The sequence below is a fragment of the Lepus europaeus genome, chromosome 22 (genome assembly GCF_033115175.1).
Source record: "Lepus europaeus isolate LE1 chromosome 22, mLepTim1.pri, whole genome shotgun sequence".
Classification (NCBI taxonomy): Eukaryota; Metazoa; Chordata; class Mammalia; order Lagomorpha; family Leporidae; genus Lepus; species Lepus europaeus.
In genome coordinates, this window is record NC_084848.1 from 9,361,550 (window position 1) to 9,504,510 (window position 142,961).

Consider the following 142,961-nt stretch of genomic DNA (forward strand, 5'->3'; position numbering starts at 1 on the left):
GGGATTTCTGAACTCTTACAGATTGATTTATTAATTGACCCATTATAGATGCTAGCCAGAAAAAGGAGCAGGCCTTGGAGTAAGTTTATGCAATGACCAGCAGCAGTTCTAGGTAGCAATTGGAAATGTGTCCACCAGATCAGAGCTAAGAGCACTTCTTAATAATAGATATTTGGGGAAGGAAGGCATAAGTTGTTTACATTCAACTTACATTGGCTATAGACGGGTGGGATTATACAAAGCCGGGAAAACTTTAGGAAAGGAGAACAGTCTATAAGGAGAAGTACTTGTGCTTCCTGGTTGGTTGGTGTTGTAAGTAGAATGGACTTGGTCCTAAGGTATTGTGATGAAATTTGAGATAAAGTTTTAACATACATTTAGGATTTTTTTAGTTGTTTTTAGCCATAACTAGTCACTGATTAACCTCCTACATCTGTCCTCCCCTCCATCCTCTGGCCATTATAATTATATTTGGGACATCTCAGAATTTTTCTCTTATCACTCAGGACCACTGCACTGGAACCTGGTGTCCTCGTAGCAATGGATGGTGTGACTTGGGAGCCATGTCTTTCTACCCACGAAAAAGCCCTTTCATAATGAGTTAATAATGAAGCCAAGCTGCCCAAAGAAGCAGAGATAAGAGCCAGAGGGAACATCCCCCATGTGGTCAAATCCCTGGTTCTCATTCTTCTGAAGCTAGGATGCTTTCCTTTGTATGAATTCTGGGGCATGTTTTGTATTCTTCAATCATAAATCCTGCTTTTGGCTTAAACCAATAGGAGCTGGATTTCTTTCATTTGCAACAAAACACTCTTAATTAAGACTTAATTAGTTAAGTCTTATTTTCTCAGGGTGGTACCCCATTTACTAATGTTTAAAGGGCAACAAAAATACTGAAGTAAACTGAGAAAGAGCTCAGTAACAGATGAGCCTGGATGAATTAATCTTAATCTTGAGAAATTTGGACAGAGTGCAACTGATGGGGGGATCAAGTATTTTAAGTCTTTCTCTGTGACAAAAGTCTTAAATTACTCTTGACAGTGTCAGTAAAAGTAACTCCAAATACAGCCACAACACAATTAAGCTCCCTGCCACCCACCTCCACCCCAGGAGATGGCTCTTTTAGCTGTTCAAATTACAGATTCAAACAACCTTCCTTCACTGGATTTCTCCAAGTCACAAAAGACTAGCATTGTTAACTTAAACCTCCACAATTTTCAGCACAAAGCTTAGTGGGCCCAGATTCAATGTATTCTCAATGACCTACAATGCAAGGCCTTCCTTCTGCACAACTACAGATAGAGCCTGGATATCAGATTCTTTGAGCTCTATGTATATAAGGAAAAACACTCTTCCCACCTACCTCTTTTCAATGTGATTTTTATAAATGTTCATTCTCGAAGTAAATTTGTGTTAAGGTTCTAGAACCTTATATAATGAGTTAAGACTGCACTACCTCAGGCCTAAATATCTTCAATTCTCTCCTCTCTGGAAAAACACATTTAATTGCTGTTCAAGGACCAAAGGTCTTTGAGGAATAAAGTGCCTCTCTCTGTCTCTATTTGTGTCTTTACAATTGCATGACCTCAATGACAGAGAAACTCAGATAAGCAAGCAATAAGAGCAAAAGAATCACAAAGGTGGGAAAAACACTCAAATTATGCAACTGGCAACATCAGTAACACACTTCTGAATTGCAAACACAATGGTAATATAAGAAGATCCCACAAAAACTACAGTCCATAATTACAAAGAATCTGGAGCAAGAAGTGCTCTTAGGCAGTTCAAAATACAATCTTGGCTTTCCAAGTTTACTCTTTTTTTAAAATGTGCAATATTTTTATATCAATGCTTTCTTCACAAAATTACCTATGAAAAGTCTTCATCACCTGTTTTTAAATTTCATCATCTGTTTTTATTTTTTTTTAAGATTTTATTTGTTTGTTTGAGAGGTAGAGTTACAGACAGTGAGAGGGAGAGACAGAAAGAAAGGTCTTCCCTCCGTTGGTTCACTCCCCAGATAGCCGCAACGGCCAGAGCTGCACTGATCCGAAACCAGCACGCACATGGGATGCCAGCTCCGCAGGCGGAAGATTAACCTACTGCGCTAAGGCGCCAGCCCCCATCATCTGTTTTTAAATTTGACATTCTCTTCCTCCTCTGAACTACACCCAGAAATTCTTCAACAGATTTTTTTTTTTTTTTTTTGAGAGACAGACAGACACAAAGAATGACAGCCCCCATCCACTGATTCATCCCAAAAATGGACAGGGCGGGGCTGTGCTGAAGCCAGGAGCCAGAAATTCAATCCAGTTCTCCCATGGGGGTGGCAAGGACTCAGACATGAGTCATCTCCTACTGCCTCCAAGAAGCTGGAATGGAAAGCAGAACCAAAACTCAAACCTAGGCACACAGATAGGGACTGCGGGATCAAGTATTTTAAGTCTTTCTCTGTGAAAGTCCCAAGCAGTATCTTAAAGTGCTACATCAAACTGTTTCCCTTATACCAAGTGAAGAGATTGGCAATCAAAGCCTAAACATCAAAGGTCAGATTCCAGCACTATCATTTACTGGCTGCATAAACTAAGGTAAATAAATTAAGTATAATATTTCCCTTAGGATGTAGATATGGACATTTAATGAGATAATACATGTTTCAGTTAACATTACTTTGGAAGAATGTCACAGAAAACTTAATAAAAAATAAAACTGATTGGCTCACACAAATGAAAATGTCACAGGCAGGACTGAGTTCAGGTGAAGCCCGAGAAAGCATCTGTAGTGACACCTCTCTGGGGAACTCCTTTTTCTTTTGGTTTCCTTGCCCTGATTTCTGCCGAGTCAGGTTTACCTTAAGGCAGGCTTCCTTTACAGCAAGATGTATAACCAATATTCACCTCTGTTTTTCTATATAATGGTTTATCTTTGCCTGTATTGTTTTCTATGGAATTTAGATGCCAGTATTTGGTATTTCACTAAGAAGAAAAAAAATTAGGGCCAGCATCGTGGTGTAGTGGGTTAAGCTGCTGCCTGCAATGCCAGCATCCCATATGGGTGCCAATTTATGTCCTGGCTGCCCCAATTCCGATCCGGCTCCCTACTGATATGCCTGGGAAAGCAGCAGAAGATGGCCCAAGTGCTGGGACCCCAGCACCCACAAGGGAAAACAAGAAGAAGCTCCTAGCTCCTGGCTTTAGCCTGGTCCAGCCCTGGCCATTGCGGCCATTTGGGGAATGAACCAATGGATGAAAGATCTGTCTCTGTAACTCTGCCTTTCAAATAAATAAATCTTTAAACATACACACACATCAGTTCAAATCATGATTCAATGCTTTGAAGTAATCTTTTTTGACATAAGAATTTCAGCATTGGTTTTCAAAAATTTACATCTTAGTATGAATAAAATACAATGTATGGAATTGTCTACTTTTATGTCTTGCTTCTTTGACTGAATAACATGTTTGAAAGATTTATCCAAGTTGATTATGGCTCGGGTTCATCTGATGCATGAATATACCACATTTTTGGGGCAAGCATTTTGCCTAGATATTAAGGCATTAGCACCCCAAACTGGATCTGCGCTGGGTTCCTGGCTTCTGCTCCTGACTCCAGCTTCCCACTAATGCAGACCTTGGGAAGTGGTGGTGATGGCTTAGGTAACTGGGTTCTTGCCACTCATGTAGGAACATCTGCACTGTGTTCCCCAGTTCCTGGCTTTGGCCCCAGCCCAGCCCTGGCTAATTACAGGCATTTGTAAAGTAAACTAGCAGATGGAAGTACTCCCCCGCTGCTCCCCTAGATATATATATATACACACACACACACACATAATATGCAATCCCTATCTCTCTGCCTCTCAATTAAATAAATTAAAATAATTTAAAATACATATCACATATTTTTATCCATGCTATTGTTGATGGATATTTTGGGTGTTATCAGTTTTTGATTCATAAAAACAATGCTGCTATGTACATTCTTGTTCCTATTTTCTACTTTATATCAGTATAAGGGTCTCTGTATACCTAAGAGTAGAATGGCTAGGCTACAGGACAAGCCAACTTTCCTGTTTTATAATGTCAACCTGCTTTTTTTCCTAAGTGGTTTTACCCATTTTCACTCGCATCAGTAACACAGAGAATGCCTATTAATACACACCTTCATGAAGACTTAGAATTCTCTCTCTTGTTTTCCTAACCAATCTGATGAGTCAGCAGTGTTAACTCACTGTCCCTCTAATCTGTACAACCCAGGTACTAACATGGCTGTGTACCTTTCCATTTGCCTCATTTATTCAAGTATTATGCCATTTTCTACCAGCTTTTTCTTACTGAATTACTGATACTTTTATTTTTAAAAAATTTATTTATTTGAAAGGCAGAGAGTGAGCGAGAGTGACCACACGCGAGAGAGATGTCTTCCATATACTGGTTTACTCCCCAGATGGCTGCAACAGGCAGTTCTGGACCAAGACAAAGCCAGGTGCCAAGAACTCCATGCTGGTTTCCCACATGGGCAGGCCATCTTATGCTGCTTTCCCAGGTATATTAGCACAAAACTGGATCAGAGGAGGAGCAACCAGGACTCAAGCAGGCACTTGGACACAGGATTCCAGCACTGCAAGCAGCTGGTTAACCTACCTGTTGCACCACAAACATCAGTCCCTAGATATTTTTAAGATTTATGTATTTATTTATTTGAAAGGCAGAGAGACAGAGAGAGAGAGAGAGACCTATCATCTGCTGGTTCACTCCCCAAATGCGTCCAACAGTCAGGGCTAGGTCAGCCCAAAGGTAAGAGCCAAGAACTCCTTCCAAGTCCCTTACAAGAATGGCAGGGACCCAAGTAGTTGGCCCATCATCTGCTGCTTTCCATACATTAGCAGGAGGCTGGATCTGAAGGAGAGGCAGAACTTAATCACAGGCATGCCTCCAATGAGGGGTGCAGGTGCCCCAAGCAACAGCTTAACCTGCTGAACCACAATGCTCACTTCCATATACAGGTATTCTTTAAGGCTGTTCGATATAATCTCTTTTTTTGGTTGCATGTATTATAAATATTTTTTCCATTGTGTGGCTTTCTTTTCATTCTATTGTGTATCTTGGCGAATTCAAGGTCACATTTTAAATGTAGCTGAAGCCATAAATCTTATCTTTATGGTTAATGTTTTTGTACCCTGCATAAAAAGTCTTTTCTTCCTCAAAGCAATGAAGGCATCCTCCAACATTATCTTTTAAAATCTTTGTAGTAATTTTATTATCTATTCATTTCATAAATAATAAGCAGGTATTAATTATTTAACTTATTAAGCACCTACAAGGTAACAATTGACTTTTGAAACATGTATTTTCGGCCGGCGCCATGGCTCAACAGGCTAATCCTCCGCCTAGCGGCACCAGCACACAAGGTTCTAGTCCCGGTGGGGGCGTCGGATTCTGTCCCGGTTGCCCCTCTTCCAGGCCAGTTCTCTGCTATGGCCCTGGAGTGCAGTGGAGGATGGCCCAGGTCCTTGGGCCCTGCACCCCATGAGAGACCAGGAGAAGCACCTGGCTCCTGTCTTTGGATCAGTGCGGTACGCCGGCCGCAGCACGCCAACTGCGGTGGCCATTGGAGGGTGAACCAACGGCAAAAGGAAGACATTTCTCTCTGTCTCTCTCTCACTGTCCACTCTGCCTGTCAAAAAAAAAAAAAAAAAAAAAAAGAGAGAGAGAGAGAGAGAGAAACATGTATTTTTGGCTGGCGCCATGGCTCAACAGGCTAATCCTCTGACTAGCGGCGCCGGCACACCCGGTTCTAGTCCCGTTGGGGGCGCCGGATTCTGTCCCGGTTGCCCCTCTTCCAGGCCAGCTCTCTGCTGTGGCCAGGGAGTGCAGTGGAGGATGGCCCAAGTGCTTGGGCCCTGCACCCCATGGGAGACGACCAGGAAAAGCACCTGGCTCCTGCCATCGGATCAGCGCAGTGCGCTGGCCGCGGCGGCCATTGGAGGGTGAACCAACGGCAAAAGGAAGACCTTTCTCTCTCTCTCACTGTCCACTCTGCCTGTAAAAAAAAAAAAAAAAAAATGCATTTTCAGAACTTTCCAGTTGTTAAGACTCCAGGAAATTCAGAAAAATGCAGGAAAACAGTATCATTGTATGCCAAGAACTAGGAGGAAATACAACTTGTCTTTTCTTCATGATTTCAAGAGAAACCCAGTTTCCATGCTATATTTACAGGAAACTGGGCATAGGAAGGAGCTTTATTTGATGTAATGTATGGTAGAATAGGAGGTACAAAGAAAGGAAAAGACTAGGTGGCAGGAAGTGGAGTTCGGTGACCTGATCAGCTTGGGTGACCAGGTTGAAGGAGAGCCATTTACCAACAGAAGGTGCAGGAAGAATGGAATCCAAGTTCAGGGGTTGTGATTGCAAGCAACAGAAGCCCATGGTTTTTACCCACTTTGAACTATCTTAAGGTAAAAAGTGGAATGGGGCACAGGCATTGTGGTACAGCAGTTTAAGCCCCTACTTGCACCGTGGGTATCCCATTTCAGAGGGCCAGTTTGAGACCTGGCTGCTTTGCTTCCCAACCAGCTTCCTGCTAACACTTCCTGGGCAAGTAGAAAAATATGGTCCAAGTACTTGGGCCCTTGCCTTCCAGGTAGGAGATCAGGATGGATTTTGGCCTGGCCCAGATCTGGCTGTTGTAGCCATCTGGGGAGTAAATTAGTGGTTGGAAGATCTCTCTCTGTCTCTCCCTTCTCTCTCTCTCTCTGTGTGTGTCACTCTACCTAAATGAATGGAGTGAATGATTGGATAGATAAGATAGACAGATAAATATTTTTTTTAAATAGGAGTTAGGGCAAATTATTAGCTTCTAAAAACAAAAAGTCATGGATGGCAGGCATCTGGGACAGCTAGGCCCAGATTTTCCAATAACGTCATTGCTTCCCTTTCAATTTCTGTTTCCTTTTGTTTATGGTCTTTCTTTTTTCCCACTACATACAGCTTTTTTCCTCATGGCTAGGAAAGACAATTTACATCATCCTTCAAGGTCAGTATCCCACAGAAATAGAGCAAAAGGACTATTTCCTTTGAGAGACTGGGAGAAATCCCTGAAGTTTTGATTGGCCTTACTTGTATGACAGGCCCACCCAGATCTGTCCAACTAGAACCCACTCCCTGCTTCTCCTGAGTACCACCTTAGCACTAGCCTTTTATACAAATTGCTTTTCACTCCATATTCCTATTTGAATCCTAATTTACTCCAAGGCAAAGATCCATTTATTTTTTACCTCTAGCATCTAACCCTATGCTTGGCACACAGTATTGGATGCTTTAAACAACATTTATTAAAATGAAAAGAAACAATCTATGCTCTGATGAACATGTCTGACAATACAGAGGAAAACAAACTCAGTTTCTCCTACACTCTCACTCAGCAATAAACAAGAGAATTCTGTGACAAAGTGCATGGTGGTTTCTCCCCGCCAAAGAAGCAATGGAGGCTGTAACAGCAGGCACCAGCTGGGTGTCCTCCAATTCAATTCAATTCAGCTCTGAGACTATCTAGCCAGAGACAACATCAAGTCCCATAGGTTGAGGGCTCAGTTCCATGACATTGCTGCCTGCTTCTAATGCCAATCCTAAATCCTAGGATGTTTTACCTGTGCTACTGACCAACTGACTATACACTGGCCTTCCTATAAACCCCTCCTTGGGTACAGATAATTTCCTGAAGAACTCAGGGGAACATGCTTCCTGGTGTATTATAAAGGATATTGCAAAGGACATAGATGAACAGATGGGTAGAGGGAGAATGGTATGGGGGAAGGGTATGGAGCTTCCTTGCTCTGTTTGGGTGCACACCCTCCAAGAACCTCTACACATTTGGCTATTTGGAAGTTCTCTGAATCCTGTCCTTTTGGATGTTTTTTAAAGGCTTCATTACATAGGCATGATTGATTAAATCACTGGCCATTAGCAATCAGCTTAACATTCAGCCCCTTTCCCCTCCCAAAATGTCAGGGGTAGGGGAGGCTACAAGTCCCAATCCATTAATCTCTCTTTTTTTATATAATTTATTTGAAAGAGTTACAGAGAGGTAAAGACACAGAGAGAGGTCTTCCATTCACTGGTTCACTCCCCAGATGGCTGCAAGGGCTGGAGCTAAGCCAATCCAAAGTCAGGAGCCAGGAGCTTTTTCTGGGTCTCCCACATGGATGCACGTACCCAAGGAGTTGGGGCCATCTTCTACTGCTTTCCCAGGCCATAGGACAGAGGTGGCTCAGAAGAGGAGCAGCTGGGACTGGAACCGGCACCCATATGGGATGCCAGTGCTTCAGGCCAGGTCTTTAACCCACTGTACCACAGTGCCGGCCCCCTCATCCATTAGTCTTGCCTTGGTCTTTCCAGTGACCAGTCCCAGTCCTGAAGCAACACACACTGCTACTCAACTCATTAGAATACAGAAAACAAACACTGTGAAGATTCCAAGGATTTTAGGAATCATATGCCAGGAAATGAGGATGAAGACCAAATATACATTTCACAATATCACAGCATACAAATTGAATTGATTCAACATCTCAAAAGGATAGCTAAGTGATATAATAACACAATGTAGCTAAATTGAAGGGTAGAAACTCCTGAAACACTGAAGTAAAATGTATTAAATCATTCTAGACCCAAATAATGTACTAGAGTTCTCCAAATGTGCAGATAGACAAAAGGACAAGGTTGAACCAGCAGACCTTCTTTGAGTTTTCAAAAAGCCTTTCTTTTTCTTTTTTTTTTTTTGGTTAAGATTTATTTATTTGTTTGAAAGGCAGAATTACAGAGAGAGAGAGAGAGAGAGAGAGAGAGATTTTCCATTCACTGGTTTACTCCCCAAATGGCTGCAATGGCCAGGGCTGGGCCAGGCTGAAGCAAGAGCCAGGAGCTTTATCTGGGTCTCCCACATGGGTACAGGGGCCCAAGCACTTTGGCCATCTTTAGCCAGTTTCCCAGGCACATTAGCAGGGAGCTGGATAGGAAGTAGAGAAGCTGGATTCCGTATGAGATGTTGGCGTCCCAGGCTACGGCTTAACCTACAGTGCCACAACACCAGTCCCTTCAAAAAGCCTCTGTTGGTGTTGATATTTGGTCTAGCTATTAAAATACTGAGTAGATGCCCATGTTCCATATAGGAGCACCTGGGTTTGATGCGTGGGTCTGGCTCCTGATTCCAGTTTCCTATAATTGTACAACATGGCTCAAGGAATGAGTCCCTGCCACCCACACGGGAGACCTCGATTCAGCTTTGGCCTGGCCCAGTTGCCAGCCACTGTGGACCTCTGGAAGATGAACCAGCAGATGGGAGCTAGCTGTCAGGTTAAGAAAACAAAACAAGGCCTTTGGAAGACTGCTACATCAAAGGCTCTTAGAACAGTGGTATTACCCTCAAATTACTTAGAAGGCAATTGTTGTTGAGATGATTTAAACTCTGTGTTTTTTACATGTGGCTAGGAGGCAGAACCAGTCAAGTAATGAATGTTAGCAATGAGTGAGAAAGTGTAAACACTGATCTTATTTGACCTTTTTAACAAATTATCAGGAAGAGGTGTAGACACTGGAATATTTAGTTTGTATATACTCCCAGTAGGGCTATTAGCTAATATAATATTTAGCTGGTGAAGACAAAAGGCAAAATAATGGAAAATAATGGTAGGTGGCCTTAATTTAGATAAGGTTCAATCACGTAGTTAGGGGAAGTATTGCAATATGGGGGAATAGGAGGTGGGCATCTAGACAATTACTGACTCCAACAGGATGGGCCTATTTCCTTCAAATGTTCTCACTTTTCCAGGCATTTCTTGCCCAGGCCCACGATTGTGTGCCCAGTTGAGAAGACTGTTACTAGCTAGAGAGGAATTCTTTTTTGGAAGAGGGGTTATTACAATCTCCAAACCTCCAAGGATTGAGGCAGGAAAGACACAAAGGCAGAAAGGGGGAAGAAATGAAGTAATACAAACTGGAAAGGGCTTTGTTTTCAAGGAAATAAGTGATGAACAGACACAATGACAACATAACAAATCAAGAAAATCGAGAGGAAAGCAACAGGTTACGGTCCTTCCATTGAAGAATACTTAAAAAAAATAAACTCCTCCAACCAAACACAACATGTGTAAAATAACAGAGGAGCAAAAGATGGTTAAAAAATACATTACCAAATTCCTCTTACCCTTTGATGCTCAGAGGTGAGTTAAGGACAACAGGAGCAGGTCTCGGGAGCAGCACAGAAGATGCCAGTTGGGAGGGCTGTCACAGAGCCTTGGCTGGAGTCCCAGATCTGCTTCTGAGGCCAGCTGCCTGCTAATGGGCGCCCCGGGAGGGCACGAGGATGGCTTACGCACTTTGGGTCCCCACCACCCACAGGGGAGACTCAGAAGGAGTTCCAAGTTCTGGGCTCCTGGTTTCAACCTGGCTCAGCCCTGGGTGTTGCAGGCGTCTGGGGGAGTGAACCAGCAGATAAATGATCTCTGTCTGCCTTTCAACTAAGTTTAAAAATAATTCTTTTTAAGACAATAGAAAACTTGTTTCTCAAGTGATCAGTAGAGATTGAGAATGCGAAACGCTTTTTAAAAGAATCCCAGGAAAGAAACACGTCGTGTAGGGCTCAGGCCTGTGGGCGGGCAGGGCGGGGCAGGGTGCTGGGTGCTCGGTGGCCTGGCCGGCTGCGGGCTGCTAGTCTCGGCTTGGCCACTTTGTGCCAAACAGCGGTAATGACAGCCGTGCCGGTTACCTCCAGGAGTGGCTTTCGCGTTCAAAGGAAACCCTGTACTTAGGGCGCTCTGACACCGGGAAGGTGCCCTGTAACACAAGTGTTTTGTTCCCTCACCAACTCCCCGGCCCGGGCACCCGGCAGAGGGCGATTCGGCGGCCGCACGTGGCGCCGGGGCTGTCACAACCCCGCGCTCTGTGTACGAGTCTCTCTTGAGGAAAACTTTCCTGCGAGGTTACGGTTTTTAAAAACCGACGACACAGCCTGAGAAGCCACGCAGTAAGAAGCCGCCAGCGGCTGGCCCCGGCGGCCAGAGCGGACCTCCCCGCGGGGCCGCGGTTCTCTGAGAGGACGCGGCGCCGGTCAGCGAGGGACGCCGGCGCCGCGGGGATGACGGTTCTCTTCGGACACGCTCAGTAACGTGGCACCACGCCTGGAATCTGCAAGACGCCGCCACCAGCGCCAAGCTCCAGGCAACCGGCCGACGACTAGGGAGGACACGCGCGCGCGCCCGGCTCCCTCAGGCTGCCGGGTCCCGGGAACGCGCCTCCCCGTCCCGCCCCGGCGCGCGCGCGCGCCGGCGTCGGGCCACGTGACCGCGGGCACGGCGACGGCGGGGGCGGGCGGGGGCCCGGGCTGGCTCCGCAGCGCCGCGCAGGCGTCCCAGGGCCGCGCGGAGCCGAGCCCCTCCTGCTCCCTCTCGGAGTCAAAATGGCGGCGAGGGGGACCTGGAGCGGTCCCGGAGCCTGAGCCCCTGACAGGAGAGGAGAGGGCGGCGGCGGCAGCAGGAGGAGGATGGCCGGGGGTGCTGGCGCCGGTGCGGACGGCGGTGCTGGGGGCGGCGGCGGCGGGGGCGACGGCAGCGGTCCCAGCGGCGGCAGCAGCAGCAACGGCGGGAGGAGCCTCCGGGGTGAGTGTCCCCCGGCGGCTCCTGGGCTGGGGACCCGAGGTCCGCCCGGCGCGGCGCGGCGCGGGGCGTCCGAGCGGACGGGGAGGATGCGCGCGCGTGGGGCGCCGGGCGGGGCAGGGCAGTGGTCGGTGCGCGGCTGAGGCGCGGCGGCGCCGGACTGGCCGGCCCCTGAGCGCTGCGAGGGGCGGGCTGGGCAGGTCCCCGGGCCGAGGCGCGAGGTGTGGCGCTCGCGCGGAGAGGTCGGCGCGAGGCGGCCGCGGGGCCGGTCGCGGGCTCTGAGGGGCGGGACCCGCGGCTCCCGGGACGCGGGCGCCTGTTTCCCCGGGTGCGGGGCCGCGGCCGCCGGGTGGGCGTGGGAGCGGGCGGGCGGGCGGGCGGCCTGGGCCGGCGGCTCCCGGGCGCGGGTGGGCGAGAAGTTAAATGGGCCGGGCCGGTTGCGGTCGGGACGGAGCTGGAGCCGGGCGTTGACAGGTTGGCGGCGGCGGCCGTGCTGTGGGGGCGCTGGGATCTGCCCTGTGCTAGGCTTGTCCCCGGGATGAGAACTTCTCGCCGTGGTTTTGGAGAAACTCCGAGGAGTCCTGCACCCCTTCGCGTTCCAGCACAGATAATGAGTCCTGTGGAGCAGGCCTGATTCACAGAGGCCGCCTTGGTTCTCTTGACCAGAGCAATTTCCTGTCTAAAACCTCCTCCCGTAACGAGGAAGTAGACGTTTCTACGGGATTCCTTAGCTCTTTGAACCAACAGAATCGTTTGTCGCTGAATAGCATCCATTTCTTTTAGATTGCTGAAATAAATTGCCTTCTTCCTGAAACGTGGAAGAGGGATTTGAAATTGCCGTGCAAGAATCGTACAGTGTTAGCAGCTGTGACTAGACTTGTCCTGGACTTTCGGAGTCAGAGCATCCTTTGGCGATCAGATGTGACTGTCTTACAGCTGGTCTCCCAGGCTCTGCGAGGTGAGCGACTTGCTGCGGGTGCTGCAGCTGGCGGGCACTCGCCAAACCAGGACCTAGACCTGTGTAGAGTTCTTTGCATTGCACTCCCGAGTTGCTTTCTTCACCACACTGCCCAGGGCTGTCCCTTGGTCTTTGTGCAGTAAAGTTGAACGCAGATGTGAAAGAGCCTCTCCCTGATGCTGACAGCTACCTTGTGTCCCGTGAAGACTTTTTTCCCTAACCTGAATTTAATAAAAAACTGAGAGACATTTTGTTTAGAGTTTTCAGTAGGGCCCATGACTTATGTTTTGGCCCAGTTACTGCTTGGCTCACCCTTGTATGTGTTCATTAAATTCTGTAGGTCACTATTCCGCCCCACAAAACCCAACTAGGATGTTGTTCTTTGTCCCAATACCAGCATTTCAATGAGTTCTTGGTATCAAACTGTAATTGTAGGGTTTGAAACACCTGTGTTGTTTTTCTGACTGTGCTGCCTAGTCTCTATTCATCTTCTTGTTGAGTCACAGCAGTTTTATTTGTCATGTGTCACAAGTTAACCTTCGGAAATTCAATAAAACCCTAGGATTTTGATTTCATAGTCACTGAAGCTCACATCCAGAATTACACAAGTGGTTATTGAAGATCTGCTTTGTCTTGTATTATACTAGAGCTATGGGAGAAATGAAAGAAGTATAATGTATGGATTTCGCCCTCAGGTTCTTACGGGAAAGATAAGATGTATCTGCAAGAATCTAGAAGACAGTCTGGTGAATCCAGCACAAAGAATGCTGTAGGTGATCAGGGAAGAGGGAGAGGGCTGAGGCCTCAGGAGGCCAAAGAACTTCCTGGAACACTTGGAACTTGAGTTGGCCTCCAGTTTACAGATAATTTGAAGCAGTTACTTTGTGAGAGAAAAGCGAGAGTGTGAAGTGGAGGCTAGCTTTGGGGGGAAGGAATCAAGGGTGAAGTGACAGCTGATTTCCTTGGGAAATGTTAGAAGTTGCAAAGAAGGGTTGGATTCTATCCTCTTGTGCAAGGTATAGGGAGCCTTGGAAAGTTTGGAGGCCAGTGAGGAATGTGATAAACCAGAGGAGTGCTGAGCCCATCAGTGATCTGCAGGTTGAGAGTGGAGTGCGCCTGCGTAGACAGTAGCTGTTGCGGTTACCTGAGTTTGAAGAGATGAGATCCTAGACTGATAAATTCTGGAACAAGGATTGCATATCAGGTGTATTTTACCATCGTAACTGTTTTTACGTGTAGTTTAGTGGCATTTAATACATTCTCGTTGTACAAGTATGACTACCATTCATTCATCTGTAGAATTATCTTTGTCTTCTCAAGCTGAGATTCTGTATCCATTAAACACCAACTCCCTACTCTTCCTTTACCTGAGCTCCTGTCAGCTACCATTCTCCTTTCTCTGCAAGTTGACAAATCTAGGTGTTGCCTATAAGTGGAATCATACAGTATTGCATTTTTGTGACTGGCTTACTTAATTTGGGTCCAAATATGTGTTGTAGCACATATCAGAATTTTCGCCTTTTAAAGGCTGGATAATATTCCATTATATGTATATACCACATTTTGTTTATCCATTTATCCAGTGATAGGCATATGAATTGCATTCACTTTTTTAAAAAGACTTATTTATTTCAAAGACAGACGAGTGAGCATGTTCACCTTTTGACTGTTGACTATTGTGACTGTTTTGACTATTGTGAATAATGTTGTGAACATGGTTGTAAAAATATCTATTCAAATCCTTTCATTTCTTTTGGGTACAGGCCCAGAAAATTACATATTTTCATCACCAATACGCAAGGGTTGACTTATTCTACAGCCTCATGTGGTTGTGCTTTTGATAATTGCCATTTTAATGAATGTGTGTGATATCTTATTGTGGTTTTGATTTACATTTTCCTAAAGATTAGTGATGTTGAGCATCTTTTCCTATGCTTATCAGCTGTTTGTATAGTCACACCCCAAACATTTTAGTCAAAATGCATATACCAAGGTGGCTATACCATGTAGCCTAGATGTGTGGTGAAATATGCGATCTAAATTTGTGTGAATATGTTCTTTGATGTTCAAACAACAAAACTGCGTGATGACGCATTTCGATACGTTTCTCAAAAATCGTTAAGGGATATATGTCTGTGTGTCATCTTTGGAAGAATATCTGTTCAAGCTCTTTGCCCATTTTTTAATCAGGTTATTTTTTGTTGTAAGAGTTGTATATTTTGCATATCTTCCTGTATGCTACATGTCAATCCCTTAGCAGACATGATCTGCATGTTGTGATTGCCTTTTTGTTATGTTGGTACTGTCCTTTGACACACACAAATTTTTAATTTTGATTAAATCCAACTTAACTGGTGTTTTTAGTGGCTTCTGCTTTCTCCTATCATATCCAAGAATTCACTGCCAAATTCAGTGTCATGAAGCTTTTCCTGTGTTCTCATATAAATGAATTTTGTAATTGTGGTTCCTAAATTTAGGTCTTTATTTGTGGATATCTTGCTTTCTTAATACCATTTGTTGAGTAGACCATTCTTGCCCCCATGATCTTGGCATCTTTATTGAAAGTCATCTGGGGTGTGTATTTGGCACAGCTTGGAACACCTGCATGGAGTGCCTGGGTTTGAATGCTGCCTCTGCTTCCCATCCTTGCTAATGTACACCCTGGCAGGCAGCCTGTGATGGCTCAAGTACTTGAGTCCCTGCCACTTACCTGGGAGACCTGAATTGAGTTCCTTGCTCCTGGTTTGCCTTGGCCCAGCCCTAGCTGTTGCAGACATTTGGAGAATGAACCAGCAGATGGAACATCTTTGTCTCTTTTTCTGCCTTTCAAATACAAATAATGATTTAAAACAAGAATCATCTGACCATAAGTGCAAGGATTTATTTCTGGACTTTCTACACTATTCCATTAGTCTGTAAGTCTGTCTTTATGCCAGTAACATGTGGTTTTAATTGCTATAACTTGACTATAAAATTTGAAATAAAAAATTGTGAGACCTTCACTTTGTTCTTTTCTTTTTCCAGGTTTTTTTTTTTTTTTTGGGGGGGGTGCATACAGAATTCTTTGAGATCCCATATGAATTTTAGGATAGTTTCTTTTTTCTATTTCTGCAAAAATATGCTACTGTGATTTTGTTAGAATTTTATTGAATCTGTAGGTTGCTTTGGGTAGTATTGACATTTTTTACAATATTAAGGCTTCCAGTCAATGAACACAGGATGTCTTTCTGTTTATTTTGCCTAATTTCTTTCAGCAATGCTTCATTCATAGTGCTTTCAGCATGCAAGTCTTCGTTAAGTTTATTCCTGAGTGTTTTATATCTGTTGCTACTGTGAGTAGGACAATTCTCTTACTTTCCCTTTTGGAACGTTCGTTGAGGGCATAAGAACACAACTCATTTCTGCTTGTTGATTTTGTATTCTCCAACTTTGCAGAATTTATTTATTGTTGTAAGAAGCTTTTGGTGGAATAGTTAGTTTTCTACATATAAGGTTTTGTCATCTGCAGACAGTTAAGGTACTTACTCCTTCCTAATTTGAATGACATTTTTTTTCTTGCCTAGTTGTTCATCTAGGGCTTCTGTACCATGTTGATTTGAAGCCACAAAAGCAGACATCTTTAACTTGTTTCTGTTCTTGGAGGAAAAATGTTTAATCTTTGATCATTGGGTTTGGTGTTTGTATGGATTTTCTAAATATATGACCTTTTTGATGTTGAGACAGTTTTATTTTAACCCTGGTTTGTTGAGTATTTTAGTAAGTCCATATTAAAAGTCATCTATTGCCCAGACTGCAGATCACTAGGCTAATCCTCCGCCTTGCGGCGCCGGCACACCGGGTTCTAGTCCCGGTTGGGGCGCCAGATTCTATCCCGGTTGCCCCTCTTCCAGGCCAGCTCTCTGCTATGGCCCGGGAGTGCAGTGGAGGATGGCCCAAGTCCTTGGGCCCTGTACCCGCATCAGAGACCAGGAGAAGCACCTGGCTCCCAGCTTCGGATCAGCGCAGTGCGCCGGCCGTGGCGGCCATTGGTGGGGGTGAACCAACGGTAAAGAAAGACCTTTCTCTCTGTCTCTCTCTCTCTCTCTCACTGTCCACTCTGCCTGTCAAAAAAAAAAAAAAAAAAAAAAAAGTCATCTATGGGTGCTGAAAGTGTTTTTAGCTTGGTGAATGAGAAAATTCTGGTGTCATTGGGAGAATGCTGTATTACTGTGAACTTGATATTTTAGGTATTATCTTTGTACATTTGCAGACCTGTTTTGAGTGAAGAAAGAATAGTGCTATAGTTAGCCAGTGGGGAAGACTGATATTAATCAAATAATACAAATATATGCCTGACTAATTATTATACAGTTTTGCCCACAGCTATATTCCTAGCATATTGCCTGACAGATAGGTACTCACCAAAAGTAATTTTTAATTTCTATTTATTTGAAAGGCAGAGGGAGATGAAAAGATATTCCATCTACTAGTTCATTTCCAAAAAGCCCTCAACAGCGGGCTCTCAGCCAAACCAAAGCCAAGAACCCAGAACTCAATCCAGGTCTCGCACATGGTTGGTAGGGACCGAAGTACTTGAGCCATCACCTGCCTACCTTTCCATGTGTACATTAGCAGAAAGCTGGAATCGAATCAGAAGAAGAGCTAGGACTCGAACCCAGGGATTCCAGTATGGGATGCAAGTCTCTTAAGTGACATCTTGAGCCCTGTGGCAAATGCGCACCCCTGACATTACAAATTGAACCAAGAAGAAGTCTAAGGTTTAACTCAGTAAACTGAAACGTATATTGTTTATCATTTTTTATGAAAAAATGTTTTTATTTTAAACCATCTTCACTGCTAACCCAGTCTTGGTACAGTGCTAGCAAGGTAAAATAAAATTTATTCTAAAAATATACAAGTGACCTTTTCTATCATAGGGATCTTTTTAAAAGAACTTAGAATAGTTGATACTAGTGGAAGTTAGATTTCAGAGTCCAAATTTTCAAGAGAAGGTATAAGTTAGAAAAAAATTTTTCAAATGCCTGCTGACTCCAGGTTTATAATGAAACTCAACCATTCAGTACCTAATTTATTTCTAAAGTGAGTTTTAAAAATTTAGTGCAAGCTAAGGTGGTTTTTAGTGTTTTTTTTTTAATTTTTAAAATTTTGACCATCTAAATTTTATGTTACAAATGAGTCTTTCAAATACTCCTACTATCTCACACAGTGCAATGTTAGCAATATAATGCAGTTTTATGAGTTGGCATATCTGTGTCATATGACACTGTGTGAACATTAAGGTTGGAATGAATAGGAATTACTTTTTTTTAAAGATTTTATTTATTTATTTGAGAGGTAGAGTTATAGACAGTGAGAGAGAGAGACAGAGAGAAAGGTCTTCCCTCCACTGGTTCACTCCCCAAATGGCCGCCAGGGCCGCAGCTGCACCTGTCCGAAGCGAGGAGCCAAGAGTTTCTTCCAGGTCTCCCACATGGGTGCAGGGGCCCAAGGACTTGGGCCATATTCTACTGCTTTCCCGTGCCACTCAGCTGGATTAGAAGAGGAGCAGCCAGGACTAGAACCGGCACCCATTTGGGATGCCGGCACTGCAGGCAGAGGATCAACCTACTGCACCATAGCACTGGCCCGAATAGGAATCACTTTAATCCAGTGCACAGAAAATCCTTTAAATCACAGGATTCAAAATAGATAGCTTTTTTGAATATTAGTGGGGTTTTTAGATATTCAGATTCTGACCGCTGTTACAGTTCTAGGTTAGTAAGGAAGTCTCTTCATCGTCTGAAGTTTGATTTCTTGATCTATTAAAAAATAAGTATGGAAATGTCTTACTTAGCAGTCTTGCTATCTTGTGTGTTTTGTTGTTGGTTTTTGTTCCATCTTTTCCCTCTTTCAGGCCTGCCTTACCAGTCTGGACTATTTGTTGAACAGTCTTCCAGCGAAGTCTCTGCTGCTTGCTGGCTCTTCACTCTCCGTCACCATCTCTGTATCACTCCCACAGTTGTGTGCCTTAAAGAGCACATTACTTTCCTATTTAAAAAGCTTAACTTCACGTTTTCTGTAGTACAAAGTCCAAACTTACGGACCCTGTCTGACGTTAGATGTATTATCGTTCTAGCCATTCCAAGCTGTTTCTCCTTACATGTGCTTCTGTGCTTTTCATTTGTTTATCCAGTGCTTGGAGTTCTCCTTATCCTTTGTCATTAATTCTGTTAGCCACACCTCTTGTGGCTACTTTTCTTTCCTAACAGAATCTGCTTTTGTTCATGTTTTCAGAAGACTTGGAGAGGTGATTCAACACCAACTTCTGGGGTGGATTTTGAATCCAAGCCAATCAACTCATGGGGTTTCCTGTGTCTTTGTCTCCTATTATGATAACAGAATACCTGAGACTGGGTAATTTGTTTTAGATAGAGTTTTATTATTGGCTCATGGTTCTGGAGCGGGGAGTTTCAAGATAAGGCAGCCATATCTGGTGAGGACCTCATACTGTATCATTACATGGTGGCTGGCATAACAAGGCAGGAGTGTGTGCAGAAGAGGAGGGGACAAAGGGGCTGAGCTTATGACCAAAACTAATCCATTGTCATGAGAAAGACGTTAATCCATCTTAAAGGTCCTTCCTCCCAGCACTGCTACATTGGCATACAGATTCAACATTGGTTTTGGCAGAGGCAAACCACATCCAGAACAGCACCCTGAAAACAGTTATTTCTCTCAGATAAGGAGGAGACATTCTATTTCTGGTGGAGGATTCTTCCTCTCTTGTATATGAACACAGAAACACAAGACCCCATTACCACTGCCAGCCGCCTTGAGAAAGCATCTTGGAAGATGGCAAAGAGGTAGAAAGAATCTAGGTCCTGGATAACATCAAACAGCCAGGTTTTATACAGAGTCTTGAGCCTTCCCTACCATAGAACTTCTTATGATGGATAATGTTCTTACCGGTTCTGCCAGTTCTTTGAATTTATTTGCCATTAAAAACCTGCCTGTTAGTGTAGTCCTCTCTATTCAAGACCTAGTTATGTTACCTTTATCAGTAGCCATACATTCCTGGATGCTTTGGACCTCTCTTCCTGCCCTTACTGCAGTGGATTAAGTCTGTTGCATGTATGTCTGACTCCTCTACGTGACTGTGTGGAACCCGGATGTACAGGATATAGCACAGTGTCTGGTCTGTGGTAGGTATTCAGTGAGTGAGTTGTTGGGGTGAAATATCATCGAAGAGTGCTTAGTGAGCCATTTTTAAATAAATAGGTTTTTTACTGTCTTTAAAGTGAGAACAGAAAAATCAGTTATACCAAACAGTTTTTTGCTTGCCCTTCTTATCTGGAAATTTTCAGTAGCTGAGAAAATGGGACAAATATACAAATATTACATGTTAGCAAATTTTTTTCAGTAAATATAATTTTTTAAAGACGTGCCAGTGTTTTCTGGCAGTGGTCCTTTAAGAAGGCGCAATAAGCAACCATGCCGTTGTTGTGCTATTTCCTTCCCTTTGTAGGGAAAGACTTAAATGCCTTACCTAACTTCAAGTGCAAAATGTATCTTTTATTGTTTTAAAATCATATGTAGGTCAGTTTTATCTGGGATTCATTTGTGAATTATTCTTAAGAGAAAAAAATCTATAATATACTTCTTAAGAGCTACTTATTCTTGTCTTCAGACTTTCCTAAAATATTTTTTTGCTGGAGACTAGACATAAGAATTTTCTTGTAAGCAAAACTCTTTGTGGCAAAACTAGATGAGTTTGTAGCAAAAGTTAGTAATAGCTTGTGACAGAGCAGTCTCATAATAGCCTTAATTATGGAATCGTAGTTCTGTCACATGCTTCAACAGTAATGTCAGAGAGGCAGGAAGGAGACGGAAAATGTACAGACTCAGTTTCCTTCACCATATGTTGCTTTAGTCAAAAAATGAAACTTCAGCACTGTAATTTGCAGTCATTTTTAAAACAAGGAAAAGAGGAATAGAGTGTATATTTAGAAATTTGGATGATTATGAAAAGATGCATTTGTCATATTTGCAGGTGAAGAGCCTTCTTGTTCTGATGTGTGGTTGTGTGCTTTTCCTTTACTAAGCCATAGTTAATGTCATCAAATCTTAATTTCCTAATCTATAAAATGAATAAATCCTGCTCCTCAAGGTTCTTGTGTTGAGTAATTAAGGTGATTTATGTGAAAATGCCAAATATGGTGTTTGGAAAGTAGAAGCTCAGACATTCTGTTTTCCTCCATCAGCTTTTCAAAATTAGTATCTTTAATGCTGTTTGTATTTCAACTTTTGCATATGTAAGGTCTCTTCCATATTTTGTATGTGTCCTTTATGTCTGTAGGCTCATTAATTCCTGAATAAGAAAACGTTGGTTGCTTAATTTAAGCAATAGTGTATGTTTTTTTAAAAAAAGCAACAGAGGGCTCTCTCTGTAAAATAAGGTCCTAATGCCTTGTTTTGGATCTTATGTTTCATACCTTGGTGCTGCCATAAACCCTTCCCCTGCATTTTTTTTTTTTTAAGATTTATTTATTTACTTGAAAGTCAGAGTTACACGGAGAAGGAGAGGCAAAGAGAGAGAGAGAGGTCTTCCATCTGCTGGTTCACTCCCCAGTTGGCCGCAACGGCCAGAGCTGTGCTGATCCGAAGCCAGAGCCAGGAGCTAAGAGCTTCTTCCCGGTCTCCCACATGAATGCAGGGGTCCAAGGACTTGGGTCATCTTCCACTGCTTTCCCAGGCCAGAGCAGAGCGCTGGTTAGGAAGTGGAGCAGCCAGGACTAGAACTGGTGCCCAGTTGGGATGTCGGCACTGCTGGTGGCGACTTTACCTGATAAGCCCCTGCATTTGAAATGGAATTTCTGTTACTTCGTCAGTGAAGCAGCTTCTGTTCTCTTCTCGGGACTTACTGTGTTCAGAGGATTGTTTTAGTGTCTCTCCCTCACCTGTTGTCTTAACCAAGAAAAGGGAAAAGTTCACGTTTTATTATCAGTCCTAGCTACCATCTCAGATGTCACTTTCTCAACAACCCTGAAAGGTGGACACTTTTATCACCAGACACAGAAATAAAAAATTTGCCCAAGATCATACAGTTTAGAAATGGCAGAGCTGGGTCCAAACACAAGTAGCTTGGCCCCAGAGTCGTCATCACCGCTGATCGGAGCTGCTTCCACATGGTACTTGCCTATTTGCCAGTTCTTCCCACTAGATGTTAAGCACCTTTAGAGGGGAAATTATGCCTGTCTTGTTCATTGCCAAATCCCTGTGCGTACATAGTAAGGGCTCAGAAAATATTTAAATGAATAAAAATGCTCTTATTTGAGAACAGACCGTATTTTGATGAAATGCCTCTCGATACCTTTCCTGTAACTCAGTAAATAGTATTTTTTGTGTTTCCTTATGACCTAGTCAGTTGTGGCCCTGAAATGTAATGCACTACCCACCAAAGATACTGCCAGCTCCATTTTTTATAGCCACTGTTAATTCCTCCTTGCCCTATTTAACAATATCACATTGTAACTTTAAAACTGGTACTCTGTAGGTCTCCTTTTCATATTATCCCCCTGTGAGCTGTTAAAATATAGATCTTTTATAATTAGTTTTCAAAGAAACAGGAAATTTTTGAACATAAAATTACAGGGCTAGGTGTTCAGCGCGGTAGTTAAGAGCCTTAGCACACCTACATCCTATATTGGAATGCTGGTTCAAGTCCTGGCTCCTCTGCTTCTTATCTGGTTTGTTGCTAATTCAATTCCTGGGAGGAATCAGAAGGTGGCTGAAGTACTTGAAGTCCTGTCACCCCCATGGGAGACTCGGATTGAGCTCCTGGCTTCAGCTTGACCCAGACCTAACTGTTGTGGGCATTTGGGGTAGTAAATCAGCATCTTTCAAATAAAATGAAAATAAATACGTAAAATTTTAACAATTAAAATGACACTGGTAGATGAACTGATAATTTTTCATGCTGGTATATTTTTCAACTTAATATTTTGTGATAGAATATTTCTAAAAATATTTATTTATTTATTTGATAGAGTTACAGAGAAGCAGAAGCAGAGAGAGTGTGGTCTTCCATCTGCTGGTTCACTCACCAGATGTCCACAATGAATGGAGCTGCGCCGATCTGAAGCCAGGAGCCAGAGACTTCTTCCAGGTTTCTCAAGCAGGTGCAGGGGCCCAAGGACTTGGGCCATCTTCTACTGCTTTCCTAGGCCATAGCAGAGAGCTGGATTGGAAGTGGAGCAGCCAGGACTTGAACCGGCACCCATATGAGATGATGGCACTGCAGGCAGCAGCTTTACCCGCTATGCCACAGCGCCTGCCTGTGATGGCATATTTAAATTTCATTATAGTCAGTGACTTAATCTCTACTGAATAAAGATTTCAACAAATAAAATGTTAAAAATCCACAGTTGAGCAGGAAATGATCATTTCTGTTTTAATGGATATGACTTCTGTGTATATATAGAATTGCTTTCAAAGTGTCCCATATTTATGGGGCTGGCTTTGTAGTGCAGCAGGTAAAGCTGCCACTGCAACTCTGGCATCCCATATGGGTGACGGTTTGTGTCCCAGCTACTCCACTTCCGTTTCAGCTCCCTGCTAATGGCCTGGGAAAGCAGCAGAAGATGGCCTAAGTGTTTGGGCCCCTGCCACCCACATGGAAAACCTGGATGAAGCTCCTGGCTTCAGCCTAGCACAGCCCTGGGGAATGAACCAGCAGATGGAAGATCTCTTTCTTTCTCTCTCCACTGCCCCTACTCTGATTTTCAAGTAAATAATTTTTTTTGAAATCTCATATTTTTAACCTTGATGATATCCCAGAAGATAAGTGGTTTATCAGTGTCAAATCACAGGAAAATGATTGAAGCCTACCCTTTATGTTCATCTGTTTATCGAAGTTGGAATGCCATTACACTAAAGCAGACTTGGCAAATGAATAAAGCCTTGAAGCTACTTCTAGCATCATGCTGTAATTCTCAATTAAGTCCTAGATAGAGAACCCACAAACTCCTCCCCAAATGCTCTCACTTTACCAAAAGCTTCGTTTCTCTAGTTAACTCTTCTGCTGTATCCCTCACACTCTTCTACAGATTTCTCAGCCTTGGGTTTTTAGTATCTGGGGCCTCATCATTCTTTGCTGTAGGAGACATCCTGTGCCTTATAAGATGTTGAGCAGTATTCCTAACCTCTACCTGTTAGGTGCCAATAGTACCCTCCCCTCCCCCTCTCTCTAGTTGTGGCAACCAAAAATGTTTCCAGACATTGCCAAGTGTATCCATGACAGACACCCCAGCTGAAAATATAACTTGACTACATCATTCCTATCCACTTACTAGTTTGCTTTCATACCTTCCTCCCTCTCATTTTTTAAGACTTCTAAATCCCTTTCTACTACTGCCCCACTTCTGCAGCCACACTTGGGAAAGGAGTTACAAAAATACATGTGCTGTTGATGAGTTTTCACCTCCAGTCCAGCTTGCTCCCCTGGAATTCTGAGACCACCTCTCATTTTTCTCTCCCTCACTGGCTGCTCTGTTTGGTCTCCTTTGTCAACTCTGCCTAATTGAACAGTGGCAGCATCTTTACTTCTCTCTTGCTCTCGCTTGCCTCATCAACTCTTAAGCCTTTGTTTCTTGCCTTATTTCCTAGCACTTACATGTTTTCCCTCATATACCTATTCATCTTTTTTTTTTCCTAATTTAATTGGATTGTAAGAATGCAGGGTCTGCCCTCTTTAATTTTTAAGTGCACAGCCCAGTGTTAATTATGGGTGCTGTGTCTCCTGTAGGTTTGCAGAGCCCGTTCCCCTTGTTAATTTGAAACTATGCTTGGTGATTGATGATTCCTCACATTCCCACCCCAGACACCATTCCACGCTTTGATTCTATGACTTTGATTAGTGTAGACAGTCACTAGTCACTCTGGGTAGTGGCCAGGCCTACATAGCTCATGTAAGTGGAACTAGGCAGTATTTGTCTTTCTGTGGCTGGCTTATTTCACTTTACATGTTTTCCATGTTGTCATGTATTTCATTCTGTATGACTGAATAATATTCCCTTGTATGTTACATACCATATTTTCTTTCTTTATCTTATTTGAGAGAGAGAGAACTCTCATCCATTGGTTCATTCCCCAGATGCCCACAATGACCTGGGCTGGGCCAGGTTGAAGCCAGGAGCCAGGATCACAATACAGGTTTCACATGTAGATGCCACCTTTTCTTTGTCCTTTCATCTGTCAGCAGACATTGAGGTTATTCCCATATCTTGACCATTGTGTTACTTACTATTTTTTTTAAGATGTATTTGAAACACAGAGTTAGAGAGAGGGAGAGACAGGGAGAGGGATCTTCCATACCCTGATTCACTCCCCAAATGGCCGTAATGGCCAGCACTGGTCCAGGCCAAACCAGGAGCCAGGGCGTTGATCCAGTCTCCCGCGTGGGTGCAGGGGCCCAAACACTTGCCATCCTTCGCTGCTCTCTCAATTCCAAACAACCAACCAAGAAAAACTCACACAATCAAAATTTCAGGTCTAGACTTACAGAATACTCCAAACTTTCAAGAAGAAAAACAAATCTACATTAGCAGGGAGCTGGATCTGAAGCGCAGCAGCTAGAACTTGTACCTCACTGTAGACAGCAGCTTCACTGTCTACACCTCAACACTAGCCCCTACTTACTCATTCTTAAGCTGTTCTCTTTATTGAAATACCCTTACCTGTGTTTGTTCATATTTAAATTCTGACATTCTTCAAGAATTAGAGCAGATGTCATGTTCTCATGAAAGCCCGGCACCTTCCTGTGCGCTCCATGCCACGATCATGTTCTTTCTCTCTGTCCCCAGAAATATGTGCCTGCACTAGCATGTAAGCTCTTTTTATATCCCTAGCACTGCCTGGCTAAGTGTCCTGCACATACTCATAGTGTGCACGTAGTTGCCAAGGAAAAGATGAGATGGGAGCAGTGGGATGGAAAGGATTAAGTAAACTTAGTGATAAACTGAGAAGTTGCTAGAAGGAGGCAATCAAGAAGGGAAATGAAGAAAATGTAAACAAGAATTCTTTACATCCTGTATTTCCTGGCTTCCTGGTTTTATTCTCCTTTTCTAAGCACCTTGTTTTAAAGGGTCCGTTATGAGTCAGGGACTCTTTAGGGCCTTAGGGAAACGTGATTACTGAAATAGGACACAGTTCCAGTGCTTTAGGAGTTTATTCTGTTTGAGGACATAGAAATCTTCATTCATTGTCTCACAGAGTTTGAGGGCCTGAGAGTGAAGTGTCCAAACTCTGGCAGCAGAGCAGAAAGGAATGATTGCTGGTTTGGAGTAAGCGTCATTCCAGTGGCGCTTCTCACAGGCACCGCGTCCTGGTCAGCACCTGGCCTGTTGATAGTGTTTCCCACGCTTTTCACCAGTTCTCTTCCTTTTCCAGCCCTGGAATCACCAGCATTTCCTGTGGCTCATAGCACTTAGCTTTCCGTTCATTCATCTGTATCCTTTTTCTCAGGAAATGAATTTACTTTCAAGGCTTTGACTGAAACTTTAAATTTGGACTCACACAAAACATTTTCCTTATTCTGTAAAAATGTTCATACAAAGAAGTACATTAAACAAATTAACTTACTTTTTTCTTAGGACAAACTACTGTAAAGCTGACACCATCTTGTCCATTAGATAGACTGCTGTGAGCATCCCCAGAAGTCCTTGGCATTCCTCTTCCCAGTCAGCGCCTGCTGCTTTTTCTTAAAGGTTGTCAGTGGTCTGATTTGTTGAATAATTTCTTCACAGGTTTTTTAAAATAGTCTTCATATCTGGATACCAACTATATATTTATTCCCAAGACAATATGGTAGAGGCACACATTTCACATATCCTGTTTTGTACCTGCTTTGGGGTTCCTAAGACCACCCCTAGTTTTTGTGGTTCAAGAGGCCACAAAATATTAAGCGTCTCACAGCTAAGAGTTAACTACAGCAAAGGACACCAAGCAAAGTCATAATGGGAGAAGGCTCATGGGGCAAAGTCTGGAGGAATCCAGGCACAAGTTTCCCAGAGTCCTCTCCCAGTGGAGTCCCACATAATTCTTCCTGCATCAAGTTGGGGCAGGATGTGTGAAGTTTCATCTACCAGGGGAGCTCCTTAGAGACTCAGTGTCCAGAATTTGTTTGTTTTTGTTTTTTTAAGATTTATTTTTATTTGAAAGGCAGAGTGACAGAGAAATGTTGAAACAGCCACTATTGGGCCAGGCTGCAGCTAAGTGCCTAGAACTCCATCCTGGAACTCCATGCAGTTCTCCCATGTGGGTTGCAGGGGCCCAAATACTTGGTCCATGTTTTGCTGCTTTTCCAGGTGCATTAGCAGGGAGCTGGATTGGAAGTGGAGCAGCTATGACTTGAATCAGCACTCTTGATACCGTATGCCTGGTGTCTCAAGTTTGTTGAACTTGCCAAGGACCTCTGGGATGCTCATAGAATTCTGTTTAATGGACAAGATGGTGTCAACTTTAGAATAATAATAACCTGCTGTGCCACAATAGCAGTCCCAATGCCCGCAGTCTTTATTGCGATCTGTTTACATAAGTTCCCTCTGCCTATAAATCAGAAATTCCAGGCTCCCAGAAGGAAAGCAGGAACTCAGCATAAGCCATGTTGTTGGCAGTTTGGGTAACCTTTATCAGATAATTAGAGAATGGTGCAAACACTCCAGAATTCTAGTTCGCTGAGACCTGATATAGGGCCAACCTGTGAGCAGACATTTCTGAGGGTGTCAGGCTCAGACCTGCTGAGTCTTTTCTACACAATACCTTTTGATTGTTTTTAACTCTATTCATATTGTGTTATTTTCTTTAAAATGTTTCAGCATTAGCCCGGTGTAAACCTTCCTCACTTCGTACCTCAACTTCGTACCTCAATTTCATACCTCAACCTTCCATCCGCTGGTTCACTCCCCAGATGGCCGCAATGGCCAGAGCTCCACTGATCCAAAGCCAGGAGCTTCTTCTGGGTCTCCCGCATGGGTGCAGGAGTCCAAGCACTTGGGCCATCTTCTACTGCTTTCCCAGGCCATAGCAGAGCTGGATCAGAAGTGGAGCAGCTGGGAATTGAACTGGCGCCCATATGGGATGCCAGCACTGCGGGTGGCGACTTTACCCACTACACCACAGCGCCGGTCCTCCATGTTATTTTATTGATTTGTTTAAATGTCATTTCTTTTACTTGGCCCATAAACAAATGAGAACCAAGACTAGGTTATCTATCATTGTAGCATTTGGCATAGTGCTAGACATATAGTTGGTACTCCAGTAAGGGAGTGATGAATAATTCTATAAAACTGGACTATAGTAAGTGATATTTCTCAAACTAGGATTTGTACCCTCCCTTTTTCAAGGTTGATTTCAGTACTTTTAATAGGACTAGCATTCTGAACCTTACCTTCCTGCAAGAGAATACCATATGTTCCTTAGGAACCAACAAAGATGCCACTCCTCAAATCAGACATGCAGGAAGGAACTGTGAAAGCTTAAATATATGTGTTTCTTAAAACAAACCAGTGTGGCAGGTCCTCCTGGGGAAGTGTAGCAAACCAAACAGTGTGAGGAGCTCTGAGTGCGGGAGTCGGGGTTGGGGTTGCCTTTTCCATAGGCCTGCTGGGAAGGTTTCTGGCAGGTGGGAGCATGTGAGGGGAGAGAGGGAATGAGCTGTTTGGATACACATGAGTGAGAGTTTTCCAAGCAGGAAGGACAGAAATTGAAAACTCTGAGGTGAGGAAATGCTGGCCGTGTTTAAAGATGAGCAAGGAGGGTGATGTTGGTAAACAAAGAGGAAAGTGGTAAAAGGTGAGTGTAGGAGATATTACATAATGTCTGCTAGGAAAAACATGAGGGTATATTCCAGTTAGTATGTTTGCAGTTCTGGAAATTCCTCTTACTATTGTATGCATTTTTCCCAAGAAAGCTGAAAGTTGGCTGTCAGACTTTTTTTTTTTTTTAAGATTGTTTTATTTGAAAGGCAGAGTTAAAGAGAGAGAGAAAAATCGATCGATCTATTTTCTTTCTCCTGGTTCACTCCCCAGATGGGTACAATGGCCAAGGCTGGGCCAGGCCAAAGCTAGGAACCAGGAACTCCATCCTGGTCTCCCAGGTGAGTGGCAGGAGCCCAAACCCTTGGGCCATCTGCTGCTGCTTATCCAGGCCATTATCAGGGAGCTGCATCAGAAGTAGAGCAGCCAGGACAAGAACTTGTGTCTATAGGGGATGCCAGTATCACAGGTGGCGGCCTCACCTGCTAAGCCAGACTCTATAGGACATTTTCCAGTGGGAAATTTAATAGTTCTTTAATTTTATTTTGAAATTGCTTAACTCTATTAAAAACATTTGTTTGTATTTACATTAGGAGCCAAATAAAGTGTTTTTGGCTAGTACTTGAGTTAAAACTTAAAGTATGGTATATGTAAAAATGTAAATTGTACTGAGAAATTATTCTAGCATAATTTTTTCAGTTGTGTCTAAAATTTACCAGGATGTGATAATTTAGCATATTAGCTTTTTTGTTATAACTAGCACTACTTTCATTGTTGAGTCTTCCCGTGTTTGAAGGTTAAAACCTTTAACACTCCTCCCTTTTATTTGCTAAACTTTTGTCAACTTCAACTTACATAAACGCTTGGAAAGTTAAGTAAGCTTTTTAAAAGCCACATTATAATAAAAGTCCGAATCCCACCAGTCTAGTGACTAGGATTACATTCTCTGTCATTACTTGACAGTGGACATTTCTTAGTGTTTGGTCATCTGACCTATAACATCCTTCATTTATTTTCTAAATTCAGATTGGAGAACAAAAGAGAAAAGAAACAAGAAAAGATTAGGGAAAGCAATTTAGAAAGGGTTAATCTGGAACTCCCGATGCCAGACCCACTGATGGCTGAAGAAAAGTATCTGTTGCACAAATAATGGAGAAAATGATGTCAGTTAAGCACAGACACACCTCACATTGTACACCTCACTGAGCACTGAGAGACCTCACATTGAACACCTCACTGACCACTGAGAGACCTCACATTGTACACTCACTGACCGCTGAGAGACCTCACATTGTACACCTCACTGACCACTGAGAGACCTCACATTGAACACCTCACTGACCACTGAGAGACCTCACATTGTACACCTCACTGAGCACTGAGACCTCACATTGTACACCTCACTGACCGCTGAGAGACCTCACATTGTACACCTCACTGACCGCTGAGAGACCTCACATTGTACACCTCACTGACCGCTGAGAGACCTCACATTGAACACCTCACTGACCACTGAGAGACCTCACATTGAACACCTCACTGACCACTGAGAGACCTCACATTGTACACCTCACTGAGCACTGAGACCTCACATTGTACACCTCACTGACCGCTGAGAGACCTCACATTGAACACCTCACTGACCGCTGAGACCTCACATTGTACACCTCACTGACCGCTGAGAGGCCTCACATTGTACACCTCACTGACCGCTGAGACCTCACATTGTACACCTCACTGACCGCTGAGAGGCCTCACATTGTACACCTCACTGACCGCTGAGAGACCTCACATTGTACACCTCACTGACCGCTGAGAGACCTCACATTGTACACCTCACTGACCGCTGAGAGGCCTCACATTGTACACCTCACTGACCGCTGAGAGACCTCACATTGTACACCTCACTGACCGCTGAGAGACCTCACATTGTACACCTCACTGACCGCTGAGACCTCACATTGTACACCTCACTGACCGCTGAGAGGCCTCACATTGTACACCTCACTGACCGCTGAGAGACCTCACATTGTACACCTCACTGAGCACGGAGAGACCTCACATTGTACACCTCACTGAGCACTGAAAGCACCCTCCAGTCAACCTGGGAAATTTATCCATCTTGTTTCCCAGCAATACCAAGTAATTAAGTTTTCTTCATTTTTAGGATTTAACAAAATTTTGAAAATTAGTATACTGAATTACGTGCTAATAGGCTGTGAACACTTAGGTCAGTTCTCCACTCTGAAGAATGTAAACCCGTGCAGTCTAATTTGAAGATTACAACACAAATTGAAAGAGCATTATCAAATATTGTCACAACTACCTGTCTGTATAAATTTGTTTTCTATTGTAAAAATGCTTACAGTAAGAAACAGTAAACCAGAAGTTACAAGGAAAAGACTTAGAGAACTTATTGTGTAGAAAATTTAAACATTTATGCAAAAGCTATAAATTAAAAAGACTAATATATTCTTAATTGATATTTGAATGTTAATATGGAAAGTGTGATTGATTAGTAAAAAGAACAGCCAAGTAGAAAAAAGAGGAGGTGGATGTTTGGTGCAGCAGTAAAGATGCCACTTGGGCTGCCCAAGTCCCATATCAGAGTACCTGGGTTTGAGTCCTGACACTTCTCCCAATTTTAGCTTCCTGATAATGCTCACTCTGTTGGTTCAAGAAAGAGGTGAGCTTGACTAGTAAGAAAGATTCAAATAAAACAGGATCATTTTTCCTACATCAGATGACAAAGATTAGTAATGCCCAGCATTTGGATATTCCCACACTGAGCTGAATGGGAATGTAAATTGCAACTTAAAAATAAATTGTTCTTTATTTTCATTTTATTTGAAAGAGAGAGATCTTCCATCTGCTGGTTTACCCTCTAAATGTCAGCAACAGCCGGGCGGGGCTGGGCCAGGCTGAAGCCAGGAGCTCTGTACTCACTCTGGGTCTCCCCTGTGGTTGACAGGGACCCAGCTACTGCCCCATAGAGCCCACATTAACAGGAAGCTGGAATCAGAAGCAGAGCTAGGACGCCAGCTTAGGAACTCTGATACAAAATCCAAGCATTCCAAGAGTGCCTTAAGTACTGTCCCTGATGCCTGGCCTAAATTGCTACTTTTCTGACAGGGAATCTGCAATTTAGAAACACGCATTCCCTCAGAGGTGTGGATCAGCTGGCTAAGCTGTTGTGGATGCCCACATCTTATGTATGAATGCCTGGTTCCCTTCCCTCTGATCTGTACTTTTTCAGCTCTTGTCAGTGCACACCCCGAGAAGTACAGGTGCTGGCTCAAGTACTTGGTTTCCTGCCACCTGAGATACCCTGCTAGAGTTCTGGCTCCTGGCTCCAGCCCGGCCCAGCCCAGCTGTTAGAGGCATTTGTAGAGTAAACCAGTGGATGCGAGGCAGATCTGTTTCCTTCATTCCTTCCTTTATCTCCTTCCTTCCCTGCTTCCTGTCTATGTCTATGTCTGTGTCTCTCTGTCCTCTGCTTTTCAAGTAGATTAAAATAAACAGTTCTTAAAAATAGAAATACACTCTTTAATCTAGTAATCTTCCTGAAATTTATTCTAATGACTTAACTTACAGTGAGCAAAGATATATGTAGAAGAATTGCATCATTGTGTATAATATCTGAAAATATCCTAAAATGAATTTATTTAAGTAAACTATGGTATATCCAGTGCAATTTTTTTATTTTTATTTATTTATTTTTTTTACAGAGTGGACAGTGAGAGAGAGAGACAGAGAGAAAGGTCTTTTGCCGTTGGTTCACCCTCCAATGGCTGCTGTGGCCGGCTGGCGCACTGCACTGATCCAAAGCTGGGAGCCAGGTGCTTCTCCTGGTCTCCCATGCGGGTGCAGGGCCCAAGCACTTGGGCCATCCTCCACTGCACTCTCTGGCCACAGCAGAGAGCTGGCCTGGAAGAGGGGCAACCGGGACAGAATCTGGCGCCCTGAACAGGACTAGAATCTGGTGTGCCGGCGCCGCAAGGCGGAGGATTAGCCTATTGAGCCGCGGCGCCGGCCTACTAGTGCAGTTTTACGTTGAAGTCTAGTAAGGGTGAAGTACAGTTTCGTATGCAGCCATGTTTCTGAAGTCTTGATATGGTATGTAATGGAAATAGCTTTGGGGGCTGTTGTTGAGGCACAGCAGGTTAAGCCACCACCTGAGATGCCAGTATCCTGTAAGTGTGCTAATTGGAGTCCTGGCTGCTTCACTTCCAGTCCAGCTCCCTGCTGATGTACCTGGGAAAGCAGTGGAGGATGGCCCAAGTACTTGGGCCTCTGCCATCCACACGGGAGACCCAAATGGAGTTCCAGGCTTCTACCTCTGGCCTGACCCAGGTCCAGCTATTGCGGCCATTTTTGGAGTGATCTAGTGAATGGAGGATCTTGCTATTTCTGTCTCTACCTCTCAAGTCAATAAAATAATTTTTTTAAAAAAAATAGCTTTTTATAGAACTGTGCATATAGTATCTTTTTTTAAAACTGAGGTTAATTTATGTCAAAAATCCTAGAAAATTAGAAACCAGACTTAGAAGTTACCATTGTGGGGGAAAAGGCAGATTTTTAGGGAATTACTATTCTCCATATTCTCCTGTGTATTTAAAAAAAAAAAAAAACCTGTTAACAGATACGTATTATTCTCATAAGCAAACAGGGAAAAATTAAGGTTTTGTGGTGAGTGGAGAAGAGAACATTTAGCAACTGTGCTCTCTTGCTGATCTGTTCTGTAACCTTTAAAATTCCTTTAAGGCCCAACTGCAGAAATCCCAACTTTTCAAACTCTTAGTGATGGAAGGCAAAAACATTTCTGGGGAAGAGAAAGAAAGACAAAATTTTAATAAGATAAAATTACATTTTAATCTTATAAAAACGCAAAACTAGAGGGGAGTGAGAGAAGGGAAGAAAAAGTAAGTGCATTTTTTGACAGCAGTGTGTGTAGACTGTGACCAAATGGTACATGTAGTGTTCTGTTCACATAGATAGCCCTGTGACCAAATGGTACATGTAGTGTTCTGTTCACATAGATAGCCCTGTGACCAAATGGTACATGTAGTGTTCTGTTCACATAGATAGCCCTGAAAATATTCATAAAAACACAGTGGCTTTTCATTAGAAATATAATTAAACAAAAGTTGGATAAATAGCTATTTAAAATTCAACAAAACTATTGGTCTATAATCTTTAAAAAAATTATTTATTGAAAGGTGGAGAGATAGAGAAACGTTTTCCAGCCACCAATTCACTCCAAATGCCTGCAACAACCAGGCTTAGACCGGTGTGAAATCAGGAGCCAGAAATTCAATTCATGTCTCCCATGGGTGGCAGGGAGCAAGGTACTTGTCATCACTGCCTCCCAGGAGGAGCATTAGCAGGAAACCAGGATCAGAGCAGAGTTGAGACTCATTCCCAAGCTCTCCAGTATGGGATGTGGGTCTCCCAACTGGTGTCTTAACCACTGGGCCAAATATCCACCCCTATATTCCTTCCTTCCTTCCTTCCTTCCTTCCTTCCTTCCTTCCTTCCTTCCTTCCTTCCTTCCTTCCTTCCCTCTCTCCCTCCCTCCCTCCCTCCCTCCCTCCCTCCCTCCTTCCCCTCCCTCCCTCCATCCTTCCTTTCCCTTCCCTCCCCTCCCCTCCTCTCCCCTCCCCTCCCCTTCCCTTCCCTTCCCTTCCTTTATGGGGCTGGTGCTGTGGCACAGTGTGTAGTCCTGACTGCTCCACTTCCGATCTAGCTCTCTGCTATGGCCTGGGAAAGCAGTAGAAGATGGCCCAAGTCCTAGGGCCCCTGCACCTGCATGGGAGACCCAGAAGAAGCTCCTGGCTCCTGGCTTCGGATCGGCACAGCTCCGACTGTTGCGGCCAATTGGGGAGTGAACCAGAAGATGGAAGATCTCTCTGCCTCTCCTCTGTCTCTGTGTAACTCTGACTTTCAAAAAAAAAAAAAGTTATTTATTTGGAAGCCAGAGTTACACAGAGAGAGAAGGAGAGGCAGAGACAGAGAGAGGGAGGTCTTCCATCCGCTGGATCACTCCCCAATTGGCCACAATGGCTGGAGCTGCACTGAACCAAAGCCAGGAGCCAGGAACTTCTGGCTCTCCCACATGGGTACAGGGACCCAAGGACCCGGGCCATCCTCTACTGCTTTCCCAGGCCATAGCAGAGAACTGGATAGGAAGTGGAGCAGCCGGGTCTCAGCTGCTGCACTTCTAATCCAGCTCCCTGATAACACTTTTGGGGAAGCATTGGAAGATGGCCCAAGTACTTGGCCTCTGTACCCATGTGGGAGACCCAGAAGAAGCTCCTGACTCCTGACTTCAGACCAGCCCAGCTCTGGTCTTTGCAGCTATTTGGGGAGTGATCCAGCGGATGGAAGATATCTCCTCCCCACACCCATTCCTCCCTTTCTCCCCCCACCCCACCCCTAACTCTGCCTTTCAAATAAAAAAAAAAAGAAATTTTAAAAAGAAAAAATAGAAATACATCATAATTAGAAAAACTAAGAACATTAAGAATATATAGTTCCATATTAGAAATCAATCAGAGGGGCTGGCGCTGTGGCGCAGTGGGGTAAATCCCCAGCCTGCAGTGTCAGCATCCTATATGGGCACTGGTTCTAGTCCTGGCTGCTCTTCTTCTGATCCAGCTCTCTGCTATGGCCTGAAAAAGCAGTAGAAGATGGCCCAAGTCCTTGAGCCCCTGCACCCATGCGGGAGACCCGGAAGAAGCTCCTGGCGCAGCTCTAGCGTTGCAGCCATTTGGGAAGTGAACCAACAGATGGAAGACCTCTCTCCCTGTTTCTACCTCTCTCTGTAACTCTGCCTTTCAAATAAATAAAAATCTTTACAAAAGAAAAAGAAATCAATCAGAAATTCAGATGCCTCTTGAGCCGTTTCTGAATTAATCAGGTACCCCCAGCTCCCAGATTAAACTGTAAATCTCTTCCAAAATTCTAAGAGACTCACCTCCTCTTTTTTCTCTGTATTTTTCTCATGTTCTAACTTGAAAAATTCTTTTTTATTTTTTAAGGATTTTTTTAAATTTACTTGAAAGGCAGAGTTAGAGAGAGGGAGAGACAGAGGTATCTTCCATCCACTGGTTTACTCCCCAAATGATTGCAATGACTGGGGCTAGGCCAAGCTGAAACCAGGAGCCTGAAACTCCATGTGGGTCTCCCACGTGGGTGCATGGGTGCAGGGGCCCCAGCACTTGGGACGTCTGCTGCTGCTTTCCCATGGACATGAGCAGGATGCTGGATTGGAAGTGCAGCAGCCAGGACTCAAACTGGAGCTCATGTGGGATGTCAGCATCATCACAGCACTGGCCCTGGAGCTTGAAAAATTCTGTGGTTATACTTAAAAGAATATTGTGTGGGTTAGTGGGATGTGGTGTACTTTTATCTTCTTTTAAAATGCCTTTTTAATAGGAGGGAACCAACAGCCAGGACTGGGCTATGCCAAAAGCAGGAGCCGGGAACTTTATCCAGATCTTCCACTTGGGTGTCAAGAGCCCAGGTACTTGAACCATCAACTGCTACCTCCCAGGGTGCACATTAGCAGGAACCTGGGTAGAAATGGATTGGGACTCAAACCCAGGCCCTCTGATATGGGATGCGGGAGTCCCAAATAGTGGATTAACTAACCACTGTGTCAAATACCTAACCCTGGGTTCAGTTAATTACCAAGAGCAGCTCACAGAAATATACTTACTGGTTTATTATAAAGGATATTGATGGATACAGATGAAGAGATGCACAGGGTGGGATATCTCACTGTATCACTCTTTACTCCGCAGTTAAGATGCCCTAGTTGAGTGTCTGTGTGTGAATCCTGGTATCGGTTCTAATTACAGCTTCTTGCTAATGCGCACTCTGGGATGCAAGACATCATGACTTAAGCAATGGGTCTCTGCCACCCACGCGTAAGACATACATAGATGTAACATACAGTGAGTACCCCTGCCCTGTCCACATGGAAAATTTGGAATTAGAATAAAATAACTATGCAAAAGCATTTTGTAGCTTAAATATCCCTGATTTTATAGAGTTGTTTTCTATTTTTCCTTCTTCTTCTCCTTCCTATTCCTATTCCTATTCTTATTCTTCTTTTAACATTTATTTCTTTATTTGGAAGCCAGAGTTACAGAGAGAGGAGGAGAAACCGGGGTTGGGGGTTGAGGGGAGTTTGGAGGTTAGAGGATCTTCCATCTGCTGGTTCACTCTCCAGATGGCCGCAGTGGCCAGGCTGGAGCCAGGAGCTTCATCTAGGTCTCCCATGTGGGTGCAGGGACCCAAGTACTTGGACCATCTTCCACTGCTTTCCCAGGCACATTAACAGGTAGCTGGATGGGAAGTGGAACAGCCAGGACCCGGCTTAACCTGCTGCTCCACAACACCATAATGCTGGCCCCTTGAGGTTTTTGTTTGTTTAACCAGAGAATAAACAGAAGAATATTCTTTTTTAAAAAAAAGATTTATTTTATTTATTTGAAAGAGTTATACAGAGAGAGAGGGAGAGGGGGAGAGAGAGAGAGAGAGAGGTCTTCCATCCACTGGGTCACTCCTGAATTGGCCGCAATGGCAAAAACTCTGTTCATCCAAAGCCAGAATCCAGGAGCTTTTTCCAGGTCTCCCACGTGGGCGCAGGGGCCAAGGACTTGGGCCATCTTCTACTGCTTTTTCGGGCCATGGCAGAGAGCTGAATCAGAAGTGGATCAGCTGGAACTCATACTGGTGCCCATATGGGATGCTGGCACTGCAGGCAGCAGCCTTACCCGCTATGCCACAGCGCCAGCCCCAAGAATATTCTTTAAAAAAAAAAAAAAAAAAAAAAAAAAGAAGGAGGCCAGCACTGTGATGAAGTGGGTAAAGCTGCTGCCTGCAGTGCTGGCCTCCCATATGGGCACCAGTTCGAATCTCCACTTCCAATCCAGCTCTCTACTATGGTCTGGGAAAGCAGTAGAAGGTGGCTCAAGTCCTTGGGCTCCTGTACCTGTGTGGGAGACCCAGAAGAAGCTCCTGGCTCCTGGCTTCAGATTGGCACAGCTCCTGGGGGATGAATCATTGGATGGAAGGCTTCTCTTTCTCTCTCTCTCTCTGCCTCTGCCTCTCTAACTCTGCCTTACAAATAAATAAATAAATCTTTAAAAAAAAAAATGACAGAAAGATTCTACTATAGTCATTAAAAGGGAGCTTGAAGTTGGGAGGAATGTAAAACATGGGCAGGAGGATATGTCTGTCATTGGTTTTCTTTTTTTATTTTTATTTATTTTTCTTTTTTTTTTTTTTGACAGGCAGAGTGGACAGTGAAAGAAAGAGAGAGACAGAAAGGTCTTCCTTTGCCGTTGGTTCACCCTCCAATGGCCGCCGCGGCCGGTGCACTGCAGCCCGCGCACTGCACTGATCCGAAGGCAGGAGCCAGGTGCTTATCCTGGTCTCCCATGGGGTGCAGGGCCCAAGCGCTTGGGCCATCCTCCACTGCACTCCCTGGCCACAGCAAAGAGCTGGCCTGGAAGAGGGGCAACCAGGACAGAATCCGGCGCCCCGACCGGGACTAGAACCCGGTGTGCCGGCACCGCAAGGCGGAGGATTAGCCTAGTGAGCAGCGGCGCCGGCCATCTAGGAAATTTTTTTAACTGATTTTATTCAGCAGTTTTCAGCCTAATGACTCCTACGTACTAGGTACTTGTTCTTTGTGGTGAGGATTTTGTGTTTAAATAAATGCAGTTCTGGCCCTCTTGGAGTTTATGTTGTAGTGTGTGAGACAGTTATCAAGTAAAAGAGTATGGAGAAAGAGGATGGAGAATGCTGGGATAGGATGTGTTTTTACCCCAGATAGTAAATAGGGAAGCCTCTCTGTGTGAGCACAAACTTGAATAAAAGGACATGTGAGCCAAGTGGAGGCTGTGTAGGAAAATGTTCCAGGCAAAGAGAGGTGTCCTGAGGTAGGAACAGGAAATGTTTTTAAGGTGGCAACTCGGGAATCAAGCGAGATACTGTGTATTCCAACTGGTACCCACAGGAGGAGATGAGTTGGCTTGAGATGGCTTATTAGAAAGAAAGTGTGGGGAAACTACAGATAGAAAAATGTTAGGGGGGGCCGGCACTGTGGCTCACTTAGCTAATCCTCCGCCTGCAGTGCTGGCATCCCATATGGGCACTGGGTTCTAGTTCCGGCTGCTCCTCTTCCAGTCCAGCTCTCTGCTGTGGCCCGGGAAGGCAGTGGAGGATGGCCCAAGTGCTTGCACCTGCACCCACGTGGGAGAGCAGGAGGAAGCACCTGGCTCCTGGCTTCAGATTGGTGCAGTGCAGGCCGTAGCGGGCATTTGGTGGGGTGAACCAACGGAAGGAAGACCTTTCTCTTTGTCTCTCTCTCACTAACTCTGTCAAATAAAAAAATAAAGTAAAAAAAAAAAAAAAAGAAAAGAAAAAAATGTTAGGGGTAATTAGTATATTCAGTTGTTTTGGTTCATCACATTGCTAACCACCAGTCATAGAAGTGGATACTTCAGCCTTCTTTTCCTTCATCTTCACAACACTCCTCACCATTTGATGATCATTCCTTTATGTATTCTAAAGTAAGAACTTCATATATCTTAATTTCTTATTTTAGACGTCCTAAACACATGTAAGGTAGTGCTTTGAGATGCAGACTTTCATTGCATAAACATGGCCTAGAATGTCTGATCCAGCCTGACATACTTGGTCTGTCATATCCTCTCCCAGTGTTCCTGCTGCAGTTGGGTATCTCAAGAACCAATGCTGTGGCATAAATCTGCTGCATCCCATATGGTCACCAACTGAAGTCCCAGCTTCTCCACTTACTATCCAGCTTCCTGCTAATGGCCTGGGAGAGCAACAGGAGATGGCCTAAGTGCTCGGGCCCCTGTACCTACATGGGAGACCCAAATGAAGCTTCTGACTTCTGCCTGACCATTGCAGCCATTTGGGGAATGAACCAACAGATGGAAACACTCTCTCTCTAACTCTGACTTTCGAATAAATAAAATAAACATTTAAAACACACACAGAATTGGGTAGCACAGGATGAGGAATGTAGTTGAGGAAAAACTATTATAATTGCAAGAAATACCTGTAATAATTCTTATGAGGGTATGAGTTTTGTAGTTGTCTATTGCTTTTTCCTAAGAGCTCTTTCATAGCTGAAGTTTCTCAAAACTTACTCATACTCAGACCCACTAGTCTTTCTTTCACTAGGAGTACTGGATACAAGATCTTTCCTAACTGTATTTCAGAAATAGCTAAAGAACACGTCATCACTGGACACGTGAGCAAAGGCTCTGAGGAGGGCAGGTCTTGTGAGTGGCCATTATTGAGCCATTAGAGGTACTCTAGTTCCTTTTCACTGAAAAGTAAAAGTGATGTTCACCACCGCTGCCACCACCCACTTGTATTTGTGCTCTCTCAGTCTTGGTATCGTGAGGGGAAGTAGAATGTTATTATAGAATCATCTTCAGCTCCTAAACCATTAGTCATCTTATTTCTAAGAACTTGACTAATTCATGGTACCGTTCATAGGGCTGTTTCCCTCAGTGGTCCCAGCAGTCTGTCCTAATGAAGACTGTCTGGATGAGTGCAACCTGCACTGTCTGTATTCATGCTTCTGTTTTATTGTCAATTCTCCCCTTCTGCACGTGCGACCATCCTCTCAGGCTTACTTCAGGTTCATCAGGTAGATTTTCTCTGCTGTTAGAACCAGCAGTAACTAGCAGCAAGAAATACACTATTATATCTTTTTAAAATATTTATGTATTTATTTGAAAGGCAGAGCTACAGAGAGGCAGAGGCAGAGAGAGTTCTTCCATCCACTGGTTCACTCCCCAAATGGCCACAGCGGCTGGAGCTGAGCCGATCTAAAGCCAGGAACCAGGAGCTTCCTTCTGGGTCTCCCACATGGGTGCAGGGGCCCAAGGACTTGGGCCATTCTCCACTGCTTTCCCAGGCCACAGCAGAGAGCTGGATTAGTAGAGCAGCTGGGTCTCAAACCAGCGCCTATATGGGATGCTGGCACTGCAGGCAGCGGATTTACCCACTATGCCACAGTGCCGGCCCCAACCCTTGTATTTTTAACATGTGATATGTTCGTGTCAGAAAATCTGCATATTTTGGTCTTAAGTGGAATTTATAAGAAATTACATTTTTCTCATTAAATTCAGCTGGTTTTATTGTATTTCCCTCTGCACATCCTCTGTAAACTCAAATCTGTATTCAGACTTCTCATTACCTTTAAATCACCCAGAGCCACCTCCCTGTATTATATACCGGTGTGAGAGGCCATTTCTCGTCTTCACAATGGAGCCAGATCAGTCAGTTACTCACTACTTTCCAGGAGTTGGGCCTCAACTTTAATATGTTTGTTTGAAAGAGAGAGAGAATCTGAGTTCGAGGGTGATCAATCTTCCGTCAGCTGATTCACTCTCTTAATGGCCGCAAAGGCCAGGGCTAGGCCAAGACAAAGCCAGGGGCCCAGAATTCCATCTGGATCTCCCTTGGGGGTGGCACAGACCCATGTTCTTGGGCCATCCTCCACTGTCTTCCTACATGCATTAGCAGGGAGCTGGCTCAGAAGTGGAGCAGTCAGGACTCCACGCTGTGCATCAAAATGGGAGGCCAAAGTTGCAGACAGGGCCTTAGGCTGCTGTGCCACATCACTGCCCTCCTGATTATCTTTTTAAATTAATTAGATAGAGCTTTCATCCCCAGGTTCACTCCCCAGATGCCTACAGTAGCTCCAAGTCAGGCCAGGAGCCAAAGTCAGGGAGAACTCAAACGAGTTTTCCCACATGGATGTCAGGAACGCCGTTACTTGAGGCATTTCCCCTGCTCCCAAAGTCTGCTAAGTTAGCAGGAAGTTGGAGTCAAGCAGAGCTGGGTATGGAACCCAGGCCTCTGATATAGGACACAGGCTTCCTTCAGCATCTTCATGGCCAGGCCAAATGCCCTTCCCATATTATCTTTTTTTTTTTTTTTTTAGAAAGTTATATTTTTATTTTATTTATTTATTTATTAAGATTTATTTTATTTATTTAAGAGAGTTGCAGAGAGAGGTAGAGCCAAAGAGAGTGGTCTTCCATCCCATCACTCCCCAAATGACCCCAATGGCCAGAGCTGAGCTGATCCGAAGACAGGAGCCAGGCACTTCTTCCTGGTCTCCCATGCGAGGGCAGGAGCCCAAGCACGTGGGCCATCTTCTGCTGCTTTCCTAGGCCACAGCAGAGAGCTGGATTGGAAGAGGAGTAGCCGGGACTAGAACTGGTGCCCATGTGGGATGCCAGAGCCGCAGGTGGAGGATTAACCTACTGTGCCACAGCGCTGGTGCCTTCCCATATTATCTTACTTAATTTTTCATACAGCCTTGTAAATATGTTGTGTTATCATCATGTTAGATATAAAGGAAGACATGTCCTTATTAACACTTTCATAGACTGACTGTAGCAAGAATCCTCTAATAAAGTCTTCCAGCAGGCCGGCGGTGTGACACAGCAGGTTAAAGCCCCAGTCTGCAGTGCTGGCATCCCATATGGGCGCCGGTTCACGTCCCAGCTGCTCCACTTCTGATGCAGCTCTCTGCTATGGCCTGGGAAAGCAGTAGAAGGTGGCCCAAGTGCTTGGGCCCCTGCACCCAAGTGGGAGATCCAGAAGAAGCTCCTGACTCCTGGCTTTGGATCATCACAGCTCTGGCCATTGCAGCCATTTGGAGAGTAAACCAGTGGATGGAAGACCTCTCTCTCTGTCTCCACCTCTCTCTATAACTCTTTCAAATAATTTTTTTTTTTTTTGACAGGCAGAGTGGACAGTGAGAGAGAGAGACAGAGAGAAAGGTCTTCCTTTTGCCATTGGTTCACCCTCCAATGGCCGCCGCGGCCGGCTCAGCGCGCTGATCCGATGGCAGGAGCCAGGTGTTTCTCCTGGTCTCCCATGGGGTGCAGGGCCCAAGCACTTGGGCCATCCTCCACTGCACTCCCTGGCCACAGCAGAGAGCTGGCCTGGAAGAGGGGCAACCGGGACAGAATCCAGTGCCCCGACCGGGACTAGAACCTGGTGTGCTGGCACCGCAAGGCGGAGGATTAGCCTAGTGAGCCGCGGTGCCGGCCTTCAAATAAATTTTTAAAATAAATAAATAAATAAAGTCTTCCAGGCCGGCGCCATGGCTTAACAGGCTAATCCTCTGCCTTGCGGCGCCAGCACACCGGGTTCTAGTCCCGGTCGGGGCACTGATCCTGTCCCGGTTGCCCCTCTTCCAGGCCAGCTGTCTGCTGTAGCCAGGGAGTGCAGTGGAGGATGGCCCAAGTTCTTGGGCCCTGCACCCGCATGGGAGACCAGGATAAGCACCTGGCTCCTGCCATCGGAACAGCGCGCCTACCGCGGCGGCCATTGGAGGGTGAACCAACGGCAAAAGGAAGACCTTTCTCTCTGTCTCTCTCTCTCACTGTCCACTCTGCCTGTCAAAAAAATAAATAAATAAATAAATAAATAAATAAATAAAATAAGTCTTCCAGCATCCAGTGTCTTCTTCCTTTAAGCCATTCATGATCTTTCTGAAACCCAGATATAATGGTGCTTCTCTCCTGCTATTCATCAGCATTCATAGTAATAGCCAACATTTATTCATTCACATATTGTGTGCCTACTTTGTGTCCCGTAGTGGATGGTAAGGATTTTGTAGTGAATAAATATAGAGCCACCTACTTTTGGGAAACTTAACAGTTTAGTGCAAATGTAAGTTATTATGCTGTAATTCATTACATAATAAAAGTATAGGGTTATGAGAACTTGCAGTAGGACTTCTACCTTGAATGACCTTTCCTTTTTTATGTGGTACACTTCTGTTGGTTCTTAAAGCCAGATGGTAGATGGACGGTCAAGTGTAAGGCAGTGTCATCCTGCCACCAAGGAACAGGTAGGTCTAGCTATAAATATTCAAAACAGCACCTTCCTTTTGCTTTGGTTTCGTATGCTCTCCTTCCAGTTAAGTTGCTTTTGCTTTATGTGGAAGATCTTTTAAGCACTGCAAGTAACGCTGTCAGGCGTGTATTCACCTCCCTTTTCTGGAATGGCACTATGTTTGTCTACTGTGGACAGTTTTCCTTCAGACATTCAGGAGGGGGAAATAAGCAAAGGTAAAATTACTCATAGATACCACAACCTGAATTCCAAGCCAGCTTCTGCAGCTTACCAGCTCTGTGACCTTGGTAAGCACCTAAATTTTCTTCATTTTCCTAATTGCCCAATATCATAAATATAAAGTGAGAATAAAAAAATTCTACACCTTATGTTACCGAGAAGATTAAAGGGGTTAATTCATGTAAACTGTTCAGTGTCTGCATAACTCGTGTACATGATTTTCTTTTGAATCATAATATGGATGCACATATGTATATCTTTGTATGTTTTTTTCTATATGAAGCTAATGATAACCGAAATTACATTCTAAGACTCCAGTTTACCCATTAAATTTTATCACTTAAATGGAAGCTAGGATGATTTTGATAATTTTGCAGTCTCTGAGATGGTTATTTGGGACCTCACATTCTCTTTTGCATATTTTTGAAATATTTCTGATACAACTTTTTCAGTTTATTTATTTGAAAGAGTTAGATCTTTCATCTGATGGTTCACTGCCCAAACGACTGCGACAGCCAGCCCTGGGCCAGTCCAGAGCCTGGAGCTTCTTCCAGGTCTCCACACGGGTGCAGGGGCCCAAGGGCTTGGGCCATCTCCTGCTGCTCTCCCAGGCCACAGCAGAGAGCTACATTGGAAGTGAAACAGCCAGGACTTGAACCGGTGCCCATATAGGATGCCAGCCCTGCAGGCAGTACCTTTACCCACTGTACCACAGCACTGGCCCCCAAAACATCAAAATGCTTAGAATTTATTTTTATTGTAGTATTTTACTTTAACACATAACAAAATTTACCTTTTTAACTAATTTTACATATACAAGTTAGTAGGATTAACTACATTCATATTGTAAGACTTTTACCAACATCTGTTCCAGAATTCTTTTCATCTTCCCAAACTGAAAGCCGTACCATAGCTATTAAGTAATAACTTTCCCTTTCTCCCCTCCCTCCTCCTAGTTCTTGGCAACCATCGTTCTACTTTTGCCGTTATGGGTGTCACTGCTCTAGGTTCCTCATCTCCATAGAATCATGTAGTGCTTGCTTGTCTTCTTGTGACTGACTTTGTTTACCGTAATGTCCTCCAGTTGTAGCTGTTGTCATAATATCCATCCTTTTTATTTCATTTGAGAGGCAGAGGCACACGGAGGGAGGGAGGGAGGAAGGAGGGAGAGCGAGTATCTCATCAATCCCATATGCACACCATGGCCTTATGCCAGACCACGAGGGGAACTCAGTGAATATTTCATGTGCAGGAACCTGCTCACTTGAGCCATCAGTGCTGACTTTTAGGGTCTGCATAGCAGGAGGGTAGAGTTAGGGACTGGAGCTGGGCATTGAACCAGGTACACTGATGCGGGTGCCAGGTCTCTAACAGCATCCTAACTGCTGGTCAAACACCCATTACTCCCCCCCCCCTTTTTTTTTTAAGGATTTATTTATTTACTTGAAAGTCAGTTACTGAGAGACATAGAAAGAGAGAGACAGAGAGAGGCTTTCCATCTCTGATTCACTCCCCAGATGACTGCAATGGCTGGAGCTGCACTGATCTGGAGCCAGGAGCCAGGAGCTCCCTCCAGGTTTCCCACATAGGTGCAGGGACCCAAGGACTTGGGCCATCTTCTGCTGCTTTCCCAGGCCGTAGCAGAGAGCTGGATTGGAAGTGGAACAGCCGGGACTCAAACTGGCACCCATATGGGATGCTGGCACTGCAGACGGTGGCTTTATCCACTGTACCTCAGTGCCTTTTTCTCCTTCTTTAAAGCTGTGCCACAGTGCCTCCTCTCCTTTTTTAAAGCTGAATAACATTCCACTGTGTATACGGTGTATACCTTATTTTGCTTACCTGTTCATTTGATGATGGACACTTAGGTTGCTTTCATTTTTTAGTCCTTGTAAGTAATACTGCTGTGAACATTAGTGTTCAGGTGTATCTTCAGCACCCTGCTTTCAGTGCAAATCTGTTTTTAATTTTCTGAGGAACTGCCAGGCTGTTTTCCACAGCAGCTGTACCATTTTATTCTCCAGCCCACTGTGTGCAAGTCTGCCAGTTTCTCCACATCCTCATCTGCACTTGTTGCATTCTGTTTTTTGCTTTTGTTGGTTGTCACTCAATGGGTGTGGACTGATGTCCTGCTGTGGTTTTTTTTTTTTTTTCTTGCTGTTTTTTATTTATTTATTTGAAAGGTAGCATTATATATAGAGAGAGATCTTTCATCTGATGGTTCACCCCCAAATGGCCAACTCCCCAAATGGCCAACGCCAGGAGCTTCTTCCTGGTCTCCCATGTGGATACAGAGTCCCAAGAACTTGGGCCATTCTCCACGGCTTTCCTTGGCCATTGGCAGGAAGCCAGATCAGAAGCAGAGCGGCTAGGGACTCAAACTGGCACCCATATGGGATGCTGGTGTTGCAGGTAAAGGTTTAACCCACTACACCACAAAGTTGGCCCCTCATCCTGTCATTTTGGTTAGTGTTTCCCTAATGACTAGTTATGTTGAGCATCTTTTCTTGTAGCTATTTGACCATTCATAGATCTTCTCTGGAGAAATATCTGTTCAAGTCCTTTTCCCATCTTTGAATCAAGTTGCTTTTTTTTTTTTTTTCCTGTTTGGTTGAGTTTTAAGAGTTCTCTGTATAATTTGGATATGAATCTCTTCTCAGATATGATTTATATTTTCTCTTGCATTTCATGGCTTTATAGTTAATTTTTAAATGTGAAGTTGACCAAAATAAGCTGGATAGCCCTTTCCAACTCTGTGATTCTGACTTCCTTACCTTAATTAATCCTTTTAATAGGACACATATTTGACCTTTCCTTAGTGAATTGCTGCTATTGTCAATATTGGTATTGTTTAGGGTTTTTTGGTGCTGAGTAGAAGTCACCTACCACTGTTCTGGGTGGCCCCAGAGAGACATTCTAGCCTAGCTGTGGCTTTCTAAACTCCCCCTGAAGTCTCATCTTTTTGAAGATCCCTTCAAAGGCAAAGATTTTGCTGACTCTGCTTCTGCTTGCTATTGGCAGTCTCTTTTTATCTTGTTGCTCTTGAAATGTATCCAAGTATAAAACTAAAGGTTTACAGCGAAACAAAGTAACCCTAGCTGTTTCACTGAATGGCTGTGTGACCTTGGGCAAGTTACTCACATCTGCCTAATCAGTAAAAAGTTTGGAAAATTAAATGAGTTAATACATATGAAAGCTCTAAGAACATATGGTAAACCTTCAATAAATGTTAGTTTTTTTGTTGTTGTTTTTTTAAAAGAATTATTTGTTTATTTGAGAGGCAGAGTTACTAGAGAGGGAAAGACACACACACAGATCTTCCATCTTCTGGTTCACTCCCCAGGTAGCCACAACGGGGCCATCTACTGGTTTTCCAGGCACATTAGCAGAAAGCTGGATCGGAAGTAAAGCAGCTGGGACTCAAACTGGCACTCATAGAGGATGCCAGTGGTGAATTAACCCACTTTGTCAAATTCCTGGCCCCTAAATGTTAGTTTTTATGTTAGACAAAACATGTATCATATGTGAGATCCAGAGTCTAGGAAATCTCATTTTCTTTAATTTTAATTTTTTAAAAATTTTCTTTGTATTTAAACTTTAAGCTTCTCTGGAAATGGGTGACCAATCATCCTACTTTGTCTTGGTCAGACCTGAGTTTCACATATCTTTTGCAATCCTGTCTGCATTGTATAGCTTCCCACTCTAGAACAAGTTTTGTTACCAAAACCTTGTTCCTGGTGCCAATCAACATTAACGAGGACAAGGTTTTGGGGTGAAGGAAAAGGAACATTTAATCTGCCGACAGATGAGAGGATAACAGACATCCAGGTATCAAGAATTGCTCTGCTGGCTGAGGGTGTTTGGGGGCTACAGGGAATGAGGCACTGGTGACAAAATCACAGAGCTGCAGCGCTCTGGTGTCAGGTGCCATGGCTTCTCGGTACAACAGGACACAACAGGACAATGCATTCCTTCTCTGTTTGGACATGGTGGTCCTTGAAGTCCACAGATGGCGAGAGTAGATCTAGCCTGACCAGATCTAGCCTGATCTGGAAAAGAAAGTAAGATAAGGAACAAGGCAATTTGTGCCTTAGGATATGGCAGGTGGAAAGCCAGTAAAACCATGAGCATCAACTTCCCAGTAAGTAAGTAGTAAAAATTGTTTGCTTACGTTATTTTATACCCGGTTACGGTTTGAATGGTACATTATATGACTGCCTTCACTTTGCCGGGAGTGGGGTAATACTATAATTTGCCCTTTTCTTTCCTTGTTAATTGTTTTTCATATTCATATTTGCTCTGCAGTCCTATCCTTCCATCTGATAATCAGATAAAGGGAAAATGTGCTTAAAATCCAAAATCCAGACCCCTCTTTGTTCCCCGTCATGGACTAACGTTTCACACAGAACTCACTCCCGTCCCTGTCCTCATGCTCATTTCCATTATGCAGCTTCACTGAATTTCAGGAACCCTGTTTCAGATTCCTTCTGTAGATGTGGCAACTGAGGCCCACAGAAGTGCAGCTTGTCCTGCTACATGGTGTGTTAGTGCCAGAACTGAGTCTCCGGGGTTGGCGCTGTGGGGGAACAGATAAGGCCGCCACCAGCAGTGCCGGCATCCCATATGGACACCGGTTCAAGTCCTGGCTGCTCCGCTTCTAGTCCAGCTCTCTGCTGTGACCTGGGAAAGCAGTAGAAGATGGCCCAAGCACTTGGGCCCCTGCACCCACATGGGAGACTGGAAGAAGCTCCTGGATACTGGCTTTGGATCAGCACAGCTCCAGCCATTGTGGCCACTTGGGGATGAACCAGCAGATACAAGACCTCCCTCCATCTCTCTCTCTCTCTCTCTCTCTCTCTCTCTCTCTCTCTGCCTCTCCTCTCTTTGTAATTCTGACTTTCATATTAATAATTAAATCTTAAAAAAAAAAAAATTCCGACTCATTGGGCCAGCTTTGTGGCACAATAGGTTAAGCTGCTATCTGCAATGCCAGCATCCCATATGGGTGCAGTTTAAGTCCCGGCTGCTCCACTTCAATCCAGCTCCCTACTAATGTACCCAGGAAAACAGTGGGAGATGGCCCAACTGTTTGGACCCTGGCCACCCACATGGGAGACCTGGATGGAGTTCCAGGCTCCAGGCCATTGTGGCAGTTTGGAGAGTGAACGAGTGGATGAAAATCAATCTCTCCCTCCCCCTCCCTCTGTCTTTCCATCCCTCTCCTCCTCCTCCCCCTTCCCCTTTCCCATCTCCTTCTCTGTAACTCTGCTTTCAAATAAATAAATCTTTAAAATAAAAAAAAAAAAAAACTTCAGTTTGACCTCTACTATTCTTTGCATTAAATAAAGCAATCGAAGTATTTTTACAGTAAAGATCACTATTTTCCAGAGCACATATCTAAATTCATTCCTTTTGTTCTTTGTATGGCAGCAGGTCTCCTTTAGATCTTGCTAAATGCTTTCTAGTCTACACTGTGCTCTTTAGCACTTGAAAGGTGTTAAAAAGTTCTGAAGTAAGGAAGCCTCTATGGCTTTGTTTAATGATCATATATTTTCCAAACTTGGGGAACTTTCTTTGGAAAATGCTGTCCTAGGAGTTTTGTTTGATTGCTTATTAAGGGGGTATGAGAAAAGGAGTTGACTTTTTTTTTTTTTTTAAAGAAAATTTTTCGTAGGGCTTTTAGGGTTGTATCTCCCTCCCCTAGTTTCTTCCCAGGGTCTGTGTTTCTTTTAGCTCCCTGGGTAAATGTCACACAGATAGTTCATCCTGAAGGACTCCCAGTGATGAGGAAGAGACTGTCCCTAAATCCCAAAGACAGCTTCATTTCAAGCTGCCTCTCCAGGGTAAAGAAACCCGCTCGTTGTGACGATGAGTAGCCAGGAACCCTAGTTTAGCTTGTGATTTCCCTAGTGCCTGCTCTTGTTTCTCCATCGGAGCTGTTGATATCTTACAGCCCTCATGTGGTTGCTTTAGGGTATTGATTATGCTCACCACAAAATTGAAATTTTTAAAAAAGGCATTTTCTGATGGTTCAAATCTCCAGTTGACCAGTATAGTACTATGTTGAGTCTATACAAACCATGTAGAGTTCTCAGTTGAAAACAACTTTAATATGTGTGTGTATCTGTGTGAAATAAGAGTAGAGAACTCTCCACCTTGTGCATGTATCTGATTTTTCATCATCTGGAAGCAAAGCTTTTGTTCTCTTTCAGTATACTTTGTGCCGTTCACATACTTTGTGCTGTTAGTGAGTTTGCAGCCAATTGAAATTTTTTGAAAAACAAAACATAAAATGAAGCAATATGGAACTTAAAAAATGCAGCAAGAAGTCCACCGTAGAGGTGACATCATGCAATTGTACCTTTAGAAACACTTTGTGCCACCCATATGGGAGACCTGGATTGAGTTCCTGGTTCCAGCCTGGCTTATCCACAGCTGTTGAAGGCATTTGGGGAGTGAACCACCTGATGGAAGATCTGTCTGTGCCTCTCTGCCTTCCAAATACATGAGACTTTTTGGTTTTTGTTTTTTAAAGATTTATTTTATTGGGGCTGACACTGTGGCAAAGTAGGCTGAGCCTCTGCCTGGGGTGCTGGCATCCCATATGGACGCCAGTCAAGTCCCAGGTGCTCCTCTTCGATCCAGCTCTCTGCTTAAGGCCTAAGAAAGCGGTGGAGGGTGGCACAAGTGCTTGGGCCCCTGCACTCATGTAGGAGACCCGGAAGAATCTCTTGGCCCCTGGCTTTGGATTGGCCTAGCTCTGGTCTTTGCAACCATTTGGGGAGTGAACCAGCAAATGGAAGACCTTTCTCTCTGCCTCTCCCTCTCTCTCTCTAACTCTGCTCTCAAATAAATAAATAAAAATCTTGTAAACATTTGTTTTACTTATTTTTTACTTATTTGTTTTTTAAGAAAAATTTATTTAATAAATATAAATTTCAAAAGTACAACTTTTGGATTATAGCAGTCTCCCCCCCCCCCATAACCACCCTCCCACCTGCAAACCATTGCATCTCCTACTCCCTCTCCTATCCCATCCCATTCTTCATTAAGATTCTTTTTTTTTTTTTTTTTAAGAGACAGAGTGGACAGTGAGAGAGAGACAGAAAGAAAGGTCTTCCTTTGCTGTTGGTTCACCCTCCAATGGCTGCCGCGGCCGGCGCACCACGCTGATCCGAAGGCAGGAGCCAGGTGCTTATCCTGGTCTCCCATGGGGTGCAGGGCCCAAGCACATGGACCATCCTCCACTGCACTCCCGAGCCATAGCAGAGAGCTGGCCTGGAAGAGGGGCAACCGGGACAGAATCCGGCGCCCTGACCGGGACTAGAACCCAGTGTGCCAGCGCCGCAAGGCAGAGGATTAGCCTAGTGAGCCGCGGCGCCAGCCAAGATTCATTTTTAATTATCTTTATATACAGAAGATCAACTTAGTATATACTAAGTAAAGATTTCAGCAGATTGCACCCATACAGACACACAAAGTATAAAGTACTGTTCGAATACTAGTTTTACCATTAATTTGCATAGTACAACACATTAAGGACAGATGTCCTACATGGGGAGTAAGTGCACATGACTCCTGTTGTTGATTTAACAATTGACACTCTTATTTATGATGTCAGTAATCACCCATGGCTCTTGTCATGAGCTGCCAAGGTTATGGAAGCCTCTTGAGTTCACAAACTCTGACCTTATTTAGACAAGGCCATAATCAAAGTGGAAGTTCTCTCCTCCCTTCAGAAAAAGATACTGCCTTCTTTGATGGCTCCTTCTTTCCACTGAGATCTCACTCACAAAGATCTTTCATTTAGGTTTTTTTTGTTTTGTTTTTTCCACAGTGTCTTTTCTTTCCATGCCTGAGAAACTCTCCTAGGCTTTTTAAGCCAGCTCCTAATGCCTTAAGGGCTGGTTCTGAGGACAGAGTGCTGTTCAGGACATTTGCCATTCTATGAGTCTGCTGTGTATCCTGCTTCCCATATTGGGTCGTTTTCTCCTTTTTAATTCTATCAGTTATTATTAGCAGACACTGGTCTTATTTATGTGATCCCTTTGACAGTTAATCTTATCTTTATGATTGGTTAAGAACTTAAACTGATCACTTTAACTAGTGAGATGGCATTGGTACCTGCCAACTTAATGGAATTTGGAGTCCCATGGCACGTTTCTAGCTCTACCATTAGGGGTAAATCCAAGTGAGCATGTGCTTTACTTATTTATTTGAAAGGCAGAATTACAGAGAGAGACAGAGATCATCCATCAGTGGGTTCACTCCCCAAATGGCCACAGTGGCCAGGGCTGGGCCATACTGGAGCAAGAAGATTCATCTGGTTCTCCCATGTGGGTGCAGGGGTCCAAGCACTTGGGCCATCTTCCACTGCTTTCCCAAGCACATTAGCAAGGAACTGGGTTGGAAGTAGAGTGGCTGAGACTTGAACCCGTGTCTACATGGGATGCTGGCATTGTAGATGGTGCCTTAACATGCTGTGCCACAATGCCAGTCCGCCAAAAATGAAACTTTAAAATGCCTTTGGGCTTGTTGCTGTTTTCTTTTGACGAAGCGTACCATCATGCGTTGAATTTCCCAAAGCCTCTTAGCCTTCCCAGAGTGTGCTCAGAAGCAGAGTCTAAGGACCTGTGTTCTCATGGGTCAGTTTCCGTTGTGTACAGTGTATTCCAATAGGAAATACCTTTGTGTGAGTGTGTGAGTTGTTTGCAGTTACTGTTACTTTGCCTGATATGTTTATCTATTTAATGTAAAGTTTCTCACTCTTATCCTGAACACGATATTTATGTGCTTAAATAAATTTTCATGTTTATAAAAGATCAGAGGAAATATCACATGTAAACAGTGATATTCTCAAATATTAATTTCTAAGGTTATATTGGGTCAGTAGCAGAGGTACAAATGATTGTCAGGATTCTTTACACAGTTGTGTTTTCTAGCAAGTTTTTTGTGATGATTTCCTTCATTATAAGCTTAAATTAACTGCCTACTAGTTTTTTTCCTGGCAGTTTTAATAATCAGTTTTAAATTGTGTCTGTTCTTAAACTCTTACCGTTTTTGGTCAGGCAGTGTACAGATTTAGAAGTATTTCTATAACCCTGTGCTCTATTATGATTCTCTTTTGTGCCCGGCAGCTGAGAGGTTCTGTGATTTGGAATTTAATCTACAATTGCTAGAAGTTATCTCTTGCTGCTACTGCCCTGTCCATCCATATTCAGTCACTAACAAATAATAGAAAGCTGTATTTTTATTTCAGGGTTCTAGGAGGAGGATAATTTTTTTTTTTTGCTTTTTCTTATATCTCATTCTATTAATAAAAACTTCTCAAAATTATTATAGAACAAGCAGCCTAAAGATAGTTTTAATTGTCTGCCTTTCATTCCCCTTATTTTGGTAAAATGCCCAGTTACACAGATTAAAGATCAGTTTAAGCAGTTTCATCTTGAAGCAGGAAAATAAGCCAATCACTTAATTATTTGCTCTTTGTCTCTTAGATGTTTGTAAATTGCTTGGAAAGTTAGATTATAATACCTAGTGGTGGTCTCTAAGGATTAAAAAAAAATAGAAATGTTTCTTTTTAGTCCAAGTACTTTCCTCGTGTTTTGAAATACTCTTTCTATACTTTAAAATTAACATGGTGTGTTACTTTTCTGATGTCATACAAAGTATGTGATTGTACATTTTGTGGCTCATAATTATAGCTAATACAAATTCATAGTTCAAACTTAAGGATTGTATTTTCTGGAAAGTTTACTGTAAATTTGGCACTATATCATTTTTTGCAAATTCATGCAGTTGTCAATAGTAGCATACTTTTTTCTTACCTGTGTGATATTAGATATATTTGAAAAAAATGACTTAAATTATTTTTGTTTTGTATCAAGAAATGGATGAAAGGAGGCTGCTGGATCCAGGCTTGAAGGTTCATAAAGGCCTCTGGGATTCTGCTCTGAAGAACCAGCAGATGGAATGCCCGATTGACTGAAGAAAATGGGTGCTAATGCATCTAACTATCCTCATTCATGTTCCCCAAGGGCAGGGGGAAATTCACAGGCCCAACAGACTTTTATAGGTAATTTTCAGTGTTTCTAATTGCATTTTGTTTTATAGTTATAAATAGATTTGTATTTTTAGTGTTTGTGGATGAAGAGAACTGAGCTGTGGAAACCTTGTAGATAATTCTGCAGCATCGAAATCTCCCCACCCCAGCAAATATAAATCTGGATTTGTATGAGATTTATCCTAAACAAACCTCTCAGAGCCCAGCTGGGGTTTTCTTTGGTGTCTTAACCATAATTGTCAAAACGTTAGGCAAACCAACAATCTAATTTCCGTTGGTGTAAAAACAGTAAAATATGTGTTTCTTGGTTCACTTATTTTGCCTGTACAAATACAGCCTTTTTGTAATTAAAAGGAGAAACATTTTACAATTATGCATAAGCAATATTTTTTTAAAGATTTATTTATTTATTTAAAAGGCAGAGAGACAGAGATCTTCCATCTGCTGGTTCACTCCCCAAATGGCTGCAACGGCCAACGTGGGCCAGGCTGAAGCCAGGAGCCAGGAGCTTCTTCCAGGTTTCCCACGTGGGTGCAGGGGCCCAAGGGCTTGGTTCATCTCTTCCTGCTTTCCCAGGCACATTAGCAGGGAGCTGGACCAGAGTGGAACAGCCAGGACTCAAACCAATGCCCATATGGGGTGCCGATGCCACAAGCGGCAGTTTTACCACTGCAACACAGCGCTAGCCCCACAACTAATATTCTTAGCTTACCAATCTGCCTATTTCTCATGTTCTAAAAATACATAATTAAGATCTATGATACCTGGTCCTTGTTAGCCAGAGAACCAAAAACATTTTTAACAGTTCAGACTGATGCGTGGGCATTTGTCCTAGTGATTATGGCACCTGTGGTCCATATCAGAGTGCCTGGATTCAATACCCAGCTGCTCCTGATGTCAGTCAGCTGTTACTGCAGATCCTGGGAAGGAGCAGTGATACCCAAACAGATGGGCTTCTGCCACTCCCGTGAGAGATCCAGGTCGGGTTCCTGGCTGCTGCAGGCATCTGGGGAGTGAACCAGCACTACACCCCCACGCCCAAAATAATCAAACTATTTGCTGTCTGTCCCTTTTTGTATTTAATATGAAGATGAGTTATTTGAATTTTCATCTCCTTTTATAAAAGCAAAAGCCAATGTTATTTGAGTGGCTCAGGAATGTCTGTTTGCAAAATTCATTGAAAATGAATGTTAAGGAAAAAACAAACAGATTTTCATTTGTTTCATTTTCTTCTTAGGGACATCATCGTATTCCCAGCAAGGCTATGGTTGTGAATCAAAATTGTATAGCCTTGACCACGGACATGAGAAACCACAAGACAAAAAAAAGAGAACCTCTGGCCTTGCAACCCTCAAAAAGAAGTTTATCAAGCGTCGAAAATCTAATAGGTCTGCCGATCACGCCAAGCAGATGCGAGAGCTCCTCTCTGGGTGGGATGTCAGAGATGTCAATGCGCTGGTGGAGGAGTACGAGGGCACCTCAGCCTTGAAGGAGCTTTCTCTCCAAGCCAGTTTGGCTCGGCCAGAAGCCCGGACATTGCAGAGAGACATGGCTGATCTTTATGAGTACAAGTATTGTACTGATGTAGACTTAATATTTCAAGAAACTTGCTTTCCTGTTCATCGTGCCATTTTGGCAGCAAGGTGTCCATTTTTTAAAACACTGCTTTCTTCCTCACCAGAGTACGGGGCGGAGATAATAATGGACATCACGACGGCTGGAATCGACATGCCCATGTTTTCTGCGTTGTTGCACTACCTGTATACAGGAGAGTTTGGAATGGAGGACTCGAGGTTTGAAAACGTCGATATCCTCGTTCAGCTCAGTGAAGAGTTCGGAACACCAAATTCCCTTGATGTAGATATGCGAGGGCTCTTTGATTACATGTGTTACTATGATGTTGTCCTCAGTTTTTCTTCAGACTCTGAACTGGTTGAAGCTTTTGGTGGAAATCAGAACTGTTTAGACGAAGAGCTCAAAGCCCACAAGGCTATTATTTCTGCAAGATCCCCATTTTTTCGGAATTTATTACAAAGGAGGATACGGACTGGTGAAGAAATCACAGACCGAACTTTGAGGACGCCCACGAGAATTATATTAGATGAGTCTATTATACCAAAAAAATATGCAAAAGTGATACTGCACTGCATGTACACTGACGTGGTGGACCTCTCCGTGCTACACTGTAGCCCCTCTGTGGGGAGTCTCAGTGAAGTGCAGGCTCTCGTGGCAGGGAAGCCGAACATGACCAGGGCAGAGGAAGCCATGGAGCTTTACCACATAGCACTGTTCCTGGAATTTAACATGCTTGCACAAGGTAGGAATTCTAGTTGTTCATTTTGATTTCTAAAGGTACGTATTTGTCTTCCAAGTTGAAAACACAACCAGGGTGTTCTGCGATTTCAGTGTTTGAGATGTGACAGGATCTGTTTTTTTGAACCTGCAGCTATAACATGAGACAGATTAAGGATCAGTGTTAATGTGACTCTTCATTAAGTATTAAAATCAAGCATTCGGTACTCGTGTGTTGCGGTGGATTCGTTTCTGAGAGGAGGAGCATGGTGGGGGCAAGAGGCTGGGTCTGTGTGGTGACTCCGCACCTCTTGCCCCCACTACGCTCCTCCTCCCAAAACAAATCCATCACAACACTCGTGACTAAGAGCATCAGGTGAGACTTGAGGCTCTTTCTGCCCCCATAGAAGACGACAGGTGTGGGAATATGATTGCTCATCTACTGCAGACTGGTCCTGCGGGGTCTGTACTATCAGGATGGTGGGGCGACAGCATTCTACAAGAAGCACCAAGACAAGTTTCAGTAAACACGTCCGTTTATTAACAATCAGGCATAAACTTTTAAAGGGCAGGCAGAGGGGGCATAGCTAGTTCAGGGCAACACTAATTCTGTAGGATAGAGCCGATATTGGCGCCGCTATGCTTCTCCAGTGAGCTTGAAGGTGCTAGATTTTTTTGTGCCTTTTTCAATTAACTTAAACTAAAAATTTTTAAATTAGGACCACACGTTTGTTGTCTTACAGAAAAATGACTAAGTGAAAGTTACATTAAAAGAAGCATGTGTCTGCTGATAAATGTTAGACTTTTAACCTTTCAGAGCTGGAAAGAGACCTTCCTGGGGAGAGCAGAGGCAGTTTGCGGTCCTGTCAAAGGAAGAGCAAGCTGTTTGACACCAGATTACCTGAGAAATTTAATTCAGCTGATGCATGTTAACTGAAAGAACATTAGAAGCTGCCATTGGGGGCAGGTATTAAACAGCTATGTTGGAGTGCCTGTCTATGCTGCCACTTCTAATCCAGCTTCCTGCTCATGCACACCCTGGGAGGCAGCAGGTGATGGTACTAAGTCCCTGCCATCCACTGGGATAACCAGATGGAGTTTCTGACTCCTGGCTTTGGCAGAGTTCAACCCTGTCTGTTGCAGGTAGTTGGGGAGTGAGCCAGTGGTTGGAAGATAGATCTCTTCTCTTTGCCTTTCAAAGAAATAAAACTGAATAAAAAGTTTAACAAGCTGCAATTAAAAGATAATGTTAATAGTTTGGATAAAAGACATGAATTTAAATAAAGCAAAAACATTTTTCTAATTTGAAAATAATATGTATTTTATAGCTAAACCAACCCATTAATAAGGCTCTGAGAAATTATTAAACACCCCAGTTAAATAGCAGTGTCAGTAATAAAATAGAAAGGGCATTTATGAATGTTGACATTTCTTTCACATAAGGAGTCTTAAAATTTTATTTTACCATTATCTTTTAGGAATAGGCTAGATTTTGTTTTAATAATAAAAATGTTATTAAAATATTGACTTATTTTAAAGTGAGAATCAATGTTATAAATAATAGTAGACTACTTGGATAGACTATAGGGAAAACATTCCTACAGAAAATTTTAAATTTACAACATTAACAAAAGCATGATAGTCTATTTTCCTCAAATTGTTTTTATTTGATGTGTTTCAATAATAAATCCAAATCTATTAATATGTACTGTTTTTAAAAATCAGAAAGCATTTCTTGATGTATTTTTTTTAAATTTTGAATGAAAAAAGTAAAATTTTCAGCAAGTTCTTAGGTCTATGATATACTTGATTCTCTAGAGTTCTTTTTTCTTCTTACATGAGTTATTTTTCTTTTTTGTAATTTGGCTAGAAATTGAATTTTATTAAGTGCATTTAAAGATACAAAGCAACATTCCTTGCATCTCGTTCATCTGGTTACTTAAAAAATGGTGTACAGCTGTTTCTCAAATTTGGGTATGCATGATCTTGTCATCTTTTGTGATTTCAACATGGTTTGGGCTATTTGGGTTTCTTTTATTCTGCTTACTACATGTGAAGCATGTTTCTCTCTTATCCCAATAATGTTACTTTTGGGGTTTATAGTACATAGCTTCACTAATCTTTGCCTCATTTCCATGGAGGGAGAACATTCAGTCACTTGGAAATGTTTTTAGAACACTTAAGAGCTCAGTTTCTAGAACCAGATAAACTGGGTTTGAATCCTCTACCTCGTAATTTGTTTGACCCTAAGCAAGTCATGTAATTTCTGTAAGTCCCTGTTTTCTCATTGGTAAACTAAGAATGGTAACCCTGTAAGGTAAGATTATGAGGATTAAAGAAAATAATATATATTAAATGATCTGAGTAGTGCCTGGCATGTAGTAAGCATTCAGTAAATGTTAGCTGCTATATGATAATCACAATGTGTATCTTTCACTACTACATAGTCTTGTCTAAAAATAACTATTTAAATTTAAACAATTTTATTGTATTTGTATTCTAAAGACTTGACAGAAATTAATGATTATTATTATTATTATTATTATTTTTTTGACAGGCAGAGTGGATAGTGAGAGAGAGAGACAGAGAGAAAGGTCTTCCTTTTTGCCGTTAGTTCACCCTCCAATGGCCGCTGCGGACGGCACATCTCGCTGATCCGAAGCCAGGAGCCAGGTGCTTCTCTTGGTCTCCCATGCGGGTGCAGGGCCCAAGCACTTAGGCCATCCTCCACTGCCTTCCCGGGCCATAGCAGAGAGCTGGCCTGGAAGAGGGGCAACCGGGATACAATCCGGTGTCCCAACCGGGACTAGAACCCAGTGTGCCGGTGCCGCAAGGCGGAGGATTAGCCTGTTAAACCACGGCGCCGGCCAGAAATTAATGATTTTAAAATGTCCTTGGGGCCAGCACTGTGGCGTAGTAGACTTAGCCTCAGCCTGTGGTGCCAGCATCCCATAAGGGTGTCAGTTTGTGTCCTGGCTACTCCTCTTCTCATCCAGCTCTCTGCTGTGGCCTGGGAAAGCACTGGAAGATGGCCGAAGTGCTTGGGCCCCTGCACCCACGTGGGAGTCCTGGAAGAAGCTTCTGGCTCCTAGTTTAGGATTGGCCCAGCTCCAGCCATTGCAGCCATCTGGGGAGTGAACCAGTGATTAGAAGACCTTGTTCTCTGTCTTTCCGTCTCACTTTCTATAATTCTACCACCAATTAAATAAATAAAAATATTTTTTTAAAAGGCCTTATAATTTTATCATTATAAAGCTGATCTGTTATCATTATACTTACCAAATTATTATTAAGTATCACTCCATTTGTCACTAGACTGCAGTCAGATTTTCTCAGCAGGAGTTCTGTGAGTTGATTAAGCCCATTGCATTGCTGAGGCATTTATTATGTTTAAAGAGTTAGTGTCTCTCCCATGCCTCCAGCATGAACTAATTATGGATCTTTTTTTCTTTTGAATGTGTGCTGATTATAGCTGAAAGGCACAGAGATAGATATTATATATATATATATATATAGAGAGAGAGAGAGAGAGAGAGAATAGAGAGAGAGAAAAAGAAAATCAGTCTCCCACCACTGATTCATTCCCCATATGCCCAAAACAGCCAGCCCTGGGGCAGGCAAAAGCCAGGATCCCAGCTCTCAATCTCAGTCTCCCATGTGAATAGCAGGGACCCACGTACTTGAGCCATCACTTGCTGTGTCCCGGAGTGTGCATTAATAGGAAGCTGGGTCAGAAGTGGAGGCAGGACTTAACCAAACCCAGGCACTCCAGTATGAGATGCAGGCATCCCCAGTGGTGTCTTAACTGCTATGCCAAATGCCTGCCCCAGTTTTACACCATTTTGAAGAGAATTGGGTGAAAATGTTTTATGTTCCATGATTTAGATGGAGAGTCCCAGGCTTTTGAGACTAGACTTTGGGCAACGTGAGGGTAAGATTGTGTTCTCTGTATCTTTGTGTCCCCAATGTCCAGGACAGAGTAGGCATACAGTGAATGTTTTTAAGTCAATAACTGTTAACTTCTTTTTCAAAATTAGACTTAATTTTGTAAGTTAAAGCCCAATATTGTAAACAAATAGTAATCAAAACAGACTGGCTCTTTCAATATCAGATGAAATTTTAAAAGGTGACAAGAGACAATTAAAAGTTCAGGAAGAAAATACTACAGTTAGAAGCATTTATATACCTCAAGACAGATCATCAAATACACGAAGCAAAAACTGACATAACTGAAGGGTTAAATAGACAGTTCCGGAATAATAGTTGGAGATTTCAATATCCTGCTGTCAGAAATGATTGGGCCGGTGCCGCGGCTCACTAGGCTAATCCTCCGCCTTGCGGCGCCGACACACCGGGTTCTAGTCCCGGTCGGGGCACCGATCCTGTCCCGGTTGCCCTTCTTCCAGGCCAGCTCTCTGCTGTGGCTAGGGAGTGCAGTGGAGGATGGCCCAAGTGCTTGGGTCCTGCACCCCATGGGAGACCAGGAGAAGCACCTGGCTCCTGCCATCGGAACAGCGCGGTGCGCCGGCCGCAGCGCGCTACCGCGGCGGCCATTGGAGGGTGAACCAACGGTAAAGGAAGACCTTTCTCTCTGTCTCTCTCTCTCACTGTCCACTCTGCCTGTCAAAAAAAAAAAAAAAAAGAAAAGAAATGATTGGAAAAGCCAGACAGAAGATATGTAAAGAGAACGTTAAATCTAATGGACTAGCACAGGACATCTTCTAGGACCTCATGTTGGCACACAGGTGAAGTCTCCGATTTTTAAAAATAGTTATTACAAAACCATTTCTCCAACTACAGGATGGATTTAGAAATTATAACAGGTGAAACTAGAAAGTCCACGTACTTATGGAAATTAAACAACCCAGTCTTAGCCAGTGACTCACAGACCTTGAAGGCATTATGCAAAATGAAAAAAGCCAGTCACATAAAGACAAATACTGTGTGATCCTACTTATAAGAGGTGAATAGTCAAAATCTTAGAGCCAGCACTAGAACGGCAGTTGCCAAAAACGCTGGAAGAGGGGGAGATAGGGAACATTGTGAAATGGGTGTAGCAGAGCAAGAGTTAGATGAACAGTGCTAATTGCTGCACAGTAGCATGAATGCATTTAGTTCATTGAACTATATACTTCAAAATGGCTAAGGTGGTAAATTTTAAGTTATGTGCATTTTACCACAGTTTTTTAAATGGAAAAGAAAAAAAAAAGTTGAAGCCAGTTTGAAAAGTAGACAGATTTTACCCATAAAGGCTGAAACCCAGACTAGATAGACTCTCCATGGTAGAAAAGGTGGCTTAGTAGCTTTAAGAGCGTTGTAAGGAGTCAGTATAGGCAGACAGCCAGGTGGTTTGGTAATTTTCAAAAGAGAGGGTTCTTGGCTTACACAGAGAACGTGTTTGATTTAGTTCTGGAATAAGTAGAAGGCCTCAACTACAGGCCTGGCATTTTAGGACCACATGTGACTTCACTTGATTCCCATAATAACAGCATAAAACAAGGATAAACTCTCAAGGACAAAGGAAGAAAACAACAGGGAAAGGAAGAAAGGATAGTTGAAATTTTGGGAGGATGGGAAACAGATTGAGAATGGACACTGCCTTAACAGAGAGGAGCAGTGTGTAACTGCAGAGCAGGTGAGGGGCTCCTGAGGAGAAGGCTGGCAGTTCTGCCTTCCGCTTTGTGGAGTGGCTCATCCAGGTGGCACCAAGTACTCTGCAAGAAAGGGAGACGCCTGGTGTAAAACTAAAGAGACGGATTCTCTAAATCTCAATACTGAGGGGCCGGCGCCATGGCGCAGCAGGTTAACACCCTGGCCTACAGCGCTGGCATCCCATATGGGCGCCGGTTCACGTCCCTGCTGATCCACTTCTGATCCAGCTCTCTGCTATGACCTGGGAAAGCAGTAGAAGATGGCCCAAGTCCTTGGGCCCCTGCACCCATGTGGGAGACACGGAAGAAGCTCCTGGCTCCTGGCTTCAAATTGGTGCAGCTCCGGCCATTGCAGCCAGTCGGGGAGTGAACCAGTGGATGGAAGGCCGACCAATCTCTCTCTCTCTCTCTCTCTCTCTCTCTCTCTCTCTGCCTCTCCTCTCTCTTTGTAACTCTGACTTTCAAGTAAATAAATAAAATCTTTAATGAAAAAAAGTCTCAATACTGAGTGGACTCTTCTCTGCAGGCTAGTATTCACTTTATATATAGTGCTGGGAAAGAGTGTGGGTTTGTTTTCCTCCATACAGCAAGCTGAGAACTCTGTATTAAATGATCTCTTCCCAGCCCTCCATGCTTTATTTCCGTCCCCATGAATTTCATACATGGGCTGGTACTCATTCTCTGCGTTTGGTCCAAGTAGCCCACCTGTCTACTGTGCCGTTGATAGCACCTGCAGCCAGGTGGCAAACCCTGTCCAGCCCCTCAGTTATCCTCTGCACTGCCTTCCCCCAACCAAACATAAGAGACTTGAGATTTTCTAAGATTTTCTGAATTTTCTAAAGCAGTTGAACTAGAAAAAGCCCAAATTTGGAGACCACTACAGATCAGGGTGGGGGTAAAGTACAAATCTGGAATTACGTGAAAGCCCAAAAACCGGGTGGAGAAATCACCAACTCTTCTTCCAACTGCAGTACCAGGCAGGCAGATACAAGAGGAAACTGGAACTCCAGAAATGGTGAATATCCTGGAATTATAGGCACCTATAAGATATGTTGCTTGGGCTCCACACTGAAGCTATGCGGAGGAATTATGCAATGGAAAAGCCAATTTGCCTTCCAGTTGTTCTGCAAGTGAAGATGACAGCAAGGCTGCTCCTATAGCAGAGCTTCCAAACAGCTGTTTATTGCCTCACTCTCACAGATGAAAACCCACCCAGGATCGCTGGGCGTTTGAGGAAAGCTTTCAAATTGAGACAGAGATCAGAACAAAAACAACACAGTACTGGAGGATGTACAATGGAATAGAAGAAAATGTTGATAGATTCAAAATAACCTTGTATCAAATAATATTTTATAGACTTGGTGGATCATAAGTAGGGTGCCATAAAAACATTAACAAGTTCTGGGACTGTCGTTTTGCAGTGGATTAAGCTGCTGCCTGTGACACGGCTTCCACATGAGTGCCAGTTCAAGTCCTGGCTGCTCCAGTTTAATCCAGTTCCCTGCTAATGCACCTGAGAAAACAGTGGAAGATGGGCCCCTGGCATCTACTTGGAACACACAGATGGAATTCCAGGTTCCTGGCTTTGGCTGGCCTATCTCCAGCCATCTGGGGAATAAACCAGTGGATGGAATATTTTACTCTCTGTCTCTTCCTCTGTCTCTCTCTCACTCTCTAACTCTGCCTTTCAAATAAATAAATTTTAAAAAATCTTTTTTTTAAACTCCTTTAAAAATAATTCTTTGAAATAAGGTATGGAAATGAAAAATGTATTAGAATGATTGAAAGGTAAAGAAATCTGAAAAGTAAGCAATTGCACAGGCAAGAGAGGACGTAGAAATGTGCATGAGAGAAAGGCAAAGAGAAGACAGTCCCCAAGGAGTATTACAAGAAATATGGCAAAAACCAAAGGAATTTCCACACCAAAGAGTCCCTTCCTTTTCAGAATACTAAGGGAAAAGAGACTATTCTAAAATATTGCAAAGAGGAAGAACTTAGGTTCTATGTAAAGAAATAGGCATCCGATGGTGGAAGGTGTCTGAGAAGAATCTGTTAACTTGAATGTTTGAACATTAAGTAGCAAATGACACTGAAAGAAAATTAATGGATCTTTTAGTGCATTTATGAAGAATTAGCAATAAGTTCATAGAAAATGAAACAGATTGGGGGGTGGCATGATCGTGTGGAAGTTAAGGCGCCACCTGTGGTGCTGCCATCCCAAATGAGCACAGGTTTGAATCCTGGCTGCTCTACTTCCAATCCAACGACTGTGAAAATGCTCCTGGGAGACAGCAGAAGATGGCCCAAGAACTTGGACCCCTGCCACCTATGTGGAAGACCCAAATGGAGTTCCAGGCACCTGGGTTCTGGCCTCACCCAGCTCAGCCATTATGGCCATTTAGGGAGTGAACCAACCGATAGAAGATCTCATCTCCCTCTCCCTCTCTTCCTCTCTCTCTGTAACTCTGCCTTTCAAAAAATAAATGAAACAGATAGGGAAAGAAGAAATTAATGTCTTCAAAAATTTAAAGTTACATGTGAAAGAAAATATAATTCTAGTATACAGTTTGACTCAGCAGTAAGCACTATTTAAATAATCATTGTAGTATGAACACCAAATATTGATTTAATGACACTAATTTAGAGAGGTGAATTCCAGAAGGAAAAATAAAGAATTGAGAGTAGTTTACCTCTGGGTAATAGGACTGAGAGTGAACGAGATTTATGGTAAGCATTTGTTACTACTGGACTTCTAAAATTATGAGCCTGTGCTACTATGATTATGCAGGATTGTTTTTAATGAGATAAAGATAGAAAGGTAGAGCACTAGCTCCCATTACACTCGGAGAAACGCAGAGCACCACCGTCGTAAGCACTGAGGAATTTTCCCCTGAGGACTGGTAACTGCAATCGTGGTTGTTGCTGTAGTTCACAGAGGTCTTGTCTGTGCCACATTTGGCCATCCTGAGAGCCTAGGAGTGTGGCGGAGCTCAGAGATTAAGAACTCGCCTTCTCCCACGTTTGTGCGTGCTGAGGTGTGACTCATAGCACTCTTCTCATTGTGAGTGAGGTTGAGCGTAGTGGGGAAGAGGAGCAATGTGAGAACCAGCCTCCAGGGTTGAGAGTGGGAGGCTATGGCCTGGCATAGGAACAGGCAGCAGACTAGTAATGTCTGAAGCAGCAACCTAGAGGAATCTCGGCTGAATCACTTGGAATGGGAGTTATGTGGGCCTAGCAAGGAAGTTAAAAACTGTGGGTACAGGGACCTGGGAAGGCTTCCCTTCAGACTTGGCTTCAGATCCGTTAGCAGAGAACAGAGGACTTGCCACGGTGGCAGTACACAGCATTCCTGTACTGGTCGTTTGGCTTTTTTGGCTGCTCAGCACCTGGTTTTGGAGAATTCCTCACCGTGCAGGTTTATAGAGGGCAGAGCCCTCCTCCCGGTAGAAAAGCCTGAAAGGTCAGATCCTTGCTTCCTCAGCCTTCTCGGTGGACAGAGCGCTTCAGCACATGGCTGGGCGTTTGAATTGGAAGTTACAGCACAGAAAAGTGGGGACTGGAGAGAGTTCTTTCTGGAAGCATGGAGGGGGCAGCAGCATCCACTGGGAAAGGAGACAGGACCATAGCAGTGGTGCCAGTGACGCCGTTCTTGTCCAGGGACAGAGTGGGGCTGCAGTGGCCAGGTGCCAGCTCTCCGACTGCAGCCTGCCTTTGTCCTGGTTGGTTTACTCAGCCCGGTCTCCAGCTTTCCCAGCAATGCTATGGACTAACAATGTCCTTTCAGGTCAGTTCCTTCTCTTGAAACAACTGGCGTTGTTTTCTGAGGTTGCAGCCTAAGAAGCTTGTTGATAATGTATAAAATTCCAAAAAGTAGATGGCTAGGCGTTTGATTACTGACATTCCACAATGACCCTAGCATACACTGGGTAAGCACCTTTGAAAATGTGAGAGCAGTAGTGCGAGTACACTATTGGTTTATAATATTTTGAGGAAAGCTCTACTTCTCAGGGAAAACTCTTTTTTTCCATGAACTTTAACAACCCATGAGTAAATACTGTTGGCATCAAAACAAAATGGCCCAGAATTGGCACCGGTATCTACAAGCATTTTTTAGTGCTGGGTATTTTACTGTAGACTTTAAACTGTAGTCTGTTTTTCCGCTTCATCAAAAACATATTTTTCAATCTTTGGAGTATGATACTTATTTATAACTTTATTCCCAAATAGATCTTCTATTTACTCATGTTTTTAGTCATAATGGATGTGATTATATTGAATTAAAAATTGAATAGAGAAGCAACTGAAGGCAGTGACCTAATTTTTCCCTTAACAACTTGGTCAGGTTCCAAGAGTGTGGCTTGAAACAAATGCAGACTAGCAGAGACTCACTGTCCCTGCCCAGGCATCCCTCCTCCAGCTGCCCACCCTCTCCATTGTCCCGCTGTGGACGCTCTTCCCTCTGTCTCGGTTCAGTAGAGCTGGCAGTTCATTTTGCTTCTATCTGTCATTGTTTCCTTTTCAGTAAATTATTCTGCAAATACGTCCTAGTGCATAATAGAGCTGAACTGAAGACCATTGTCAACAGATCAGTTAAACGTGCAACACAGACGAAGAATTAGTCTGGTTCATGAATGGCAGGTCAAGTGACTCTGAAGTTACACATCTGCAAACATAATGAAATGCAGCATTTAAAAAGCATTTTTTACCTAACATTATGACTAAATGTTTAAAATATATATCATTTTGCATTTTCTTTTAAAACATGGCCATTTTTCACACAGACCACAAACTCGGCCTTTAGCCGTCTGTTGTCACTCTTCTTTGCTTCTTTGCGTTTGATCACTAAGTGTCCAGGTCCTACCCTAACCTGTAAGACCAGCCTCGCGTACTACTTTCCTTTTTTTGTCTTAGCCATTCCAAGTCAAAAGTATATTCTACTTCCTGAGAGCTTGTAAAACACTTCTTTCACGTTTGGGATTGTATCTCTTCTGACTTGTTTTGCAATGACCCGAGTAACTGTTTCATTTCCTCATGTGTTATGTGCCCCCCTAAAGACAGTATCTTGATCATCTTGAGGTCACCCAGAGAATGTAGTACAGTGCTCAGCACATGTAGATTGAAGTTTTTCTGCCTCTTTATTATTTCTAAATTACATGTAATTCATTTACAGTGAAGTCTATTGAATGTCTATTTCTTTTTATTCATAATTATGCAGAGTTTAATTAGAAGCCTTTTATCAACAAGAAACAAAACCTTTTTCTTGGTGATAATGAAATTCTAAGGACAGGTGGAGAAAAAAGGTGAAATGGCAGAAGACTTGTAAACTTAGGATATCACGTTTTGCTTGAATTATTAAGATACCTGTTCTTCACCTTGCATGTAGTACCATTTAAATGACTTTCAATGTGAAATGAAATAGTTTAAATGAGACAGTTTTTTAACGGACTTCAGGTTAGTTTTTATTGCTATGCAAGATGCCATACCAGGGAAAAGAAAATTAAGACAAATGGCCTGTGAATGAGACTAGGATCTAGTTGCATGGTAGGCACTTCATAGTTGTTTGATCTTGTCCTTACAGTCCTCTAAAAACTGGAGACTGGGTTTCCAATTTGTGCAGAAAGGCTCAAAAATAAATAACAGTGCCTCCGAAAAATGGCATTTTGTAAAGATGAACTTTGAGTTCAGATCTCTGTTCCACTCCTGGTTCTGCCCCATACTAACCATATACATTCCGTCTGGGTGGGGTGGGCATTGTGGTGCCACAGGTTAAGCCACCGCTTGGGACACCCACGTCCCATGTTAGAGTGCTGGTTCAACTCCCTGCTACTCCACTTCCATTGCCTCTGGGAGGCGGCAGTTGATGGCCCAAGTATATAGTCCCTGCTACCTACATGAGAGACCTGGATGGAGTTCCTGGCTCCTGGCATCAGCCTGGCCCAGCCCCAGCAGTTGTAACCATTCGCGAAGTGAGCCAGTGAATGGAAGATGATTCTCTCTGTGCCTCTCTGCCTTTTAAATAAATAAGTATTAAATGCCAACTGAGATCCTCAGCTTGAACTCATTTCCTCCTCCTCCTAGATGAGAGATGCCTGGCTCACATTCACATGGGCCTAAGCAAATTGTGTGTGCTTGTTTCAATTTAGTATTTATTTTTTGAGGTGGTGTATCTTTAATTTATCTTATAGTCAAAGGCTTAATGGCGCCACCAAGTAACAAGTTCAACAAATAAAAAGTGGGAGAAACCATAGTCCAGCAGGAAAATACAGAGGCTAGGAGCAATGAGCAGATGAACAGATGTTCAGCTTCACTCATATAATTTTTGGAGTAGTCACAGAATCATTAAAATTATAGTCTACAATTCCTATCAATTTTAAATAAATGTTTTAAGAGCTGAATTAACTGTTTAGTGTCATTTTTCTAATGGTAAGGATTATTTTCTATGTACTTCATTTGACAATTCATTTCCAAGTTTCTGAAGTCTAAAAAGTTACCAGGTTCGGGCTTCTTTTAAACATTGCTGTGTATATTATATTCAGCATTGGCTCTTGTAGGATTACTATCTTAGGGAGCAAAACAGGGTCATTAGAGTTGTCCTTAGAGCCTCCCCTATTGGGGAGCTATTGGGTGTAAACTTTTCCTCTCACAGACACTAAGAGAAATGGCCCAATTGTCACTTTATCCTAGAGCCCCAACTTATTGTTCTGACTTTGTCATAGTGAAACTTTCCAAGGAATATAGAAACTAATAGGGGCTGGTGTTGTGGCAGAGTGGGTCAAAGTGCCACTTGCATCACATGTGATCACCAGTTCAAGACCTGGCTGTTCCGTTTTTGATCCAGCTCCCTGCTAATGTTCCTGGGAAAGCAGTGGAAGGTGGCCCAAGTGCTTGGGACCCTGCACCCACGTGGGAGATCCAGAAGAAGCTTCAGGCTCCTGCCTTCGGCCTGGCCCAGCCCTGGCCATTGCAGCCATTTGGGGAGTGAACCAGCAGATGGAAGATTGGAGGCAAAAAATAGATGTTCTATCAGTTCAGATAGACCATGGATACAGAATCAACACTATCTCCTGTACTTTATCCGTTTCGTAAACACCTGTGAGTCCTTAGCATATGTCAAGCCTTAAGATTGAAGTAAGTCCAATGATAGGACCAATAGACACTTACTATGTAGGTACCTTAATAAAGCAAAGCCTTCTCTCTCTTACTCTGCCTCTCAAGTAAATAAATCTCAAAAAATATGCATATCAATATATATAAAAGGCGGCACTGTAGTGTGGTAGGTTAAACCTCCACCTGCAGCACTGGCATCCCATATGGGTACCAATTCGAGTCCCAGCTGGCTGCTGCACTTCCAGTGCAGCTCTCTGCTATGGCCTGGAAAAGCAGTACAAGATGGCCCAATCACATGGGCCGCTGCACCCGTGTGGGAGACATGGAAGAAGCTCCTGGCTCCTGGCTTTGGATCAGCGCAGCTCTGGCCTTTGCAGCCATTTAGGGAGTGGACTAGCTGATGGAAGATCTCTCTGTCTCTCCCTCTCTCCCTCTCTCTTTAATGCTGCCTTTCAAATAAATAAATAAATCTTTAAAAAATAAAAAAACCTAATTCATTAACCCTCTGATGTTATTTTCTTAGGGTAAACAGTTTAATGATAACAACTTCATGTGGTTTAATTTAATCATCACAAGGAAGCAGATTTGACAAAACAGATAAGTACAAGTACACATGGATTTCAAAAAAATTTTTGCACCAAAATAAATTTTATTTCCATTTTCCATGAACTTTTGAAGTACCCTTGTACTTTGGTTTTTATAGAGTAAATTTGATGATCTCATTTCTGGGAAAATAGGTTCAAACTATTTGAATCACTATTGATCTACAATATTGATGAGTTATAGGCAACTAGAAGAAACCTAGATTGTATTTTTGAATATTCTTTTTTTTTCCAATAAGTCTTTTTTTTTTTTTGGACAGGCAGAGTTAGACAGTGAGAGAGAGAGAGACAGAGAGAAAGGTCTTCCTTCCGTTGGTTCACCCCCAATGGCCGCTGCAGCCGGCGCACTGCGCTGATCCGAAGCCAGGAGCCAAGTGCTTCCTCCTGGTCTCCCATGCGGGTGCAGGGCCCAAGCACTTGGGCCATCCTCCACTGCACTCCCGGGCCATAGCAGAGAGCTGGACTGGAAGAGGAGCAACCGGGACAGAATCTGGCGCCCCAACCAGGACTAGAACCCGGTGTGCCGGCGCCACAGGCAGAGGATTAGCCTATTGAGCCACGGCGCTGGCCCTAATAAGTCATTTCTTGAAATCAAACACTTATTCATGGTCACTTTTTTTTTTTTTTTAAATATTTATTTATGGCCGGCGCCGTGGCTTAACAGGCTAATCCTCCGCCTTGCAGTGCTGGCACACCGGGTTCTAGTCCCGGTTGGGGCGCCAGATTCTATCCCAGTTGCCCTTCTTCCAGGCCAGCTCTCTGCTATGGCCTGGGAAGGCAGTGGAGGATGGCCCAAGTGCTTGGGCCCTGCACCCTCATGGGAGACCAGGAGAAGCACCTGGCTCCTGGCTTCGGATCAGCGAGATGTGCCGGCCGTGGTAGCCATTGGAGGGTGAACCAACGGCAAAAAGGAAGACCTTTCTCTCTGTCTCTCTCTCTCTCACTATCCACTCTGCCTGTCAAAAAAAAATTTATTTATTTATTTATTTATTTGAAAGAGTTAGAGAGAGACAGAAAAATCTTCCGCCCACTGCTTCACTCCCCAGATGGCTGCAACAGCAAAGGCTGGGGCAGGTCAAAGCCAGGAACTTTATTCAAGTCTCCCATGTGGGTGGCAGGGGCCCAAACACTCAATCCATCTTCCACTGCTTTCCCAAGCCATCAGCAGGGAGCTGGATCAGAGTGGAGTAGCCAGGACAGGAACCAGTGCCCATATGGGATGCTAGCATCGCAGGTGGCAGGCAGCTTTACCTGCTTTGCCACAACACTGGCCCTTCATGATCACTTAAAATCTTAACAACTATCACACAGTGGGTGTTCTTTCTGCATTTCCCATGATGTTCTTTCCCATCCCATAAAGTATATTTTTTTAAGTTTTACTTATTATTTATTTGAAAGGCAGAGTAACTGGGAAAAGAGAGATCGTCTACCTGCCAGTTCATTCCCTAAACACCTGCAACCACTGGACCTGGGCCAACCTGAAGCCAGGAGCCAGAAACTATCTGGGTCTTTAATGTGATTGGCAGAAACCCAAGTACCTGGACTGTAGTCTGGTGAAGGAAGCTGGATTGGAAGTAGAGGTGGGATTGTATAATAGGAATTCCTAAATGGGATGTGAGCATCTGAGGTAGCAGCTTAACCCACTTTTCCATAATGCCTGTGTGGTTGTTAACTTTTTTATATATTTATTTGAAAGAAAGAGAGCTCTTCCATCCACTAGCTCACTTCCCCTGTGCCTGTAACTGCACTTTGAACTGGGCCAGTTCAAAGCCAGGACCTTGGAACTCAATGCAGATGTCCTGTTCGGTGGCAGGGACCCAAGCGCTTACACCGTCACCTGCTGCCGCCCAGGGTGCACGTGAACAGGAAACTGGAACCAGAAGTGGAGCGGGGACTCAAAGCCAGGCAGCCCAGTGCAGATGTCCCAAGTGCCAAGTGGCATCTTAACTACTGCACGAAATACCTGCCCCTTACAGTGTACTTTTGGTGTCCCCTCGCTGCGGAAACTTGAGACACCTACTCCATTTCCACCTGTCCTAGTAGGTTGTTAACTTCTTGAGGTTGAGAGCCATAATTTCATTTTATTCCTCTGTTTCTAGCACAGAGCTTGGCGTGCACATACCTTTTCTTCCTTCCTTTCTTTCTCAGTCTAGAAAGTAACCTGGAGTCCAGGGCTGGATAGTCCATTAATTTGGCCAAAATATAGGCAATAATTCAAAATTATGTTAATTATTTCTTGTAGATCATTGTCAAGACTGAGGATTTTTGTGTCTGCTCTTTCTTAGCCTAGATTTCTTCCAGAAACGAAAACCTAGGATAAGTCTTGCATACAGATAGTATATTTTGGGAAATTCTCCCAGAATAAGAGTAGGTGTCTGGGAAGGGTAAAATGGAATGAGATAGAGCCAAAACAAGTATGTGTTCTGAGCTTATCATTGCTATGGGCAACTGGACTTGATCTTGCTGGAACCTTGTGATGAGCCACATGAAATACACTTCAGAATTGTACAAGTGAGGGAAACCAGAGGGCTGCATTTATCCACCAGCTTGTACTCCCCCACTGGAAGAAATGTTTACCTGGTCTGTTCACTCCCTTCCAACTCCTGGTGTGCATATGTGCCTAGCAGATTCCCAGAGGTGCCTGCTTCAGGTTGTCAGGATTTCCATAGCAGTGAGCAAGAGGCAGGACGGGATAGCTGAGGCAAGGTGCTTGCAGGTTATAGCTTTGAAACAGGATTGCTGCCGCGAAAGACAGAGTGTGAAGTGGGCATCAGTTGCTTAACTCTGTCTACTTTTTGTGTCATTCAGATCAATTTCTATGCTCCATTAAATCCAGCTTATCACAGAGTTGTCTGGGTGGTCAGCCGTACCTCTGCAGAAGATTGAATTGAGAGAAGGTGGTGGAATTAACCACAGTCTAGCTGCTGCAGCTGGCTGGGAACACTGATATTCTCATCATGACTTTATCAGACTTCAGTCAGGGCAGCTGAGCGACTGACTTACAGGGTAAGAGAATGACTGTAGGAATGGACCTTCCACGCTTGTGGCAGGAACTGGAGAAGCGAAGGTCTGAGAACCAAAGGATCCAGAGGAGTTGTCATCCTGAGGAGCCAGGCATCTCCAGCCACCCCAGTGGGGGCTCATGGAGAGCAAGTGATGTCCATGGGTCTGCAGCTGCAGTGTTGGTCAGCAGGGCTGGGGTTGGGAGGAAGTGGTGGGTGCAGAGAAATGGAGAAGCAAGGACAAGCCTGGACCCATGGGCACTGCTGCATCTGCCTGTCACCACATCTAGCCGCAGTGACAGAGTAATGGCTGCTGCTCCCTTCTGCCTTCCAGGCTCCTCTCTCTCTCTCTCTCTCTCTCCCTCTCTCTCTCCCTCTCCCTCTCCCTCTCTCTCTCCCTCTCCCTCTCCCCCCCTCTCTCTCCCTCTCTCCCTCCCTCTCTCCCTCTCCCTCCCTCCCTTCCTCTCTCTCTTCTTCTCTTCCTCCCTCCCTCCCTCCCTCTCTCTCCCTCTGTCTCCCTCTCCCTCCCTCCCTCTCCCCTTCTCCCTCCCTCCCTTCCTCTCTCTCTCTCTCTCTCTCTCTCTCTCTCCTTCTCTTCCTCCCTCCCTCCCTTCCTCTCCCTCTGTCTCCCTCTCCCTCCCTCCCTCCTCCATACCTCCCTTCCTCTCTCTCTCTTTCTCTCTTCTCTTCCTCCCTTCCTCCCTCTCTCTCTCTCCCTCTCCCTCTCTCCCACTCAGCTTTGGAACCATACAGGAATAGAGGTTATGGGAAATAGTTCTAGCTTAAGCAAGGTGAAGAACCAGCACAATCTCCTTCCCTTACCCATCCTAGAATTTCAGTAGCCTTTGCCAGTACTTCAGCGGTCTCAGCGACCTCCCAGGTGAGGTAACCCAGACCTTCAACCCAGAGGATCTGATGTGTTGGTTCCCCCATCAGTAGGTGCTACAATTGCCAGGTCTAAGTCATCGCCGGGGAAAGCAACCAGAAGATGCCCCTTAGGTTCCACATGAACTCCATCACAAACCTAGTACCCTGGTCCAGCGTGTGCAGGATGTCCCATGTCCCCCACAAGTGTACCTCCACGGTCTGCCAGTCCACAGAGCCAGGCCTTGTAGTGCTTTGGGTGTCTGATTTTTCTGTCCCAGAGCAGGTACTGTGTTTTTTGTTCTTAGACTGCTGTGAACCTGATTCTGGTTATTGGTTTGGAGGTAGTGAGAAGAGGCAGGGGCAGATCTTAGGGAGGACAAGTATCATCGTTTTAGGCACCTGCAGGGTCTCCAGCAAGGAGTTGGAGGAGCTGCTTTCCCAGCCCAGAAAATTCAGATAAATATGCTCAACTCATCCACCCAAATCGCCCCATACCATGTTTCTGTGTCCAAGTGTTCCTTTCAGGCCTTGTTGAGGTTTTACTCAAGTCATTTGTAGCGCTGATATCCTTAAAGTGAAATCTGGAGCCTTGGTGCTGGCTGTCTGCCTTGCAGCTGCAGGAAACAGGTTCTCTTTAAATACTAGCCTGGAAGTCTTCAGACAAGAATGCCTAGATTTGGGAGTTGGAACTTGTTTTCTTTTTTCATGGTTTTGAAACCTGTTAACTAAAACCTGCCAACATCAGGGCCTCATAGTGCCTAGTGTTCCCATTCCATTCATGTGCCACCACTACTGCTGAGCTAATATTTCACTTTCCATGTACACCCCATTTTAATTCACTGCTGTATGCAGAGGTCATTACACCCCACCTGCCAATAGGAATGGAGTCTTCTGGGGTGGGGTTTTCTTTTTCTTTCTTCTTTTCTTTTTTTTTTTTTTCTTTTTTCTTTTTTTTTTTTTTTTTTTTTTTTTTTTTTTTTTTTTGCCATTTAGAAGAAGTTAGTCTGAGAATTTCATTCAAGAATCCTGACTTCTAGGGCCATTTCTGGTTAACTAGCTATCTTTGGATGTTTCTTCCTGTTCCCTACAATTCCTGCTCTGAGCACAGGCTGGAATAAAGGCAAGTGTGTAAGTCATTTATCTGGAAAGTAATCCCATGAACTGGAGGGAGAGGGAGAGGGAGCTGGGAAAGGAGAGCAGAATGAGAGTGAATCACTGAGCCCGGCACACTGGAGGCCCTGGGATCAGACGTGTTCTCAGCACGGTCCTCCTGAGGAATGTAAGAGAGGAGAATTTATTGTCAGCTCTCAGAAGTCTCAAAGTGTGATGTCTGGCTACTATGGACACCGAGGAGCTGGTTGGCTTGTCTTCCTTCCCTATGTCTAACTCTCATTTTGTGCCTTGGAGCTGGGATTCTCAGTCGACTTTATAAAGTAAAGATATATAGGGGTGATGTGATGGTGCTGCTGTTTTAGAAAACTTAAACCTTTCAACAGTGTGCTCAGTATGGATGAATACTGGAGGGAAGGACACGGGAGGAAGCTTTTCAGGATGAGGTGCTGGGGATTGGGACACAGACGATGTTGGTGGGAATGGAAAATAAAGAAGCTAGCCAACTTGTATGTTGAAAGAAGAGTCAGCAAGACATGCTGCCCACTAAGATACAAGAGCTAAAGGAGGGCAGGCACAGTAGAAATTTAAGATTTCTAGCCTATAAGAAGAACAGTATATAGACACTTTGGCTCCCCTGTAGCCAAGCTAATCCTCAGAACACTCGTGGATTGTTGAAGCCTCCGTGTGGGGACTGAGACTCACAGCCGGTGTGTTTGAATCAGCTGGCAAGTGGGGTAGTCAAGAGTTAGTGGTAGAACTGCTGGAAATCAAAGCCCAGGCTGTACTTACTACTTCCTAGCACCCTCACTTCCTGCTTGATTCATAATTCCTTTCCTTGGTACTCAGAATCAGTCATATGTGTGTTAGTAGGAAAGAATCAAAACAACTTTTCCTGTTTGCACTTTGAAGTCCCATCCCTGCCTCCAGTACTGCTGAAGTCACCATACCCATGTAAGGCCGACCATGCCGTGAGCCTGTGACGCTGTGCACGTCGCACGATAAGACAGAATCACCATACCCATGTAAGGCCGACCATGCCGTGAGCCTGTGACGCTGTACACGTCGCACGATAAGACAGAATCACCATACCCATGTAAGGCTGACCATGCCGTGAGCCTGTGACGCTGTACACGTCGCACGATAAGACAGAATCACCATACCCATGTAAGGCCGACCATGCCGTGAGCCTGTGACGCTGTGCACGTCGCACGATAAGACAGAATCACCATACCCATGTAAGGCTGACCATGCCGTGAGCCTGTGACGCTGTGCACGTCGCATGAGAGAGAATCACCGCCAGCCGTTCCCTGCCTGCTTCACTTCCTGTCTCCTTCCTCCTGTTCCCAGCTCTGCCCCAGGGTGAGACTCTGAACCTGGGAGCCTTACGCGTTTCCTGGTGAGCTGTTGAAAACCGGTTTCCCAGTGGCGTTGGGATACAAGTAGGGTACTAGGAATTAGGAAGAACATGGGGGGAGAAAGATGGACCCTTACAGTGTATTCAGAGAGCTGGCAGCATGGAGGCTTACTGTAGTTACCAGAGGAACACAGTGAGGAGAAAAATAAAAATTTTGATAAAACCAGAAAGTGACCATATTTAATGTGCAGCAGTAACAATCATTTGTATTACTAAATTCCAAATTAATTTGTTTTATTTCTTTATATCTCAGCCTTGATTTTGCATTCATATGGTTATATAGCTCAACATTTTGAAAGACATTTTTGCCCACATTAAGAATTAGAAAAAAATATTCAGTGAAAGAGAATAGAAGAGAGCGTTTAAGCAAGTAGGAGGTATATCTGTACAGTGTGATTATCACACAAACAAAATGAATTTTATTTCCTTCCACCTTTTTAGTTGTATTTTAGAGACCGAGAAATGGAAAGGGAGCTCCCACCTACTGGTTCACCTCCCAGATTATCACAGTGGCTGGGGTTGGGCTGTGCCAAAGTCAGGAGCCAGAAACTTGATCCAGGTCTCCCCCACGGGTGGCTGCAGCCCAGGTACTTGAGCCACCACTGCTGTCGCCCAGGATCTGCGTTTTAAGAGGGTAGAATCAGGCGCGGGAGCTGGCTGTGGAGCCCAGGACTCCGACATGTGATGTGTGTGTCTTTACCAGCAGCGTAACTGCAAGGATAATGCCCACCCCACAAAAGGAATTTGAGGACGTTGACTTCATACCTTGTGCCATCTTCACAGCAGTAGTGATGAAAAGCTGCCCTTTGTTCATAAATGCTTTCGCTACAGGTGGTATTTTTCTATTACAAGGAAATTGTGAATAAAAGCTTTTGAGGCTCTCCAGAATGTTAGATGGTTTACTGGTCAACCAGTGCTGTGTAACGAACCACCTGAGAACCTCCAGGGCGTTTGGCAATGAACAGTTACTTCTCACAGCTTGCTGAGGCACCCCTACATCAGTGCGCAGCAGCTGCCTCCACTCTAGTGGCTCTGCTCCAGTGCTGCTCACTTTCCTCCTGTGACCAACAGGCTGGCCACAGCACGTTCTCTCTATGGCAGAAAGCAAGAGGGAAAGCCCTGTTCCCAAAAAAGGAGGGGGTTCAGGTGGAGCAGCCCTATTCGGTGAGCTAAGTGCAGGAATTGAGAGTGGTAAGCATTTAGAAACTTTTCGAGCAGTTTGACCTTGTAGCATTCATGCCAAATTTTACTGAAGTGTCACAAGCCCATGACAGAAGAAAAGAACGAAACCCAAGATACTTTGAGAAGTGCTGAGATAGGACATGTGGCACTCTGCTCACTAGATGGCTGTGCTGATGTATGCTCTGGTCTTGACACATTTGCTAACATCGCTTTGTCACGAAGAATCCAAACATCTCTGAATGTGTTGATCATGTTTTGGACCTACAAAACTGGACCCAAATGGACCAAGAAGGTGGCGTTGTTTGAAGCCCTGGGCATCCCACCTGCTGGCCTTTCCCTGCCAGCACGCCTCCTGCCTTCCTGCTGTGTTGACGTCTTCATTCCAGTATCAATAGCCTTGACAAAGGGCATATCATCACCATTGAAACCCTTTATCATGATGTCCAAGTATTAATTTGAATAAATAAGATGCATCCCTTTAGACAGTGAGAGAGACACACACACAGAGAAAGGTCTTCCCTCCGCTGGCCCACTCCCCAGATAGCCGCTACGGCCGGCGCGCTGCACCAGGAGCCAGGTGCCTCCCCCCCGGTCTCCCATGCAGGTACAGGGCCCAAGCACCTGGGCCATCCTCCACTGCCTTCCCGGGCCACAGCAGAGAGCTGGACTGGAAAAGGAGCAACCAGGACAGAATCCGGCACCCCAACCGGGACTGGAACCCTGGGTGCTGGTGCTGCAGGCAGAGGATTAGCCTAGTGAGCCACGGTGCCAGCCACTATCACCGTGTTTATAATAAAGGTGCTTTTCTGTTCCTGAGAGAAGTGGTTCTAAATGGATGAGTTCTAATGAGCATTGATTAGTAGAAAAACATAAGGTTAGAGGCATAAAAAGGGGGAGGGGACATTTTTAGGCAGGAAGGGAGGGGTATGTTTAAGTATGACTAATCTTCCTGGCTGTATGACCTTGGGCAAGTTACTTAATGTCCATGAGTCTTAGTTTTCCTATCTACAAAATGAAAGTAGCAACAGCGCCACCTTTCTCGTCATACATTCTCAGGTAGGTCTGTAGTGCAAAGCTTGATACATACACATAAGTTTTTCAAAATGTTCTTTCTCTTGATGCTGTTAACTAATGAATCTCAATGTTAGGCACTGTACAGAGAGCAGGTAGGGCCTCTCCCCTGGAGGAGCTCTCAGTTGTTGTGCAGAGCACAGAGCAGCAGAGAAACTTTCAGATGGGGTGTGACCCTGCCTCACAGCCCACGTAGGCTCTGGGGAGAATGGAGTGGGCTCTTCTGGGAAAGCAGTGGAAGATGGCCCAAGCACTTGGGCCCCTGCACCCGCGTAGGAGACCCGGCAGAAGCTCCTGGCTCCTGGCTTCGGATCAGTGCAGCTCCTGTTGTTGTGGCCACCTGGGGGTTGAACCAGCACATGGGGAAGATATTCTTTTTCCTCTCTCTCTCTCTCTCTCTCTCTCTCTCTCTCTCTCTCTCTGCCTCTCTGTAACTCTGCCTTTCAAATAAATAAATAAATATTTAAAAGAGAAAAAAAAAAAAGAGTAGGCTCTTCAAAGGGGCAAAGTCCAAGCTGAGTGTTTTAGGATATTGAGGAATTAAGACAGAGTTAGCATTTTTGGAAAAGTGAAAGGACATCTGGAAAACCTGGAGCTACAGGAGTTTGGTGGATTCAGGAAACTGGAGTGTGGAATGTGTGGACAGGGCCAGGTCATCCAGAGATGTGTCCTCTGGATTTTCTGTTTGAAGTCGAGCTGTTGAATGATTCATTACAGTTGCCTATGTAGCATATTTTCCACTCTGGCCACAGCGTGAAGAATGTAGTCGAAGAGGAGAAACTAGAGATGAGGATTTTTTAAGGCTCTTCCAGTAATGCCTAGAGAAAGTATCCGATCATGAAGCAGAAGTGGTAGAGATTCAGGGAGGTTTGGGGTGGGGGGCGGAGACAAGAGAAGGATGCCAGCCTCTGGTGAGAGCCTGGACTTGGGCTCCAGGAGAAGATTCACATCAGTTACTCAGGTGTCTGGCTGTGATGACAGAGGCTGTGAGTGTGATGCCCTTCTCTAAAGTGCATTAAGAGAAACTAATGGATTCCCCAGAGGAAACTAATGGACTTACAGTTAGGTTGTCAGTGGAATGTCCCTGTGGAACTGCTCCGTGAGTTGGGAGAGAGCTCTGGCTGAAGCTGAGGTTGGGAAGAAACAGGGATGCAGAGTGAGTGAGGGCCATGGAGACAGATAACGTCACAAGGAAACGGGCAGTAGGAAGAGCCGTGTTCACCACGCTGAGCACAGGGTATCCACTCCAGAATGTTTGAGCAGGTGGAGGATGTCGAGGGTGCAGTTTGATAAATCTGCTGACAACCCTGTGAGTTAGGAAATGTGACCCCACCATTACAGATGAGAAAACTTCAGGCTCAGAGAATTAAGTGACTTGCCCAAGTCACTTTGCTACTGAGTGACATACAGGGGTGGAATTTCAAGTCCAAGGTGTTTAATTCCAAAGCCCAATTTTTCCTTCCACAACCTGCTGTTTGTTAAACCTCAGAAATTTGAATGTGTGATGGTGTTTAATTCTCTTTCTTTACCTCTGCCAATATACTGGTTTAGTAGGAATGTGACCTATCACTTTAAATAACCCCCTTTTATCTCAATTTCCTCTTCATCATCATTCCAAACACATCTTGGGAGATTGCCTTTCGTACCAGACTGACTCATCCCACTCAGTTCTTCTCCAGTGGCCGCTCTGAGACAGCAGACCAGCGGAAGCCCTCTGCTAGCTGCGGATGACTTGGGTCCTCCGCTCAGCATTCAGCGCTCGGACATCAGAGCTTGTCACTGGTTCCCTCCTCTCACCAGTGTGTATGTGTACCCTTGGGTGTCACGTGCAGATCTCACTGCGGTGGTCTCAGAATTCCTTATACAAATATGTTTTAGTGTTTAGACTAAATAAATTAATCCTGCAGTTTTTCTGTTACTGTTTTTGCAAAAATGTTATCTTTTGTAACAAAAGCAGCCTGGGTGTCTCTGGCCATGGTTCTAATCTTCAGTATCAGGTTCTTGTCCTCCATCCCTAGTGTGGAGAGCCAGCCTCTGCACCTACACTTCTCCAGAGGGATCCTTTATATAACAGAAGAGAAGAGAGACCTGCTCATTGTTAGAAACTCCCCAACACTGAAGCAAAAGTCTCCCTACTTGTAACATTTGTTTCCCAGGACTTGGCATTGATGTCAGTTCCATCAGACAGTAAAAGCTCTTATGTGTGTCGCCAGCCTCCCTTACATAAAGACAGGTAATCTCTTCTGCTTGGCACTCTCCTCCTGGCTCACATCTCAGACTCTGCTGTTCCTGTGCCCTCCTGAGAATCCTGCAGTTTTCATCAGTGCCCAGAACAACGCAGCACTCCATGGGGGAGCAGGGCAGCACTGGCCCCTTGATGAGGACTGAGTGCGGGAATCCTGAAAGCCTGAGACTGTCGGGCTTCTGTCGTTCCTTCTGTTACAATGCTAGACATCTGTGATGCTTTGTATGTGGTACCTTTCGTAAAAGGGGATGAGGCATTACTTATATTGGCCACTGACAATCTTATATCATCTGAAGCTGGATGTCACCCCCTTTCTTTCCCTTCCCATCTTTCATGGCTTCACATATAAATTTGGATCCTGAAAGTCTCTGGCACCGGTGGGAGCCCGTTCTTTCGGCCGTGTCCTAAAGCTCTGAGCTTGTTAGCAGTATGTGGAGCCACTTTGTTGCTGCTGCTGGTGGAGGCTAAACTTCTGTTCACATTAATGAAAAACTGCTGCCCAGCCATTTCCCCTCCACAATGTTTGTCCCCCAGGGTTTACTTCTATTTTATCTTTGTCTTTTGAAACGATCTTTCCTAAAGAGAATAGCTAACTACCTCGGATTTTCTTCTTTGCTTCTTGAGCACTTAGAATGCTGTAGTTTCTTTTTCCAGGATCCTGGCCCATTTCCCTTAAACCATTTATTCTTTTCATGTTTGCTAGAATTAAACCCAGGTGAGCATGAAACTTTTGATATTTTGCCTGTTTCCTAAGGGATTAATGAAAACCAGTGCAAAGTGTTATGTTTTTATTAGGACCATACAAAAACAGATATCTCTGTAGTCGGCAGCCCACCTGTCTGCTCAGGTGTGGGTTCTTCCATCAGTCAGCTGTCATCTCTGTTTCCTCTGGCCAGCTCCACAGCTATGTCAGCTCTGCCTGCCCTCCTTTCCTGCTTCATCCATTGCTTTCCACGCTAGTATCTCACTCACATTGTTGATTTTGTACATAGATATTTATTTCCTGGACCAATTGGAAAGATTCACTGCCTTTTTCTATTGATCTGTCTGTGGGGCAGTAGATTTCCATGGATGTCATCTACAGTTACCTCATCCTACCAAGTCTTGGTGATTTTCATGGATTTTATTTTGTTCTTTTTTTTTTTTTTTTAACTACTGCTACTTTCAAATATAGTGTCTAGCACTCTAATGTTCAAAAAGTAATATTTATGATTAATCTGAAGAAGTTATTTGCCTTCTCTTTTAGGCTGTGAGGATATCATTGCTGAGAGCATCTCATTAGATACCTTAATTGCCATCCTCAAGTGGAGCTCTCATCCATACGGCTCTAAATGGGTCCACCGACAAGCATTGCATTTCCTCTGTGAGGAATTTTCCCAGGTCATGACTTCGGATGTTTTTTATGAACTCAGCAAAGACCATCTGCTTACTGCTATCCAGTCTGACTACCTACAGGTAATCATTTATACACCTCTCAAATTCATTGTCATTCATATGTGCGCCAGGAAGCCCATCTGTGCTCTTACTCTTCCAGTGAGGGCAAGGCAGAGGGAGTGACACAGTGATCAAACCACCCATGAATACTCTCTTCATATTTATACAGCAAAAGCCTTGTGACTCACTGGCCCTCCATGCGCACTGCTGCCATGACTCGATTGTGAACAAGCCCAGGTCGTAACCAGCTACACCCAAGTGAGATTGAGGCAGTAGGCAAGGTCAGAAACACATCCCAACAGTGATCCGCCTGGTTTCCATTCACATGTATTTGCTGATGCAGTTTCTTTCCTTTTGGTGAGGTCTCAGGTACTTAATTAGCTTGCGCAGCACTGAGTAAGGATCACACATGTTTTTTGCCAAGGTATAATAATGTTTTCAACTACTTACTTTTAATCAGAAGTCATTTTTAGCAGATTCTTGTGTCCTTGGCTTATATGTTAACCTAATTTGGTGATTAGATTTAAATATTGCAGAAAAAAGCTTTCAGGAAAATTATGTGTTCAAGCTTAATTTTCTTTTATATTGGCTGCATGAATTTTGTGCTAAAAACTACAGCAATTAAAAAAATTTTTTTAGAGACATAGAAACAGAGAACTCCCATCCACTGGTTCATTCCCCACATGCTCACAGTGACAAGCTGAGGGCTTGGAGGGAGGAGCCAGGAGCTCAGTCCAGATCTCCCAGGTGAGGGGCATGGACCCATTTCTTGAGCCATCACTGTTGTCTCCCAGGCTTTGCATTATCAGGAAGCTGGAGGCAGGTATCAAACCCAGGGACTCTGGTGGGGGACAAAGACATCCTAAGTGCTAGGCTAAACACCTGCTCCTATAAAAGATATAAACCCATTGAGCATTTGTCATTTCTTTGTACAATAAAAATTATAATCTGCTACCATCCCAGTCCAAAACGCAATTAAGAGTTAAGAATCCATTGAACAGCTGTGCTTTTCCTTTGTCGATTGCTTTGGTTGCAAGGCACATGTTACCACCCTTGGGCTTGGTTTGTGGAGGGTCTGTGTTATTAGCAGACCTGTTGCACTATCCTGATCCAGACTGGAGGCTTTCTGGGAGTTAGGACTTACCAGTTCTCTCAGGTTGTTGTCTTTAGGAGCTCTGCGTTCTTTCTTAGGAAGTAGAGATCACCTGAAGAGCAGTGTGGTTTGCTCTAAGATTTTCAGTAAAGCGCAGCGAAGCACGGGATGCTGTGCCATTTCACAGGTGTGCTTCCAGGGTCCTGACCATCAGCGGAGGAGTCTTCTCCCAGGACAAGCTGCCGGTCTCATTCTTCCTGCCTCTCCAGGAGAGAGTCGTCACTCCCTGTCTCATTTATCTCTCTCTGTCTCATTCCAAAAGAAAGAACTTAAGGCAATGTGTAGAAACTATACAGTAAGATAAAATAGATTTATGATTAGAAGGGAACAGGATTTTTAAAAAAGGTGGAATTAAGAATAAAAATGTAGTTGGAGCTGAGAATAAGGTTGATGGATGAAGCATATGTAACACAGTGTTGTGTGTGTGTGCTGTTGTTGGACTACAGGTTTAACTCTCGGTGTAAAGAGTAAAATGTGGTGAGCTGCGTTCTCTGTCTACATAAGGGCACGGGAAAAGTCATTAACGGAATTACCATTTATCTACTTTCACTAAACAAATGTAAACCATTTTTTTATTGTAGGCAAGTGAACAAGATATCCTTAAATATCTGGTTAAGTGGGGAGAGCATCAGTTGATGAAAAGAATAGCAGACAGAGGTAAGCTCAGAAAATTCGCTGGAGAGGTATAGTTTGTTAAAGTAAATAGATCAGAGGCTTTGATAACCTTAAAAAGGAAAATTTTACTATTTTTTATGTGTCTAATAATGTATGTTGGCTGATTCATGGAAGTATTACAATGAAAAATTTGGTATAATTATTAAAGGTTTATAAAAGCACCTTGTTAATGAAAACATTCTGGAGTTAGAGGGAAGTGGTGGTTGCACTCTGGTGTCAATGTACTAAAAGCCTCTGATATGATTGAAGTGGTGAATTTAATATATGAATATTTTAAAAAACCAGGAATCACATTGTTTCACACATTTTAGGAGATAAAAGGGAAACAGTATTTCTGACCTCAGCTGGTGTTGCTGCACAGCAGCAGGTGGGATCATATCCAGATCACATTATCTCTGAATCACCAGGATTTTTTTGTGTCTAAGGTTAGCCCAACCCCTTCCTTTTTCCCCTCATATAGTATTGTGTTCTTCTACAAACTGAACCCAGATCATCAACTTTTAATTAGAAAAAATCAAATGCAGATTTCCCTTTCCTGACATTTTTCAGTAGCTTTTTTAGGTGTAATTTACATACCACAAAATTTACCTGTTTAAAGTATTCAAGTCACTGGTTTTTAAAGTACATTTACAGAGCTGTGCTGTCAATTTTATTTCTCCTGATTTATTTTTCTGTGGCCTGCAAAAGCCTCTAGCAACTCTCAGATTTGAACTTTTTTTGAAATATGAAAACCATTACAATTAATTTGGAAAGTATTTTAAATACCAATATGAGAGTACTTTGAAAAATTCAAAGTGGAAAGTGGAATTAAAAGATGGAAGTTTAGGGGCCTGCACTCTGGCCTTGCAGGTTAAGCTGCTGCCTGTGATGCTGGCATCCCCTATCAGAGCACTGGTTCAAGGCCCGATTGCTCCACTTCCAGTCCAGCTCCCTGCTGGTGTGCCTAGGAAAGCAATGGAAGATGTCCCAAGTCCTTGGACCCTTGCTTCCTGCATGGGAGATGCTGATGGAGTTCCTGGCTCCTGGCTTTGTCCTGGTCTAACCCCTACTGTCTATTAGAGTCATTTGGGGTTGTGAACCAGCAGATGAGATTCTCTCTATCTATCTCTATTTCTATCTCTGTCTCCCTCTCTCTCAATAACTCTGCTGCTCAAATAAATAAATGTGTTTGGTTTTTTGTTTTTTAAAAAAGTGTAAGTTTAGGGGCAGATCTTGTGGCACAGCTGGGTAAGCTGCAGCCTGGGACAGCCGTATCCTGTTTGGAGGCTGGGTGAGTCCCGGCTAACATGTCATCCAGCTCACTGCTAAGCAGCGGATGTTGGCTCAAGGGCATGAGTTCTTGCCACCCAGGTAGAAGACATGGAGCTCCTGGCTTCTGGCTTTAGCCTGGCCTGACCCGAGCTGTTGTGGCCATTCGGCAAGTGAACCAATGGATGGAAGATCTTTCTCTGTCTGTGTCTCCCTCACTTTATGTCACTCTGCCTTCCAAATAAATAAGTATATGTATATATTTTAAAGTAATTTTATTTTGGTATAAAAAATTTTGAAATCTGTGCAGTTTTGTCATAGTACATGTTTTTCATGCACTATTTGAAGAGCCCTCAGATGGACAGATTTCAAATTTTTTTGCACTAAAATAAACTTAACTTTTAATTCCATTTTCTACAAACTATTTGAAGTGAACTCATGTTTACTCTTCCGTTGTTTGTCAGTGTTGTAGAATGTAACTGCTGCAATAGCAAGAATTGATTGTATACAATTGATTAATACAATGTAATAATCATTACAGGCCATAGACTTGTTCATTGGTGTAAGGTTGGTGGTGATGAAATGTCATACTTATTTTGGGCAGATAACAAGCATCCTTAGAGTGATAAAGTTTCTTTTAAAATAATTGTTTTCAAAATGGGTTAGAATGGTAGGTTTTGTAGGGATAATAATGAAGCTAAAAGCATCAAGCCATCCCTTTGTGTCAATCACCTTTGGATATAAAGGTTTTGACCTTACCTGTACATTTGGGAGTTTTGTGTGATATATCATATGAAAACAGGATGCCACTACTTTAAAAAAAAAGTTTTTTTAAAAAAAGGTAATGCCTTATGTAAGTATTAAGCTAAATCATAGTAAGGCAAAGGAAAAAGTCCAATTTCCACATGCTTTGAACAATTTTATTTTGAATAACTCTGAATAAACTTTACTTCTTGAACAGACATGTATTGAACAATACAAGGTACCCTGTAAATATGTTCAGCTTTTAAAAACAGTTTAAGATACATGAATATCTTATATGTATCTGTATATATAATCTTATATATGTGTGTATATATATTTATCTTATATGTATGTGTGTATTTATCTTATATGTATGTGTATAGATATGTATGTATATGTATGTCTATGTCAGTCACATGACTTAAGGGAGATAGCAGTTTGGCTATAGAATATTTGCAGAACTCCAGCATTTGCATTTGTGAATGATTATCTTATTCAGTGGTTTTGGTTTCTCTTGTTCTTTGTTTGTTTTTGAGAAAACATTGCAGCCTCCTAGATTAAAACATGGTCAAGAATTTTCAAAATTGTGTGATTTTTCTCCCTACCTCCATATCCAGTAAGCACATGAGTACTTCAGCTCTTCTTGCACTAATCCCCAGTGAAGAAATCTTCACCTTCTGGCCTGCAGGAGGGACATACAGGACATATCAAAGGTCAAAAGATCTGCGTTTAGGCAGTCGTATTTCCATGTCACAGAAGTTTAGGAGCCTTAATCAAAATCTTAAAACTGGAGTGCACATTAGGTTGTGCTGCTTTGGGCACCAAGTGATAAATATGTTAAATTGCTTTTAAACATAAAATAGTCTAATGAACATATTGATAACCTATAGCGACCAGAAAACAGCATATGCCTTGCCATGCCCTTATTGTACTAAAAACCGTTAAAATTTGAAAAGTTTAAGAAAAGCCCTTGATCAGATTAACTACTAAGTTATCTCTTCTCCTTTGAGTTAGTGTCCAGAAAAGAATCCTTTATTCTTTAGTGCAGAACAATCAGAAAAGAATGTTATTGTACTGTTGATACAATGGTTTCTTTCTCCAAGAACATTTCTGTTCAGTAAACTTCCTGTGGCTGAAAAGGAACTGATGTGTAATCTTTCTTAAAGCAGATGTACTGAAGTATATAGAGTGGTACCAAGAGTGTATGTACAAGGGAAGGAAGAAAGCCTGTCTCTAGGTATTTGAATTTGATTGGAGAATTTTTATTTTTTCGGTCTTAGAGCCAAACTTACTGAGTGGCACTGCCCATAGTGTGAACAAAAGAGGAGTAAAAAGACGGGACCTGGACATCGAAGAGCTGAGAGAGATCCTTTCTTCTCTCTTGCCCTTTGTGCGAATTGAACACATCTTACCTATAAACAGTGAAATCTTCAGTGATGCAGTAAGTGTCCTCTTTCTTCATTCATTCCTCTCATGAAAAGAAAAATGCCAGTCTTGCCTCTTCTTTTAGTCACTAAATAATTTGTGCTACTAATGAAGTACTGCAAAGCTATAAATTCCACGAGGATGGACTCGGATGTGTTTTGTATAATCCTGTGTCCTCAGGTGTCTGTCACAGCGCACAAATGAATGGTGGGTGGAGGAGAGTGGGTCGAGGATAGGGAGGTCTTCCTTTTGCAAGAGCATCATTTCCAGGGAGGTGAATGGGATCTTTTATCCTTTTGGAGACTGTTCAAGAATGCAGCGGGTCAGAAAGCACAGGGTCTATTGATTCAGTCTTAGAGCAGTGTATGGATCTTGTGGTTGTAGTTCAGACCCACCTGAAAATAAATGAAGCTGGTCATACTACTTTTATATTTTTTTAAAAAAAATTACAGTTTTAAAAACTAATATGATTGGGTGACTAGTATGATTGGTTGAATTAAAGTGGCAGATTATTAGTTCTTCACAGACTGATTTATGAATCTTGTGTGATGCTTGCAGTCATCATAGTGCAATTTTTTAACTGCATAGAAACATTACGGAAGTCATCTGGGAAAACAAACTCACAAGTTTTATTTTTTAAGTTCTTTTAAAATGACATAACTGGGGCCAGCTCTGTAGCATAGAAGATTAAGTCTCCATCTGCAGCACTGGCATCCCATATGGGCACCAGTTTGAGACCCAGCTTCTCCACTTCTGATCCAGCTTCTTGCTAATGTGCCTAGGAAAGCAGTGGAAGGTGACCCAAGTCCTTGATCCTCCGCACCCGTGAGGGAGTCCCAGAAGAAGCTCCTGGCTTCAGTCTGGCCCAGCCTTGGCCATTGTGGCCATTTGGGGAGTGAACCAGTGGATGGAGGATTTCTCTCTCTCTCTCTCTCTCTCTCTCTCTCTCCTTCTCTGTATTTCTGACTTTAAAATAAGTAAATAAAACCTTTTTTAAAGATTTTTGAAAGACATAATGAAGAAGTGTAACTTCTAGAATGTAAAACCTACAGTAAAACACTTATATTTAATCTGTAATGCTAGCATACTAGAGAAGACAAAACAGCTCAGAAGAAAGTCTTAATTAATATAATAAACATAAATAAGCTGTCACTAAAAAGTGTGGTACTAGATTCATTGATTAGTGGGAGAGGAGGAAATTCATTTAAAGTTGCATTTGCACAAAATTAATCCCTGTTAGAATGAAGAATTATGTATTAAATTGAAACATGCAAAAACAAAAGGAAAACAAGTATTAATGGAGTCTCTAATTAGAAAAAATGGTCAGCATTGTTAATAAGCACACACCCTAAAGAAAGCAAATACAACAATAAATTTTCATTTTTCACCTCTTGTGTGTGTATGCAAGATGTTTAGCATTATTTCACTGTTTGGATATAGGCAACATTCTGAATAACGAGAAATCTGAAACAGTTATACTATAAGTGTTCAGTAGAATACCTTGCTGTTCTGAACAATGGTTATAAAGACATAGCAACAGAGAAAATTCTTGAATCTAACTTTTTTTATAAGGCACAAAATTTATTTATGTGTTCTAGAATTCAGTTATGCTAAAGTTCATTTGGAAAAGACTAGAAAGAAATACATCAACATTTTTTTTTTTTTTTTTGAGAGGTAGATTTACAGACAATGAGAGGGAGAGACAGAGAGAAAGGTCTTTTCCTTCCATTGGTTCACTTCCCAAATGGCCGCAACGGCTGAAACTGCGCCGATCCAAAGCCAGGAGCCAGGTGCCCCTTCCTGGTCTCTCATGCGGGTACAGGGACCCATGGGCTTGGGCCATATTCTACTGCTTTCCCAGGCCACAGCTTAGAGCTGGATCGGAAAAGGAGCAGCCGGGACTAGAACCAGTGCCCATATGGGATGCCGGCAGTGCAGGCAGAGGACTAACCTACTGACCCACAGTACTGGCCCCTACATCAAAATTATTACAGTTGTAATAAGGGTATTGAGTTTCTATTTTCTAAATATTATGTTTTATTAAAAAGAATTTTAAGTAATTCAGCAACTTGATGTTTATTTTTTTTTATAATTTTTTTTTTTTTTTGACAGGCAGAGTTAGACAGTGAGAGAGAGAGAGAAAGAGAGAAAGAGAGAAAGGTCTTCCTTTTTCCGTTGGTTCACCCCCCAAGTGGCCACTACAGTCGGTGCATTGCGGCCGGCGCACCATGCTGATCCGAAGCCAGGAGCCAGTTGCTTCTCCTGGTCTCTCATGCAGGTGCAGGGCCCAAGGACCTGGGCCATCCTCCACTGCACTCCTGGGCCACAGCAGAGAGCTGGCCTGGAAGAGGAGCAACTGGGACAGAATCCGGCGCCCTGACCGGGACTAGAACCTGGGGTGCCGGCGCCGCAGGCGGAAGATTAGCCTATTGAGCCACGGAGCCGGCCAATGTTTATGGGGTTTTTTTTCATAAAGATTTATTTATTTATTTTAAATGCAGAGTTACAGAGAGAGAGAGAAGGGGAGGGAGAGACAAAGAGCTTCCAACCATTGGTTCAATCTGCAAATGGCTGCAACAGCTGGAGCTGGGCTGATCCAGAGCCAGGAGCCAGGAGCTTCTTCCAGGTCTCCCACTTGGGTGCAGGGGCCCAAGCACTCAGGCCGTCTTCCACTGTTTTTCCAGGCACATTAGCAGGGAGACAGATTGGAAGTAGAGCAGCCAGGGTGCAAACTGGTGCCCATATCGGATGCCAGCACCGCAGGTGGCAATTTTACATACTACAACACAGCGCCAGCCCCTGTTTACGATATTTAACAAAAGTAATATTGGGAAAACAATGTTTGGTTCAATCCAAATTGAACCTTGTATTTTGTTCAGAAAAATATTTTAGAACTATGGCCAGAAAGTACCCCTCTCTGCTCTTCATCCCATTCTAGCCCAGTGAGTCCCCAGGAGAGGTTTGCTCATAACGACTGTTCACCTTAATGCCTAAAACCACCGTGGGAACCATAAGGACTTGATTGATGTTGTCCTACCATCCATGAGGAAGCATCAGGGCCACCACATTCAGCTGTGAGTGCCCTGCGTCCAGGGCCACACAGGAGCCCTTGGAGCGAGGCCCAGCTAAGACCAGATGCCCGTGGTCACTTGGCTGTTGAGTGGCAGTCGGAATGAAGCCAAGTCTGCCTTCCTCTGAAGCCCACGCTGCTGAGCACCGCACTAGACTTACTGTGCTCTCGCGCAGACACGAGCCTGGTCAAAATGTTCTTGCTTCGCTTGGTGGAGGGTGAAGGCGGCGATGAAATCAGTTCTAGATGAGTAAGGAAAAAAATAAAAAATCAAGTTTCGTTAAGAGTTCTGAAAGTTGGTCAAACTAACTACATTTTAATTAACAGGTCTCTTTTTAAAAACATTTCTCTATTTAGAGAAAACTTGGAGTTACAATATGTTTTTATTGCTAAATCCTTTAAATACTAGTAAACATTTAAGATATTTTTGAATGTCACATATGTTCTTAAATTTTTATTAATTGGTAAATTTTGTGCATTTTTAATTAATGGTATCTGTATCTTAGTTTTTTAAGATACAAAGAAAATGTTTTTATTTGCATATCAAAGACTCTAAGAAATGATGTAATAAGGTTGGCGCAGTTGGTGTCAAGCACAAATCATTTTGGAAAACTGTTGTTGAATAGTTGCTTTGTCTTACTGAGCCTCCCCTTAGGTATTGTGGTTTGCACCTCTGTGTACTCCCAACTGATATCTTAATGGTATTGCAGTCTACACAGATCTCTAGTTTATCAAAACAATTTTTATTTTTAAGATGAAAAGAGGCTTGATTAGTACTCCTCCATCAGATATGCTTCCTACGACCGAAGGTGGAAAGTCAAATGCCTGGTTACGGCAAAAAAATGCCGGCATTTATGTTCGTCCTCGACTGTTCTCTCCCTACGTGGAAGAAGCAAAGGTACAAAAGCCATTTGAGTACATTAGACAATGTCATTAAACGCGTGCCCAAAAGTGTTTAGCTGTGGCGTTATGTGAATATTTGGAAAAAGCCTAAATATCCAGTGATAGTGAAAATGAAAATAAGTAATGGTTCGACTACTCAACAGAGTAGTTTTCTGAGTTGTTCCTTTATCAAGCATGCTTTTAAAACCTGAGTCAGATTGAGATGCATTTTACATTTTTCTCATCTTGTTTGCCTTGCACATGGTTACGTCTTACTGAGTGTGTTGTGATCTTGAGGCTGGGGGACTGTTTACTTCATAAACTAAAGAAAAGCCATGATCTCTTGTAAAATATCTCTGTAGTAGCTGGCAAAAGTAATATTGGAAAAATAGTTTTTGGTTTTGTTTAAAACCTGAGACTCAATAAAAATTGAACCTTGTATTTAATTCAGAAAAATATTGTGTATTTTGATTTTTTTAGGTCTGATAATTAGCATATGTATGGGTTGTTTTCCTTATAATATTGGTTTCTTCTTAATTTTGTGTCTTGCTTTAAAATTCCAAATAATTCTAATTAAAAGCCAACTTTTCAAAAGATGTTTATATTTTTTCAAGGATGCACCAAAAAGATAAAAAATTAAAGAAGTAGAGATACTTTCTTCTTTTACTGCTAATTTTGAACTTCAAACGTTAGGAAGAGTAGCGTGATTCCCTTTTTGCATGGTGAAGGTGGCCATCTTTTCCACATGCAGTTTACTACAGGGCTTGACTGGGTCTGTTGATTGGCTGTTGCAGTCGGTGCTAGATGAGATGATGGTGGAGCAGACAGATCTGGTGCGTTTGCGAATGGTCAGGATGTCCAATGTGCCAGACACGCTGTACATGGTCAACAATGCTGTCCCACAGTGCTGTCATGTGATCAGCCACCAGCAGATCAGTAGCAACCAGTCCAGCCCTCCTTCCGTGGTTGCCAATGAAATCCCAGGTGAGACAGTCGCCGTTTATCAGGCGTTTGCATTTAAATGAATAATCTTACTGTTTTTTATAATTGTTTTGTATATGCTAACTTGTCACATTTCAGATGCATTGTTGTTATTAAGGAATGAAAACTTGTAACGTTAAGAATATTGGTTTTTATTTTATGTTAATGTACATAATGAACATAGTTTTTCAAAGTTTAGCCCAAGTTTTCTCAACTTTAGCCTTATTGAAAATTAAAAGCTGAGTAATTCTTTTTTGTCTTTTCTTTTTAAATTTGTATTTATTTGTTTTACTTGAGAGGCAGATTGAGAGAGAGAGAGATCTTCTATCTTTATTCACTCTCTAAATGCCTGCAACAGCCAGTGCTGGACCAAGCCAAAGCCAGGAGCCCAGAACTCTGGGTCCCCTGTGGTGGCAGGGACTCAAGAACTTGGGCTGTCACCTGCTGTCCCCCAGGATGTGCGTTAGCAGGAAGCTGGCTCAGAGGCAGAGAAGCAAGGACTCAAACCTAGCACTCAATGTGAGATGTAGGCATCCTGAACAGGGACCTAACCACTGCGCCATGCACCCCCCTGTGTTTTTTCATTTGTATTTCTGTTATTTATTTGAGAGGCAGAAAGAGAGGCTTATACAGAGACAGACAGAGCTCTTATCTGCTGATTTGTTCTGCAAATTCCCCCCAACAGCTAAGGAACGGGCCCGAAACTCAGTTGAGGTCTCCCACACGGTTCTCTAGAATCCAGTTACTTGAGCCGTCACCACTGTCTCCCATGATCTGCATTAGCAGGAAGGTGGGAGTCCAACCCAGCGCTCTGCTGGGAGACGTAGGCCTCAACCAGCCCGTTAACTGCTAGGGCGAAGGCCTGCCCCTGTGTAACAGCCGTTTGGAAAGGTTTTTCTATTTCTGGACATTGCCAGATGTGCTGCTGGGGCAAAATCATCGCTTTTGAGAAACACTGGTTGAGAGGAATTCAGATCTTTCATCATCGCAGGAGCTTTGCTCACATCAGAGACTGGGAGGGCAGGACGAGCCTGCACTGGAGTCTGCCTGTGCCCCAGGTGTGGTCGTGATGGCTTCCTAGGGGTCCAGACCCACACAGTCTCTGTGAAGTTTTCTGCAGCTCTGGGGGAATTGCCTGAGGTAGAGGCTTGACTGTCATGTCCAGAAACATCTGAGAACCAGTGAATGTTGATTTCAACCAAAGAACTCCGACTGTCAGTTTCTAAAGTCAGGAAAACAAGTGTCTGGTGGTTAGATGGTTAGAACTCTATAGCTCTTGACAACTACTGTTGTAAGATACAAAATAAAACCAGCAAATCCCAGAAGTGTAAATAGCAGCATTCATTTCTGCTTATAAATGTCTGTTTTGATTAAAGATAAAAGATAGCCAGAATTTTGTGTACTGGATAAAAGTGCCGCCTGCAACACCAGCGTCTCCTATGGCCCCCGGTTCAAGTCCCAGCTACTCCACTTCCAATCCAACTCCCTGCTAATGGCCTGGGAAAAGCAGCGGAAGATGGACAGAGTGCTTAGTCGCCTGCCACTCACATGGGAGACCCAGATGAAGCTGCTGCCTCCCAGCCTTGCTGGACTCATTCCTGGCCATTACAGCCACTTCAGAGTGACCAGCAGGTGGAAGCCCTCTCTCAGTCTACCCATCTCTTTGTGTAACTCTGACTTTTAAATAAATAAGTAAATATTTTAAAAAATAATAAACTAAAAAATAAAAGTAAGAGACATGACAGAATTTTTCATTGAATGTATTCACTTTATATTCAGACTGATGTCTTTCATCAGCTGTTGCCTTATCAGATTTGACCACTACATGTTTGCTTAAAGGAGACATTGACTGGAAGTATGAAGAGAAGTATTTCTATAGCTGATTTGTGCAGATTTTGAAACTTTGTTGATGAGCACTGGTTTGTTTTTTTTTTTTTTTTTTAGCCTGAGTTAATGCAATTGAATATCAGCATGATTTAATCTTAGAACTCAACCTCCAAAGTCCAAAGACACTCAGAGCAGGTGTCTCAGGGAGACAAGCCCATATCTATTGTGTGGCATCCCAGGTTCACCTCATGTCCTTGCCCAGCATGCTCTAATGAAAGGCTGAGAAGACCCGGGCTCATATCCTGTTGCTGCCACTTCATTTGTATGACTTTGGTCAAGCTGTTTTCTTCCCTGAACATTAATTTCCTCATCTGTGGAGTGGGGACGGTATCTCCCTTCTAGGGTTGCTGTGAGCACTGTTGACGCACCATGCTTAGGAGATGGCCTGGCACACAGTGAGGACTCAAAAAATGCTAGCTTTGGGGCCAGCGCTGTGGCGTAGCTGGTAAGGCCGCCACCTGCAGTGCTGGCTTCCCATATGGGCACCGGTTCGAGACCTGGCTGCTCCTCTTCCAATCCAGCTCTCTGCTGTGGCCTGGGAAAGCAGTAGAAGATGGCCCAAGTCCTTGGACCCCTGCACCCGTGTTTGAGACCCGGACTCCTGGCTCCTGGCTTTGGAGCGACGCAGCTCCAGCCGTTGTGGCCATCTGGGGAATGAACCAGCAGATGAAAGACCTGTCTCTCTTTTTCTCTCTCTGCCTCTCCTTCTCTCTCTGTGTAACTTGACTTCCAAGTAAAATAAATAACTCTTTAAAATAAAAAGTGCTAGCTCCTGTTTTCCTCAAAAAAATAATAATCAGTCACCAAATGTATTGTCATAAATATATATGGACTTCATCCCCTCTGCCCCAGTGCTAGCTCAGGTTCCTGACTGGTGTTGCTGCCTCTTGTCTTAACTCACTTCCATTCTGAACTTTACACCAGGGGTTGGACACTTTTTCTGTATAGTGCCAAAGAATTCTTATTTTAGTTTTTGTGAGCCATAGAGGCTCTACTGCAACTACTTAAACTCTCAGGCAGTGGACTTGGACAATTCTTAGCTAATGAGTGAGAAAAGCTGCCTGTGGAAGTAAGGGTGGGCTTGATTTCCCTCGGGCCACTTTGCCCTCCCTGCTCTGCACCTAGTATCAGAGTCCACTTCCTAAATCACGCTCTGACCCTGCCATCGCCTGCACAAGCGACCACCTGTGTAGATGGGATGCCCTTTAAGTTCTCTATCTGTAATCTTTCCCCTGCCCATCTCTGTAGCCTCCTCTCTGAACACTGTTCCTGCTTATACCTTTCAGACAACTGAGTTCTCCTGCCTGTGTCAGCTACTTGGGCCCTGTTTCACACATACCTGCACCTTCTGTTTGTCTGATTCTCCTTCATCAAGGGTGTGCGTGGGTTCACCTTACCTAGGAAGTCCCTCCTCTCTATCCCCAGTCTGGACAAGGTGCCTCTTTCTCTCAATCATTCTAGGATCCTTTGTATAGATTTTTCCATGCACATTTGTGATGTTGTACTGTCCTCGTTTACTTTGTCACATCACCAAAGCCAGAGTTTTATTTTTATTTATTTATTTATTTGAAAGCCTGAGTAACATAGAAGGGGAGATCTTCCATCACTGGTTCACTCCTCAAATGGCCACAACAGCCAGGGTTGGGCCAGGTCTAAAACAGGAACACAGAGAGCGCCATCTTGGTCTCCCTTGGGAATGGCAGGGGCCCAAGCATGTGGGCCATCTTCCGCTTTCCCAGGCATATTAGTAGGGAGCTGAATCAGAAGCAGAGCAGCTGGCACTCCAAGCAGCACTCCAGTGTGGGATGGTAGCATCACAGGTGGCAGCTTAACCCACCATGCCACAAGGCTGGCTCCAAAGCCACGGCTTTTTGAGACCAGGGATTGTGTTTTTCATTCTATACAACTAATGCCCAAATCTATCCCTGGTGCATAGTCAGGCTCCAAAAATTAGCTTTAAAAATAATAAATATATGTAAAAGACTTGGTAAATACCCTGCACTTCAGGGACTCTGTGCAAGGAAGGAAGAGCTCACTGCGTCATGGGCTGAAGCCAGAGTAGGGCTGCTCTCCGGCAAGGGCCACTGTGTGCATACAGCATCATTCATGGGCCGTACATAATGGTCAGCTTAAAGGCTAGCTTGCTACAGACTTACTAAATTCCCACCTGCAGTGGGTTGCCTTAGCAGAGCCAGACCAGATGATTTTGTAAGCCTTATATGGCCCATGGGCTGGACTTTTCGCCACCCTGATGAAGTAATACAACTCAGGAGCTGTTCTGAGCCATTAGCACAGTGAAGTTTTAAAGTCTTAAGAAATAATCAGAGGTATATAGATTTATATGTTGCCAGGAAATTGAGATACTATATAAAAGTATATATAGGAAGATTCTAATACAAAACGTGTGTTTTTCTTCGCGCTTGCTTGGGCGGTCCTGTGTGGAGATGAGGATTTTGTCTATCACTGTCTTCTCCTCCAGTTCCTCGGCTGCTCATCATGAAGGACATGGTCAGAAGGCTGCAGGAGCTGCGGCACACGGAGCAGGTGCAGAGAGCCTACGCACTCAACTGCGGGGAAGGCGCCACCGTCAGCTATGAGATTCAGATCCGAGTGCTGCGGGAGTTTGGGCTTGCAGATGCTGCCGCAGAGCTCTTGCAGGTAGTACACACCCTGAACTGCAGGGAGCCCTGACCAGCAGCCCGGCAGCGCTTGAGACATCACAGGGGCCCCTCTGACTCCTCTAGTGTCTTTCATAACTGTGGAGGCCTCTCTCCCTTATGGGGAGAGACGGTGCGATGGGGTGACCAGGACACAATTCTGCAGCACGAGCCAGCCTGGCTGCTTACTGCTGGGTGAACTTAGAATAAGTTACTGAGTCACTGCAAAGTGGGTTGTTAGGACCATGCCAGGTGCTGTCTAGAGCCGCTGTACCTGTGCCTAACAAGCACACAAATGGAGACTGCTGAGAAGTTCCTGGGTGTGCGGGTCTCACAGGAGACGCTGCACCTGCTCTGCTCTCCCTGGAGTGCTCACTTGGGCTCGGACTTGGTCTCCTCCCTCCATGGACATCTTCCAGATACCCCTTCCCCTTCTCTCCCAGGGAAGAAATGCTGTAGGTGAGGGTTCAAACCCAAGCATGAGAATCAAGGAAGGGATGGGATTTTTTGGTTTTTCATTTCGTTTCTAGTAATGATTAGGTATAAGTGCAAGAACTATCCTTTACAACTGAAATAGAATTTATAAGCTGGTCTGGTCACGGCCACTGAATTTCATCAAATCACAGAATCTGCACATTTCTGGCTGCTGACTTCATGTTCCTTTAGCCTTTACGTTTTCAAAGGGTGAGTGTGAGTACAGTGTTTTTTGGCAAGTCACTAGGCTGTTTTTTAAATTATTTAATTGAAAGGCAGAGTTACAGAGATAGGGAGAGACAGAGAGAGAGAGATCGTCCATTCACTGGGGTCACTCCCCAAATGGCCACAATGGCCAGGGCTGGGCCAGCCTGAAACCAGGAGTCAGGAGCTTCTTCTGGGTCTCCCACGTGAGTATAGGCCCCAAGCATTTGGGCCATCCTCCACTGCCTTCCCAGGCCCTTAGTAGGAAGCTGGATCGGAAATGGATTAGCTGGGACTTGAACCAGCACCCATAATGGATGTTGGCATCGCAGGTAGCAGCTTAACCCACTACGCCACAGCACTGGCCCCTGTTTTTAGGTTCTTAATTTTTGTTTTTGCTATGATTTCCATCTCTAAAATACATTACATACTCTAGTTTTCAATTTATTTTATTCCTTTTGCCATCTTTTTTTTTTTTTTTTTTTTTTTTTGACAGAGTGGACAGTGAGAGAGAGAGAGACAGAGAGAAAGGTCTTCCTTTTTGCCGTTGGTTCACCCTCCAATGGCTGCTGCAGCTGGCGTGCTGAGGCCTGCGCACCGCGCTGATCCGAAGGCAGGAGCCAGGTGCTTCTCCTGGTCTCCCATGGGGTGCAGGGCCCAAGGACTTGGACCATCCTCCACTGCCTTCCCAGGCCATAGCAGAGGGCTGGCCTGGAAGAGGGGCAACCAGGACAGAATCCAGTGCCCTGACCGGGACTAGAACCCGGTGTGCCGGCGCCGCAAGGCGGAGGATTAGCCTGTTGAGCCATGGCGCCGGCCCCTTTTGCCATCTTAAATTGTATCTTTGTTTGGTGTCTTAAATTGTATGAAGATAGCTATTATAATGTTTGGTGTCTTAATTTGTGTGAAGATAGCTATTATAATGTTTATCAAAACAGCAATCAACCATGTCATAGGAAAGGAATAGTGTTCTGTGGACAGAGTATTTATGGATCCTTGTCAAACTTTCTGGGGGGTCCTCAGAGGCACGCCTTTTCTTTCTTTGATTTTAATGTCGTCTTATTCTCTTAGCAAAGACATTCCTGAATTAGGATTTGTTGTCTGTTTTTGCATTGTCACATAGTCTTGCAAGAGATGACCGATTGTCAGGGTGTTCAGTTGAGCGGCTGTCCTTGGTAGCAGTGTCCTTGGCTGCCTGGGCTGTACTGTGTCCCTTTGTACTTGTGATTAAGGTCATCTTCTCTTGGGCTTCTGTCCTAGAAAACTGTGCTGTGCCTTTTACTCTTGCTGACTGTTTTCTTAGATACTTTTCTTGATTTTCTCAGCCTGTAAATTTCCATCTATGAAACCACTAATACATTCCTAACTGTTTTTAATCTTTTCAGAATCCTCACAAGTTCTTTCCTGATGAACGTTTTGGAGACGAAAGCCCACTCTTGACAGTGAGACAGCCTGGACGATGTCGTGTTAACAGCACCCCTGCTGCAGAGACCATGTTTACAGAGCTGGACTCGTTCGTGGCCTTCCATCCACCCTTGCCCCCTCCTCCCCCTCCCTACCACCCCCCCGCCACCCCAATCCATAACCAGCTCAAAGCAGGCTGGAAGCAGAGACCTCCCAGCCAGCATCCTTCCCGTTCTTTTTCTTACCCTTGCAATCCATCACTGTTTCACTCTAGAACAGCTCCTAAAGCTGGCCCGCCCCCCGTCTACTTGCCAGGTGTTAAAGCGGCACCACCTGACTGCACCACCGTCCCTGGGCTGGGGAGACAGACAGTCGCTGCCGCTGCTGCTGCCGCCTCTGCGGCGGGGACGGTGGAGAAGCAAGTGGTAAGTGAACCCTCGAGTCACTTGCAAGATGGGAAGTTCAGGGAATCTTCAGAGTGGTCCCCTTGGCCGCGAGAGCCCCACCGAGACTCAGGAGTGCTCTGCAGTGTCCCTGAGATTGAAAGGACCGATTTGAGGGGTATGGAGAAAAGAGGAAAACCAGACGTGGACGTGACGAAAGCCCAGGGGAGAGAGACTTGAGGGGTGTGCGGTGGGAGCAACCGAGCGTCCCCCCATCTCAGTGGTCCCTGGCCCGGCGTGAGGAGGAATGGGGTCACTGAGTACAGCAAGTGCACACGCCTGTTGCACAGTGCCGGTTCTGTAACATGTGTGGCCCGTGTCCCTGATTTCCGTTCTGTGGTTCTGTAGAAGCTATGCACCGATGCTTTGATAGGACAAGACAGGACAGTGCAGAGGATGGGCAGAAGTTGGGCCTCGTGCTCGGCTGCACCTCCAGGCTGCTCAGCCTTCAGCCTCTTGTCTGGAAGCTCAGGTGCCAGGGCAAGACAAAGGGACATGAAGAGAGGCTTCCTTGCCTGACTTTGCACAGCGTTTGAGGTCAAACTTGTGTTTTATACAATACATTGGAAAAAAAATAATGATTTCTAAGTCTTCCTTCTCTACACAGTCCCATACTATCAGTAGCATTCAATAGAGAGAGCAACCGAAGTTACAGCTGTGAATTAGGGGCTGCCCCATTAAAATGTGGCTTACTGATAGCCACGGACTGGTGCACACTCAAGTCCCATCATGGCCCTTCCTCCCCTCCTCGCCCGCCCTGCTGTCCCTCCCCTCCCTGCTGCCGCGCCCCAGCAGTCGCACTTGCCACTGTTTCATAAGCCCAGTGCCCATCCTGCTGGCCTGGCCCAAGTTCTGCAGTTTGCAAAGTTAGTAAAAGTCCCCAGAGGGCATTTTACTTGTATGTTCATGGTAGTTTTGATTATAATAATGAAAAATTGGAAACCACCTATGTGTCTGATAACAAGAGAGTGAAACTTTGTGAAAATTAATATACATGCAGAGAAATAAAAGATGAGAGAAATACCCCAGAATGCCGACAGTGGTTACCTGAGGGAAGGTTTTTTCTTTCTTTATTTACGGTCACCTGCGTTTCTATCATTCTTGAAAGTAAGCACGTGTCACTTTTATAATCAGGAAATGGAAGCAGCAGCCAGCGTTTTCCCAGCGAGGAATCCGTGCGCCCTTTCGCTCACTGCCTGCCCCTTGGTTTGTGTCCACAGGGTGCACAGCCTGTGCTGAACGACCTGATGCCGGACATTGCCATGGGTGTGTCCACGCTGTCACTGAAGGACAGGAGGCTTCCGGAGCTGGCAGTGGACACGGAGCTAAGCCAGTCGGTGACCGAAGCAGGGCCCGGGCCTCCCCAGCCTCTCTCATGTATGTCACAGAGGCACGCACACACTTCTCGAAAGAAACACACACTAGAGCAAAAAGCAGCCGCCCGAGAGCATCAGCAGGAATACCCGGATTTCTATGACTTCTCCAGCGCTGCTTGCAGGCCTTCCACCCCTGCGCCTGGCAGACGGACCCCCTCCCCTTCACAAGGTGGATATTTCGGTCCTGATCTGTACAGCCACAGTACGGCATCACCAAGTGGCTTAAAGTCCGCCTACGCACCCAGCCAGAGCTCTCCGCAGAAGCAGGAGGAAGCTAGGAGAGAGTACCCGCTTTCCCCTGACGGGCACCTTCCCCGGCAGAAGAATGAGCCCATCCGCCTGGATGTTGTAGAGCAACCTCCCCCGCGGGCAGACTGTGCTTTGGCGGCCTCAGAAAGTGCCGGCAACGGCCCAGCCCACGTCAGGGGACGATCCACGGTAGAAACAGACTTGACCTTTGGGCTCACTCCCAACAGACCTTCTGCGCACTCTGCGTGCAGCAGCTCTGAGGCGCCAGAAGAGAGATCCAGTAGAAGACTGGCAGACAGTGAGGCCCTGGGCCCCGGAGCTCCGCGAAGTGCAGACCTGGAGCGGGAGGATTCGGTGAGCAGAGGCAGGAGGTCACCCAGCAAGCCTGACTTCCTCTACCGAAAGTCTGCCCTCTGAGAGCCGCGCCCACAGAGCGCGGCGTGCGCGTGGGTGACGGAAGCCGGCAGCTTGCAGAGCAGTCTCGGCGCCAGCTGGCCCCTCCGGTCCACATCCTTTACCCTGTGTCTGTGTGCGCGTGTGAGACACGCATGCCGAGTGCTGCGTCTGTCTGTCTGTGTTCGAGCGATTGTTCGGGGAAGCAAGCAAGCAAGCTGGCACTTTTTTTCCTCTTTTCAAAATGATGGATTTTTTTTTGCACTTGTACATTTTACCTGTATTGATTTTATATCAGTATGTTAAAATTTATTGCCACATTTAAAGGACTGTATTTTCATACTTTTTTGCATTTTATCTTTCATCTACCAATTTCCACGTGCATTGGGTTGCACACCGAGATGTATTTTCTTATAAAATAGTTCTGTGTTTATTTTTTAATTATAGAAATTCCAAAGAACAGCACATCACAATGCTTTTCTCAGTAGTTGTTTGAGTTCAGAGATCTTCGTGCTCAATCTTCATAAATCTAATGTCATTCTTTCTCAGTAAGTCCTGGGAGCTGGTCCTCACTGCTCCATCAGGGGTCCAGCCAGGGTCCTGAGGTGTCCTGGCTCAGTAACGGACAGGAAGGAGCAAGGCCCGGGCGTCCACAGCACGGACGCTGCCAGGAGCTCTGCGGGCCCTGGGCTGTGGGTTAGAGCATCACTCTAAGGCTCTAGTGGAAGAGGTCGAAAAACGGCGAGGTCGCCCAGCGTGGCTCCTGCTGGCGTGGACTCAGCTGCCCTGGAGGAGGGACTGCCTGCTGCCTTCGGTTGTCTTGCTCTCTCTGTGGGAAAACAGCAAAGCAAAAGGGCTTCAGTCTCACCATGTCGTTTGGTGTTTGTACGTGTACGTTCTGTTCCGTACATTTTCCAAAGTTTGTTGGAATTTTGGTGTCCTATAAAAAGCTATGTAATGCTTTGTCACCAAAAAACAAAAAAGAAGATGGCGACATTTGTTTTCAGGTACACACTCCGTGTCCTACTTGAACCCCAGTGGGGATGCTGGTTTGGCATTTACTGAACCACTGAGCACATGGGGTCTCCTCAGACCCTCCCCCTTGAAGGGCCATGCGTAAGCTGAGGACTGTTCTTTTCCTGACACTCCAATGTAAATATGGTAGTATTTGAGTTTTTAAATCACTTCAACGTTATTTGAGCATCTACTTTGTATTTTCCAGACACATCCACACACAGCCGTAGCACTTAGCAGAAAGAGACTTTCAGAAGCTTAGCTCCGAGTAAGATTCTGGAGCCTCTTCTCTCTGTATGTACATGTACAAACTATGAATCACTCAGACTCACTCTCAAACTATGCAGGGCTAGGGAGCCATTACAAGCTACCACATCAATGAAATACGTGCACTTTGAAGTAATAGATTTCTATTGGGTGTCACCAACTCTTGATTTCTCCCAAAACTGTAGTTTCTCTTACAGTCTTTTCCTACTTTACCCTGTGGATATACACTCAGGAATTACGTGACATTTTAAGAACGCGTGACAATAGATGGTGTCAAAGATGGGCACTCAGCGTGTCTGCACCACTGGCAGCCGCCGCCGCCCCGCTAGCTCCGCGGGTGCGTCCGTGGACGGTGGTGACCTCGCATCCCGAGCTCCGGCCTTGCCGGCGGTACAGCGAGCTGCTGCAGGGTCGGCTACACATCACCCGCAGGGCTCTTTCTTTAAAAGAGAAAAACTCAAGCCTCCGTTCTCAGTTTGAAGAGGCTTAACTCCTGCTCTAACAGATGCGGGGGTCTCTGAGAGCCCAGTTTCCGTCTGCAGAAACACAAGTTGTTCGTGCCATTGTGTTGCTTAATAAGTATCTGTATGCATGTTTCCACGCGAATTGTCCTGATAAAATCTTCGAGTCAGACTGCTGCGCTGGTGCTGCAGACCCGACGTGGGCAGGCAAGACCTGCTTTGTCTTTGTTTCTGATTGATTCCCCTGTGTTAGACCAGGACTGTTGGGTCTCACACATTAGTTTTTCTGAAAATTCCTTAAATATCCTTTCATGTCCCCCAAATTTATAAATTTTGGCCACTGTTTGTAATATTATTTAACTTATGAAGTTCACTTTTAATAACTTAGTAGTTTACCTGGCTAAACTGTGTATAGAGGGAGAACCTGCTCTGGTCTGTGGGGTTGTGGGCCGCTGTGACGTACAGAAGGTAATCACGTGGGTTTTGTATGCTTTAGGGTAGGTGTTAGTGTACTTTTACTAGGTCTTGTGAAGTGTGGTGAATAGGGTAAGATGAACATAGCTACGTGCCTCTGGTTTTGGAATCCACCTATCACATCTCTCTAAAGTGCTGTTCAGAGAGAAATGCCAAGTCTGAGTAAGGCTGCTCCCTTAAGAAGTCTACATCTGCGTATAATATACTGTGTAGGCCCGGGAACTGGTGTCTTACCTGGTGTAGAAATTTAATGGGAACCAAATCACAAAAGTAAACCAGATCTCCTTTTGAGGCCGTGGACAATCAGGCCATTGGGACAATCGCCGCTTCCAGTGCCCGCCCCGTGCTGGTGTTAGGACGACCTGTCTAGACACCGTCATGCAAAGATCCAGGTTCCTTAAAGGTGCTGGTGGTGTTTTCTTATTCGTGTTTTCATTGCGTGGTTTTAATGAATAAGTTAAGTTCAGAGTCACCGTGGCTCCCGGGGAAGAAAGCAGCAGCAGGAAAGACAAGCCCTGGAGTGCGGGGCTCGGGTTTTCCTGTGCGCCACACTGTCCTCCCGCACCCCTTCTGCTTCCTTTCCAGGCACATGTGCCTAGACCCGAGCCAGCCCAGCACATCCGTCACTTGTTGGGCTCTAAGGGTTTTTAGTGAGTTTTTAAAGTGTTCCGCTGTTCTCGTAGAAAACGCTATGAAACTACCCGTCTCTCGCTCCTCCAGTCCTGTCCTGGTTGCAGCTGGCGTCCTAGACTGGGTTTCTTTCAGCCCTGGTTCAGCTTCTAGCAGTGGGCACAGGAGGGCGAGGGGCAGGGGGCGCACTCAGAAGGCCACCTCCAGGCCGTGTGCGAGGGCTGAAGGAGTCACATTTTCCGTCACTGCTCCACAATAGAGGTTTTCCTAAGCTCAGGTTTGCCTTTGGGAAGTCGCGTTGCCCGGGCTGCTTGTCAGGCACTTGCATTGCCGTGCTGTGTAGGTCTTGGGGCTGAGCTCAGAGGGAAGGCCTCCTGTGCCCCTCTGTTCACAGTTACTGTGGAAGCAGCAGCGCTGGGTGCTGTTCCTGGGTCTGCGGTGGTCTGCTTTGTCCACTAGCTGATTGACTTTGAAACCTCATCACAGATAATCTTACTGAGAGAGTTACCGTGCACACCACGCAAAGGAATTTCACTGTCACCCTTCTCCATGAACCCTGTCGTATGAACAGTTTTTTATAAAACACTTTCTGTCATCTCTCTCGCAATAACTGTCATGTAGTTACCGCCTGGGCAATAACTTTGCGTTTTTGTTTTTGTTTTTTTTTGTTTTTTTTTTCTTTTTTCTTTTTTCTTTCTCACTCTCTCTTTTTTCTTTCTCCCTTTTTCTTTTCTTTTTTTTTTTTTTGCCTCTAGAAAAAGTCTCAGACTACACATCCCTCTTCCATCTTCTGAATATTATAATGCTGTGGCTGTTTCTGTAGAAAGATAACGCACAGGTGTGTGTCTCTGGAACACAGCCTCTTGTGTTCGTGTGTCTTCTGTCTGAGACCAGGGAAGCTCCATGCACACCTGCCCGTGACCGTGCATCTGAGTTAGCTGGGCAGGCGATCCAGGGTCCTGCCCTCAGGCGGGCGGCTGATTTAGGTTCCTGAGCTCCACCTGCTGTGTGCGTTCCGCGTCCACACTTCCCAGAGGTGGGGTCTTCAACACTGCATTTCTGTGGTTGTGCTGTTACTGGTATAAAGTCAAGTGCCTTCAATGCTAAAGGCTCAGAAATTTTTCTTAAACTGATTTCATGTCCTATGCAAGTGTTTTCTACAACCTGCATAACCAGTACTTTGTAAAACTTGTTTACGCTTCAATTGTACATAGTGTTTTTTAAAGAAATATATAGTATTTTTATTTAGGTACCTCCAAACTTGAATTCGTCTGTGTGAAGCATTGTAAAACGATACATTTCTCTTTTGAGTACCATTGCAGTTGTACAGAGGTTTTCACTGGTTCTATTTTTCTACTGTTACTGATAAGCATGTAACACTGACTTTATCCTCCATAGAGTTGGCATTTCAAATAAATGGCTTGTATAGAACCTGCCGAGTTGGGTACAGTCTGTTGCACAGAACAGTGTGTAGTCTTCAATTACACAAGTGATTACGCCCCTCCAGGGTAGAGCTGGGAGGTCTTTCCAAACTGGTTTCCTGTCTGTGTCTAGGATTCAGTTATTCATTTGGTGCTAGTACTGTTACTATTGCAGTTTTCCTAGAAATCCTGCCTTTTATTCTGGATCATCAGGTTCATTGTTTCCTGTTACTTGGGACATTTCTGAGAGGTCTCCTTTTACAAATTTAAGCAAAAACTGACTGTGCCGGAGTTGCTGGAGGCAGTTCAGCCTTCAACCCCACGCACCAGGCACAGGAACACGAGGCCAGCAGCCAGCTGGCCAGCGTCAGGAAACCTGACTGAGGTTCTGAGCTGCTCTCTGACTCAGGCTAGTTAATATATTTCAATTGAAAAGTGAAATGGAGTCACGGCCTAGAGTCTAGGATCCTGCAAGAAAAGAAAAGTACAAAATACAACTTTCTAATTTCTACTTTTAAAAAATTGGCATAGAATAATAGCTTCTACTTTGAAATGTATTTTTTTGTAAAGATTTTTATTTATTTGAAAAGCAGAATGAGAGAGAGGCAGAGAGAGGTTTTCCATCTGCTGGTTCACTCCCCAAAAGGCCACAAAGGCTGGAGCTGAGCCAATCCGAAGCCAGGAGCCAGGAGTTTCCTCCGGGTCTCCCACGTGGGTGCAGGGGCCCAAGGAGCAATCGTCTGCTTTCCCAGGCCATAGCAGGGAGCTGATCAGAAGTGGAGCAGCCAGGGCTCGAACCAGCACCCATGTGGGATACCAGCACTGCAGGCGGTGGCTCTACCCGCTGTGCCACAGCACCAGCCCCTGAAATGTTTTGAATCATTTCATTACCAAGGTCTCTTCAGCATTTTCAACTTCTAGGCAATTCTCTTTTTGTATTGTAACCATCAAGATAAAATCTAAGGTTTTTGTGGGTGAGCTTTAAAAAAATCTAAAATAGAGTAGGTATTCAGCCTAGAAGTTAGGAGGCCACATCCCTCATCAGAGGTGCACGGGTTTGATTCCTGACTCCTGGCTCCAGGCTCCAGCTTCCTGCTAATGCAGACCCTAGGAGGCAGAGGGGTGGCCCCAGTAGTTGGGCTTCTGGCTCCTAGGGAGTGAACCAGTACATGGGAGCTCTCTCTGCCTTAAAAAAAAAAAAAAAAAAAAAGTTAATTAATTTAAAAAATTCAGTGCTAAGCATTTGATATATTTTTTCTCTAATCCTTCAGTGAGCCAAGTGCTGGTTCCTGTAATCTCTGAGTTGAGTACTATTCATGCCATTTCACAAAAGAAGAAAACCAAACGAGGGAGATAACAAGTACCTTGCCCAAGTAAATTGGCAGAGCCTGGATAGAAGCCCAGGTGGTCTGGCTCCAGAGCCCAAGTTCTCAAGCACCATGTTGTGCCGTGCACCGCAAGTACGGTGGCGTGGGCAGAGGGTGGAAGTAGGTGCACGCGTGGCACTCATTTGTTCAGCCAACATTCTTTGGTCCTGCCTGGAGTCTAGCCACTGCCAGCTGCTCGGGCCCTGGCAGTGAGCAGGTCTCAGTCTTGCCTGCCCGCGACACTGAGGGCTTTCAGGAAGAAGTCATGGGATGGTGACAGAGGGAGGGCTGGGGATCTCACTGCTCCCTGGACTTCTGTGGCCAACAGGTGGGGAGAGGGAAGGAGGTTCCAGGGACCAACAGCAAGGGCTGAGCACAGTGGGGTGAGATGGCTTGGCCGGAACCCAGCAGCCCTCCGAGGCCAGGCTAAGGATTTCCAAGCCGACCCTCTGCAAAGCCAAGGCCGCTACAGGGCTTCAGCGGGGTCATAGTTAACCAGAGCCGCATGTCTCAAGTTACGCTGGCCAGCCTGTGAGGGCTTCAGAAGACTCATCGGCCAGCCCGGGGAGGGCCGTGTGTGCAGGCGACATGAGATGCGAGGAGACACCTGTAAATGGCAGTTGCCTGTGGAATGGGCACACAGGAAAACTGCAAGCTACGGGTGCCCGGTGGAGGCTGTCCACACACACAGGGACGCTACAAGCCTTGGGGGGAGGGGAGGAAGTGGGGAGAATGGAAATCTGAAGTCCACTAGAGGGAGCTGCAGGCCAAGGGCAGCATGTCGGCAACAAGCCTGCAGAATATGGTGCTCAGAGGACCAGGAGGGGATCCTCCCAGAAAGGAGTGAGGGAGCAGGCATTTTGCGCAGTGGTTTAGACACCCACATCCTGTCTTGGGCTCCAGTCCCAGCTCTGCCTCCTGCTAACGCCCACTCTGGAGGCAGCAAGTGATAGCTGGAGTTCTTGGGTCCCTGAACCCCACGTGCAAGACCCAGATGGAGTTGCAGGCTCTTGGCATCAGTTGGCCGAGCCCTGGCTGTTGTGGGCTTTTGGAGAGGGAACCAGTACGTGGAAGATCCCTGTCTCTACCTTTCTAATGAAGTGAATCCTTCCCTCCCCCCACGCCCACCAAGCTGCTGCCCCTTTGTTGGTACCTATAACTGGGGTGCACTTCCCCGTCTCTAAACACAGGTGCTGTGATCCTGCAGTGGTCACCCCTCCACTGTGCGCTCCCCTGACGTCTCACAACTGTGCTGTTGCACCGGGCAAGGGAAGACGTGAGGATACGGAGAGCCTGGGCCACTGTTCTTCCCAGGACCCTGCCCACCCCGGGGCCTGCCTTACCCTACACACAGCGCTTGAGTCAGCTGGGTCTAGGAGCTTTGTGGCTAAGGCAGGGAGGAGGCCAGGATGACAGCCCATGAGGGCAGAGTGGCAAGAGCTGCAGGTCCCATGCGGGAGGAAAGATGGAAGAGGAGAAACCCAGGTGGGAGCCTGAGTGGGAGGGGCCCGGCAGAGGTGCTGAGCGGTGCTGGGAGCCTGTGGACAGCCCCTCCTCCAGCCAGCCACACTTGCATGGAGGTCTGGAGAGAACTTCCAGCCTTTTTCCATAGGAAAGACCTGCGGACTAAGAACTGGACTGAGTGCTGGGAGGCAATGAATCCACTGGCTGAGATGCAAAAGCAGCCGCTGGGGAGCCGCACACACGTCCCCACTACGGCGAAGTCCACGCGCTGCACGGACTTCAGGCGAGGCGTGGTGCATTGGTTGTGTCCGAATCACGAAGACTTGGTATTTTCTCTCCTTTTCGCCTTCCAGGATCCTGACTTCCTCCTAAGGTTGGCTCCTCTTGTGCCCACAGCAGAGGGCCACAGTCACACAGTAGGGGAGTAGGGAGACAGCGAGCTGGACACGGGCACTGCCAACAAGAACACCGAGACGTGGAAGATCCACAGCCAGGACCACTCAGGCCCCGAGGGTCTCTGCAGAGGGTGGGACCCCGGTCCTGACAAGGTGCACCTGCTCACTTCTCAGATCTCTTCCAAACCAGTCCAGCATGATGCAAACCCCTGTTGACCGCCCACTAGCCCGGGGACAGTGGTGAGGAACCAGGGGCTGGTGCTGGACCCCCTTCAGACCGAGCTGGTATCTGGCAATGGCTTCAAGGGGCGTGACTGGGAGGCAGCCTTACCTTACCGGCTCCCATGTTCCCTAGAGAGCCCTGCCCTCCAGTGGGGGCTCGACTAGCCTACTTCCTGGTCCCCTAACTACTCAGATCGCACATGGGCCTGTACATTGGCTTTTTGGTTTGCTTAGTGTTTATTTTTGAGACCATGGCTACCACGTAGGTGAGCCTCACCTCTTCCCTGGGCCGTGGGCTCGCAGCCCTCTTCCTGCACCCACGCTACCTGGGTGCACTGATTGGTCCTAACCCAGCCTGTCGCTTTGGTCAGCTGCTTGCTTAGATCCCAGCCATTGCGGCCCCTCCCTCCCAGGAACTGCTGGAAGGCCCAGAACTAAAGGAGCCCGGCCAGGGGCCTGGTCACCTGACACAGAATGGCAGGCGGGCTCCCTGACACTGACCCAGTGCCCTGTGCTGAGAGCAGGATCCCAGGGCAGGGAGAGCTGTTGGAACCTACTCACGTTACACTCATTTTCTTACAACTCGCAGAGGGAGGCTGTGTAGACTGAAGGGTGACCAAAAACGACCTGAAAAGCAACGATTTTGAATTTGGTTTTATTTAAATTTTACAGAAACCTGATTGGAGTTAAATGTGTAATTATAAGTCCAGTAACAATTTCTACAAAAACGCACATATAATGTCAGAATTCCTTAAAAGCAACTAATACCGTATTTTTTGTTTTGCATAAAACATGCATTAATTATCAACTGCCACATGTTGGCCAAAATCAGTCTCTGTAAGAAGAGACAGTCCAATAGGATCAGTAAGAAAACTAGTGTGAACAAGAGGTAAAAAAGGAGGCTTCCCGGTACTGTAGGGAGCGGTGCCTTCCCTAGAACCAGCCCTTCAGAACGGGGGGTTTGTACTGTTGTGCTGCGAGTAACATGGCCTCCGAGGCTTGGTCCTGACCTGTCATAGGACAGGAGTTCCTGGTAGTTAAATCAGACGTTTGGGTAGATAGAAACCGTCAGTGCAATTTTGCAGAAAGGGTTCAACATCTCCTCAGACCCGGCGCCCCCAGGTCACAGAGCCCTCTCCGCGAGGCCAGCTGAGGGCACTCAAACTTCCCCAGCTCCACGTCACGCTTCCCAAGACCTGGAACTAGGAGGCTGAATGCCCAAGACATGACTTAACACTTCCCGGGGGCCTGGATGCTGTAGGACAAGCTCATCTTGCTTAGGGATTGGCCGGTACCCTCCCCATGGCTGTGGGGCACAAAAGGACATCCAGAGTCACACGTGGCCCCAAAGCCCCCTCTGCACATGCCTCAGTGTCACCCAATGTCGGGAAAGGCCCTGTTCCTTGAAGGCTCTCCACTTTGGGTGACAAAAGGTGCTCCCACCCGGCCTGAGTGGCTGAGTGTCACACCAACCGCAAGGATTTGCCCTTAATGCAGGTTCTGCACAATCCTCCGTGAGGACCCTCAAAAGGTCACAGTCACTAGGGAGCCAGCTGGGGACGTGAGCGTCGCTACACAAACCTCATCACGTGCGCAGCTGAACCTGCCCCAGTCTGGCTCTTCCGAAGCAGGGCACGTCCTGCCCTACTCACCACCGGTGAGCTAAGTCTTTTCTTCAGCACAGATTCAAAGGGAAAAGCAATAATTTATTGGGGTTCTAGTAACATTTCCAAAACAGAACGATATCAAAATAGGTCCATTTTTAATATAAGCTCATGAATATCCCTGATAATGTACAGAAATCCAGAGGACTTCTTAACCTCCCAGGTTTCACAGGGGTGACGCGGTCGTGTCGAGGCAGCAAAGGGCCCTGCGGCACTGGCAGGTTTTCTCTCGGAAGCCCCGTGAGCACTAGGGGCCTCCACGTCTGACGTCCTGGTGCCAGGAGGCTCGGAAAGGACAATGTCACTATAAACTAAGCCATGGAATCTGTGACAAAGATCTGCTTCCTCAACCCTGTCACCAGTCCCTCTCCCTGCACTGACAGCCAGCAGGCCAGAAAGCCATCAGTCTGGGTGATGGCCCTGGAGGCTGGGCCCAGAGGGGCCTAAGCCAGGAGCACACCTCAGAGAGCGGAGCGGCCGGAGGAGAGCAGGCTCCGGGAAGCCTTGACCAAGGCACCACGACTGGAGGGGTGAAGGGACCCACAGAGGGCCTGGCCGACGGCAGAGCCTCTGTGACACCTACGGCGCAGGTCCTGGGCGGCAACAGCCCCGCAGCGCTCGGGCGTTCAGGAACAAACCCTCAGGGAAGAAACCAACTTGCTTTCTCATAACCAAATCAAACTGGGCCTACTGGGGTCGGGGGCTGAAGTCTGTGGAATGAGGTGCACTAGCTGAGGCAGGAAGAGGAACGCTGGTTGTGAAATCAGCTCAGACATGGCGGCCACTGCCGCGCGGGAGGCCGGAGGAGGACAGCCGGGAGCCGCGGGAATGTGCCTCTTTTATTCCGGGAACAGCGAGGGCAGGGCCGCCGGCCCGAGGAGGTGCCACTGCACCCTAGCTGCAGTAATACTGCATGCCGTCCACTCTTCTTCTCTTCTTTGACTGAAACTCTTCAAAGAACTGCTGAATGTCCTCTCTCTTGACAACCTGTTGAAGAAAAGCAAAGATCAGGAAAGGGAACTCCATTACGGAGAGCAGTGCCGTCCTGACGGTCAGCGTGGCCCCCAACTCACGATGGGGTGCCGTCCTGCAGCCCTCGCAGGCCGGAAACATCGCACAGGCTAACCTCCTACACGCCGGCTCAGCACACAGCACACAGCACGCAGCAGGGGCGCTGACGGCGAGCTGCAGCCGCTGCACCCCAGCAAGGCGACAGGATCGGACGGCGCAGTGCTACCCTGGCGAAGATCACGATTCAAATCCACAGTGCGGTGCCCACCTGGACGCACAGTGCTGTCTGTATTTAGAGTGGAACTGAGACGCTATCTGTGTATAGGAGGTGCAGATCACAACTCACAGAGGCTGACCTGCTCGGAGGCGACAGGCAGCACAGCAGAATGGCCCGAAGCTCAGGTTCCCTGTACGACCTGGGATAAAAGCAGCACCTGTGTCCCAGGGACACACAGCCCAGCCCCGCCAGGCCGCCCCAGACCCCTGCTCACTCAGAGCACCTGTGCCCCAGGGACACACAGCCCAGCCCCGCCAGGCCGCCCCAGACCCCTGCTCACTCAGAGCACCTGTGCCCCAGGGACACACAGCCCAGCCCCGCCAGGCCGCCCCAGACCCCTGCTCACTCAGAGCACCTGTGCCCCAGGGACACACAGCCCAGCCCCGCCAGGCCGCCCCAGACCCCTGCTCACTCAGAGCACCTGTGCCCCAGGGACACACAGCCCAGCCCCGCCAGGCCGCCCCAGACCCCCACCTGTGCCCCAGGGACACACAGCCCAGCCCCGCCAGGCCGCCCCAGACCCCTGCTCACTCAGAGCACCTGTGCCCCAGGGACACACAGCCCAGCCCCGCCAGGCCGCCCCAGACCCCGCCCACTCCACAGCACCTGTGTCCCAGGGACACACAGCCCAGCCCCACCAGGCCACCCCAGACCCCTACTCACTCAGCAGCACCTGTGCCCCAGGGACACACAGCCCAGCCCCCACCAGGCCGGCCCAGACCCCTGCTCACTCAGAGCACCTGTGTCCCAGGGACACACAGCCCAGCCCCCACCAGGCCGCCCCAGATCCCTGCTCACTCAGAGCACCTGTGCCCCAGGGACACACAGCCCAGCCCCCACCAGGCCGGCCCACTCAGCAGCACCGCTGTCTCTCTGCATTGCCCTTCAGCTCTGCACAAGCACCCATGGGAAACAGAGTCTGTTGGCGCTCAGATCTCTGCTTTCTTTCTTTTTATTTATTTATTTATTTATTTATTTATTTTTTTGACAGAGTGGATAGTGAGAGAGAGAGAGACAGAGAGAAAGGTCTTCCTTTTTGCCGTTGGTTCACCCTCCAATGGCCGCTGCGGCCGGCGCATCGTGCTGATCCGAAGCCAGGAGCCAGGCACTTCTCCTGGTCTCCCATGCGGGTACAGGGCCCGAGGACTTGGGCCATCCTCCACTGCACTCCCAGACCATAGCAGAGAGCTGGCCTGGAAAAGGGGCAACCGGGATAGACTCCGGCGCCCCAACCGGGACTAGAACCCGGTGTGCCGGCGCCGCAAGGCAGAGGATTAGCCTGTTAAGCCACAGCGCCAGCCTTATTTATTTATTTGAAAGTCAGAGTTACACAGAGAAGGAGAGGCAGAGAGAGAGAGAGAGATCTGCCATCTGCTGGTTCACTCCCCAGTTGGCTGCAATGGCCAGAGCTGTGCTGATCCGAAGCCAGGAGCTTCCTCCAGTCTTCCCAAACGGGTGCAGGGGCTCAAGGACTTGGGCCATCCTCCACTGCTTTCCCAGGCCATAGGAGAGAGCTGGATCGGAAGTGGAGCAGCTGCGACTTAAACCAGCGCCCATGTGGGATTGCAGGCGACGGCTTTACCTGTGACGCCACAACGCCGGCCCCAGGAGCACTACGTTTAGTAAATTTATTTCATGCAATAAAAATGAGAAATCTACCCTCTAGTTATCAGAAAAAGTATTTAGAGCATTGTACTAAGGTGTTTATGATATCAGTAAAATAAAACATTGCCATATCAGGGCACCAGTTCAAGTCCTAGCTGCCCCACTTCCAATCCAGTTCCCTGCTAATGTGCTTAGGAAAGCAGCAGAGGATGGCCCAAGAGTTTGGGCCCTTGGCACACACATGAGAGACCTAGATGGAGTTCCAGACTCCTGGCTTTAGCTCAGCCCAGCCCCAGCTGTTGTGGCCATTTGGGAGTGAACCAGCAGGTGGAAGGTATCTCTCTGTCTCTGTAACTGTCTTTCAAATAAATAAACCTTTAAAGAAGAAAACAAGCAAGCAAACAGGAAGGAAAGAAAGAAAAAAGAAAAGAAAGGCCGGCACCGTGGCTCAACAGGCTAATCCTCCGCCTTGCGGCGCCGGCACACCGGGTTCTAGTCCCGGTTGGGGCACCGATCCTGTCCCGGTTGCCCCTCTTCCAGGCCAGCTCTCTGCTGTGGCCAGGGAGTGCAGTGGAGGATGGCCCAAGTGTTTGGGCTCTGCACCCCATGGGAGACCAGGAGAAGCACCTGGCTCCTGCCATCGGAACAGCGCGGTGCGCCGGCCGCAGCGCGCTACCGCGGCGGCCATTGGAGGGTGAACCAACGGCAAAAGGAAGACCTTTCTCTCTGTCTCTCTCTCACTGTCCACTCTGCCTGTCAAAAATAAAAAAATAAAAAAAAAAAAAAGAAGGCAGGGGTAGGCATTTGGCACTACAGTTTAGATTCCTGGGTCCTCCATTTTTTTTTTTTCCAATATTTATTTATTTATTTGAAAGGCAGAGGCAGAGAGAGAGGTCTTCCATCCACTGGTTCACTCCCCAGATGGCTGCAATGGTCGAAGCTGTGAAGATCGGAAGCCAGGAGCCAAGAGCTTCATCTGAGTCTCCCATGCAGGTGCAGGGGCCAAGGCCTTGGGCCATCTTCCACTGCTTTCCCGGGCCATAGCAAAAGCTGGATTGGAAGTGGAGCAGCCGGGACTTGAACCGGCGCCCATATGGGATGCTGGCACTGCAGGCACCGGCTTTACCTGCTACGCCACAGCACCAGCCCAGGGCCCTCCACCTCTGATCCAGCTTTCTGCCAATGCACACCCTGGGAGGCAGCAGGTGACGGCTCCAGTGCTTGGATCCCTGCCACCCGTGTGGGAGCGCTGGATTGAATTCCAGGCTCCTAGCTGTGGTCTAGCTTCGCCTAGATGCTGTGGGCATTTGAGGAGGGAACCAGCAGATGGAAGATCTGTCTTTCAAATAAAATGAAAATAAGGAAATAAAAATTAAAAAAAAAAAAAAAGACAAAGGGAAAATGTGGATTAAAAAGTAAACTGGGAGAGTCCAGGAATCTCTGTTCACCCCCAAGAGTGAGTCTAGGGTGACCTGGTCAAAGCTATGTAACAGCCATCCCAAGAGACAGGTTTGGTAATGCACTTTCTACTACGAAGTTACCATGTGGGTATTGGTAGGAAGGAAAGGAGGCGGGGCATAGAGAAAGAGGGAAAGAGAAAAAGAATGAACGCACATGGGCAGAGGGGAAGGAGGGGAAGAAAACAGAGCTGCAAATACTTCATGTCTTTCTCTCCCCTCCCCAGGGATGCGAGCTGCTAACACAGTCAAATGCAAGGCTAACCTGCAGCAACTTTGACAGACAGCAGCCGACACCTCCGTGTCACAAGTTCCAAGGGGAGAAGCGCTGCTCAGCCGGCCAGGGGCTGCAGCCCGAACAGATCCAGGACAGCCCCCACGTTCCAGGACTGCAGCTCAGCGTCCCGGGGCTCTGGCATGTACACTCGGAAGTGCCAGTAAATACAGGATCTGGGGGTTCCATGACGCAGCACCTGTCCCTGCCCTGGACTACAAACAGCCATGGGAAGCCAAGAGAAGCAAATAGACGTCTCTGGCAAGATCACTGCGGAGAAGAAACGAGAGCACAAAAAATGGACGTGCAGTTTTTGGTTTCTAGAGGTCCTCACCTCAACCGGTCACACTCAACATGGAGAGCTGAAATGCTAATGAGTAAAACTTGAGTTCAATAATAAATCATTTTATTAGTTTGACCAAGAAAATTCAGTTTCTCTGGATTTTTTTTTAATAGTCAGACATCAAAAAAAAGGTAGTCCATCCTCTGAGAACATCGAGGACCTATTACCTTTATCTCCTGTGGACAAAGACAAGCGAAGTGGGTAAGTGTCAGAAGCAACTGGAGGCTTCTGTGTGTTCGTCCTGGAAATCTAGCAGTGACGTCATGGAGTGAGCACTTAGAAAGTCATCATGTCAGATAAAGTGCTCTCGTCAGGAAGGCTCACAAAGACTGGTCTGGTGACCAACAAAGGGCCAGAGGCGGAAGATAAGCATGAAGACGGACTGTATCTGACTGGTTTCTGGTAGTGGTTTCAGTAGGTGTGACAAGATTGATAAAGAGCACCATGACCACAAAATGCATTAAGAGCACCACGTTCAAGAGCGTGGCTCAGACACCACTTGGAACACCTCACGCCCACAACAGTGCAGAGATTAAAAGACCAAGGTCCCCCTCACAGCCGGGAACAGTCTCAGCAAGAAAGCAGCATTAGTGCCCATTAGCCTGAGGACAGCCCCCGTGACACAAGCAGGAATTACAGTGTCAGAACTGGGAAGCAGTGCTCACAGTGATAGGGAAGAACATTCTAGAAAGTGAGAAAGCATTTAGGAGATGGCTCTTTGAACCTCTGACTTTATCATCTGTTTTGCAGAAAGACAAGGCCAGGACCCTGTCCAGAAATCCAGGGAACTGCAAGTTCACCCAACACTTGTGAGGAAGAAGGAAGGACCTAGAGTGGGCCGCAGAGCCTCTTCCCACACAGCCGTCCTCGGGCACTCCTTTAGGGTCCAGCTTGTTCTGTATTCTGATCACAGCGCAGTGACAGAGAGCAGAAGAAATCTCGACATGCCTAAATCTCATTACACAGGCTCAGGAGGACAGAGGGAGAAGAGATAAGGGAAGTTCCCAGTTAGCAGCTGCTGGCAAAACTGACAAAAGGGGCCCGCGCTGTGGTGTAATGGGTAAAGCCACGGCCTGCAGTGCCGGCATCTCATATGGGTACCAGTTCGAGTCCTGGCTGCTCCATTTCCAATCCAGCTCTCTGCTATAGCCTGGGAAAGCAGTGGAATGGCCCAAGCCCTTGGGTCCCTGCACCCATGTGGGAGACCCAGAAGAAGCTCCTGGTGGTTCCTGGCTTTAGATCGGCCCAACTGCGGCCATTGCAGCCATTTGGGGAGAGAACCAGCAGATGAAGATTCTCTTTTTTTTCTCTCTGCCTCTGCCTCTCTGTAACTGTGCCTTTCAAATAAATAAGGAAATCTTACAAATAAATAAACTGACAAAACAGTTTATGTTGAAACCCTGACTTCAATCCCAGGGACTGTTCACATACAGACTTCCTGGACTGCTAATGAACCGCAACCAACCAAACAGCAGCAAGTGCTTCTGCTAATGTACTGCCCTCCCATCCCACTCTCTACGGGCAGGCAGTGCAGGCTCCCCTTCCTGAGTTCACGAAACCCCCTCTCGGCTCTGCTCCTGCAGAGGTTTCCAATGCCACCCAGCCCTGCTGCTGGTGGCTGCAGCAGCTGGTCTCAGGACAACATCTGTAATGACTCAATAGACCCTTTTAGTTCAGATCCCTGAGCCTCAAGATTTGGTCTAACAGACAGAACATTTACTGTTTACAAGGACAGCCTTAGAGAAATGTTGAATTTTGTTTTGTATCTGCCTTTGGAAGACAGAAAATATTCTAGAGAAACATTCTTCCACAAACATACTTTGAATAATAAAGACTGGGAAGTACTTGTAAATTTATCTAGAAGCCTATATTAAAACAAAATAAAATAAACATTTATTTAAAACTTACAGAGTTGACAGACATTTTAGAGTCAGCCTTAAAAATACAGAGTCTCAGGCTGGCACTGCGGCACAGTGGATAAAGCCACCATCTGTGGCACCAGCATCCCATACGGGCCATGGTTTGAGTCCCAGCTGCTCCACTTCTGATCCAGCTCCCTGCTAATGTGCCTGGGAAAGCAGCAGAATGTGGCCCAAGTACGTGGGCCCCTGCACCCACATGGGAGACCAGGAAGAAGTTCCTGGCTCATTGCTTCAGATTGGCCCAGATCCAGCCATTGTGGCCATTTGGGGAGTGAGCCAGTGGGAGATCTTTCTTTTGTCTCTTTCTCTCTCTTTCTCTCTCTCTCTCTCTCTCTGTAACTCTGCCTTTCAAATAAATAAATCCTTAAAAAAAAAAAAAAAAAAAAAAAAAAAGGAAAAAGAATACAGATTCTCTTACCAGAAATTTTTTAGCCCACAAAGATAAAGTTCTTCTACTCTAAACTACAGAACTCAGAATCTCACAAAATGGGTCTGGTTTGCATTTTCCCCAACACAACCCGAAGATCACTGCTTCAGTTCGGGACCAGCAGAATCAGCATCGTTGACTTCTCTCAAGCTACAACTGCTGGCTCTGCACCTGGGTGACGACGCTCCTCCCTCACTCTTCCTGTTCTAGCTGGGCTTGGTAAAGATGCCCAGTGGGACCCTTCACGTTTCACCCCTCTTACTGATTGTCCTTCTGCCAAAGCTGCTATCAACAGTTTCTGCAGTATTCTCAAATACCGTATTTAAGTTGCAAAATCCATTAAAATAAAATTTATTCAAAATTTATAGGGTTATGATTAAATTTTCTAACTCGGGTGGGCACTCAGTTAAGAGGCCCATGTCACATACCAGAGTGTCAGTTCAACAGCAGCTCCAGCTCCTCACTACACTTTCTACTAATGCAGACTCTGGGAGGCAGCAGCGATGGTTCCAGTAACCAGATTCCTGCCACCCCCATGGAAGACCTGGACTGAGTTCTTAGCTCTGTGCTTTGGCCTCAGCCCAACCCTGCTGTCTTGGAATCTGGTTGTGAGCAAGCACATGGGAGCGTTTGCTCACTCTCTTGCTCCTTCTCTCTGTCCATTTGTCTATTTCAAATAAATATAAAAATAATTTAAGGAGACAGCATTGTGGCACAGTAGGTTAAACTGCTGCTTGGGACACCCATATCCCACATCATATCCCAGAGTGAAGTGCCTGATTCAAGGCCTCGCTGCTCTGCTTCTGAACCAACTTCCTACTGAGGCATCAGGGTAGACAGCAGATGATGGCCCCGGTGCTGGAGCCCCTGCTACACATGGAGAGGCCCAGATGGTGTTCTTGGATCCTGGCTTCGGCCTGGCCCAGTGGATGGAAAACACCTCTGTGTAGGTGTGTGTACTGCTCGTCCTTTAAAGTAGATGGAAATAACAAACATTTTTTAAAAACTTAATAAATAAAATTCTTTAGCTCAACATACCGTGCCTTCATCAGCAAATCGCTTGAGATAGTCTTTAAGTTCAGTCTTCAAGTCATTGTATTCTAAATCAAAGCCACAAAAGTATTTAAGAATTTAAAAATTCAGATAAGCCATTTGTTTTTAAAGACAAAATATTTCTTTGCCATAGACATTTAAATTAACAGCTTAAGCCACCTGCATAGAAACTTGGTCCTAATTTCTCCCAGATGCTCTAGACGGCCTTCAATTTGATACCTGGGACCCTTCTTCTTTAAACAGACAGAAAACAGAGCAATCCTCATTCCCATGAAGATCAGCTAAGAATTTTTTATAGGTTTCCTATTTCTCTGGAATTCTAGTACTTGAAAGACCTTGGACCCATCAAACATTATATATTACAAATACTGACTTAACAGTGTGTCAGGTAAGGCATCCTGAATGCTACAGAACTTTTAGGTGCAGCCTCCACCCTCAAAAATATTTGTCTAATATCAGAAGGAAATTAATCAAATTACCAATAAATGCAATGATCAGTGCCATCAAAGGGACATGAAGGTGGTGGCAACTGAGTGGAAACTGCCTGGGGAAAAGTCACTGACCTAAGTTCGACCTGCCAGGAAGGGAACGTGAAAGCCTGCGTTCCAGGGTCTGGGTATGTCTGCCCCTCTGGCGGCTCCCTGTGAACCACTGCAGCAACCTCACGCACTGTCAGAGACGCCACGCCTTACTCCATGAAGACTACCTCGGGGGGCGGGAAATCCGCTGCCATGCTGTATTCCCACACCTACCCCAAATCAAAACACACATGTTGTGGTTTCTCAAGCATGGAACTGACTCAGTGAGAACAGCGGACAAATACTCAAGAACACAACACTGAAATCAAGCAAGTGTAGTGGAGACCAATTAGCACCATTCCTTAGACTTTTTTTCACACAGTAAAGGAAACCATGAATGTTCACACACAACCAGCACTTACCACAGATAAGCTCCACTTGCTGGACTCTGTTCATGCTGCTCAGGGTGTCCATCAGAGGGTCGCGCCGATCGGCTGCCTGGTCACTCTTGCCTTTGTTTTCATAAGCCAGCACTGTGTCGTGTTCATCTGTCAGGAACAGGACGTCTAGCTCTCCATACATTTTCTATAACACATAACGCCAGTTTTCTCATTAGGAGTGCACATCATTCTCAAAAAATCAACTTCATGAGAATAACTAAAAATGCATTGAGTTTGTAAAAACTAACACCTAGGAAAATCTAAGCACAGAGTCCTTGCAGGATTCATTCTGGATGCTCCAATCTCCTTTAGAAATAGCCTGACTTCCTAATTGACACTCTGTGGTCTCTAAGAGCTGATGTACTGTAAGTATCAAGCAACGTATACTTCCAAGCAACTCTATGACACAAAAAAGATAAGACTTACCATTTTCCACAAAAATTAAGGCAGATTTTTAAAAATTACATAATTCGTAATTGTTTCCAGGAGCATTCAAACTCTAAGTACTATTCCATAAATTTGCTTAATATGAATATTTTGAAAGTCCCTCACACTCCTCCACCAACCCCACAAACACACTGTCCAGGTGTTCTCTCTTTGAACTGCCACTGGACTTCGTGGCTACTCACCATACACTCTTGGCAGGTACACAGTTTGCTGCGCCAGTTCGGGGGCCAATAGGTGGCAGTGTCTTTCTTCACAAACTGCTTGGTTTTAAGTGCCTCAAGCTTGCAGCCGGACCGTGGTTCTGTGTTGAGGCTTTGATTCTTAGGTGCTGTCTGAAATAAAATTGAGTTTTGAAATACATTTTTATGACTATCATAGTTTTCAGCTTAGATTTTGTAAAGGGCTTTCTTTAGGCAAAAGACAATTTAAATCTACAGCTGTGGAGCTTAACAGAATTAATTTTGCTGATGTTTTCCTTTGAGGGCCTGTATTTTATTACCTGAAGATCCGATGCAGAACTAGAACTGGCACAAGGTTCACTATTCTGCTCTGCTTTAACGTCCGTGGCGACATCCTTTCTACGATCAGGAAGATCTTCTTTGAGGGCACTGTCTTGATGAGCTCCATTTTCAGGTTTGATAACTTCCTGGTCACCTGTTCCATCAACATTCAGCACCAACCCATCATCCTCAGTAGATACTTTGGTTACTGTGGGTTCAATGGAAAACAAACACACATATATATCCACAGATCTTATCAGGCAATCAAATTCCTTATCCTGACTTAAAAATATTTCAGAATCTAGAAAGAGAGAAATTTAACCTTAATCTCTGGAATAATTTGAAAGGAAATATCAACACCTTTTTAGATTATGCTTGCCTAATCCAAGAATTCAAATAATTGATCAGTCCATTTAAAAATATCAATCACTATGTAAGCATTTATACATAAAGGAGAAAATAAGATAATATTACAGAGAACTCAAGAAACAAGAGGCAGTAGGAGGAGATAATGGCTACAAATATAGGTAAAAGAATCATTTTGAAAAAAAAAATAATAATAACCAGCTTTTCTTTATGAGAGAGGTAGACCTAAAAGGATGGGTGTAGAAACAGAAATACTGGGGCCGGTGCCGCAGTGTAGCGGGTAAAGCCGCCGTCTGTGGTGCCGGCAACCCATATGGGCACCAGTACTAGTCCTGGCTGCTCCTCTTCCGATCCAGCTCCCTGCTATGGCCTGGGAAAGCAGTAGAATATGGCCCAAGTCCTTAGGCCCCTGCAGCCACATGGGAGACCTGGGGGAACCTCCTGGCTCCTGGCTTCAGATTGGCACAGCTCCGGGCGTTGCAGCCAGTTGGAGAGTGAACCAGTGGATGGAAGACCTCTTGCTCTCTCTGCCTCTCCTTCTTTCTTTGTGTAGCTCTTTCAAATAAGTAAATATACTTGGGTCCCTGACACTGACTTGGGAGACCATGATGGAGTTCCTGGCTTATGGCTTCAGCCTGGCCTAGACCAGAAAATAGACTGATGAGACCCTGACCCTGGACTCCCGCCCCCCGGAACGAGGAGCTGCAAATTTCCATTATTGGCCACTTGTGGACTGTGTTGTCTATGGTTTTTTATTACAGCGCCCTAAAGGGACTAAGACATCACCCATCCCCAACCAATAGCATGTTTTATATTTCATAACAATTTATTTTACATCTATCATCTTTCAAAATCCAGCTCAAACACTGCTGTCTGCACCTTCTCTATTTCTGGTGTCAACCATACCTGTACCATGCCACTTAGACACAGATTCGTTCCTGTTAGGCTCCCAACCACTCCACAAACACATTGTAGAGAAGGATCATATCCTTTACTGTTTTCTATACCTGAGTCCAAATGAAAATAGTTGCAAAAAATTCTGGCTTAAACATACAAATTTCACAAGCACAACACCTACCTGCCAACTGTGCAGCATAAGCCCACAAGAAAGAACAACGTTCCATACAAGCCTGGCACACCATCTCTTGGAAATCTCCACTCTCAGGGGGAACGGCACCAAGATGCTAAGAATACAAAGCACCAAATATTTTTTCCAAGTTGTACCAAATGCCCATGATTTTATAAACAAATATTACAGTTGTATACTGATCATATCTTTATTTTTGAAAGAATAACTATAATATTAAAAATAACAATTCAAAGGGAAAAGACTCTATCTTTCTGTGAAGACAACAGGTGTCAAAGGTGAAAGTTCTTACCCTGCCGTGGAACCAGTCTTCACAGACCACACATTGGATCATCTCATCTGGAATCTAACACAGAAAGGCAGCGTGTTCGTTAAGGACCACATTGCATTCTGGGACAGAAGTGAATCAGGCACACAGCAGAACAGATATCAGATAATGTCCTTCCAGTTCTGTGAGACCCCTGCGCATGTAATAATAGGCACAGAGGACAAAGGAATCCTCCCTACACCAACTGGTATCACAAAGGGTTACAATGAGACAGCACTTTGCAAGCAGTTATCAAAGCTCTTTCGCAGCAGATACCTAATATCTGATTTTCAGAAAACCTTAGAGATAAGTAGGGTATTTCTATTTTATGTAACACTGCCTTGTTGTTCTTCCTATTTTTTAAAGGAAAATATGCCCACCACACACACATATTTTAAAATACTGTTTTATTGTTTTCTCTGCTTTTGTCAATTTATTCAACATCTTATATTTTGTCTTTTTACAGCACTTTTGGAAGTAACACTTGAAGCACCAGCATTGAGGTGTACCAGATTAAGCCACCCCTTGCAACACTGGTATCCTGGATCATAATGTTGGTTTGAGCCCTGGCTGCTCCACTCCCAATCCAATTTCCTGCTAATGTCCCTGGGAAAGCAGCAGAAAATGGCCCAAGTGCTTGGGTCCCTGCCATCCAAGTGGGAAGTCAGTTGGAACTCCCAGCTCCTGGCTTCAGCCTCGCCCAGTCCTGGAGGTGTGGCCATTTGGGGAATGAACTAGCAGATGAAAGGTCTCTTTCTGTTCATCCCCCTCTCTCTGCCATTCTACCCTTCAAATAAATAAATCTTAAAAAAAAAAAAAAAGGAAAACTTTACCCTATCATTTAAAATATCCAGTTTTAAAGTTTTATTTTTATTAACTCAAAAAGATATCTTCAATTTGTCCCTCTATGCCACTTGGTTTAATAATTATAGTTGCAAGACAATTAGGAAGCAAGGAAGAAAACATAGTTAATTTCTCGCAATATAAAAAGCCTCTTTCAGCTGGCGCCGTGGCTCACTGGGCTAATCCTCCACCTTGCGGCGCCGGCACACCGGGTTCTAGTCCCGGTCGGGGCGCCAGATTCTGTCCCAGTTGCCTCTCTTCCAGGCCAGCTCTCTGCTGTGGCCAGGGAGTGCAGTGGAGGATGGCCCAAGTGCTTGGGCCCTGCACCCCATGGGAAACCAGGAGAAGCACCTGGCTCCTGCCATCGGATCAGCGCGGTGCGCTGGCTGCAGCGCGCCAGCCGCGGCAGCCATTGGAGGGTGAACCAACGGCAAAAAGGAAGACCTTTCTCTCTGTCTCTCTCTCTCACTGTCCACTCTGCCTGTCAAAAAAAAAAAAAAAAAGCCTCTTTCTAATAAGTAAATAGACAAACCCAATCCAATCAAAACATAGACTGATGATATGAAAGAGCAATTTAGAGAGAAGGTTACTACAAACATCCAAAAAACTCTTGAAAAGATGCACAATCTCACTCATGATCAGGAAAAGGAAGTTTTTTTTTCATTTATCAGAATGGCAAAGTTTTAAAGGACTGGTAATAAGTACAGTTAACTGGAGTATTGGGGAAAAAAATCAATACTGTTGGTGGCTGAATCCTTTTGGCAGACAGTCTCAATTTTAAAAACAGATGTCCTATGAGCACCAGCAGGCATACTACCTAAATACTTGCAGGGGAGCGTTCAGTACATTAATGCAGAAGGGTGTTCACGGAGGTGAAAAATCAATCAGACAACACTATTTTGCTATAGACCAAGAGCTAGGTTAGCTAACTTACGGCATGTCCAGTGACAGGATATTCTGCCAACAATGAAAACAAAGTAGATATTATTGCTACGGAAGGAAGCCTATGATATATTGATTGAGAAAAGCCAATTGCAGAAGTGAATACATGGAATTTTCACTTTTGTTAAAAAAGGAAACCATGGGACCAGCACTGTGGTATAGTGGGCTAAGCCTCCACCTGTGGTGCCAGCATCCCATATGAGCGCTGGTTCAAATTCCAGCTGCTTCACTTCCGATCCAGCTCTCTGCTGTGACCTGGGAAAGCAGTGAAAGATGGCCCAAGTGCTTGGACCCTTGCACACAGGTGGGTGACCAGGAAGAAGCTCCTGCCTCCTGGCTTCAGATCAGCTCTGGCCATTGTAGCCATTTGGGGAGTGAACCAGCGGATGGAAGACTCTCTCTCTCTGCCTCTGCCTCTCTATAACTCTGCCTTTTAAATAAATAAATCTTAAAAAAAAAAAAAAAAAAAAAGCCTACACATTGAAATAAATATACATTCATTCAATCACTTTTAAGTGCACAGAAAAAGACCTAAAAAAATATACACCAAAAAGTGTTAACAATGGTTATGCCTGGGAGTTAAGAGGTGCAGGACCAAGTAATCCATTCTAAATTTTGTATCTTCTTCGAATTGAAATTGTTAAAAGGATCCACTTTGTACGCTCCATTTTTTTCCTTCCAAAAAGGCAAACAGTTGAAGGTCTGTTAGAAAGTATCTGGGGGATGGAGTGGGCAGGCAGGAACGTTGCAGAGAAGAGGCATTTTGGTCCTGGGAAAGCTCACTCCAATATTTCATTTTTATGATCCAAGAAATGATAGTTGAGCCCTGTACCAGTTATAGATCCAACCCATATTCCTGGGAGATACACCTGGAATCCCCCCACATTCCCAAAACTCCTCCTGAAATGCTGCAGAGGATCAGAGGTGCCAAGAGGCTGAGAAGTCAAAGCTAAGGTAACAGGTCCAGGTTTTAATTTCCAATTCTCTTACCTCATCTTCAGGGTCAGGATAAGGTCTCTTACAAATGCAGTATAGTCCAAAAAAGTTGTCATTGTACTTATTGCCAGAATTTACCTTTGCTTTGTCCTAAAAGATAATATTAATTTCAACATACAACATTTTAAATTTTGAACTACAGCTTCATGTACCATCAAATTTACATATTCAACAAATTGCTGCATGAAATTTATCTCATAAGGTGGTTCTTCAACTTTCAAAGTATAAAGAGAAAAAAGTCACTTCTACTAAAAGGATACTTTTTCCAGAACTCAAGGAAAAAAATTAAACTCTCTTTTTGCACCTTTTTCTGTACCAACTGTGGCAAACTCAATACAGAATTAAATAAAGCGGAGGTAAGAGTTAATTATGAACATTAATTTTTCAATCTACATGAACTATCATTCGCCTAGAATTTCTACGTTCTTCTTTATGCCCAGCTGTGATAGCCAAGGCCCCTAGCTTACTAGGAGGCTTAAAAGAGGCAAAGAAATTGTCCAAAACTAGCATCAAAGGAGGGGAAAAGCATGACAGTTTCAGCAGTGATGACTGAACAACGTAGCATTCTTGGTAATCATAACTTCTATTAGCCAAAAAACATTTTAAAAGTTCTTTGTGCATCTAGCCCACATTCATTATTACAAAGTTTTATTTGTTCAGGTTTTTAAGGTCAGATCCTTTGTTTTAAAAGCATCACACACACACACACACACACACACAGATTGAGCACACAAAGGCACAGAGGGTCTTTGGCACAGTGAGGATGGCACTTGGAAAGCCTGCATCCCATACTGGAGTGCCTGGGTTAGAATTTCAGCTCAACCTTCAATTCCAGCTTCCTGCTAATGAACACCCTTGACAGTGGTGATGCCTCAAGTACTGGATTCTATCACCCACATGGGAGGAGACCTAGTTTGAGTTCCAGTCTCCTGGCTTTGGCATGGCCCAGCACCAGCTGTTGCCAGCCTTAGGAGAGTGAACCAGCAGTTGGAATATTGCTGCCTGTGTATGTCTCCCTCCTGCCTTTCAAATAAAAATGTATAAATAACCTAAAAGTCTCAGAGCACAAGTACAATTAACTCAGAAAGATCTGACTCAATTTAAAAAACATTTTCCCTCAAAACTTTTCATGTTAATGACAATCTATATTACAGACTCTGAACATGCTGTGTAGTTTTCCCAACAAAATAAGAAATGAAAAATACTTTTGCAAGGAATAAACAGGAAAAACTCCCCTTCTGGAAAATATTTGGCAATTATAAACATCAACTTCTTTAAATGCCTTTATAGTTCCAATGCTTAACTTACAGGAAATAATTTGCATTCCAAATTTTTAAACTTGCTGTTTCCACAATCACAACGAAAATTTCTGAAAAAAAGAGGACACTATTTTATTTTTGTTTTAAATCTAATGAAGTACTCTTTAAACTCAAATCATAGCCTCTTTTATTTACAATTCACTTCTAGAATCTAAAAAGGGGCTTTGCTGTTCATGTATTCAATTTGGAATTTCTCCAAGAATAAAACAATATAGAATTTCAGAACTCTGTAAAATATGCATAAAGACAAACACCTTTATCACACACATACACAAAACAATGGCAGAGAATGATGAGCGGTTTAAGTATGTACTATAATTGTATTTTAAACGGGCCTATGGAAAAATTATGTTTATGTTTTATTACATGAACAATTATATTAAATTTCACTAATACACAACACTTTTGGATGAAAACACAAGATTAAGAAAAAAAGTACACTTGGAAAAGAATCTAAACATTTAGAAAGCATTCAGGAACAATCTCTATTTACCTTTTTGTGTACAACTCAAATAGTTTATGACTTCCGTGACATTCATAACTGCAAGCTAGGCAAATTCCTGCTGGTTCTTCTCCCTCTGGGGTGCAGGTACTACAAGCATATAGTGCTTGTCTCTTTACTGAGCCCTGACAGCACCAAAATAAAAAGGAAAAAATGAATTAATGACAGAGCATAGTCACTTAATACCTACACTAGGTTCTGAAACAGAATGAAAATACCTGTGGGTAAGATATTCCTTTAAAAACCACAGTGACAGCTGAGAAAGTTTATACAACGGAGTTCCAAAACACTGTTGTGTATTTCATATCTATATTAGTACTTGTATTCATCCAATTTTTTCTTAAAGTCAGAGGAAGTATAAATTTGTCAATCACCTGTCAATAGTTTGTTCTGCTTAATCATTTTAACATATGAAAATGTCAGAGAAAGTCATATCATACTTTCAATTTTGGAAAATGATTGTAATTACACCAAAGAGAAAAATCAATGCATGCAAAGACCCTTTGATTATTAGGAAATGCAGGTTGAAATATTTAGAGATGTAGGGTCATGATGTCTGCAATCTATTTTCAAATGGTCCAAAAAGAAAGCAAAGAGTATTTCATAGTAAAGAGATGGGCCAGCATTGTGGGTAAGCCTCTGCCTGCTCCCATATCTGATTTGAGACCCAGTTGCTGCACTTCTGATCCAGCTCCTTGCTAATGCACCTGGGAAAACAGTGAAAGATGGCCACAGGGTTCCCACTCACATGGGAGACCCGGAAGAAACCCTGGGCTCCAGGTTTTGGCGTGGCCCAGCCCAAGCAGTTGCTGACATTCGTGGAGTGAACCAGTGGATAGAAGGTCTCTCTCTCTCTCATCCTCTCCGTAACTCTTTCAAATTAAAAAAAAAAAAAACAAAGCAACAACAACAACAAAAAAACTTAAAAAAAGGAGAGAAATAAAACAAGTGTGACAAAAGTGAATCCAGGGAGTGGGTACTGGGGCATAGCAAGTTAAGCCACCACTTCAAAGCCGCCTGCATCTCCTCCCAGAGTGAGTCCTGGGTGCTCTGCTCTGATCCAGCTCCCTGCTAACGGGCCTGGAGAAGCCCTGGAGGATGGCCCGCGTGCCTGCATCCCTGCCACCCACATGGAAGACACAAAGCTCTGGCCTCTTGGCTTCAGGGCCGCCTAGTAGCGGCTGTTGCAGTCACTTAGGGAGTGAACGAACAGATGAAAGATGTCTCTCCGGTCTCTCAAATCTTTTATTTAAAAAAAAAGTTTCAAAATAAAAAGCTGGAGGAAAAACAACGAATCCCGTGGCGTCTCCGTGAGATTACCCTCCTCTCAGAGGCGGGCGGGCGGCCCCTCAATTCAGAATCGTCCTCTGTGGAGCTGGGTGTGGGGACATGCCTGCGGTCACCTTCTTCAGGCTGCACACAGGAGTCGTGCAAATCCCCTTATGTTTTACTATAAGGAACAGATGAATTTCTGTTTTATGAAGCTAACTTTATTTCACAAACAGCTGACCTAAAGACTTAGGATTTATTTTTCCTAAGTAATTTTAGCGATGGGCAAAGGTTTAAATACGAGCCAGCATCCGGGACTATCTCTGGATGCCAGGTTGGCCACGGTCAGCTCGGTCCGGTCAGCCATGACAAGGGGTTTTATGAGCTCGGTCCCCACCACGGAACGACTGCCAGGCTCTGCTCTCAGCGCCCGGCGCCCACTCCAGCCCCTGCCGGGTCACCCTCCTCCCACCTTGTCCGTTCCCTCCCTACCCTCCCTTCTCCGTGCCCGCGCCTAGACGTCCGGAACGAGTCCAGCACGCACGACTTCACGCCCGCTGCGGTCCAGGCCAGGCCAGGCAGGTCCTCTTCCCCGCTCCCCTCCCAGCCCCCGGCCGGGACCACCCGCCGTCCCGGTTCCGGCCTTTTCCCGGCGTGGGGCCCAACGCCGACAGCCGCGGCGAGCCCACCCCGGAGCCAGGGCGGCCTCCTTGGACGGCCCTGCTCCACGCTCCCGGGAGGGGTCCGAGTCAAGGAAACCAGCCGAGGTGCGAGGGCAGGGCACCCGCTTCGGGGCCGGAGCCCGCGAATCCGGAGGAGCCCGACGTGGCCCCGGGGAGAGGGAGGCCCCTGCGGGACGCGGGCTGCGGAGGGACGGGAGCTGGGCCTGGGAGCGGGCGGCCGCCCCGGGGGAGACGGCAGAGCAGGCAGACGCGGGAGAGTCGGGCCGGGTCGGGGGGCTCCGGCGGGGCCCGAGGGCGGAGGCCTGGGTCGGGGGGCTCCGGCGGGGCCCGAGGGCGCAGGCCCGGGTCGGGGGGCTCCGGCGGGGCCCGAGGGCGGAGGCCCGGGTCGGGAGGTTCCGGCGGGGCCCGAGGGCGGAGGCCCGGGTCGGGGGGCTCCGGCGGGGCCCGAGGGCGCAGGCCCGGGTCGGGGGGCTCCGGCGGGGCCCGAGGGCGCAGGCCCGGGTCGGGGGGCTCCGGCGGGGCCCGAGGGCGCAGGCCCGGGTCGGGGGGCTCCGGCGGGGCCCGAGGGCGCAGGCCCGGGTCGGGGGGCTCCGGCGGGGCCCGAGGGCGCAGGCCCGGGTCGGGGGACTCCGGCGGGGCCCGAGGGCGCAGGCCCGGGTCGCGCGCCCACCTGCCAGTAGGAGCACTTCTCCGAGTCGCTGCCGCCCAGGACGGCGCACGCCTCGTTCTCCAACTCCTCGTCCTCCTCGAGTACGTCGACCAACGACACCACGGGCTCCAGCTCCGACTGCCGCCCGGCGGACTCCTCAGCTCCGGCCATCCTCAACTGTCACCCGGACCGCAGCTCAGTCCCGGCGGAGGCGGGAAAAGCGGCCGCGAGGGGCGTAGCCGGAGGAGGCGGGGTCTGGGCGCCAAGAGCCAATCCCAGGGACGGAAAGCGAAGGAAGGAGGAGGAGCGACTTCCCACCAACGGAAGTGGCTCGTCTGCCGTCTCCCGCCCGCGCTGGCCGCGGGCTGGTTTCCGCTTCCGGGTCACGCTGCTTTGTGGCGCGCTCTTGAAGCTCCGCGGTCGCCATGGAGTTGGTGGGAGAGTACGTGGGGCCGGACGGGCAGCCGCAGAGGCTGCGGGCGCCGTGTGAGCTGCCGGGTGACGCCGACCCCCTCGAGGGCCTGCTGGCGGGCGCGGCCCAGATGAGGGAGCTGGTGTCCGAGCTCTTGGGCCCGCTGGTGCAGCGGGAGACGCGGGACCGCGTGGCGGCGGCCGGAGACGAGGCCTCGGATGGTGAGCTCTGAGAAGGGCCGGCGTGGAGGGCGGGGGCCTTGGGAGGAGGAAGGGGTGTCTGGAAGTTGTTGGCACTCGCCGCCCCGTTAGCTGGGCCGCTGGCCGCCTGGGCGTTTCCGCGACCCCCCCCCCCCCATGTTGGGGTCAGGATTTACTTTTCTGCAGAGGAGCTTAAACTGCTGGGTTTCCGGTGGTGATAATAATAGTAATACTAATAAAAGTAATGTAGCTGTTGGCTCTGATCAGAAGTCAGGCGCAGGTGTTCAGGACGTGGACGAAGTGGAGGTGTTGGTCAGTGTAGGCGGGGTGTAAAACGGCGTGCCCGCTGGGAAGGCCTGCGGCTTCCTCAGAGCTCGTGGAGATGGCGCGGTGTGGCTGCCAGGCCCCCGAGAGGCTCGCACAGGACCCGGAGACGTGCCTAGCGGCCTTGCGCACAGCTGAGACGTGGCAGCAAAAGGTGTCCAGCAACTGAGTAGAGCACCCGCGGAGCTGGGGCGGCGGCACGCAGTGGAATAGTATTCAGCAGGAAAGAGGAACGAAGCGTTGACACACGCCGCAGCGTGGCCGGACCGTGAAACCATGCAGCCTGAAATAAGCCGGCACCAAGGATCGCATGCTGTGTGCCTTTATTTGTCCCGAGACATACGCCATAGGCAAATCCACGGAGGCGGGAAGTGGACAGCAGCTGCCGGGCTGAGGGCCACGGAAGGGAGTGCTGGTGGGTAGGGGGTTCCTTTTTGGGGTGATGAAAGTACTCGAGAATTAGATAGTGGTGATGGTTGCACGAGCTACTAAAACGCACTGAACTGTACAGTTTCAAGAGTAAATTTTATGGTAAATGATTTAAATCTCTCCAAAGAACGATAGGAAAGTTTAAGCGCTGAAATTCTGCAGATCGGGTCGAAAATATGCATGATTTTAATTAATCGTTGAAGTGACTCATAATCAACCATTGTAGCTATCGAGACGTCTTTCAGCCACTGAACGTAATGTCATACAACAAATATTTATTTTAAAAGGTGGTGATGAAGATGATGCAGAAGATGAAAATAACATTGATAACAGCACTAGTTCAGGTGGACCATCTGCAAAACGACCAAAGCCATCATCATAACAGTAGCTCTTAGGAGGTTTTAAAAACTGCTGCTCTGTCCTCACTGTCCCTGGCCTTTAAGGAAGACTTGTGCTCTACTTGGAAAGGCATTTGTTTTTCTTTCCCAGGACATTTTTGCCAAAAAGAAAACTGTTTCTACTGCAGAAAGATAAATAAGTGTTTAGAAATGAAGTTTGTTTTCTCAAGTAAGAAATAAAATTCAGGCCATGGAACAATAATAGATTACTTAATAATGTATAAAACCCTCTAAGTTGGCAACTGAATTTTTATTTTGTTTTTAAAACAGCTGTTAAATTGTGATGTCTACATCTTTTAGCTTCTGTTGTAAAAAGTACAGGTCATGCTTCATGGGCAGTAACATTTCAAGGAACTGACGTGGGCTAAGTGATGCCTGTTGGACATTAGATGACATGCTGTCAGTTTCTTATAAGTAGAAGGAAAATAAGAGAATAAAAAATACTGACGTGAAAGAAGAGTCTTGAGAGAGCCCCGTGGAAATTTTGAATTCACACCTACACCGGTTGTGAAGACATCCCAAGATGACCCTATTCCGTGGACATGGACCGCTGTTCTGATGTGTCTTGTATCTTCAGAGAGACAGATGGCATGTGTTTTTGTGCTCTGATGTGTTATATGTACAAGGACAAATATAATGCCTTAAGTAAACAAGTAAACAATCTGTGTTGACGATAACTTGGATATTTTCTCTCCTTCTGTAGCCATACTTTGTTTTTACTTAAGGGATTATTAAATCCTTTTCAAAATACATATTCCCAAAATACATGTGAGTGTGTGTTCTCTTCTACTTGTCAGGGGGACTAGAGCATTTTTTGTTTGCCATACATCTCTCCTGATCAATTGAGATAGCTAAAATGCAAAGAAATCTCATAGCATGTACCTAAGGAATGCAAATGCTTGTATTCAGAAGATTTTAGTTTGGAAATAACCTGGAAGAAACTTTTGCAAATTATATAAAATTTATTTCAGAGGTAAATTGAATCTCAGAATAGGTATTTACCCCAGGTGACAGAGCTAAACATTGACAGAGCTAGATTGTACACCTATTTAAATATTGCTATTAAAGTTGTTAAAAAATAGAGAAATTCTTAACTTTTGTGATTTACCTTTATTACAAAATAATTTAAATGGATATAGTAGTACTTTGCCAGTTGTGCATTCTGAAGTCTGTAGCTTACAAAGTATATGCTATTAGGAAAACTCAATTTACATACCTTTTCATATTCCTTTTTTTCTAGGATTTGTTTATTTGAAAGACAGTTTTTTTGTGGTGAGGGGCCATGGCCAGGGGTGGGCCAGGCCAAAGCCAAGAGCCTAGAACTCCATCCAGATCTCCTGCATGGATGACAGGGGCCCAAGTACTTGGACCATCCTCCACTGCCTTCCAAGGTACATTAGCAGGGAGCTGGATCAGAAGTGGAGCAGCTGAGAGACCCACAGGATGCTGGTATCTAAGGCAACCACTTAGCCTGCTGTGGTACAGTGTTGGTCCTTCTGCCCCTCGTGTTCCTTTTTTTTTTTTTTTTTAAGATTTTAATTTAAAGGGAGAGACAGAGAGAAAGGTCTTTTATCTGCTGGTTCACTTCCCAAATGGATGCAACTGCTGGAGCTGGACTGCTCTGAAGCCAGGAGCTTCTTCAGAGTCTCCCATGTGGGTTCTGGGGTCCAAGCGTTTGCACCGTCATCCGCTGATTTCCCACGCAATAAGTGGAAAGCTGGATCAGAAGAGAAACAGCTGGGACACAAACAGGCAACCATATGGGATGCCGGCACCACATAGCCTGCTGTGCCACAGTGACCGCCCCTTATCTTAAAATGTTTAACTTGGAACATAAGCCTTCTGCTGAGCAGTCCAAGGTGGTTAGAACAATGTCAACTGGAAAAGTTAGAAATGGTGAGGAATCGTTTGTTTAGTTTATGGTAATGTTCCTAGGCCGTGCAGAGAGCTGGATCAGAAGTAGAGCAGCCAGGACTTGAACTGGTGTCCATATGGGATGCCAGCATTGTAGGCGATGGTTTTACCTACTACGCCACAGCACTGGCCCCAATAATATTTTAAAATATGAAACATACAGAATTTATGCAAGATACTTGTTATTTCTAACAGTTAATGTTGCTTTTATTCACGTAAAGAAATACTTATTTTAATAATAAGTGACAAGAACTTTCACCCTTTTGTAATAGGTTGTGGTTGCTTGGATGTGCTATTAGAATTCAGAAAAAAATTTACTTTGAGCAAAAGTAAAGTATGGGAGAAAATCATTTGTGTCATGTGCCCCTGACCACTCCCACCATCTAGCTCAGAGAATTTATGCTTCTGTAGCTACATGCTTTTCCAATCCTATTTGTCTAGCTCTTCTCATCTTTCAGGTTATTTGAAAGGCAGAGACAGAAAGAGACAGAGATCCTCCATCCACTGGTTCACTCCCCAAATGGCTGCAATAGCCAGGGCTGAGCCAGGCTGAAGCCAGAGGCCAGGAGCTTTCTCTGGGTCTCTCACATGGATGGCAGGGACTCGGGCACCTGGATTTTCCCAAGCATACCAGCAGGGAGCCGAATTGGAAGTGAAGCAGCCAGGTCTCCAACCAGGGACCAGCAGGCAGGCAGCAGTCCAAACTTCTACGCCACAGTGCGGGTCCCCCCCCCCTCCACCCAGGGAACCTTTTCAACTGAGAAGACCTATACTTTTTATGTTTTAATTCTGTTTTCATTTTATTTGAAAGGCAGAGAGACAGACTGATTTTCTGTCTGCTGCTTCACTCCCCAAATGCCTATAGCAGCAATAGTTTGGCCAGGAGATTTGAACACAATCTGGGCCTCCCACATAGGTGGCAGGGACCCAAGTTCTGGAGCCGTCTGCTGCTGCCTCCCAGGGTGCTCTTTAGGTGGCAGGGACCCAAGTTCTGGAGCCATCTCTGCTCCCTCCCAGGGTGCTCTAGGTGGCAGGGACCCAAGTTCTGGAGCCATCTCTGCTCCCTCCCAGGGTGCTCTAGGTGGCAGGGACCCAAGTTCTGGAGCCATCTCTGCTGCCTCCCAGGGTGCTCTTTAGGTGGCAGGGACCCAAGTTCTGGAGCCATCTCTGCTCCCTCCCAGGGTGCTCTAGGTGGCAGGGACCCAAGTTCTGGAGCCATCTGCTGCTGCCTCCCAGGGTGCTCTTTAGCAGCAGGAAGTTGGGATTGGAAACAGAGCCAAGGATCAAACCCAGGCGCTGTGATGGGAGTGCAGGCACTACAGTTAGCATCTTAACCACGGCACAGACTCCCCTCTGTAGGCCTAGACTTTGGTTTTTTGTTTTGTTTTTGTCTTTTAAAGATTTATTTTTATTTGAAAGGCAGAGTTACAGAGAAAAAGATCTGCCATCTGCTTCCATTAGCAGGGAACTGGGTCACAAGTGGAGCAGCCGGCACTGCAGGTGCAGCTTAGCCTGCTGTGCCAAAATGCCAGTCCCCCTTTAAAAAAAAAAAAAAGAAAAGAAACTGCTGTCTGGAGTGCTGGCATCCCATATGAGTACTGGGCGCTGGTTCAAGTCCCGGCTGCTCCACTTCCAATCCAGCTCCCTGTGAATGTGCCTGGGGAAGCAATGGAAGTGGCACAAGTGCCTTGGCCTGTGCCACCTACTTGAGACTCAGATGGAGTTCCTGGCTCCTGGCTTTGGTCTGTCCCAGACCTGGCTATTGACAACCATTTGGAGAGAACCAGTGGATGGAAGGCATTTCTCTCTGCCTTTCAAATAAATACATCTTTAAGGGGAAAAAGTGAGGAATTTTGAACATTCTGTAAACAAGGTCAAAATACAAAGAGGCAAACAGTATTTAGTATTTTCAGCATAAATGATTAGGAATTATTTCTTAGATTTCTCAAGTCCTAGTCAGGAAAAAGACAACAAATACATGAAGGACAGGATGAACAGGATCATAGAAAAGAAACACACATGCCTTTTAAGTGAAAAGAATACTTTCACAAAGAAATGAAAATTAATACCACCATGTGATACCGCTTTTCATTTTTAAGACTGAAAAATTAGCCTTGCCATCTGCTGGCAGCCATTAAGTAAGCCAGGATGGGTGCATACAAGTCTGTCCCCAAACTGGAAAAAGTAGCCGTCTAATGTGATGCACGTTCTAAGTGTCACCAGCTCTGCGATCCACAGGCTCCCTGCCCGACTCAGCCAAATAAAGTACAGTCTGGAATAGAAGACCTAGCACGGTTATGTCACACAGGATCCGTGTGTGCCATGGGAGCCACAAATGCCCAGTTCTTAAGGGTGCAACCTGTGAAGTTAATCAGCTAAAGTTTGCATGAAGTGTTCAGTCTGTTGCCAGAGAGCAAGCTGGATGCTGCTGGGGGGCCTTGGAGTCCTAAATTATCACTGGATTGGGGAAGATTTTATGTATATACATTTTTGAAGTTATCCTCATTGATCTATAATGCTATCAAAAGAAATTTTTTTAATTAATTTATTTATTTGAAAGTCTGATATACACAGAGAGAGGACAGGTTGGGGGGGGGGGGTCTTCCATCTGCTGCTTCATTCCCCTGATGGTTGCAACTGCCAGAGCTGTGCCAATCTGAAGATAGGAGTCAGGAGCTTCTGGGTCTCCCACATGGGTGCAGGGGCCCAAGAATTTGGGCCATCTTGTACTACTTTCCCAGGCCATATCAGAGAGCTGGATCGGAAGAGGAGCAGCCAGGACTTGAACCAGCGCCCATATGGGATGCTGGCGCTGCAGGCGGCGGCTTTACCCACTATGCCACAGTGCCAGCCCCAAGAAATCCTTTTTTTTTTGACAGTGGACAGTGAGAGAGAGAGACAGAGAAAGGTCTTCCTTTTGCCGTTGGTTCACCCTCCAATGTCTGCCGCGGCTGGTGCAATGCGGCCGGCGCACCTTGCTGATATCCGATGGCAGGAGCCAGGTGCTTCTCCTGGTCTCCCATTCAGGTGCAGGGCCCAAGCACTTGGGCCATCCTCCACTGCACTCCCTGGCCACAGCGGAGAGCTGGCCTGGAAGAGGGGCAACCGGGACAGAATCCGGCGCCCCAACTGGGACTAGAACCCGGTGTGCCAGCGCCACTAGGCAGAGGATTAGCCTAGTGAGCCGTGGCGCTGGCCCCAAGAAATCTTAATACCTAGTGAATCACCAAACCAGTCTAGGAGGGAGAACTTGAGGGCTGTCATCTGCAGGCCATGAGTTATGGCTTTGGGAAGGGTGACAAGTTTCACTCTGACATTGGTGGTTTTCACCAAGCAAAATTAAAGTGCAATAATTTTTTTAAATTTAAATATTTGAAAGGCAGAGAGAAAGAGAGAGACTTACATCTTCCTTCTGCTGATTCACTCCCACATGCCTGCAAACAGCTGAGGCTGGGCCAGGCCAATTCTCACATGAATGTCAGCACCCAGTATTTGAGCCATCACCGGCCTCCCAGGAAGGGAGAAGAAGCCGGAATCATGGCCGGCGCCACGGCTCACTAGGCTAATCCACCTGTGGCGCTGGCACACCGGGTTCTAGTCCTGGTCGGGACACCGGATTCTGTCCCGGTTGCTCCTCTTCCAGGCCAGCTCTCTGCTATGACCCAGGAGTGCAGTGGAGGATGGTCCATGTGCTTGGGCCCTGCACCCGAATGGGAGACCAGGAGAAGCACCTGGCTCCTGGCTTCGGATCAGCGCGTTGTGCCGGCCGCAGGGGCCGTTGGGGGGTAAACCAACGGCAAAGGAAGACCTTTCTCTCTGTCTCTCTCTCACTGTCCACTCTGCCTGTCAAAAAAAAAAAAAAGAAGCCGGAATCAGGAGCAGTACTGGGACCAGCACAGGCACCCAGTATGAGATGCACAAGTCCGTGCTGTGCCAAAAGCCTACCCAACGTTTGAAGACTAGATGATAGTGTATCTCGTTTCTAATAAGAAACCTTTTTGTCTTTGCTTTATCTTATTAGGGAGTTCTATATGTTAAGACATGCTATGTTCTATGATAGATATAAAATAAATTGTTTACAAGAAAAAGAAAAGCTGAAAGACTGATAAATATTGACCTGGGAAGAATGTAAGGTCGATAGTATATTGATGATCACATATAAATTGCTCTAGGGGCTGGTGCTGTGCGTAGCAGGTAAAGCTGCCGCCTGCAGTGCTGGCATCCCATATGAGCGCCGGTTCGAGACACGGCTGCTCCACTTCTGGTCTAGCTCTCTGCAATGGCCTGGGAAAGCAGTGGAAGATGGCCCAAGTCCTTGGGCCCCTGCACCCAAGTGGGGGGCCTAGAGGAAGCTCCTGGTTCCTAGCTTCGGATCAGTACAGCTCCAGCCGTTGTAGCCGATTGGGGAGTGAGCAGGCGGATGAAGGAGCTCTTTCTTTTTCTCTGCCTCTCTCTCTCTGTGTAACTCTGACTTTCAAATAAATAAATCTTTTTAATAAAAAAAGAACAATACTTCTTAAATACCATTTTTAAAAAATTGCTCTAAGCTCAAAGATGATTGATGATTCTGTTAAAATGTTAAATGTACACATTCTGACTCAACAGTGTCACTTCGAGGAATGTATCCTGTGGATAATAACACACATACACAAAGATTATTTTAATAATATTCATTGTGGGCCCGGCACTGTGGCATAGTGAGTTAAGCCGCCATCTACAGCACCAGCATTTCATATGGGTGCCAGTTCAAGTCCCAGCTGCTCCACTTCTGATCCAGCTCCCTGCTAATGTGCCTGGGAAAGCAGCGGAAGATGGCCCAAGTGCTTGGGCCCCTGCACCCACGTGGAAGACACAGAAGAAGCTCTTCACTTTGGCCTGGGCATTGTGCCCATCTGGGGAGGTAAGCAGTAGATGAAAGATTAATCTCTGTCTTCCTCTCTGTAACTCTGACTTTCAAATAAATAAACAATAAAAAGAATATTCATTGCAACATTATTCTTAGTAAGGTTAAAAACCTAAAAATTTATCAGCAGAAAGTAGATAAAACTATAGGGACATTAGTAGAATATAGGCTAAATGTGCCTGTGATATCTCTGATAGTTCAGTGGCCTCTGGGAAGAGGGAACTTTTTCATTGTATATCCTTTCATTCTCTGGGCTTTTTTTGTTGTTTTTTGGGGGAAAAATTTATTTTTACTTATTTTAATTTACCTTGAAAGGGAGAGACAGAGACAGACATCCTGTATCTGTTGGTTTATTCTCCAGATGTCTGCGGTAATCAGGGCCAGAATCAGGAGCACAGCAGGACTCAGGTCCTCCAGTGTGGGACATAGGCATCATTAAAACTCAGCTTTGTAAGGGCAGGTCAGCCATGCTAACACTTTAGAACACTGTCATGTAAGAAATTGGCAAAAAATAGCCAATCCAGACTTAAAGGATTCCAAATTTCCCATCCAAATACTTTGTCAGAATAGGGAGTAGAGGGGCTAATGCTGTGACATAGCAGGTAAAACCCGCTGCCTACAGTGCCAGTACCCCCTGTGGGTGCTGGTTCAAGTCCCAGCTGCTCCTCTTCTGATCCAGCTCTCTGCTATGGCCTCGGAAAGCAGTAGAAGATGGCCAAGTCCTTGGGCCCCTGCACCCTCATGGGAGAAGCACCAGAGGAAGCTCCTGGCTTTGGATCGGCACAGCTCCAGTCATTGTGGCCAGTTGGGGAGTGAACCACTGGATGGAAGACCTTTCTTTGCTTCTCCTTTTATGTGTAACTCTTTCAAATAAATAAATAAATCTTAAAAAAATAAATAGGGAGTAGAATGAAACTTTCAGAGAGGTTGGCAATGCAAGGTTAAAAATAAGATGGGGGTGTTTTAAAGGGGGCAATGGGTGGTAAGAGTAATATGCCTAAAATATAAAGTGAATTTCACAACGTTGCTGTAACTATTCCAGTTCTCGGGTGACCTTTGGGACCAGAATTGCTCTATTTAAAGACATGGCCCAGGAAACAGTGAATAAGCATCTAGAAATAAGCATCTCTTTAAATCTTCTAAAAGGAACAACTCACATTGGTACAACAGGCCATTGGGGTAGTTTTGTTTTGTTTTTAAGGATTATTTATTTGAAAGGCAGAGTTACAGAAAGAGATATTCCGTCCGCTGGTTCACTCTCCAGATGGCCACTGTGGCTGGGACTGAGCCAGGCAGGAGCAGGAGCTTCATACTGGTTTCTCGCATGGGTGCAGGGGCCCAAGTACTTGGCATCCTTTGCTGCTTTCTCAGGTGCATCAGCAGGAAAATGAACAGGAAGTGAAGCAACCAGGACTCAAACTGGCACCCATGTGGGATGCTGATGTTGCGGGCAGCAGCGTAACCCCTTCGCCACAATGCCAGCCCCAGGATATAGTTTCAAATAGGAATTTACTCTTCCCAAAATTTCTGGTGGAGGTAAGAAGTGGCTTCTAGAAACAGTAGATTAAATAAGTGCTTCATGGGGCCAAGACATCACTGTGAGTACTGGAGTACTGGAATTGTGTGCTGTAGCTGTGGGGATCCTGAGAGCTGATGCATGTCAGGTGGCTTGGGAGACTAACATGATGACAACTTGAATCTCTCAAGGGCTATGACAACCACTTGAAACCTTGTTTATGAATTTATATGTTTTTCTCTGCATCGGTAAGGAAGCTTCAAGACAATATTAGAAGAACTATTGACAAAAATGGGGAGGCTCAGTTCAAATCTAGGCCTTAACAAGAATATACCACTGCAAGCTGACACCGAAGAGAGCTTAGTAACTAAACGAAAACATGGCAGATTATTTTATGTAGTTAACAGTAAGTGTTAACTTTTAACCTTTATTCTTTCCAAGTATGAACCAGGTTCTTTTTCTGCCTAGTGAGAAAAGTGCATCGAACAGATAAATACTGAGTACCTACTATGTCCCAAGGCACTCTTCTAGATGGGGCCTACAGCTATGAACAGAAAAAATCCCCAGCCTCATGGAGTTTAGATTCTAACAAAATATATAACATGATGATAGTGCTGTGGAGAAGGACAGGAAAGGAGGTTGCTTAGTTTTAAATAGGACAGCCAGGGAGCAGAGCTACAGAGATTGATCTTCCCTCACTCCCCCAATGGTACAACAGCCCCGGCTGGGCCAGGCCAAAACCAGGAGCCTGGAGCTCCATCTGTGTTTCCCACACGGGTAACAGGGGCCTGGCCACTTGGGCCATCTTCCACTGCCTCCCCAGGCATATTAACAGTGAGCTGGATTGGAAGTGGAGCAGCTAGGACAGGAACCAGCACTCACTTAGGATGCTGGTATCACAGGCTGCAGCTTGACCCATTGCACGACTTACTCTGGATCGATAAATATTTAACAAAAAGAGTCAAGAAGACCGCAGTGGCTGGAGTCAAGTCAGGAGCAGAGAGACTTGTAGAAAATGAAGTGAAGGTAAAGGGTGGCATTTTATCTGTTTTTCTGAGAAGCTACAGGAAGGTTTTTGAGAGAGAGCATTTTAGAAAGATCTCACTGTCAACTGGGTTGATAATAGATTGTAGGGAACTAAAGGAGTGGCTTTTGGTGAGTGGACGTCAGCAGCTTGGTTTGGCCAGATTAAATTTGACAGGCCTGGTAGGACATCTTAGTAGACATATCAGTAGGTGGTCGCATATTCAAGTCTAGGGCACAGGAGAGAGGTGCAAGAGAAAAATGGGGGTATTTAAAGTCATGAGCTTGGATGAGATCACCAAGGATTATCAGGGGCTGGTGCTGTGCAGCAGGTTAGACTGCCACCTGTAGCACCAGTATCCCTTATGAGCGCCAGTTCAAGTCTCTGCTTCTCCAATTCTGACCCAGCCCTCTGTTGATTTGCCTGGGAAAGCAGCGGAGGATGGCCCAAGTACTTGGGCCTTTGCACCCACGTGGGAGACCCAGATAAAGCTCTTGGCTTCAGCTTGGCCCAGCCTCGCCAATTGTGGCCATGGAGAATGAACCAGCAGGTGGAAGATTTCTGTCTGTCCCTCTCTAGCTCTGCCTTTCAAATAAGTAAAATAAATCTTAAAAAAAAAAAACCTTAAAAATCAGTTCTTCAGTCAGATTAGCTACATCTAACGGGCTCCTTTCACATGGTTAGTGGCTGCTGATTGGACAGCACAGACAGGAGAACGTTTTCTTCATTCTTGGAGTTCTGTTGAACGATGCTGTTCCAGAAGCCGACTGAAGAAAGTACCTCAAGGATGGGGAGTAGCAGAAATGGCACATAATTAAAGGAACTTGGACTTGAGCACCGGATGTCATTATTTAAGGAATAATGACTTGTTGCCAGAACAGTTTTGGTAGAGTAGGGAGCAAAGCCTAGAGGACTTGCAGTGAGAAGCATGTACAGGTGACTAGAGATTTCCAGTTGGAATGGCTGCTGGGGTGAGCTTACAGCAGAGTATTTGTTGAAGCTACTTCAAAGATAAACACAACTCTCAGGACCCACATGAGTTCTTAGTAAACAATACATAAACACAGCACAAGCCAGTGATTCTCAACCCTAATAGAATCACTTGAAGAGCTTCTGAAACATAATTTCCTGGACCCACCCCCAGAGATTGACATAATTGGATGGGAGGGGACGCTGGCTTGGTTGATGTCTGAGTTTTGCCTTGTTTATTTCCTTAGGTAATTCTAATGTACAGCTGTTACTGGAGAACTGCAGGGTCCTTGTCCTCGCGCCAGAAAGAATTCAGGTGTGAGACAGAGAGTAAGTGGAAAGCAAACAGCAAGGTTTATTAGGGCGGGGACATCCGTAAGAACAGAGGGGCACCTCTCCAGACAGGACCTGAGAGAGAGCGCCCAGTCGCTCAGACTGGGGGAGAGCGAGGTTACATGGTTGAGTGGAGAGATTACACCTGGCCAGGCAGGCGGGCAGCTCAGCAGAGAGGCAGAGGGCTGAGTGCACAGTCCGGTTGAGGCCAGGTTTTTAAGGGGATCGCTCTTGCCTTCCCACATCTCCTCCTCCTGGAACAAAGGACTTTTTGAATGTAAATACTAAAAATTCCTTTCTGAGTTTTCCCCCTGAAGTTATCAGACAAGGGGAAGCCTGGCTGGTGCCGCCCTGGTTAGAAGAAGGGTGAGCGGGACCCCCTGGAAGATCAGGATCTGGGGCAGGATGTTTGAAGTACAGATACTGGGCTGCCCCTGGAAGGTATCAGGCAGAAGGGGCAGGGACTCCCACCTGGCAGGTTAAGGGTAGAACGGGCAGGGAAGGATGTTTCAAGTGCAGATACTGGGCTGCCCCTGGCAGGTTATCGGGATGGCTTTGAGATACATATGCTGGACCTAGATGTCTCCTTAGGCCTTTGTCACACACACATAAGCTCATATCTGACTTCCTGCCTAACATAGTCACAGTTCAGGTCTCATTCTTTGCCTTATATCAAAACATAAATACCAGCTATGGTCCCAAGTTAAATGCAGCTTTGTATGTTGAGGAATTTACAAAGCAAAGGTACCTACTTGATGGAAAAACGAGCCATACAGTATGTAGTACCAGTTAGATTGAGACTGCCAAGTCTACCCAGGATATCAACACTAGATAATCTTAACAAAAAAGACTTAACACTACCATGTTGAACAAATACACCAGTTTACTTTATGGGGCAGTTCCTCATATAAGAGCATGTTATGACTTCCTCAAAGAAAATTTTTGTTATTTGTAAAACTTCTGAAGCAAAGTCAAATTCTCAAGAGAATCACATTTTTATTTTTAAATTGTTAGTATCTTTAAAACTAGAAACTTTATGTGGTGACTAAAATTCCATGAAGCAGAT

General features: G+C 45.3%; 3 protein-coding genes across 5 annotated transcripts; 2 read left to right on the forward strand and 1 right to left on the reverse strand.

Moving 5' to 3' along the window:
- Positions 1-11,569: 11,569 nt before the first annotated feature.
- Positions 11,570-102,074, forward strand: BTBD7 (BTB domain containing 7). 2 transcript variants are annotated; one of them, XM_062181133.1, is made up of 12 exons: positions 11,593-11,650; positions 12,431-12,605; positions 53,437-53,624; positions 54,850-55,929; positions 81,405-81,613; positions 83,327-83,402; positions 86,693-86,853; positions 90,662-90,805; positions 91,584-91,773; positions 96,137-96,315; positions 98,378-98,821; positions 100,060-102,074. In XM_062181133.1, exons 3-12 carry the CDS (start codon positions 53,543-53,545, stop codon positions 100,879-100,881), a joined length of 3,387 nt encoding a protein of 1,128 aa, XP_062037117.1. In that variant the 5' UTR covers positions 11,593-11,650; positions 12,431-12,605; positions 53,437-53,542; the 3' UTR covers positions 100,882-102,074. The 2 variants fall into 2 exon arrangements, with proteins under 2 accessions (XP_062037118.1, XP_062037117.1); XM_062181134.1 differs by lacking the exon at positions 12,431-12,605 and having other exon boundaries at positions 11,570-11,650.
- A 7,149-nt stretch (positions 102,075-109,223) lies between these two features.
- Positions 109,224-129,696, reverse strand: UBR7 (ubiquitin protein ligase E3 component n-recognin 7). Its single transcript, XM_062181249.1, has 11 exons — positions 129,495-129,696; positions 126,864-126,997; positions 126,360-126,420; positions 125,046-125,141; positions 122,256-122,309; positions 121,955-122,060; positions 120,510-120,718; positions 120,193-120,342; positions 119,546-119,708; positions 118,591-118,652; positions 109,224-111,223 (listed from the first exon to the last, which is right to left on the reverse strand). Exons 1-11 carry the CDS (start codon positions 129,642-129,644, stop codon positions 111,131-111,133), a joined length of 1,278 nt encoding a protein of 425 aa, XP_062037233.1. The 5' UTR covers positions 129,645-129,696; the 3' UTR covers positions 109,224-111,130.
- Positions 129,697-129,809: 113 nt separating this feature from the next.
- GON7 (GON7 subunit of KEOPS complex) lies at positions 129,810-138,054 on the forward strand. Of its 2 annotated transcripts, none has more exons than XM_062181223.1 (2): positions 129,810-130,106; positions 137,756-138,054. In XM_062181223.1, the coding sequence occupies exons 1-2, from the start codon at positions 129,899-129,901 to the stop codon at positions 137,812-137,814; spliced, it is 267 nt and encodes an 88-aa protein (XP_062037207.1). In that variant the 5' UTR covers positions 129,810-129,898; the 3' UTR covers positions 137,815-138,054. The 2 variants fall into 2 exon arrangements, with proteins under 2 accessions (XP_062037207.1, XP_062037206.1); XM_062181222.1 differs by lacking the exon at positions 137,756-138,054 and adding an exon at positions 131,126-131,913 and having other exon boundaries at positions 129,831-130,106.
- The last annotated feature ends 4,907 nt before the right edge of the window (positions 138,055-142,961 follow it).

Excerpts from the sequence above, each read along its gene's own strand:
- BTBD7 (XM_062181134.1), top strand. The coding sequence starts at position 53,543 with ATGGGTGCTAATGCATCTAACTATCCTCATTCATGTTCCCCAAGGGCA. Across the intron at positions 53,625-54,849 it reads GGCCCAACAGACTTTTATAG|GGACATCATCGTATTCCCAG; the intron begins GTAATTTTCAGT and ends TTTTCTTCTTAG. Across the intron at positions 81,614-83,326 it reads TCCAGTCTGACTACCTACAG|GCAAGTGAACAAGATATCCT; the intron begins GTAATCATTTAT and ends TTTTTATTGTAG.
- UBR7 (XM_062181249.1), bottom strand. The coding sequence starts at position 129,644 with ATGGCCGGAGCTGAGGAGTCCGCCGGGCGGCAGTCGGAGCTGGAGCCC. Across the intron at positions 125,142-126,359 it reads TGGAATGCAAATTATTTCCT|GACAAAGCAAAGGTAAATTC; the intron begins GTAAGTTAAGCA and ends ATTATCTTTTAG. Across the intron at positions 120,343-120,509 it reads GTTCTGCATCGGATCTTCAG|ACAGCACCTAAGAATCAAAG; the intron begins GTAATAAAATAC and ends ATTTTATTTCAG.
- GON7 (XM_062181222.1), top strand. The coding sequence starts at position 129,899 with ATGGAGTTGGTGGGAGAGTACGTGGGGCCGGACGGGCAGCCGCAGAGG. Across the intron at positions 130,107-131,125 it reads CGGAGACGAGGCCTCGGATG|GTGGTGATGAAGATGATGCA; the intron begins GTGAGCTCTGAG and ends TTATTTTAAAAG.